Raw genomic sequence first — 141,131 nt, 5'->3', positions numbered from 1 at the left:
AAGTAAGTCAAGTCCCAGGGCTCTGCCCTAGCACGGGGCAAAGAGAGGACTAGAATCTGGCTCCTACAGCAGTAGGCTCCATCCTGGGTCCAGAGGAGCCCCAGACTTCACGGAGACGCTGCGGGGTCACCTCAGGGAAGAAGCGTGGTGCCCACAGGCTGCTCTCACCGTCAGGACGGCTCTGCTTTGGCCTGGTCACATATGTTGGCTCTGTGTCAGGTATCGTTTGAAGAGACTGTTCGCTGCTTAAGGAAACAGCTGAAAGCTGAGGCACAGCTGTCCAGGGAGAGGCCCGGGTGGCCTCTGAGGGATGAGCGGGTCACGAGGACAGTGGTTAAGCCTCAGGACGTCAACTACCCACAAAGGCTGCGCCTTATTTCATCTGCAGAGCACCTTCTCCTCCCTAAGACCTTTTTGTATTTTCTCTCCTCCGTCTTTGACTCAACCCACCATGCCCACTGCCTCTCAGCTGGTGGCCTTGCCTCTCACATCTCAAAGAATCCAGAGGCCATCAGACTCGAATTCTCTTGTGTCTCACAGCATTTCTCCCCCCGGCACTTGCCCTCTCCCCTAATCCCTCCTGTCCGAGGAGGAAGCTTCCCCCCGACACACGAACCCCCGTCTCTGTGCTTGGACCCTGGGTCCCCACAGGAGCTGCTCTGCGCCCTGTCTCCCTTGCATCTCCAGCCTCTCCCTTTCCTGGACCCGTCCCATTTGCTGCTGTTCAGTCGCTCAGGGGTGTCCAACTCTTTGCGACTCCATGGACTGCAGCACGCCAGGCCTCCCTGTCCATCACCAGCTCCCGGAGTTTATTCAAACTCAAGTCCATCGAGTCGGTGATGCCATCCAACCATCTCATCCTCTGTCATCCCCTTCTGCTCCTGCCTGAAATTCTCCACTTTCTCTCACGCAACAAACACCTTCCTGGACCTCCATGTCCCATCTCTCTGCCTCTCCTCACCTCTTCCGTCTTCCACATTTCCGACAAGCAGCCCTTGCCGAAGTCTGAATGGTTCCCACGTTGCCAGATCTAAGAGGAACCCTTCTGTGCCTGTGGGTCTCCAGCGTGGGTGGCGTTCTCTCCCCTGCAGACGGTCTCTGCTGGGGTTCTGGGACTAAATCTTCTGCTTGCCCCTGCTTCCTCGTTCCATCTCCCCCTACCACCTCCATCCAGCCCCTAAGGAGGGGTCCTCAGGACTGGGTCTGGAATGTCTTCTCTGACCCACTTTCCCCTTTGATGATTTCATCCACCACGTGGCTTTTGCTACCACTTGCTGACTGAGGATGCCTTTCATCTCTGCCCCATCACTTCTGAGCCACAGGCGCAGGCGTTCCGCCTGCTTCCTGGTCCCACCCAGACGCCTCCAAGCACCTCGAACTGGCTGGCCAACCCCGGAGCTCTCCACCTTCTCCCGACCCCTGGAGGCACCTCCTTTCAAGGACGGCTTCTCCTGCCACCCAGAACTCTGTCCGGAAGCCCAGGAGCCCTGCGCGATGCTCCCACGCCCTCGGCATGCCCCACTCACCCCTTTAGCTGGCTCTGCCATCTCAGCCTCCAGAAGCGTGCTGGAGTCACCTGCTCCATCACAACAGTCCCCACCTCAGCCGAGCCACCATCCTCGGCCTCTCCGACACTGCAAAGACCCCCTCTCGCCCTCCCTGCAGCCCCTTCTCCACTGAGCAGTCAGAGGGCTGTTATGGAAACCAAGGGCCAGCCAGCTTCTTCCCACGTCAGTGCCTCCCTGAGCCACAATGTGGCTTCTGAAGCCCTGCTGGGGTCTGTCTGCACCCACACCCCTGGGCTTACCATCCTAAGACACCTCCCACTTGCTGGCCACACACAGAGTCCCCTTCAGCCAGGCCATCTCCTGCCTCAGGGCCTTTGCACATGATAATCCCCCTTTGCCTGCCTCCTCACCTCCAGTTTCGGGGGCTCACTGCCACTTATCTTTGGTAGAGACGGAGGTCTCACCTCCAGACTCAGTTAAACGACCCTGTCTTGCAACTTCTCCAAGGCCTTCTTTCCCATGAATTAATTCAAAAAATGCCTGCCTCGCCCCCTGGACTGAGGGGTCCGGGAGGTCAAGAGCTCCATCTGTCTTATTCCTCGTTGTGGTACCCAATGCTTAGCCCACAGTGGGCAGCCAGCAGACCCTTGTTAGATGAAGAATGAGTTAGGACCACTCTCAGAGCTCTCTGGGGGTCACCTGGGGGTAGGGGACTTCCCTGGTGGCTTGGGTTAAGAAGCCGGCTGCCCATGCAGCAGACGTGAGTTCAATCCTTTGTCCGGGAAGACTCCACATGCTGCGGGATAACTAAGCCCACGCTCCACAACAAGATAAGCGGCCACAGTGAGGAACCCACGCACCGCAGCTAGAGAGTTGCCTGCCTTTGCTCTCCAAAACTAGAGAAAGCCTGTGTGCAGCAATGACGATACCAAACAGCAGGAGGAAAAAAAAGTGATCATATTAAAAAGTATAAAATAAATGTTTAAAAAAGAAGCTGGGCAGGAATTATCCAGGGAAACCGAGGCTCAGGGAGGACCAGGGACTTGTCCTCAGAGACACAGCTAGGATATGGGGGTGTGATGCAGCAGCCCCTGGGTGCTCCCCCAGGCCTCCAGGGCAGAGAATATTCTAGTGACCTCCCCCGACACACACCTGACATTGATGACTGGCTCCAATTAGAGTAGCGTCATACACAGCGATAGATCCACAATCGGTTATGGATTTCATTAAGCAAACCATGTCCCAAGCCATCTATTGTGTAATTGGCCGCAAAAGACACATTTTCCTTTCCCATTCAGCTACAACTTAATTTGCCAGGTCAGCAGTTCCACCTAAAGTCATGGGCAGCAGCTTGGCTGTGAATACCAACTGATTCTCCAGCATCATGCAACGCGGCAGGGTTCCTTAGCCCTTCCCAGGGGTAGGTATTTGACAAGGGAGGAAACTGAGGTCACCCGATGTGAAGAGCTGACTCATCGGAAAAGACCCTGATGATGGGAGAGATTGAGGGCGGGAGGAGAAGGGAGCGGCAGAGGATGAGATGGTTGGATGGCGTCACTGACTCAAGGGACATGGGTTTGGGTGGACTCTGGGAGTTGGTGAAGGACAGGGAGGCCTGGCGTGCTGCAGTCCATGGGGTCACAGAGTCAGACACGACTGAGCGACTGAACTGAACCGAGCTGAACCAGAGGCCCAGAGACAAAGGGACCTCCTCCACGCGCACCAGGAGGAGGGGCTGGGCTCTGGCTGGAATTCAGCCCGCGCCTCTTTGACCTCACACCTCACGCCTCTCTCGTTGCCCACCACACCCTACACGTGGCTGGCTGGTTGTTGTTGTTTTGTTTAAAGCAGACATACAAAGCGTCTCTGAAATGTGCCGCCTGCCCCCATCCCGATTCCGGATGCAAACTTCCCTTTGTGCATGGAGATCGCAGTGTCTCTGGCGTATGCAGAGCTGTTTGCCTCTGTTCCCTGTGCCGCCCACAGCCTCCCAGAGAGAGCTCCTGGAGGTCAAGGGCTGTGTCTTCCCTGGTACTGAAGGAGCCCTCCACAAGCCTGGACCAGAGGGGCCGATCAGCCGTGAGTGCTTCCTGAACGGAGCTGTTCCTCTCAGAGCAGTCACCTTGTAGATTATTAATAGAGCGAGCGGTGAAATATTTATGGGTGGATGATGTGATGATTGAGGTTTGCTTTAAATGAATAAGGGATGAAGGGGAGCGGATGGGGATGTAGGTGAGGCAGGACTGGTCAGGGCCTGGTGGTTAGAAGGGCTGGGTTTGGGTAGATGAGGCTTCCTTAGAACCCATTTCCATGAAAATTCAAAATTCTCCATAATAAAAAAAATTTTTTTAAGTAAATCCATCCATTCAGTTGTGTCTGGCTCTTTGCAACCCCATGGACTGTAGCCCACCAGGCTCCTCTGTCCATGAGATTCTCCAGGCAAGAATACTGGAGTGGGCTGCTATTTCCTTCTCCAGGGGATCTTCCCGACCCAGGGACCGAACCCACACCTCTTAAGTCTCTTGCATTGCAAGTGGATTCTTTACCGCTTAAGCCATCAGAGAAGCCCCCCAAAAGTAAATATCCTCCCCCAAATAATACTAATCATGGCCATGATAATAGCTGAAAGGCGAGATTAAAGTGATCGTTTATTAATCACTTACTAAGTGCGAGGCAAAGTGCCAAGAGCTTTCCACATCATCTCATTTGATCCCCATGCTAGCACTATGAATAAATGGGTCCAGTTTACACCCAGGAAGCAGGGGTTCAGAGTCAGAGATAGAGAACCTGGACTCAGGCCAGCACCAGGGTCTCTAACTTCAGCTCACATCGCGTGTCATAGCGATGCTGGCAGTGCCTGGGGTATCTTGGCCTGTATTTTGGGAGGGTCCCTAGGAACCTACATCTCACGCCTTTGGCCAACCTTAACATCCACCTCTAAAGGAAGTGAGGCTGATCTTCAGAGTCGTCCAGGAGTCACTGAAGCTAGAATCTTCCGGGCCATGAGGGCCGGCAAGTTGGAAGTCTCTGCCTCGGGTCAAAAATGAGCTGCAGCTGGAAGTTTGTGTTGTAAGTGGATTCATCTGCATTAATTTCTAGATTCCATGTATACGTAGGACGTCATATAATATTTGTCTTTCCGTGTCTGGCTTACCTCACTTAGTACGATGAGCTCTAGCTCCATCTATGTTGTGCAAATGGCATTCTTTCTTCCTTTTTCACGGCTAACTAATATTCCTCTGTGTGTATGTACCGCTCCTCCTTATTCACGGCTAACTAATATTCCTCTGTGTGTATGTACCGCACCTTCCTTATTCACGGCTAACTAATATTCCCTTATACCCCCCCTTCCCTACTAATATTCCTCTGTGTGTATGTACCGCTCCTCACTTATTCCCTACTAATATTCCTCTGTGTGTTGGCCCCCCCTTATTCGACGGCTACTATTCCTCTGTGGTGTATGTACCGCTCCTTCCTTATTCACGGCTAACTAATATTCCTCTGTGTGTATGTACCGCCTCCTTCCTTATTCACGGCTAACTAATATTCCTCTGTGTGTATGTACCCGCTCCTTCCATTATTCACGAGCTAACTAATATTCCCTCTGTGTGTATGTACCCCTCCTCCTTATTCACGCCTAATAAATATTCCTCTGTGTGTATGTACGCTCCTTCCTTATTCCGGCTAACTAATATCCTCTGTGTGTTGTACCGCCTTCCTTCCTTATTCACGCAACTAATTTTCCTCTGTGTGTATGTACCGCAACCTTCCTTATTCACGCTAACTAATATCCTCTGTTGTATGTACCCAACCTCCTATTCACGGTTTCCTCTGTGTGTATGTACCCACCTTCCTTATTCACGGGCTAACTAATATCCTCTGTGTGTATGTACCGCACCTCCTTATTCACGGCTAACTAATATTCCTCTGTGTGTATGTACCGCTCCTTCCTTATTCACGGCTAACTAATATTCCTCTGTGTGTATGTACCGCACCTTCCTTATTCACGGCTAACTAATATTCCTCTGTGTGTATGTACCGCACCTTCCTTATCCATTCATCTCTTGAGAGATTCACAGACATAGAAACAAATTTATGTTGACCAAAGGGGAAAGAGAGAAGGGGAAGGATAAATTAGGAGTATGGGATTAAAAGATACACACCGGTGTATACAAAACAGATAAGCAACAAAGATTTACGATATAACACAGGGAACAATATTCAACATCTGTGATAACCTATAGTGAAAAATAATCTGAAAAAAACTATATATGTATAACTGAATATATGGGGCTAACCAGGTGGTGCTGGTGGTAAAGAAGCTGCCTGCCAGAGCAGGAGACGTGAGACACTGGTTCTATCCCTGGGTGGGGACGATCCCCAGAGAAGACAGTGGCAGCCCACTCCAGTGTTCTTGCCTGGAGAATCCCCTGGACAGGGGAGCCTGGTGGGCTACAGTCCACGGGGTCACAGAGGGCCAGACACACTTAGCAACTGAACAGCAACGCCAGCAGCCTGGGTGCCTTGCCCGCCTTGGTTCAGGCCTCGGCCTCACTCCCCCGAATCCCCTCCTTCTTGGCCCATCTGCCTGCCTCCCACCATCCGCAGTCTGGCCTGGCCTCTCCACAGTCTCCAGGTAGCTCAGTCTAGACTCCAAACCTTACCACTGGCTTCCCACGCCCCAGGGGTGACGCCCAGATTCCTCACTATGGCCCCCGGGGCCAGGGTGATCTACCTGCTCCCACTCTCTCACTCCTGACCTTTCAACATTATGTATCTCACCACCCCCAGCTCCCTACTTCCCAGGCACTCTCCTCTCCACCCCAGTCAGAATGAACAATTTCCAAATAAGCAAAAGTGCCCCATTCTTTAGGAAAGGAATTGCATGTCCTGGTACTTTATGTAGCTTGGACAACACCTTCCTCCTCAGCCACTGCCTCCCGCAACTTGACAAACTTCTACTCGTCCCCTGAGACCCAGCTCAGTATCACCTCCTCCAGGAAGCCTTCCCTGATGCTCCAGATTATGTTGTATGTTCCCACAAGACACCATGCCTGACTCCAGCCCTGCACACAACCCACTGGGTCATGTACATCTGCTGATGTGTCTCCCACAGCATTCAGGAAACTTCTCAAAGGCAAGGCGCCATCTCTGTGCCCTAGACCTAGCACACAGTAAGTGCTAAAAGACCCTGGATACATAATGATGGGCTGGTCATTTAACCTCCTAATCTGTAAAACAGATTATTTAATGTTCACTCAGCAACTGTTTATTGAGACTGTACTACGTGCTAGGCTTGGATCTAGCCCTGCATTCACAGCTGAGGACAAAGCCAACAAAGCTCTCCTGCAACCGACATTCCCGCAGAGGGTGACAGGCAAGACATAAGAATAAATGAGCACAAAGCATAGAGCGTCGTATGGCGATGATGAAAATAGGAGGCAGGCAAAGTAGATACTTTAAATAGTTTGGTGATAAGAGTCTTCCCTGGTAAAATGACAGTTCGGTAAAGTCCTGGTGGAGGTGGGGGGCGAGCAAGGCAGCATCTTGAAAGACAGAAAGCGAAGTCGCTCAGTCATGTCTGACTCTGCGCCCCATGGACTGTAGCCCACCAGGCTCCTCTGTCCATGGGATTTTCCAGGCAAGGGTACTGGAGTGGGTTGCCATTTCCTTCTCCAGGGGATCTTCCCGACCCAGGGATGGAACCTGGGTCTCCCGCATTGCAGGCAGACGCTTCACCATCTGAGCCACCAGGGAAACCGTATTTTGAAGTCATATCTTAGAGTCATATCTTGGAGAAGTGCAATCTCTGCAGCCGGAAAAACACCTGCCAAGGCCCTGAGGCGGGAACGTGCCTGCTGAGAGCCGGGGCAGACAAGCAGGGGGAGGAGGGTCCTGCTGAGAGCCAGGGCAGACAAGCAGGGGGAGGAGGGTCCTGCTGAGAGCCAGGGCAGACAAGCAGGGGGAGGAGGGTCCTGCTGAGAGCCAGGGCAGACAAGCAGGGGGAGGAGGGTCCTGCAGAGAGCCAGGGCAGACAAGTAGGGGAAGGAGGGTAGGGAGACAATCCAGGACCAAGGCGACGAACCTTTTATTCAGAGTTTGATGGGAAATCGGTCCCAGCGGCCAAGTAGCGTGACCCGATTGCCAGACAAGTGGAGGGCGACATGGAAGCACCAGCCTGGCACAAAGAAATCACTCGACAGGCGTTGGCTGTGGGTCGTCAGCCCGGTTATTAAGGCGTGAATGTTACCCGGTTCTGATGTCACTTTCCAGAAATGTCCCGCCAGCTTCTCTTGAAGGAGCCCTCGGCCCTCACAGGGGGCTTCTCTGAAGGACAAGCAACCATGTTTCGAGCGGAGAACGCAGTCTTTCCTCCTCCTGCAACGACTCTGCTGGGAAGGGGCTGGCTGGGGTAGACTCAGCATCGCCAAGTGCCCCGCAGACGGAACGCAAGGCAAGGGCCAGGAGCCCCCCGGGAGGTATCTCCCGGGGCCGCCTAGTCAAGGGCAAGCGAGGCTCCTCCTGTGTTTGGAAGGGCTGGGTGAGGGGGAGCGAGGGGGCCGGGGGTGAGGACAGCCAGGGGTCACCACCCTGCCCTTCTGTGCATGGAGGCTGTGGATGCTTCTGCCAAGGAAACAGATGGACCCCTGCGTGCCAGGGCTGGGCTTCACCCAGCACAGAGGGGAAAGGCTCCCAAAAGGATCTGAGGAAAAGGAAGAGAAGGAAAAAAAGATGAGAAGAGGGAGGAAAAGAAAGAAGGGGCTGCTTCCAGAGCAGGAAGCATGTGGGAGTCTGATGGAGGAAACACAACCCCTTCCTGGGAAGCTCCAATCTGGTGGCGGATGTCCTCCTCCAGCACCAGCATCCCCAGCATCACCACTGTTACCTGCCCTCCTTCCTGAATGTGTCCCAGGAGGCTTCCAGAAGAGGAAAATGCCCCCGAATGAACAGTCAAAATAAAATATCTTGAATGAACTCAAGGCCAAGAAGCAAACAAAGCAGAAATGGAAGGTAGCGGCTGGTTGCTGACTCCTACAGAAGTTTCTCCTAAGGGGGCAATTGCAGTTTGTCTTTAAATTCCAAGGAGAACCACAGGAGCAGGAGTTAAATGAGCCTCAGCCAAACCCAGAGTGATCTTGAACAGACTTGCAGCCAAGCTCTGTCTTCATAAGGCTTAGCTCTTCTTTTTTTTCCCTGATTACGAAATTAAGACACGCTCTTCCCAGAGTCCAAGAAACAGATAACAAAGAAGTCGAGTTGGGTGACCTTTTCTCCCGTCTTGACTTCATGCGTTTTTACACTGTTGAATCACACCTCTCACATCCTTCCACTTGTTCACGCCAGGTATGTTCTGGGCACAGGGTATCCTACAGCAAATGAGACAACAGACTCCTGTCCTTGCAGAGCTGACGGGGAAACTGGCAAAGCAACTAGTAACTACATGCATCAGACCGGTCCCGCCGGCGATAAACGGGGTGAAGAAAGTGAAACAGAATGGCAGGTAGAGTGACCGAGGGGTGTGGGGCAAGGTGACCGGGGAAAACCTCTTTGGAGGGAGAGTATTTGGGCTTCCCTGGTGGCTCAGACGGTAAAGAATCTGCCTGCGATGCAGGAGGCTCAGGTTCAATCCCGGGGTGGGGAAGATCCCCTGGAGACAGGAATGGCAGCCCACTGCAGTATTCTGGCCTGGGGAATCCCGTGGACAGAGGAGCCTGGCGGGCTATGGTCCACAGGGCCACAAAGAGCAGGACACGACTGGGTCACTAACACCTTCACGTTTTTCATCTTTGCTGAGCCAACCATGGAGGGCTTCCCACATAGCGCAGTGGTGAAAGAATCCACCTGCAACGCAGGAGACACAGGAGACTCAAGTTCAACCCCTGGGTGGGGGAGATCCCCTGGAGGAGGAAATGGCAGTCCACTCCAGTGTTCTTGCCTAGGAAGTCCCACGGGCAGAGGAGCCTGGTGGGCTACAGTGCCCGGGGTCACAGGGAGCCAGACACAGCTGGGCGCTGAGCAGGGGTGTGTATAGCCATGGAAGGGCCAACCGCCAGGCCAGGCCCGAGAAGGTGTTCCAGGAAGAGGACTCAGGAGGGACAAACCCCCAGGAGCTGACTCTCGCTTGGCATCTTCAAGGAGCAGAAAGAACGTCAGAGTAGCTGGAAGTGTGTCTTTGTGCTACGGAAAGCTCAGGATGAGTTTCTCACACATCCGAAGGCTGCAGGCCTGGATTGGTGACCAGGGGACTTTGTCCTTGAGCAGACATGGGCATCCCACAGCCTGAATATATCCTAGAATCATAGCATGAAGGAGACATTTAGAAACTGCTTTCCAGATTCTCAAACCAAGGTGAGAGTGCACGCCGGCGTGCTGGCATGCTGCTGGCTAACAGCCGCGCAACCTGCCTCTGGACCGGGCACCGTTTTAGCTCGATGAAACTCTCTTCTCATCCACACGACAGCCCCGTAAGAGAGGTCAGTCTCCCATTTTACCAACGAGTAAAGGGAGGCTCAGAACTTCCCTGGTGGCTCAGACAGTAAAACATCTGCCTTCAATGCGGGAGACCCAGGTTCGATCCCTGGGTCGGGAAGATCCTCTGGAGAAAGAAATGGCAACCCACTCCAGTACTCTTGGCTGGAAAATCCTATGGATGGAGGAGGGTGGTAGGCTACAGTCCATGCTGTCGCAAAGAATCAGACACGACTGAGCGATTTCACTTCACTTCGAACGGAGGCTCAGAGCTGAGAAATGTCTTGTCCTGGGAGGCCCAGAGGTTAAGTGGTGGGCCAGGATTCAAATCCAGGCCGTCTGCTTCCTGAATCCATGGGGAACTATTAACCACTGCCTCCTCGGTGGGGCTGAGGGGGGTTAAAAAATGACACTTCTTCCTGGAGCTCCCATTTTGCTTGATGATTTGGGAGAAAGATGCTAAGTAATTTAACTGATAAGTTCCCCAACACAGTATTTTTGTACCAAAACAGACACGAGTTGATGACAGGAGTACAAGGCAAAACGAACGTGCATTTTCCAGGGAAAATCAAGACTTTAACAGAAGTTGTTAGCTTCTTCTAACTGCCTGAGAGCAATGTACCATTACACAGATGAGCAAACTGAGGCCCAGCCCAGAGAGCAGAGGTGACCCATCTCTAGGGCTGTCTCCCAAGGCAGCAGGTTGGCCCCTGAGACCCTGAGAGCCCATGACCAGTGACCAGGCGACCTGAGAGGTTGCGGGGAGCTGGAAGGAAGACAGTAGGCACCAGCCCGCCTGCGCTAACTGCTTGGGTGGCCCCAACAGCACAGCCAGGACAGACCAGAGACGCTGACATCAGCTTCTGCTGGCCAGCACCGCGTGGTGGCTGATCAGGAAGACCACACCCCGAGTCGGGGGCTCCGCGCCTACGGTCATACGGTTAACACAGCCTGCCCACCCAGAGAGCAGCCGTGCCAGTGACCCAGAGGAGAGCAAGCCGGCGTTGCGCCCAGCCAGCCCGCCAGCCCAGTGACCCCTCCTCCGCCACACACAGAGAGGAAAGGGCGCAACGCGGTGGTGAAAAGCACTGTGCAGGCCCGGCCTGGATCTGAGTCAGCACACAGATGGAGCAGACGGAGGGGCGAGTGGACACGTGGGTGGAATTCAAATAGGGAGCCAGAGATTAGGACAGGTAACTATCAGAGACGGGGAGGAGAGTGCATATCCGTGTGCCAAGTCACTCAGTCGTGTCCGAGTCTCTGCGACCCCATGGACCTCTGTCCATGGGATGCTCCAGGCGAGACTATTGGAGTGGGCTGCCATTTCCTTCTCCACTGTGTATCCTTAGACATGTATTTATTGTTATATCATATAGCTCAGTATACTTTCAAGATGCACAGATCATATGATTTAGGTAGGTGGATAAATGCTGTGGTAGGCTAGAATCAGTTCGTACCAGCTAGAAGGAGTCAATTAGACACATTTTTCCCTAATTCGGTTCTATGATAACATGTTGGTTACTTGAAATCAGTCTTCGTGGGAATGTTTACACCATAGAAATACACAAGTCAGGTCTTACTTTTTTTTCAGAGTTGATTTACCAGCACCACTCATTATACATGGTATATGATGAGTCTGCTAATTGTACACATCTCAGATAGACTATATCTACGTGTATGTGTGTATGTAGAGAAGGCAATGGCAACCCACTGCAGTACTCCTGCCTGGAAAATCCCATGGATGGAGGAGCCTGGTAGGCTACAGTCCATGGGGTCACGAAGAGTCAGATACGACAGCGACTCACTTTCACTTTTCACTTTAATGCACTGGAGAAGGAAATGGCAACCCACTCCAGTGTTCTTGCCTGGAGAATCCCAGGGACGGGGGGGCCTGGTGGGCTGCCGTCTCTGGGGTCACACAGAGTCGGACACGACTGAAGCGACTTAGCAGCAGCAGCAGCATGGGCGTATGTATGTTATATACATATAAATATGTATACATGCATATACACACATGTATATAAGGGAGATTTCATGTGCAAGTTAGATGGATTACTTAATAGATAAAAGATACATATCTATATTTTATCAAATCTGTGATTTATACTTGGCGGAACCTCATGAAACTGCTGTTATCCAGCTCTTTTAGGTATCCCCCCAAAGGCAAATGCATATGGTTGTGAGAGAGTGCACGCATGTGTGTGTGTGTGAGCACGAGAAAGCACCCCAGACTGTGAGTCGGAGAGGAGACCCAGGGCCCAGGAACCCCACCACTTTCAAGCTGTGTGACTCCAGGCAAACAACCTGCCCTCTCTGAGCCTCTGTTCCTTGCTGGAAATGTGAAGGCCCTGAGACCCCATCCCAGAGCAGTTGGAAGGGCTGTGGAAGGGGACAGTCCAGAGCTCAGTCCAGGAAAGGCCTCCAAGGGGCCCCTCAGCCCTGAACCAGACCCGCCAGCACACCCCCGCATCCTGTCAGCTCTGAGCATCCTGGACCCCACTCCGGAGGACCCCTCTGCCTGCAGAAACAGACTCTCCCATGAGAAAAGAAGCACGAAGCACCTTTCCTGACCCCCATCCCTCCCACATGCCTCCCAGCTCAAGAGTGACGTGGCGCCAGCTGACAGATGTCTCAGGCCGGCGCCTCTCCGGAGCCTGGCTGTGCTGTGACCTCCCTCGACCATCAGTCAACAGAGCGATGACCAGCACTTATCCCCGAGAGAATTCATCACCAGTCCTCTGCTCACCCGTCTCCTTCCAGCAAACTCCCTCGGGAGAAGGGCCAGGGGGAGCCTTTCCACGGGGAGAGTCAGCATGGACACGGGACCCTCTCCACGGGGAGAGACAGCGTGGACATGAGAGCTTGTCCACGGGAGAGTCAGCGTGGACACAGGAGCCTTTCCACGGGGAGAGTCAGCGTGGACATGGGAAGCTTTCCACAGGGAGAGACAGCGTGGACACGGGAACCTTTCCACCGGGAGAGTAGCGTGGACACAGGAGCCTTTCCCTGGGGAGAGTCAGCATGGACATGAGAGCCTGTCCACGGGGAGAGTCAGCGTGGACACAGGAGCCTTTCCACGGGGAGAGTCAGCGTGGACATGGGAGCCTTTCTGAAGAGAGAGTCAGCATGGACACGGGAGCCTGTCCACGGGGAGAGTCAGTGTGGACACAGGAGCCTTTCCACGGGGAGAGTCAGCGTGGACACAGGAGCCTTTCCACGGGGAGAGACAGCGTGGACACGGGAACCTTTCCACGGGGAGAGTCAGCGTGGACACAGGAGCCTTTCCACGGGGAGAGACAGCGTGGACACGGGAACCTTTCCATGGGGAGAGACAGTGTGGACACGGGAGCCTGTCCACGGGGAGAGTTAGCGTGGGCACAGGAGCCTTTCTAAGGGGAGAGTTAGCATGGACACAGGAGCCTGTCCAGGGGGAGAGTCAATGTGGACACGGGAGCCTTTCCACAGGGAGAGTCAGCATGGACATGGGAGCCTTTCCGAGGGGAGAGTCAGCATGGACATTGGACTCTTTCCACTGGGAGAGTCCACTTGGACACGGGAAGGGCCCTGGGGTTTCAGCATGGCCAGTGTCATGGGCAGGCCCAGTGCCTTTCTGGCCTTGGTTTCTTTTCTGTACTTTCAGTCTACAGGTGTTAAAAAATCAACTAAAACAGAAAGAAAATAAAACAAAATCCTGTGCCAGCCAGAGAAAGTGGCCTCCGGGTGACCCAGCCCCTGACTGAGAGATCACATCTCTGCCCTTGACAGAATCAGCTCTCAGGATTCTTGCCTCAGCAACTGGTGTTAAGGAGCACACCGAGATTTCAACTCCAGCTCTGTGACTTGCTGTGCAACTTTGGGCAAGTGACCAAACCTCTCTTAACCTGTTTCCTCATCAGTAAAATGAGGACAATAGCCCTGCCCACGGGGCACCCGTGCTGCCGAGTCGCTCAGTCGTGTCCGACTCTTGTGACCCCGTGGACTGCAGCCCACCAGGCTCCTCTGTCCCTGGGATTCTCCAGGCAAGAATACTGGAGTGTGTTGCCATGCCCTCCTGCAGGGGATCTTCCCAACCCAGAGATTGAACCCCAGTCTCCTGCATTGCAGGCAGACACTTTACCACTGCACTCCAGGGAGGCCCCTCTTTACCACTAGATTTTTTATAAATAACATGAAGATAACATCTGCCATTTTAGGGCACTGGCTACCTGCCAAGCTCTGTGCCATAAACTTTATATGTTTTCTAATTTCTTTCTACAATAACCCAGTGAAGTGGATACTATTATTCTGCCCACTTTATGGAGGAGAAAACTGAGGCCCTAGGAGGCTAAGTGATATGCCCAAGGCACACAGCTGGTAAGTAGCAAAATCAGGCTTAGGAACTCAGGCCGTCTAGCTCCAGAGGCTATGGGCTGGGCCTATGCGTCACACCAGTAACAGATGTAAGATCCCTGACGTAAAGCAGATGCTGTCCACACGAGTCGTTAATTTTTAATCCTTCCTTTCTTCGACTAAAAGGACCTTCTGAGCTAGGACATTTCCTCCAGGGCTATGCCTTGGGGCTTTCGGATCAAGTCTGTGAAGGGAAAGGAGCTCTCCCGTCTCTTTTGAAGTAGATCAAAGCCTGGAGCAGATGAAGACCGTCCCTTCATCGGACACAATCTTGCTGTCCTCTGACATGAGCCAGGTGTAGTCGGGGGCCCTCTCTGTGTCAGGGTACGGGGGGCTGTGCCAAGACCCAGGGAAGGAAGCAGTGAGGGGTGGGGTGAGCCGGGGGTGCAGAGCCTCAGGCTGGCCCCCGGAGCACCCCCTGGAGGGGAGGGCAGGGGTGGGAGGCACCATAGAGACCCAGGACCGAATCTGGGCGCTCCAGTGGCGAGCTGTGTCACCATGAGCAGGTGAGCTGACCTCTCTGGGCCTCCGCTTCCCAAGGCGCTGGTGCAGAGACCTGCCTGGCACATGACAGACGCTTAAGGAACAGCAGCTGTCATCATTTATTATTAGGTTTGGGTAAGAACACTGTTTCTGAGCCAGTTGCAGTCAGCCAGCTTCAAACTCAGAGGCTGTTGGCCAAAATCTTGCTGGCTGGTTTTACTTTATCCAGAAGTTTGAAGGCCAAAGCTCTTGGAAGAGTCAGTTGCATTTCACTGCTGGTTATTTGCAAGGCCTCTGGAGGCTCAAATCCAGCCCGGACGGCTCTTCGGGGACCACCTCTGGACCGAAGGGTGCATGCAAGGCTGTGTGCAGGAAGCCCAGCTGTTTCCTGCTCATCTGCAGAGCAGCCAGGTGGATGATGGAATTTCAGCTCTTCCTTTTCAGAATAAGGGTCTGTGGCCGCAGGCAAAAATCAAGCCTGGCTGAGCCCCTGAGGCAGCTAGCGTGGCCCTCAGCCTACATCTGCAGAAAAGGCAGGCTGGTGCTGACAGCTCAGGGGCCCTGCTCCCAAGCTGTCCCTTTAACAGAGCCATCAGCCAGCCGAGCTGCGGCCTTGCTGTGGAATGCTCCAGTTGGGGCGATCAGGTGCGAGATGCTGCTAAGGTCCGTAAGTGATCCTGCACTCATCCTTGATATGTTGGCGGGGCAGCACGGGAACAGCCAGAGAAGGGCCAATTCCCTGCTCTGGGCAGACCCCCGATCCCACCGGGGTGTGTCCCAACTCTGGCCATCAGTCAAAATCAAGGATAGAGTGACAGAACTTGAGGGGGAGATGGAGGGGGAAGCGGCCAGTATGCTTCGGGCTCCATGGAGTGGGGGTGGGGGGGTGGGGGGTTGCTGGGAGGGACCCATGCAGCTGGAGAAGGACCAAGCAGGAGACTCGAGGAGCCGTGCAGCTTTTCCTCCACCTCCGCTGTGTGATGCTGAGGACCCTGTCTGCCGTCTCTGGGCCTCTGCTACCTCATCTGAGAAACAGTGCTGACATGACTCTAAGTGGTACAAGATAACTGGGCTTCTTTTCACGGCTGTACGCGTAGCCCCCGGCTCAAGGCCCGGCACACAGTCAGCCCCCTATAAATAATTACTGAAGGAAGGCGCCTCTCCTTCCATCCCCTTCAAGTAATTCTCCCAAAGGCAAGCTTTTGATTAGAGAAGAGTTCTATGTGGACACAGATTGTTCCTGATGCAAGATATGCAGCAGATTTTTAAAAAACATCGATCCAGACTGTTCAAGGCTTAATGAGGCAGAGACGAGAGAAGCCTTGGTCCCTGCGCCCCGCTCTGGACTTGACTCCCCGCAGCCATGGCGGGGCTGACGGCTACCGCAGCCAGAAAGCTCCTCAGGCCCCAAAGCCGGGATGGCAAGCCGAGAAACCTCCAAGGCTGGGCAGGCGCTGGAAGTGAGCGCGGCCAGGTGAGGACTGGGTCAGACCCTCCCCGCCGCAGAGCAGCTCCTGTCTGTCAATCATCGCCGGAGGAAAGGCACACTGGTGCAGCCAGTCCTCGTATTTTTCAGAAATGAAAATCTAAACTTTCATGTGAACTGCCTGATCTCTAAGTGTTGGTAACTAATTCATCGTTTTTTCAAAAAAATATTGGATGAAGCAAACAGAACATTCTGCAAGCTGGAGTCAGTCAGGCCTCTGAGGTCCAACGGGTTGTGAAGAAGAACATTTTCAAAGAAGACTCAATCCCTTGCCCTAGGGGACCTGTCAGTCTGGTGGTGGAGACATAGCTCTGCCCTTGGGAACCCCCTGGTGCTGATGGGAGAAGCGGGAAAGGACAAAGTTCCAGATCCTTTCAGTTTTTGTTGCTGTTCAGTCAATAAGTCGGATCTGACTCTTTGTGACCCCGTGGACTGCAGCACGCCAGCCTCCCTGTCCTTCACCATCTCCTGGGGTTTGCTCAAACTCATGTCCATTGAGTCAGTGATGCCATCCAGCCATCTCGTCCTCTGTCGCCCCCTTCTCCTCCTGCCCTCAACCCTTCCTTGCAAAGCAATGCACAAAAACGTGCAGGGGAATCCCACGAACACTAAGACGACGGGCACCAGAGAGCCCCAGGATGGAGGCCGTGTGGGCTGGCAGAGGGAAGAGTCCCAGGTGGGGCACACGGGGGATGCAGAACCCCAGAGGCAGAGCAGAGCAAAGTGCTGAGGTGGGAGGCAGGCGAACCTGGAGGCTGAGTGGAGAGATGCAGCCCTGGGACCTCTAAGTCAGAAGGACTCCTAAGGATCACTGGGTCCCACAGTCCAGATACACAGATGGGAAAATAGAGGCTCAAAGACAGGAGGAACCTGCCCATGGCCATGAAGTGAGCTCTGACACAGACAGGGCAGGGAGGGAGATGCAGGAGACCAGGCCAGGGACAGGAGGGGTCAGACAGCCACCGGAGGAGTGGCTACTTGGCTACGTGGATGAAGAGGCTCTGGCTGCCTGCTCACCCACTTCAGTCTGCGAGCTGGAGCCAAGCGGAGGTCACCGTCCTGGCTGCCCTTTGAATTAACCTTTAGACTGCGCCAATTATGAGCGCCATCCGTCTTCCACACAGGTGGCTCCAGAGGTCTGATGGGGGGCGGGGGTGAGCATGGTCCAGAAGGGGCCCGGGGCCCAGGGAGAGCTCAGAGCATGACTCAGACACAGGAGGACTTACCTGCCAGGGCTCAGATCCCTGCAGGGCTGGGAGGGAGGCTGAGCAGCCCCAACGGAGAGAGGGCCAGATGCCCAGGGCTGGGGGTCTCACCGGCTGCACGTCCCCAACTCCTCTTGGCAATCCTGAGAGGCCAGGCCTTGGGGAGCCCATTTCACAGATGAGAAAACAGAGGCTTGCCCAAGGCCACCCAGCCAGATGGGCAGCTCTGGGATTCTGAGGGAAGCCTGGCAGTATCACATCCCTACTCGGAGCCTTTCTCTGGGCTCCACCCGTTTCTCCTGCCTCATCTCCCCTTTCTCCCATCCTCAGGCCGGCCCATCAGCCTATCTGCACACAGGCTCTTTCTTTTATTTTTATTTTGGCTGAGCTTTATTGGGTCTTCACTGCGGCGTACAGGCATCTCTCACGGAGTACGGGCTCTAGAGCACATGGGCTCTCTAGTTGCATTGCACGGGTTTAACTGCCCCACGGCACGTGGGGGCCTTAGTTCCCCAAACAGGGATCGAACCCACGACCCCTGCAGTGGAAGGCAGATTGTTAACCACTGGACCACCGGGGAAGTTCCTGCGCTCAGGGTCTCTACGCTTGCCGCTCGCTCCTCCTGGAACACTCTTGCACCATCTTCCCTCCAGCTGGAGACTTTCATGAGTCTGCAGTGCAGTGGTCAGTGCAAGGAGGTCAAGAACTTGAACCAGAGAAGACTAGAGGGCTGGGTCCGGATGGGCCTCATGTGCCCGCCCAGCTGCTCGGACGATCAGGACCCAGTCAAGGATGTTTGTGCCCTGTGTAACTGAAGTTGAATTTTCTTTGTCCTGTTCTTTAAAAATATTTTAATTGAGATATAAAATGCATAAGGGCGGGTGTGGAACTCAAGTGAACAGCTCAGTGACCTTCTCACACATCTGCGTCTGTGTAATTTCCACCTTCTATCAAGGCATAGCTCATTTCCAGCACCCCAAAAGCACCCTGTATGCCCCTTTCAAGCCAAGACAACACTATTCTGCCTTCTGTCGCCATCAATCAGTCCTGCCTTCTCTTGACTTTCATATAAAGGGGGTCATGGAGGACGTGACCCACAGCAGATGGCATGTTCCAGATATGGCCGCGATGACGTTCCCCATTCCACTTCTCACCGTGTGACACTGACCCTCCGCCGTAGAGCAGTGGGGGCTGTGCCCCTCCGCTGGATTCGGGATGGACTCTGCCACAACCTTGACTCAAAGCATATAGTGGGAAAGATTTTGTGTGACCCCCGAGTAGATCATGAAAATCCCAAGCATGTGCTCTCCTGGGTCACTCGCTCTTAGAACCCAGCCACCACGCCGGGAGGAAGCTCAAGCAGCCTGTGGAGAAGCTCATATGAGAGGAATCACAGCTCTGGCTGAACTCCCAGACAACAACCAGAAACAACCCGCCAGCCACGTGAGTGGTCCATCTTGAAACTAGGGTCTTCTGACCCAGTCGAGTTTCCCACGGATGCCTTATTGAGCAGACACAAGCCATCCCCACCACGTCCCGCCTAACTGCATCTTGCGAGCGACTCTAACGAGTGCTCTTGTTTCATGCTGCTAAGTCCAGAGTGGTTTGTTATACAGCACCAGATACCTGAAATGTGGTCCCTAAAAAGGATTTTAGCAGAACAGTGATGTTCAAGTAAGTCTTTAACACTTACATACAATGAAAGTCAGTCCCGAAGGAAATTAACCCTCAATATTCATTGGAAGGACTGATGTTGAAGCTGAAGCTCCAATACTTTGGCCACCTGATTCGAAGAACTGACTCACTGGAAAAGACCCTGATGCTGGGAAAGATTGAAGGCGTGAGGAGAAGGGGGTGACTGAGGATGAGATGGTTGGATGGCAGCACCGACTCAGTGGACGTGAATTTGAGCAAATTCCAGGAGGTGGTGAAGGACGGGGAAGCCTGGCGGGCTGCAGTTCATGGGGTCACAGAGAGAAGACACGACTTAGAGACTGAACAATGACAACAATGAAAGACTCAACACAGATTGGCTTAAGGGAAAAAAAGACGGATTTCCCTGGTGTCCAGCGGCTAAAACTTTGCGTTTCACTGCAAGAGGCGTGGGTTTGATCCCTGGTTGGGGACCTAGGATCCTGCGTGCTGTGTGGCACGGCCAAAAAAGAAAAAAACAATAATAAAATAAGTATTTTTAAAAGATTCCTCAGTTTAAAAAAAAGAAGAAGAAGAAAGATACAATGGTCTTCAGACTGAAAAGTTCAAAGGGGCGGTTGTATTACTTTGCTCAGGTTGCCATAACAAAGCACCACAGACCAGGAGCTCAGACAACTGAAATCTACTGCCTCAGTCTGGAGGCTCGAAGTCCAAGATCAAGGTGTTGGCAGGGCCGGTTCCGTCTCCAGGCTGCGAGGGAGGGTCTGTTCTAGATCTTTCTCCTTGGCTTATAGGTGGCTGACATCTCCGTGTCATCATGTCATCTTCCCTCTATGTGCGTCTCCATGTCCAAATGCCCCCTTTTATAGGGACACTCGTCCTGCTGGGTTGACTAAGGGTCCTCACTCCTCCAATATGACCTCAGCTAGTTACATTTGAGTTAGGAAGATCCCTTGGAGGAGGGCATGACAACTCACTCCAGTAGTCTTGCCTAGAAAATTCCATGGACAGGGGAGCTGGGCGAGCTACACTCCGTGGGATTGCAAAAGAGTTGGACATGACTTAGCAACTGAGCAAATTTACCTCTGCAACAACCCTCTTTCCAGATAAGTTCAAATTCTGAGGTTCTGGAGGTTAGGACTTCAATGCATGAACTTGGGGGTGGGGGGCAATCTAACCCATACCAGGGTTAATCCAGCCGTGGCCATGGGCATCATCAGCTTGCTTTTCTGTGTTTGAGTCGCTCTCAGACCCTGCATGATGAGAAGATGCTCCAGGCCTGTAGCTCAAGGTCTGAAGTACCTGCAGAAAAGAGAGCTCCCGATAGCCCCAGCGTGTGACTCCTCCCATCTCAATTCCTCGAATCTGGCCATGGAGACACACTGAGGCTGGTTACAGTGGCCGAGGGAGGCCGATCTTTAATCAGTCAAGCCCAACTCCCACGCGGACCCCTGGGGAGGGAGGGGATGGGCATCAGAGTGCAATTCCCAGAGAGGTGGTGCAGCCAGAGAGCCCACCACAGACACAGGGGATGTACTGCCCTGGGCCAGAGCCCTCCAGTGAGCAGAAAGGGCAGGAGAGAGTGGGCGGCCCCGTGCTGACCTCCTCACCGGCCAGCAACACTCTTGCAGGACCAGGCCCTGCCATCCCCCAATCTCCTGTGCCACGTTTCCATTCAAAGAACGACAGGCTCAAAGCCCAGCCCTGAGATTATGCGAAAAAATAATATTTCAAGGCCCTTATTAAAGATATTCAGAAGGCCTTTCGAATGTCAAACAGCTGTGAGCAAACCCTAATTTGATGATCTACGTGTTAATGAATCCCAGACATACAGATTAAATTCTCTTTAAATTGCACGTGGTTTTAAAATGCATTTCTCTCCAGTGTGTCTGGTTCAAAATAAGGTTAACAAAACACCTGTTAGGCAGGTCCACTGATCCGGGGACCAATGAGCAGGAGCTGAAGACGGGCCTGGCCCGGCCCCCAGGGAGCTTGCAAGCTGGATATAGAAAAAGACACACAGAGAGATGGGTTAGCGGCGGTGTGGGCCAGCGCAAGCTGGGGCATGCTGAGACAGCGGCTTGCTGAGCATGGTTCTCCACTTAGCAAGTATTTACTGAGCCCCTCGGCTGGTCCAGGCCCTGCCCAGGGCGTTGGGGAGCACTGACAAGGCCAGAAGCCACAGACCTTGCCCTCCTAGAGCATTCGGCCAAAATGGGATGCTGAACAGGGAGGCAGATTGCGCATCAAGGGAATTTCAGAGCTTAATAGATTAAGAAAAGAAGCAGCGATGTGATACCAGAATAGGTTGGGAGGCAAGGGAGAGGAGGTTATCTGAGGAAAGGAGTGAGCCATGTGAAGGTGGGGGGAATAGCAGGTGCAAAGGCCCTGGTGTCAGCACAGCCCTGGCCCACCAGGGAATCGAAGCAGGAGAAGAGGGAATGGCGAGGTGGCACTCAGCAGACACGCACAGCAGAAGACTCTGGAGCTGGGGGCGTTGTCAGAACAGCAGCACAGACACACACGGTGCCGGGTAAGAGGCAGAAGGGAGCTGTAACTCAGCCACCGCTGGGAAGTCAAAACTACACGCACGTTCAGGAAAGGGGCGTGGTGGGGCTGCTCCGCACGGTCAGCTTCCTGATCTAAGGCCGGTTACGTGGGTGAGTCCACTTCCAGAAAAGTCCTTATGTGCGTTCTTCCACGGGTATGTTATTCCTCGGAATATTTACTGAAATTAGTTCCCTGGTGGTCCAGTGGTTAAGACTCCATGCTTTCACTCCAAGGGCCTGGGTTCAATCCCTGATCAGGGATGTAAGATCCCACAAGCTGCACAGTGTGGCCAAAACGAAACTAAATTTAAATTAAGATAAACAAAGTGAAAAATAAAAACTTACCTGCACAGGAAACAGCAATGCACTTTTTGCAAGAATGTATATCAAATAAAGATGGACCTAAGTGAATTACAGTGGTCATCTGGGAGGGATAAGATGCTTTGTAAAAAAAAAAAAAAATTTTCCTGGAGTACCCAGACATGGTTGTAAGGGACATAGGTGTATCAACTCACTCGCAAAGTTTACTTTCTCAACAACTCTATGATCTTGGTAAAGTTTACAGTGAAGTGGAGAGGGCAGACCGGTTATCTCTATTTAACAGATGCGGTGATAATGAGTGAGTGAATGAATCAGTGAGTCAATGAATGAATAAATAGTGAGTGATTGAATGAATGAATGGGTGAGTGAGTGAGTGGATGAGTGAATGAGTGAGTGGATAAGTGAGTAAGCGAATGATTAAATGATTGAATGAATGATTGAATGAATGAGTGAATGAATGAGTGGGTGAGTGAGTGGATGAGTGAGTGAATGAATGAGTAAGTGGGCCAAGGACTAAATAAATGAATGAGTGAATGAGTGAGTGAGTGAGACTAGGCAAGCTCCTGTGCCTCTGAGGGTCTCTTGACATGCAGGTGGGAAGTTGCCAACAGATGCTTCAGAGGCCAGTGCTGAGCGTTTTCTCCACCTCTGCAAATGGAAGCTGCTGATGGACCCCCCCAAGACCACTTCCAGTCGAGGCGGGAGCCAGCCCTTCCATCACTTCCGCAACCTGCACACAGCCCTGGACAGGTGCCCCTGCAGCCAGCAGCCCTTTGGAGCCGGGTGGCAGCATGATGGATTGGGAGCTTGACAACAGGAAGGAGATGGTAGCTTTCCCTGTCCCCCATCTATTTTTATTTCTCTCTGAACCTTGAGAGACAAGGGTTCCAGCAAGCCGCTCCCACCTACATGTCAATAGAGACTTAAAGTGTCTCAAGTGGCTTTATCGGCATCTGCACCCAGAGTTCCAGACCTGGAACCCGACCGGGGTTGGAGAGCAAACAGCCAGGTCTGGGCTCCAGCCCCTTGGAGTGGGAGAAGCCCCTGCCAAGGGTGCAGGGGCGGCTGAGCGGAAGGGAGGGTCCTAGGCCACACGTGGAGGGCTCTTCTGTCATGGCCTGGCCATGTGGCCCCAGCACCCCACACAAAGTCCGCATTTCCACATCCACAGAACAGGCGGGGTCACCCCAGGCCCTCCCGGTCACTGAGATGTAAGGAGGATGCAGGAACCAGCAGATAATGTTTGTTCCACTGTCTAAGCTGATGCTCTGAGATGAAATTGCTCCTGAGGGTCCTTGAAGGGTCTCAGCGCTTTCACTCCCTGACCCTGCAGCCCACCAGGGTCCCCACTGTGTCAGGGGCAGACTGCCCACATTTGAAATGAGGCCAGGCCGGAGCCAAACCCCAGGGTCCATTCTCTAGCCATGTGACCTGGACAGATCCTTCCTCCCCTTGGGCCTCAGTCTCCTCATCTGTCCAATGGGGCTATTCCTGGGCATCACTGGTGAGAGGCGGGCACTCTTGCCACCAGGCATCTGGCACATACTAGGTATCAGCAGGTGGGGGTTACCGTGATCTTGCAAAAAAAAAAAAAATTACCCTGGGACTAGGCTGAACAAGTGAGTCCCCTGGGGTGTAAATTTTAAGGAGGCCCTTACTAACCAACCGTGAGAGCGAGTGTCTCCTTAAATTTTTGTCGGCTTCACCCTGCCTCAGTCCCACCCCATGGCCCAGAAGGGTGGGCTGAGGAATGACGGCAGGAGCACTCCATTATTTATTAGGCGCCTACTGGATGCCAGGCACGATGTGTCCTGAGGGTCTTAAGGTTCACTGTTTCCGTGGGCGTCCCCAGGGGAGGAGATGGGTGTCAGTGTTCCTCCACTGCCAAGGTCCCCACCCGGAAAGGGCGCAGTCCAGATCTGAGCCGAGCGTCCTGTGCTGCTAAAGCCGAGCCCTCAAGGGTGCGCTGGCCTGTCCCCCGCCCCTCGCTAGCTGGACTCGGCTCCCCGGGGAACGTGCAGGGCAGCCCCGGGCAGCAGGGCCCTCCACACTCATTCTCATCCCCACATTCGCCCACCTCCGGACCGGCCAGGGCCCTCCCCTGCTGCTCTGACCGTCCATTCCCTACCTCCGGCCCAGAGCTCAAGGGGCGGAGGCCACTGCTACCATCTCGATGCAGCCCCAGCCCAGACCTCAAGGCCTTGGTGATGAGGCGGAGGCCACTGCCACCATCTCGATGCAGCCCTGGGGGTGGATGGGTCTATGGGCTCACCCACCTGCTGCCAACCTGGCCCAAGAGCGAGGACGACAAATGCGCATTGCTGAGGCCAGGCTCGCCCACGCCGTCCGCTTCTTCCCTTCCCAGCACATCCTGTGGTCCTTAGTTATCTTATTTATAGACTGGCTGACTTGCTAACCCTGGAGAGGCAATGGCAACCCGCTCCAGGATCCTCGCGTGGAGAGTCCCACGGACAGAGGAGCCTGGTGGCTACAGTCCACGGGGTCACAATAACTGTCTACTTGCACACAGCAGTGGTTTCCACGAGAGTCGGCCCGGGGCCTGCCTCGTCACACAGGGTCCCCAGGGCGTAGATCTGCAGCTGCCCGGTGGTAGAAGCACAGCAAACACTCACTGAAGGAGAGACTGCCTCAGGGAGGAGGTAAGGGGTCTTCCCACTGCAGACGGGGACTGGGTTCCAGGGAGGAGCATCTGAACCTGGGACTCGGGAGTTTCAAGCGCTGCCTGTTCCCCTCTTGGATGCCAGGACTGAGGCCTCTCTCAGGGTCCTCGCTTGAGAAGGAGGGTAAGGTATAAACTGGTGCTTGCAAATAAAATGCAAATGACAACGCAAACATCACAGGGCTGCGTCCGTGACACCCATCTCTGGGATACCTCTCTGAGTACTGGCTGTCTGTGGGAAGCTCTACTGTAACCTGGGTCCCTCCCAGTGGCAGCTGAGTGGGGGTGGGAGAACGCCCAGAGAAACCAGGGTGGGCCAGGGGCAGGGTTAGGACACTGGCCCTGACCCCGGTCAGCCCCTGTGGTCTGAGGTCCTTGGGGTGGCATGGACAGTCCTGTGCTCAGGTCCCAGCCTTCCCCATCTGCAGAGAAACCCAAGCGCTGGAGCGAGGACCCTACTGTGATGATGACGTTTGGAGTCCTCACCCCTGCACCAGGCTTTACACCCATGATCCCACTCGGTCCCCACAACAACCTTAAGCAAGAAGGACCTGTGTGCCCATTTTACAGATGAGAAAACTGAGGCCTAGCAAGCTTAAATAACTTTCCTGAGGCTACAGAGCTAGCAAGCCACTGGGCCAGATGTGCCTGCCATTGAAGCAGCCCATCTGAACCCTGCACAATGCCATGCTGCCCGTTCACCCCTTCATCCCCCGCCCTCCTCAGCCACACACACCCATGTGGTTCCTGGCAGTGCTCTCTCTTAGCCCTCCTTCAGAGGCCTCGCCATCCCCCAGCCTGGTGGAAGCCCTCCTCCTCCAGGGACCCTCCTTCCATCTCCCTCCTTGGGGAGTCCTGCAGAGGAGAGAGGCTGTGCCCACAAAGCTGTGACTCCACTTCCTCCCCATCTTGCCCCAGTCATGCCCCTGTTTCTTCAGCACTTGCCCTGGTGCAAACCATCAGCACCTCCCACTGGGACAGCTCCTACCACCTCAGCCACACAGGCCTCCTTTCTGTGTTTCCAGTCCATCCCACCGTTTCTGCCCCAGGGCCTATGCACCTTCTGGTCCATCTGCCTGAAGTCCAGTGCCTCTCTCAGTGGTTATTCCCTATTCTGTGTCTGTGCTGACATTTATGTCCCCCAGCCCCCAGAGATCTGTTTCCTTGCTTCTTATTTGTTTCATTTCCTTTCTTATTTTGAGCTGATTCCTTTTTTCCCTTAAACTTTATTTATCTATCTCTTTGGTTGCGCTGGGTCTTCGTTGCTGCTCACAAGCTTTCCACAGTTGCAGCGAGTCGGGGCTGCTCTCTAGCTGCAGTCTGCGGGCTTCTCACTGCGGTGGCTTCTCTTGTGGAGCACCGACTTCAGGGGCAAAGGCTTCAGTACTTGCAGCTCGCAGGCTCAGCAGTTGTGGCTTGCGGGCTCTGGGGTGGTGCCGTCTCTGTAGTTGTGGCAACGGGCTTAGCTGCCCCTCAGCACGTGGGCTCTTCCCGGACCAGAAACCGAACCCGTGGCCCCTGCACTGGCAGGTGGATTCTCAACCACTGGACCACCAGGGATACCCCCGTCTCGTTTCCTTAAGGCACGAGCCACACCGCGTTCTTCCGGCACAGAGCAGGCACTCAATAAATACTCATTGAATAAATCAATCAGTCGATTGAACAATTAATCACTAAGGAAGGGCCTGTGTTTTTTGAAGAGGCACCATTCCAGAGCCACGTGAAGACTCAAAGCCAGTATCCCAGAGCGCTAATGGGTATCACCCAGCCGGTCAAATAGTCAGTCAAAAGACACTTGCCCTGTCCCCCTGAGTTTGCCTCCAAGAGAAGAGAGAAGCTAAACTGCAGGGGACAAAGTTCACAGTGACTCGGACTCCAGAGAGCCAGACATCTTGACCATCTCTACCCTGCGTATCCAGCCTTTGCCAGACACTAAGGCACCAGGCCAGGGAACCCATGCGTTCATTCAACATCCGCTCAGAGGAAGGTGGTGAAGTGATTAGCCCTGTGGACCTGGGCTCAAATCCTGCCTCTGCTACCCACTGAGAGCATGGTTCTCAAGAGTTTGCTTTGTTCTCTGGGCCTCAGTTCACCCATCAGCAAATGGGAACACAATGGTACCTCCTGCAGAGTGGAGGGGCTGCCCTGCGGGGGAGTTAACCCAGCGAGCAGCCCCACAGTCCCTGGCCCATGGAGTGCACACTGCTCTCACCAGCACCCCATGAGGTGCCAGCTGAGCCCTGGGCATACAGAGAGGACCTGGACACTCCCCGCGGGACAGTCCTGGATCCACAGCAGAACACGGGAGAGCTGCGATGAGTGTGGTGAGGGTCACGGCAGACAGAGGTGAGGACCTCAAACCCGCCCTGGGACAGCACACGTGCTCAAACCTGTCACCCCCACCTGCACCCCGAGCTCCTCTTGTCTCTCCCGAGAGCTGACGCTGTGGCTCAGCCCCTCCCCGCCCGGGGTGCCCAGGGGCCCGGAGGCCGCCCTCCCCTCTCTGCAGAAGCCCAGGGTCCCCTCGGAGAGTGGCGGGGGTCTCCTGGACAAAGGGAAGAGAGATGGGTGAAGCCTTCATCCTGCCCCTGGCTCGTGGGACCTCCCGGGCCTGGGTGGGGAGGGCTTCCCTCCATCAGGCTGCACAGGGCCTGAGGGGCTTGTTCCGAGAGTTCCTCGTTTTAACGTCCCATGTGGTAAAGACTCTCCCTGCCAAGAGACCCTGGGTTCGATCCCTGGGTTGGGAAGATCCCTTGGAGAAGAAAATGGCAACCCGCTCTAGTATTCTTGCCTGAGAAATCCCATGGACAGAGGAGCCTGGCAGGCTACAGTCCATGGGGTCACAAAGGGTGGACACGACTTATCAACTAAAACAGCAACAACAGTAATAATAGAGGGTGTGGGGGCCCAGCCCTAGATGGAGGGGGAGCCCTACAGCCTTGCCTCCCCTCAGCGATGAGCGCAGTTCAAAAACTCACCAATCCACCGCTTCCTGCCCAGAGGGGACACCGAGCCCCAGGAGGCCTGGGGAGGTGGCGTCCAAGGCCACGCAGAGAGACAGGACTGGCACTCAAGGCTCCTGACCCCCTCAGGACACCCCAAAATAGAGGGTGCAGCACTCCGCTCCAAATTAACGGCTGGGCGTGCGCAGCCTGGCAAGCACAGGGTCGCCGCCTGGTCCTGCCTCGGCCCTCCCGGCTGCCCCTCTCCGCTCCCGGCCGTGACCATGGCCTTGGGACGGGGCTGTGCCCAAGCCTTTGGCTCTGCTGCCCCCTGGTGGTCGCTGGCTTCAGTCTCCAGCTCCAGGACTCTGATTCAGCTGTCGGCTGGTCCAGGGACAGGCTGCAGGAGCAAGGATATGGGGAAAGAGGGACCAGGAGTGGAGATGAGGGGATCACGGGCAGAGATGGAGGTTTGCCTCCTCCTTCTACGGTTACACACACGCACACACGGAAAGCGCTCCCGTGGGAAGAGCAGAAGCTGGCCAGTGGGGGCGGGGGGCAGGACAACGCTTGGGCGAGGGTGTGCATGGTAAATCAAAGGGCAGCAAATCCTCGCTGCGTCTGCCACCCCGGGGTGGAGTCCATGTCCCTCCCCTGGACTCTGTCCGTCTCTGGACCGGTTCTGGCCGGTAGAGTGAGGCAGAAGTGATACCCTGCAAGCCCCAAGGCTGGGCGTAGCTCTCCCCTTCGTCTCTAGGACGCTCCTAGGAACCCGGTGGCCATGTTACCCGGTGAGGAGGCCACACGAAGGAAGACAAAGGCGCTCCGCAGCCAGCCCCAGCTGAGCCCTCAGCCAGCCAGCGTCCAGCCACGGGCACAGCCGTCGCGGACGCAGCAGCGCTGCCTCCACGCGGGGGCAGGGCTGGCTGACGCCAGGGGCGGCACCTGAGCCCAGGCAGCCCACGTCACGACAGATAGCAGTGGCAGAACTTTTTAAGCCACTAGGCGTGGGGGTGGCTTGTTATGTAGAGACGGATACACAAAGCAAAGCCGCCCCCTCCCCTTGGCAGCTGTGTGTCCTTGGGCTTCTCACTTAGCCTCTCTGAGCCTGTCTCTGTGTGGGGTAACCCCGCAGAGCCTGAGTAGTTGTGGGGGTTAAATGAGAGGCTGTGTGGGTGCACTGAGTACCTGGGACCCACTAATAAGCAAAGTGCTGAGCGCACGCCCAGGGCTGGGCAGCCTGCTCGGGGTCCCGTGAGCAGCATCTTGCTAACATCATCACGGCAGCCCTCGGAAGTCCTCAGATTTACAGCTGAGGAGGCAGATTTCCCAGGCAAGCACTCCCAATTCACAGTGAGGAAGCCAAGGTATAGAGGGGATAAGTAACTTGCCCCAAGCTTAGCTGGTTAAAAAAAAAAGAAAAAAAGAGCCAGGATTCAAATCCACACGGTAAGCACAAAACAGAAACCCGCTGTCATCAGCGTCCCCAGCACCACGGGCATTTTCGTCACCTTCTCCGCCAGCATCACCACCACCATCCTCTTCATCATCATCCCCGTCACCATCACCGCCTCGTCTCATCATCTCCACCATCCTCTCATCAGCGTCAGCGTCACCGTCAACATGAAGCCGTGTGTCCACGGGACACTGGCAGGAAGACACAGACAAGTTCCAGAACACAAAAAGGCCGGAGCGGCCGGAGCTGGAGGAACTTAGTAGGTGGCAGAAGTTTGGAGGGGCTTTGGCTGGATATTGGGGCCACTGCTGCGTGTTGAGCAGAGCTGTGCCGAGATCTGGCTCATTCTTAAATAGTTCCCCTGACTGCTCCGTCGAGGGCATGCTTGGAAGGTAGAAGTAGGGAGCACAGTGAGGATGCTGCCCAGCAGCACGGGTGAGACACTGCTGGCCAGGATAGAGCGGTCCCGGCGGGGCGGAAAAAGCAGTGGTGGCCGGGTGTGCTCTGACGATGGAGCGCTGACCAGGGTCCCACGACAGATCGAATATGATTTGATTTTAGCTTTCCATTCCCCCTGCGAATGAATGTGATTGCTCCCATTTTAGAGTTGAGTTGACTGAGGCCGAGGTTCACTCGGGGAGAGGGCAGCCCAGTATGGCTCTGCAGTAAGTGGTGTTTCTTGTGTTCAGAAGCCCCAGAGATGAGCTTGGGGCCTCGGGCAGAGGGCGGTGAAGGGGGCTGACACCTGCCTGCCCAGCACCCCATAAAGCCAGCTGGAGCATGAATTGATGGGCCATTAATGGCCCAGCGCTCAGAGCAGCCGTGTCCTCAGCAGTTTATAAACTCATAAAAACGCCGAGTTCATGGCCACACATCCCTGCCTCCTTTAGCTGAGAATGAATGGGCTTTCCCGGGGAAAGAGGCAGCGAGCTTCTGGGGTGTCTCTGAGCGGGGGCAGGACCGCATCCCTTCTTCCTTCCCCTCCAGCCCTGGCCAAGGGGTCCGCCCGTGGCCATGCTCCATTCCCTATTCCTGCCTCCTGGCTCTATTTCTCCTCCCTCACTCTCCAAGAAACCCCCCTGGTGAGGGCAAGGGAGAGGATAAAGGAAGGAAATTCACATCTGGCAATTTACACCTTCGAGGCGCCAGGCACTACCTGTGGTCATCCCAGCTTCCAGGTGAGGGCAACGTCACGGCCCTTGTGGGAGTAAGAGCGATGGACAGACTGAAGGTCAGGCCACTGAAGCGACTCGCCCACGGCTCCGGAGTCGGTGCCCCTGACTCTGCCCTCTGATCCACGCGTGTTCCCCAGCCCTCGGTGCCCGGGTGGGTAAACAGCGTGATGTGGCCCCGACACGCATGTGTGCACCAGGGCACACCACCCAGATGGCATCCTGCCCCCGGCGTGACTCTGACACCCTGGTTGCAGGGACCCACAGCAGTCGGCACCAGAATCCAGCTGGGACTGAATTTTCAGCTTTTCCTGGGGTATCTGCTACCCACCCACTCACTCAGCCAGCCTTGGTGGTGTGCTCTGCCAACACCCAGCACTTTCTCCACTGCCAGGCTCAATTCCAAGCTCCTGTTCACTCATTTAACTCGCCCAGCAATTTCATGAGAGGTGTAGGAAACTGAGGCACCGAAGGTTCAGGAGCTTGCTGCCCCCGCGGCACCCGGCTGGTGGGAGAGGCTTTGAACTCCTGCCTTTCCATCCTGAACCCACGGGGCCGCACGGCCGGCCCCTCTCCCGGGTCTAGGCCGCTCATCCCCAGAGACTCCCCACTGGCTCCTGGGCGAGGCCCCGGGAGAGCGCTGGCTGGGCGGCCCCCACCCCCAGCCCCAGGGACGGGTTTGGCTCTGCTCCCACCCCCGGCTGACCCCCAGCGGAGGCGCCGCCGCTCAGCAGCGCCCCCCAGGGCAGCAGGAGGGACGTCCCGAGGGGCGCGGGCATCGGGGCCCCAGGAGGCGCGGTTCGCCGGGCACCTGCGACAGGCGTGGTCCGAGCGCCCCCTCGTGCTCTTCCGCGGCCCCGCACCCGGCCGCCCGCCCGGCCGGCTCCGGTTTCTGCTCGCCCGCGTGCCCTCCGAACTGTGCTGTATTCCGTACGTCGTCCTTTAAAGCAACCCACGTGTTTCATTTAACCTCATCCATCAGACTCCAAGTCTCGTGCGCTGCCTTTTTTCCAAGTACGCTATAAAGTAAATATTAAATCCACAATTTCAAAAACCGTCTCCGTGTGCCTCATAAAATCGCCTCCCGCCTCGCACGTTGGACAACAGCCCCCATCCAGAGCTGACCTCAGCTGGCGCTGGTTCCATCGCAGAGGGTGGAGCGCCTCCCCGACCCCCAGGGACGGTCCCAGGCCTCCCCCAACCTGCAGTCCAGGAGCAGAGCCAGACGTTAACCAAAGACTCGCAAAGGTAAAGTTATGACTTAACGTTATTGCATTATAAAATCCGTTTGCTATGAGGAAATGGGAAACACTGGGTAAGTCCACATTTAAGGGATTTGATCTGATTGGGGAAGTTAAGGAGGGCTTCCCAGAGGAGGTGGGACTTGAGACCTGAAGGAAGAAGAGAAAAAACTGAGTCAAGAGGGAAAGAAAGAGTGTTCTGGGCAGAAGGACCAGCGTTTGCAAGATCCCTGAGGCAGGAAGGGAACCTTTCCCATGAGTTCTTAGTCTTCGCCTTGAAGCTTGGCTCCCTGCCCACAGAGTGGGACTTCTGCAGATGTAGCCTTCTTCCTTCGCGTCCCTGGCCCTCAGCTCCAGCCTCACTCACTCACCCACATCCTCAGCACTGCCACGGGCTTTTGGTCTACGCCCCTTTCATCCTGGTAACCATGCAGTTTTGCTCCCAGGATGCCCGTTTCCAAGCCGAGGACACTGAGTTTCAGAGATGCTGAGTTACCTTCCCACAGTCGCGCAGCTGTTCAGAGCCAGGATGGGCACATAAACTCGGTGTCTGTGGCCTTGCTCTCCACCAGGCTGCCTCTCACTAGCGCCCCAACGCTTACTCTTGTGGACTTAAATCAGGACACCTGGAAGTAATGCTTGACTTAGCACGGACTTGCTGAGCAAATTTAAGCATGTCATTGCCCCTCTGTGAACCTCAGTCTCCTCATCTGTAAAATAGTAAGAATGCACAATAGTAACAGCTAACCTCCATTATTCTCACATAAACCCTTTACAGCAAGCACTGCTGTTATTCCCGTATTACGAATGAGGAAATAAACTGAGAGGTTTAGTGACTTGTCCAAAGTCACACAGCCGGTCAGTAACAGAGCAGCATGGAGTCATCTCCAAGGTCTTTTCTGGTAATAACGTTCTCAGCCCGACTTCGCCAAGGAAACTCAGCTTGTCCCTGGAGTGTCAACCAGCCTCTGGCCCCTAGCACAGCGCTTCATGCCCATTTAGTCCCCTCCCGCTGTCTGTGAGTCTGAGACTTCGGTCTCCAAAGAGGCAGGGGCCGAGGGAAGCCGCCTGCCTCACCTCGCCAGGCCCGTGGGGTTCTGGCAAAGCCCATCACTGCCTCCCAGGCCACCCACACAGCCCCCATCGCAGAGATGGATTGGCCCATTTAGAGACCCTGGCGCAAGCCTTTGCTCTTTCTCGGGGATCTCATTCTTCTGACCTCCAGTCAATACATGGGTTTGTTCCTGGATTGGAAAACATTTAATTGCCAGCTCCATAGTGCTCTGTCACTGCTGAAGCCCCCTCCTTTGGGAGCCCTGGGGCACCCAGGCTGGCTTTCTTTAGCCCAGGGCCAGGCTGCCTGGCAGAGAGGGGCAGAGCCAGGTGTGAGTGCAGTTCCGCCCAGGCCTCCCGTGGGGCCCCTGGGGACTGACCCAGTACCAGCTCTAACGAAGCCTTCAGGAATGGGGCATGCGAACCCTTTAGCCAGCAGAGGAGTTGGCCAGGCCCTTATGAAATGGGATGGCCTGGCTCCTTCCCCAGCAGAGCCCCCAGGAAGGTGGGACAGACCTAGCTTCCACCTTTGGCAGCTTCAGCCTCAAGGAGGCAGGACCACAAGATGAAAACAGCATTTTAAAAAGCTACAGATAGACAAAGGCAAATAGATGCCCAGAAAATGGAGGCTGGGCCCTGTGAGTTGAGAGTTTGACGAGGGTTTGGAATCAGTCACAGCCGGCTCTGTGGGGGCGGCAATCACAGCAGGAGGCTGTGAGCAAAGGAAAGTAACGACTGGCTGAAAGCATGAGGGCAAGCATCTGGAGGGAGGAACAGCCCGTGTGAAAACTCAAACCCTGGGATTAGTACAGACTGTGCAAAAGCGGGCAGTTGAGATGCTGAGGGGCCCATCTCAGACCATCAGAGAAGAGCCAAGCTTTACGGAGCACTTAACTGTGTGCTGGCTGTTTCTAGGGGCTCCACAGGTATCATCTGGTCCTCACAGCAGCCGTGTGAGCCAGGTGCTTACATGTTGTCATCCTCAGGCTAAGATGAGGCAGCTGAAGCACAGAGAGGCTAAGTAACTTGCCTGAAGTCACGCAGGCAGTACTGGTGAAACTAGGAAGGTTCTAAGGAATGACCCCATTTAACCTCTCTATTACAGATGACCCCTAAGGCCCAGAGACGGGCAGGAACTTGCTCACTGGGGCCAGGGCTAGAATGGGAGCTGAGGTTCTGGCTTCCTGACCACAAGACAGAGAAGAGACATTATCACAGGAAGGTCAGTCTTCTCTAGACCCAGCTGATCCGGGGAGGGTGTGGAGGTGGGGTAGGCTGGCACGAGAGATGAGGAGGGATTGCAGGGAGGGAAAGGCAGCCTTGCTGAGGAAGTCTTAGACCCGCAGCAGCTATCTGCCAGAAGTTTAACATCATTTCATGTTAAGTTATTTTTTTGAATTTTTTGGGGGGGCTGCTGTTCTGAGTCTTTGTTATGGTGCTCAGGCTTCTCTAGTCGCAGCTGCTGCTGCTAAGTCACTTCAGTTGTGTCCGACTCTGTGCGACCCCAGAGATGGCAGCCCACCAGGCTCCCCCATCCCTGGGATTCTCCAGGCAAGAACACTGGAGTGGGTTGCCATTTCCTTCTCCAATGCATGTAAGTGAAAAGTGAAAGTGAAGTCGCTCAGTCCTGTCCAACCCTCAGCGACCCCCTTGTACTGCAGCCTTCCAGGCTCCTCCGTCCATGGGATTCTCCAGGCAAGAGGACTGGAGTGGGGTGCCATTGCCTTCTCTGCTAGTTGCAGCATGCAGGCTTAATTGTGCTGTGGCAGGTGGGGTTGAACCCACGTCCCCTCAGCTGGAAGGTGGATACTTTACCACCGGAACACCAGGGAAGCCTCTCTCACGCTAACTTCTTAAAACAGCAAAAGATTTAGATGACGCTTCACCAAAGAAGGCATACAGACAAGAGATAAGCAAATGAAAAGACGCTCAACCTCATTAGACATTAAGGAAACAGCAATTAAAACTACAATGAGATACCACTGTACACCTATTAGAACAACTATGAATCAGAAGCCCAGCCATCCTGAGTGCTGGAGGGGAGGTCGGACCCTCAGACATTGCTGGGAGCAGGGCAAGACGGCACAGTCACTTTGGAAACATCTGGCAGTTGCTTAAAAGTTAAATTAGCACCTACTATGTGATCCGGCCATTTCATCCTTGCTGTTTACCTACAAGAAACGAAAGCAAATGTTCACTGAAGCTTTATACAACTGGCCCCAAACTGGAGACAACCCGGAGATCCACCAGTAGGTGATGGATGAACTGTGATGCATCCAGAGAGTGGAAGACTCGGCAGCATAAAGGTACAAACTGTTAATGTACACGATGACATGGGTGAATTGCAAAGTAATTATGCTACAGAAATAAGCTAGAGAAAATCCTGTATGATTCCATCTATATAAAATTCTAAGGCATGGGAACTAATCAATACGACAGAGCAGACTAGTGGTTGCCTGTGGGGGCAGGGGAGGATGGCCGGGGCACAGGAAAACTTTCAGAGGTGACGTGTGTGTTCATCGGGCTTCCCTGGTGGCTCAGCTGGTAAAGAAACCCCCTGCAATGCAGGAGACCCTGGTTCGATTCCTGGGTTGGGGAGAGCCCCTGGAGGAGGGAAAGGCTACCCATCCTGGCCTGGAGAATTCCATGGACTGTGTAGTGCATGGGGTCGCAAAGAGTCAGACACTCCTGAGTGACTCTCACCTCACTGTGTGTTCACCATCATGAGGCTGGCGATGGTTTCAACAGTGTATGAAGTGAAATGAAGTGAAGTCGCTCAGTCGTGTCCGACTCTTTGCGACCCTGTGGACTGTAGCCTACCAGGCTCCATCCATGAGATTCTCCAGGAAAGAATACTGGAGTGGGTTGCCATTTCCTTCTCCAGAGGATCTTCCCGACCCGGGTCTCCCGCATTGCAGGCAGACGCTTTTACCGTCGGAGCCACCAGGGAAGCCCAACAATGTATACAAATAGCAAAACCTGCCAAGTGGCACGCTTTAAATTGGGGAGATGGGAACTGACACATACACCCTACTGATACTCTGCATAAAACAGATAACTAGTGAGAAACTGCTATACAGCTCAGGGAATTCGACTCTGCGCCGTGGTGACCTCAACAGGAAGGAAATCCAGAAAAGGGGATGTGTGTGTGGAGTTGCTTCACGTTGCTGCACAGCAGAAGCTAACACGTCGTAAAGCGCCAAGTCGCTCAGTCGCGTCCGACGCTTTGGGGACCCCACGGGCTGTAGCCCACCAGGCTCCCCTGTCCGCAGGATTCTCTACTTAAGAATGCTGGAGTGGGCAGTCTTTTCCTCCTTCAGGGGGTCTTCCTGACCCAGGGAGCGAGCTCACATCTCTTATGTCTCCTGCCTCGGTAAGTGGGTTCTTCACCACTAGCGCCACCTGGGGGGCCCCAAAGCAACTACGCTCCAATAAGAATTAATGTTAAAGATGTGCATTCATGGTAAGTCCATTGTATCTCAGTAAAGCTCTTTAAGTAAATAGTGTGGTATTAAGCAGCCCAGAAGAACAGAAAGATGCCCCCTGCACCAAGGTGATCTGAGGAAGGTTCCTACAGACCCTCGTGACCCACACAACCCCAACCCACAAAGCCTGGGGTTTCAGGAGGAGCCTGAAGTTAAGTAGCCCCACCCCTTACATTACAGAAGGGGCACCGAGGCCTGTCCAATACGCCACAGCTGTCTCCAGGTTCAGCACGACAGTGCATCCTGGGCACCCCCACCTTTAGCGCTGGCAGTAGAACAGCCCATGCCGGCCCTGGGCACGGGGCTCGCACAGGGCCCCTCAGTGGTCACTGTGCACCGGTCGCCCTGAGCTTCAGTTCTTCACGTGCAAATGGGGGTGAGAATGTGGGACGGCTTTCTGAGGAGGCTTTCGGGAAACCCACCTCTCACTGCCTTCGACCATAAAGGGAACCCATTGGCTCACATAACCGCCGCCCAGGTTGTCTGATCAGATGAGCTCTGATCCGACAGCGGCTTAGAGATACGACCACCACGCTGGTTTCTCTCCATCTTGTTCTCTGCCTCTTGCGGTGAGATTTCCCCACAAGCTGGCCACCACGTGGTCCCAAGAGTGGCCAGCGATAGGCCCGCAGCTGTAGGCATCCTTGTTCATGCCCTGCACAGCAAGAAGGCGTCTTTGCTCCAGCCCAAGAGGGAAGGCGTTACGTTCCCTAACGGGGCAACACCACTGTCTGGGCAGGTGCCAGTCTCAAGTACCCCTGTCTGCTGGGACTAAAGGGCAGGGTCCTAGGAATGGAGGGCAGGGGAGGGAGACAGTGGGCTGGGGGCCCTGAGGAACAGGAAAGCAAAGGATGGAGGGCAAGCAGAAGCAGCAGCCATGACCGGCCACAGCCAGGTGTCTGGTTAATCCAGGAGGGTTCCCTGGAATAAATGGGCATTTCCAATTCGTGAGAGGAGGATGGCTGAGCCAGACAGAAACCACTCTCAAGGTTTTTCTTCTTCAGTCTGAGAGAGTGCATCTGAGAACTGAGACTAGTGTATAAAACATAATGTGCGTCCTTGGGCAGTTTTATTTTAAATTTCATTTCACTTTAATTTTCGAACAGCAATCTCATTAACTTGCTTCAAAAACCAAAAGCCATAACAATGTACACAGTACACTGTCTTCCACCTCTGCCCGCATCTGTCGCCCCGCAGCCCCTTCCCCCACAGGTAACCACTGATCACAGCTTCTTAGGTATCTTCCCAACATTCCTTCTGCGTGCCCAGGCAAATGAGAATGTCCATTCTCAGTCTTGACTCTTTCGATACAAGATGTAAACTGTCAAACGTGCTGTCTCTCTAGTTTATTTTCCCCCTTGACCATGGTTTTCCCTTGTATGGATGGACCGTAATTTCATTAACCAGCCTCTGATTGGTGGATGTGGACTGTTTCCAATTATTTGCTACTGTAAACGATGCAGCAGTGAGCATCTCTGTAAACAGTTGCCATCTCACGTGCCTGCAAGTATTTCTGTAAGAGGACTTCCCCAAAGGGGGAGGAATTTCTGGGTCACAGAGACCATGCATTTGAAATTTTGATGGATATTGCTAAGCTGTCCCAGAGCCCAGACACTCAGACACTGGCCCACCAGCAAAGGTGGAGAGGGTCCGTTTCTCCCACAGACGCGCGGATAGAAGGGATCTTACCTTCAGAGTCTTGCAAGTTGATGAGGGAAAGCAACCTGTGGGTGTCATCTCCACGGATGCAGATCCTGCTACAAGCAGGCTAAACTCTGTGTACCTTTAGGCAAATCAGGACTTCCTTTTCTGCCCTTCCTTTCCTTTCTGAACTGTCTGTTCATACGATTATCTGACTTATGCTGCGTTGTTTGACTTGAATCAATTTCTGTAAGTTCTTCTGGAGAGAGATTAGCCCTTTGCCTCTGATATGAATTACAAACATTTTCCCCCGACTGTCATTTGACTTTGCTCATGATAAGATTTTTTCAGCATGCAGAATATTTTTTATTTTTATATAAGTAGATTGTGTGTGTGCTCATTCGCTTCACATTGTCTGACTCTTTGTGACTCCACAGACTATAGCTCGCCAGGTTCCTCTGTCCATGGGATTCTCCAGCAGGAATACTGGGGTGGGTGGCCATGCCCTTCTCCAGAGGATCTTCCCGACCCAGGGATCGAACCGACATCTCCTGCGTCTCTTGTATTGCAGGCGGATTCTTTAACCACTGAGCCACCTGGGAAGCCCATGGACTAGTACGCAGCCATAAAAAAGAAGGAAATCTTGCTATTTGAAGCCACATGGATGGACCTTAAGGGTCCATCGTATTATGCTAAGTGAAGTGAATCAGACAGAGAAAGACAAATACCATACAATCTCACTTACATGTAGAATCTTAAACAATAACAACCCTGAGCTCACAGAGAGAACAGATTGATAGGGAGTAGGCAAAATGGATGAAGATGTCAAAGGTACAAGTTTCCAGTTATAAATAAATCACGAGGATGTAATATACAGCAAGATGACTGTAGTTAATTATCAGTTCAGTTCAGTTCAGTCGCTCAGTCGTGTCCAACTCTTTGTGACCCCATGGGCAGTAGCCAACCAGGCTCCTCCGCCCATGGGGTTTCCCAGGCAAGAACACTGGAGTGGGTTGCCATTGCCTTCTCCAGGGGATCTTCCTGACCCAGGGATCAAATCCGGGTCTCCCGCATTGTAGGCAGACGCTTTGCCATCTGAGCCCTATACCGTATTACATATCGAAGGTTGCTAAGGGAGTAGGTCTTCGACGTTCTCAGCACAAGAAGAAAAATTTAAGTGTAAAAAAGGAAAAGAAAATAATGCAGAAGAAAGTCCTTGCACTTTAAAATTATAGAGGGATTCGTCCATGTTTCCTTCTAAAATGTTTATGTTTCATTTTCACGTTTAAATCTTTGATTCCTTGGGGTTTGTTTGCTCTGTTTAATTTTTTTAATTGAAGTTGATTTACAATACTATGTTAGTTCCTGGTGTACAGAAAAGTGGTTTAGTTTAATATTTATATGCAATCTTTTCTCCGTTCTTTCCCATTATAGGTTACTATGAGATGCCGCACAGTGCCCTATGCTACTCCCTAGCAAATCCTGGTTGTTTAGCTATTTAACGTGTGTGCTGGTTAATCCCTTACACCTAACTCACCCCTCCCTCCCTTCCCCTTTGGTAACCATAAGTTTGTTTTCTGTGTCTGTGAGTCTGTTTCTCTTTTGCAAATAAGTTAATTTGTACTGGCTTTTAGATTCCTCATATAAGTGACAGCATAGGACATTTGTCTTTGACTTACTTCACTCAGTATGATCATCTCTAGGACCATCCATGTTGCTGTAAATGGCATCATTTGTAATTTAGTTCAGGGAAAGAGTAAGGATCCAAAAATTGTTTTTGAGATGGCCATCCAGTCGTCCCAGTACTATTTATTGAATAATTCAGTCTTTCCCCATTGGTGATGTGGTAACATGATCAAATGTTAAATAACACCTGTCTGAGTTGAGGCCAATTTCTGGGTTTCTGTTCTGTTTCGTTGGTCCATGTGAAAACTCCTGGGCCAAAATCACACTGTCGTAGTGGCTGAAGCATCATACATAATATGGGTCTTTTCTTCAGGGCCCTCCTTTTTTCCAGGGTTTCCTTGGCTATACTCACTGGTTAATTTTTCATGCACACTTTGGGATAAACACCCAGTTCACTGAGAACTGTTGATCAAAGTATATTTATCAAGTCACTTAGAAAGAATTAGAACTTCATGGTGCTGAGTCTCCTTCCCCATACACGATGCATCTGTCCACTCTTTCACATCCTGTCTTTTAAGAGCTGTGTTAATTAAACTACATATTGAAACAGAACATGGATACAGAAAAGTCACAAATCGTTAGGGGTACAGCTGGGTGCATTTTCACAAAGAGAACACCCCACGCAGCTTCCCCCGGGACTGAGAAACGGAAACGGCAGCAGGGTCTCTGCATCTGTTTCCCGCAGAGGGGCCGCTTGCCCCAGCTGTACCCTCAGGAGTGCTTTTCCTGGTTTTGAACGTCGCCATGTAGATCGCACGGCCTGTGGTCTTTGGCGTCTGACTTCTTTCTCTCAATAGTTTGTTGGCAAGATTCGTTCCCGCCGTTCTGCACGGCAGAACTCTGTTCAGTCTCGTTCCTGTGTCGTTTCTCGCTGCGCTCACGCATTCCACACCTGGTGGGTGTTTGGGTCGTTTCCAGTTCCGGGCTATGCAGACGAGTGTTGCTCTGAAGACTCTAGCCCGTGTGCTTTGGCACACGTACCAGCTCGTTCCTGTTGGCCCTCCAGGGAGAGGCGTGGCTGGGCCACAGCGCGTGTGTTCGAGAGCTTTGCCAGACACCAGCCAACGGTTTTCTGAAATACTGGGACTCGGGACTCCCCCGGGTCCAGGGTTAAGAATCTGCCTTCCCGTGCAGGGGAGGTGGGTCCAATCCCTGGTCAGGGAACTAAGATCCCACACACTGCAGGGCAGCTAAGCCCACGCGTCCCAGCTAGAGAGTGTGTGTGCTGCAGAGAAAGAACTTGCATGCCACAGCTTACAGACCTGAGGCAGCCAAATAAATAAACACATATATTTTTAATAAATAAACAAAGTACTGGTACTCATTTCTACTCCATGAGTTGTCTACTTAAATCCCTTCCCTTTTCCTGGACACACTGAAACTACATCTCCCAACCTCCCTTGTGGTTAAATAAGTCATGTGATGCTAAGCGCTTATCAAGGGCCCTGTGTGTCCCTTCCAAGCTCCAAGAAGAGTGAGCCAACCTCCTCCATGCTCCCCTCCCCCTTCCCTCTCTCTGGAATCCACAGGGACCCACGTCAGCCACGCAAATGATGGCAACACAGCTTGGGAGGGCAGAGGAGATGCTGGGTGGGATCTGGCTTCCCGACCCCGGGGCCCATGGCCCTCTTTATTACAGACTGGGGGAAGAGTCGTGTTCTCCTGGTCTGACTGCAGGCAACACCTGCCCCTGCGATATTTGAGAGAGAGGTGCTCTCCCTGCAGGGCGAGTCCCTGGCTGGCAGGAAGTGTGTTTTTGCTCATGTTTTCTGAGCCCTCTAGTAGCCAACAATCTCGCATCTAGAACATCCCGTGTGGTTTCTATGACCCTTCACCCCCACAACCTTACCAATCGGAGCTGCAGTGGGCAGCCATCGTGCATTCTGAGTCTGCACGGTCCGATTTCTAGCTCTGTTGCAGATGGTGTCTGTGGGGACCTCTGTTCGCCTTTTGCATGGTTTCCAGGAAGACAAATGAACGTTGCCCTCTCAGAAGGGACTCCTCCTACACTGCTATGCTATGCTATGCTATGCTATGCTAAGTCGCTTCAGTTGTGTCCGACTCTGTGCGACCCCATAGACAGCAGCCCACCAGGCTCCGCCATCCCTGGGACTCTCCAGGCAAGAACACTGGAGTGGGCTGCCATTTCCTTCTCCAATGCATGAAAGAGAAAAGTGAAAGTGAAGTCGCTCAGTCGTGTCCGACTCTTAGCGACCCCATGGACTGCAGCCTACCAGGCTCCTCTGCCCATGGGATTTTCCAGGCAAGAGCACTGGAGTGGGTGCCACTGCCATCTCCGTCCTACGCTGCTGGTGGACTGTAAATTGGAACAGCCACTATGGAGAACAGCATGGCGGGTCCTTAAAACCTAACAATAGCACTACCCTATGACCCTGCAGTCCCACTCCTGGCCACGTATCCAGAGAAAAACGTGGTCCGAAAAGATGCATGAACTCCAGTGTTCGCTGCAGCACTGTTTACAGTAGCCAAGACATGGAGGCAACCTAAATGCCCGTCAGCAGAAGAATGGGTAAAGACGATGTGGTATGCATGATACAACGGGATGTCACCCAGCCATTAAAAAGAATGAAATAATGCCATTTGCAGCAGCATCGCCGGGCCTAGAGATTGTCCTGTTGAGTGAAGTCAGACAGAGAAGGAGAAATATTGTATGACGTCTCATATATGGAATCTGAAAAGAAATGATACAAATGAATCCATTTACATAACAGATACAAACTCACAGATTTAGAGAACAAACTCATGGTTTGGGGGAGGTGGGAGAAGGATGCGGGAAGGGATGGATAGGGAGTTTGGGGTAGACATGTACACTCCGCCGTGTTTAAAATGGACCTACTGTAGAGCTCAGGGGACTCTGCTCAATATTATGTGGCAGCCTGGACGGGAGGGGAGTTTCAGGGAGAATGGATACGTATGGCTGAGTCCCTTTGCCATCCAGCTAAAACTATCACAACACTGCTAGTCAGCTATACTCCAATATCAAGTAAAAAGTTAAAGCATAAACCCGCTGGAAGAAAACTGCCGTCTCGTGCCAACGGCACACCTCAGCATCCTGTCAAGTCATCCCAGCGGCTCCCCTCCCTCCACTGTTGCTCTGCAGGGCTCCAGCTCCCACCTCAACAAGGCGCTGCCTGTCTCCCCCGCCCCCGAGCCGGAGACCCCCAGCGGCAGACGCTGCTTCTCCCACCTCATACTGGGAGTTCTTAAAGGACCCAAGCGACAGCTCCCTCTTCAGATCAGAAAACTTCCAAAGGGAGAGGCGTCGCCTCCTGTTGTCACACATAAAATTACAGTGTACACTCTGTTGGGCTTTCCAGGGGACGCTTGTGGTAAAGAATCTGCCTGTCGATGCAGGAGACATAAGACGTGCGGGTTCAATCCCCGGGTCGGGAAGATTCCCCTGGAGGAGGGCATGGCAACCTGAAGGATTTTGAGCAGAGAAAGTGAAAGTGATCGAACCCAGGTCTCTGGCATTGCAGGCAGATTCTTTACCAGCTGAGCCACAAGAGGAGCTCAAGAATACTGGAGTGGGTAGGCTATCCCTTCTCCAGTGGATCTTCCCGACCCAGGAATCAAACCAGGGCCTCCTGCATTGCGGGCAGCTTCTTTACCAAGCGAGCTATCAGGAAATCCTCTGACCTAACCTGAATTACCTTTCAAAGGATCAGCCTGGAACCCATGGAGAGAACAGACTGTAGAAAGGCGGGAAGTAGAAGCAGAGTCAAGCTCTCTGGAATGAGTTTCTTGCCTTTGACACTGACAAGCATCCAGCAGCTGACGTCCAGCTGAGGTCTGGGAACCTCAGACCTCTACTCTCCCCTCACCCCATGGAGTCCCAGCTAATGAGCAATTATTCTAAGGACAGAGGTCATGTATGGATGTGAGAGTTGGACCATAAAGAAAGCCGAGCACCAAAGAATTGATGCTTTTGAACTGTGGAGTTGGAGAAGACTCTTGAGAGTCCCTTGGACTGCAAGGAGATGCAACCAGTCCATCCTAAAGGACATCAGTCCTGAATATTCATTGGAAGGACTGATGCTGAAGCTGAAACTCCAATACTTTGGCCACCTGATGTGAAGAGCTGACTCACTGGAAAAGACCCTGATGCTGGGAGGGATTGGGGGCAGGAGGAGAAGGGGACAAAGAGGACGAGATGGTTGGATGGCATCACCGACTCGATGGACTTGAGTTTGAGTGAACTCCGGGAGTTGGTGATGGACAGGGAGGCCTGGCGTGCTGCAGTCCATGGGGTCGCAAAGGGTCAGACATGACTGAGCGACTGAACACCAACCAACAACAAGGGCGAGGGCCCTACACCTTCACTGCTCGCTCCTATTTGCCCTCCAATGATTGGATAGACGCCCTGACCCCTGGGAGCTTAGGGCGGGGGCATTGTTTGTAGAGGGGCCACTGAAGTCTGGCTGAGCCTCGGTTTCCAGACGAGAAAGGCACAGGGTGACCACTAGGGGTCAGCATTGCTCCGCTGAGAAGCTAGGTCTCCGCTTCCAAGAGCTGGCGCTTCTGTCCCGGGGAGAAGGGAGCAAAACCTCGCCCTGGCCCTCCGCGCGCCTTCAAGGATGGCGACGACGGCAGTGAGGGTGGGGATTACTCCAGGGGTTTCCACAACGGTAGAAACCTTTCACCACAATCGCTTCTACTGACTCATGGAAAATTCTGTGAGATCACCCTATGGGGCCCTAGCTGTCCATTTTACAGGGGAGAAAAGTGAAAGTCGCTCAGTCCTGTCCGACTCGTTGTGACCCCATGGAGTGCAGCCAGCCAGGCTCCTCTGTCCAGGGGATTCTCCAGGCAAGAATACTGGAGTGGGTTGCCATGCCCTCCTCCAGGGGATCTTCCCAACCCAGGGACTGAATCTGCATCTCTTGCATCGCAGGCAGATGCTTTACCGTCTGAGACAGCAGTGAGAATGGAGGTAGAAAGATCTCAAGACCCTCCACCGGCAGAGCCTTGCTCTCCTCTGATCCTCTCACGCCTCCCGGAATCTAAAGCAGTGGCGGTGTGAGCCGTGGGCTCAGAGGAAGTAGGGAAAGCTGCCTTTACTTGCCACGGTTTGTGGGTCCAAGGGGCTTAAGCACTTCTGAGGATGAGGGGACAATCAGAACCTCAGCACATCAGCTTGGAGGGGTAGCTAACGTCAACCCATGTAAAATCAAAATGGGATCAAACGTGATGGCAAAGCAGCAGAAATTATGTTTGTGATCGCCTAGCTGTCTTTTGGAGAAGGACATGTCTTTAGGAGAAACCCACTCCAATATTCTTACCTGGAGAATCCCATGGCCAGAGAAGCCATGGGATCGCGGAGAGTCAGGCACGACTGAGCCACACACGCCAGTATTCTTGCTTGGAAAATTCCACAGACAGAGGAGCCTGGTGGGCTGCCATCCATGGGCGTCGCAAGGAGTCAGACATGACTGAGCACCCACCGTTGTCTTTATAAACAATTAATGGTATTTGTTTAATCACTCAAAAAAGAGGGTGTGGCTCCCTATAAATGCCTTCCCCTGTCAACCCAGTCCAACCCTGTACCACCAGGCACGGTGTACCTCTCCATTATCACCATCTCAAGGACCCCACTGACATCCTCTTAAGTAACTATTGGATTAATATCTCTCTCTCTCACTCTCTCTCTCTCTCTCTCTCTCTCTACGTGTTAGCTCCCGGAAGAAAGGAGTTGGTCTCTTTGAGCTGCAAATTGTAGCCTCATCTCCCAGGCCCAGGTGTGGCCCTAGAGAGGTGCTTAGGAAGCACGAATGAGCATCCGTGAATGAGTGACCGCAGCGCGCTGCCCTGGCCTGATCCTGCATCCTCCTCGAGGTGTCCCTTCTTCCCCCGAGCGCTGCTGCGCCCACAGGAGGGGAGCAATCTATTGCTGCTTCAAGGGTGACTGTGTCCCGCAAACCCAGAACCGAAGTTGGTTCCACGTCAAGAGCTTCGCCAGCCCGGCTTTGGACCAGTTCCCCCTGGATGGGCAGATAGAGCACCGTGTGCCGTGACCCGGTGATGCCAGCCCCCAGCCCTACTCCCGTGCCCCCCGCCCCCCTGACGGCTGGGAGTCCGGAGAGGCTTGCTCATAAATTCCATTTCAGGCGGTCTGCTGGGAAGATTAGGATCGCACTGGTTTGGAGCCAGGGCTTTCCAGCGTCTCCCTGCAGGAGAAGTGGTTCAGGGATAAACAGACCCAGCAGTGAGAGAAGAGAAGGAGGGGAAGGGAGAGAGGGGAGGGCTGGAAAGGAAGGAAGGCAGAGAGGCAAGGTGGGAGAGGGGGACGGGGAGAGAGAGAGAGGGGGGCAGAGACACAGGACAGAGCGAGTCAGGGCAGCCAGAGAGACGAGGACCGGAGGCCACAGAGCGGGCCTGGGCCGCGGGGCAGGGGGTGGCAGGCTGGCTGAGGCAGCGGTCCAGGCAGGCCAGTGAGCACAGCCCTCACCTCTCACCGCTTCTGCCTCACTTTCCGGTGGGCAGGTGGGCTCTGATGGACCCGCCCGTGTGCGTCACCTGGCCCCCAGCCCCTAGTGGAGGGTCAGTGCATCAAAACCCCCACTAACACCGGTTAAACACACTCCGGGCCCCAAACCCCACACGAAGAGTTCTGTGAGGATTATCCAGCCTAATCCCCACAACCACCTCACACCCCCCGAGTGTGGCCGTCACCTGATGGTGAGAGATTTACCTGCTCAGGGCCCGTCTGCCTCCTCCACGGGGTCACTCGGGGCCTGTGGCCAACCCTCCGCTCTGCTGTTCACTGCGGTCTTTCAGGCCTGGGGGAGGATCCAGTGAACCCCGGCATCCTGACTCCAACGCATCCTATCAGCCTCCACCCTGTACGGTGGGAGTGCAAAGCCAACTGATGAGCACACGCAATGGGAATGAATGAATGCGTGAATGCCCTGCCCTTCCTTCTCACCTCGTCCCCTTAGGTGGCCTGTGCTTTTTCAGCGTCGTGGGGCAAAGTAACCCCTTGAAATCTGGAGGCAAGAACTAGACCTAAGACCCTGACCTTGGAGCATCAGCTCATGGGTCCTGCTCAGAGACAGGCATCAAGGGTCCTGAGCCACACAGCCTGGTGGTTGGCGGACAGACATCTCCTCCCTCAGGCCTGCCCCTCTCTGAACCGACCCTGTGCTTGGCGACCCAGCACAGGCTGGGGGTTAAACTCCAGCCCTGCTCTTTGCTCGCTGTGTGACCTTAAGTGCATCCTTGCCCTCTCTGAATCTCTCCAACTGCAAAAATGGGAATATTGTTCCCAAACCCCCCAAGGCTGTTCTAAACATTAGGACGTGAAATCCTGGACCCCCAGTTCAGTCGGAGAACAGAGCTCTGCTCAGCAAACCCCAGCAGCCTCTCGCAGCCTCTCGGCCTCTGCCCCACGACCACCGACAGGGGCCCGCCAAACCCCAGAACCAACCTGACAACTCGGGGAAGTCTGCATCTGAGGAAATAATTGAGGTTAATTCCTCAGCATCTCACACATACCACCCACCTCTCCTCCCAGCAGGCCGGGGAGGATTTATGAGTTAATGGCGGCATTGTCATGTAAAGGGCTTTGAGATCCTTGGAGAGAGGGCCCTGGGGATGTGGAAAGTATGAAATAGGAGGCATAATGCTATTAGCACCCAATTACTCCAGGATGATCACTCCAGCTCTCCTGGAGCTAAAACCGGAAGAGCCATCCGCTCCAGGACCCCCTCCATCACCCTGGCCAGGACCAGGCAGGGGCAGAAAGGTGCCCATCTGCAGGCTCTGTGGCCCTAGGAAGTGCCCACACCCTCTCTGGGTGTCTAGCCTCATTACCTGCCCTGAGGGTCCCTGCAAATGAACAGGCCAGTAATGCACTGAGCCTGCTCCTCTGCCCCCCGGGTGGCCCCATAGCGCTAGACCAGGCCACGTAGGTAGTACCTGGGTGTCCACCCAGGATGGAAGCTGGGGAGCTGGCTCCCAGCCCAGGTTCCTTCCCCACCCCTCCACCTTAGACATCCCCTGAGGATACATGGCCAAATGGGTCCCTGAATCTATGACAGAATACCTTTCACTTAGCACACTGCCACTGAGTACTTTCATCCGTTCAGGTCAGTCCAGTCGCTCAGTCGTGTCTGACTCTTCACGACCCCATGGACCGCAGCACGCCAGGCCTCCCTGTCCATCACCAACTCCCGGAATTCACGCAAACTCATGTCCATGGCGTTGGTGATGCCATCCAACCACCTCATCCTCTCATCCCCTTCTCCTCCCGCCTTCAGTCTTGCCCAGCATCAGGGTCTTTCATAGACCTTTCAAGAGTCTCTCATAGCAACACATTTAATCCTCACCGCAGCTCTATAAAGTACCTACCAACGGCGTCCCCAGTCTATGGACGGGGAAGCTGAGGCCGCGTCCTCGCCCAGGTTCCCACGCTGGGAAGCAGGCCCGCACGGTTCACCCCACGTTCCGTGCTCAGGACTTCCCGCTGGAGCCGCTGCCAGCTTTGCACTCACCCTTGCTGATGAAACATGAACAAAGCTGTACTGAGCCTCTACTGCGGACCAGGTTCTGTGCTGAGCGCTCGCCCTTTTATACCAAACTCACCTCCTGGAAAATGGGGCGCTTCATCGCCAGCTGACAGGTGCAGGATCTGAGGCGCAGGGAGCAGTCCCCGCGCCCCTGGTCTCACAGCTGCAGTGCGACCACTCCATCGTCTACGGCCCCACGCACCCTCACGCCCTTCACAGGGCTTCCTCTCACTTCACCTGTTCGCGTGTTCATTTGCTGGAAGGCGTTTATTTTGGCTGGCCCTGACTTTGCATCCTCATCTGCCCGCGCCCGTCCTATTCCCTGCTGTGCCCCCAGTGCCAGGAACTGTGCCAGGTGCCTAGTAAAGTGACGTGGAAGTGAAAGTCACTCAAGCGTGCCCGACTCTTTGCGACCCCATGGACTATGCAGTCCATGGCATTTTCCAGGCCAGAATACCAGAGTGGGTAGCCTTTCCCTTCTCCAGGGGACCTTCCCAACCCAGGGATTGAACCCGGGTCTCCCACATTGCAGGCAGATTCTTTAGCAGCTGAGCCACCAGGGAAGCCCAAGGTACATAGTAGGCGCTCAACAAACACTGGGGTGGCCAAAGAGTTCACTCGGGTTTTCCATGCCGGCTTATGGCAAACCCGAACGAATTTGTTGGCCAACCCCTTACTATGACTAAAGGCTGAGAGGAAGCATTGTATGTTCCTGGGCGCCCTCTGCACAGGGGTGGGAACCTTAGACTTGGCCTTGAGCGAGGGAAGGAGGCTGGGACGGGGATGAGCCTGCTCAGAGGGGGACCGTCAACAGAATCATCAGAGCAGAGATGCCTCCCACCCGAAGTGGTGAGATTTCTGGGACAAACGTGCAGCGAGATTTGCAGCCAGAGGGGACCTCAAAGCCCCTCCCCGCGGGCAGCTCGGGGGCTGGGGGCCCAGAGCCCCTCACCGCCCACTGCTCCTTGCCCAGGACTGACCGCCCCACCAGGCTTTCCCACTGGAGCCTCGCATCCCTTGCAGATGAACCTAAGCTCTTCCCTCTTGCTTCCTCGGATGCGGCCAGCGCTGCCAGCGTGCTCCCTGCCTTTGCCCACCCACCCCCACCGCACCTCCTCCACCCATCAGAAGTTAATTCCTCGGAAAACTTTCCTTGGGAGCAATTTCCACTTCTTATTATGCCCGCTGCGCCGGCCCAGCTCTTGCTATCTGGCTCCCTACAGCAGGGAAGACGTCTGACACTTGCCTGAAATAGCAGAGGTGACGAGGGGGGGGGCGACTCCTGGGATTACGATAAGGGCTGGCAGGCCGTTTGGTATGCCAGCCCAGGCCACACGCTCTCCCTTCCATATTGGGGTGATAAAGATGATTTTCCATGCTGGTCCTATCTGCTATCAAGACCAAACATTCAAATGCAGCCCTCCGTTTTAAACTAACCCCCCCCCAACCTCCTACAAGATACCACCTCCTCCAAAGAAAATTGAATCTTCTGATTTGAAAGAGGAAAAAAAAAATTAATTGAAGTAGCCAGGTCATTCCCTCCCTAGGACTCTCGGATTTAATGAAAAAATGGAGACGATTTTGAAGCCAGGGGTGCTTGTGGGATGCGGAGGAGAGAGAGAGAAGAGGACTGGGAGGCATTTCTTGGGTTGGTTCTGAGGAGGCCCTGCTCCATCCGGAGGGTTTGGGGTAAGGGCACCGCGTCCCGACCCACGGGCCGGATGCTCTGACCTCAAAATTGTAACATCAGACATCACTCCTCGACTCAGGAGGAAGATCTTGACCCAAAAGAGAGGTGCCAGGTGGAGGGGTGGGCAGGGAGGAGGCATGACTTCACATCCCATCTTAACAAAAAGAGAAAGAGGCTTCAGGAGGGTTTGGGTTCTCTGTCTTGATTATTATTATTTTTTAGAGTTTCAGAATTGTTTCCTGGGTTTGGAGGCTGTCAGCAGAATACTTACTGTACTTTATGGTGCATTAGCAACGAGATTGTCTTCCCTTCCCAGAGCCGACTTCAAACCCCCGTCTGTCTGGAAGGAGAGTGTATTAAGTAGGAGGATTTCTTTTTTGCCAAAGTCAGCAGCTAGAGCAGAGACGCCCCAACTCCCAGAGCTCCAGCGGTAGCGGTGGCCTGGCCCACGGAGGCGTGGGGAACAGGGAGCCCGCTGGACCCGGCCCCCACGGCCGTCCACCCCGCCCCACCCCGGCATGGGCACCCCAAATTCTTCAGACGGCCGCAGGGGGCTGCCACCCCTCGGGGTCTCCCCACCCATCCCCAGCAGGGTACCACACCCCAGGATGGTCTCAGTACTAGCCGCAAATTACAGCCCAGACGAGCACAGATTCCTGGCCAGCAGGGAAGTGCTGGTGGGGCGCGCAGGAAGGGGAGGTGGCCCGTCTGCCCCCTTCTGAAGAGCGGGGGCTGGGGAGGGCGGGGTGCGGACAAAGGACCGGAACACGGAGGCTGGCCGCCGCCACCCTGCCCACAGCGCCTTCCCATACAGGTTTTACAGGTCTGCCCTGGAGGCGGGGAGAAGCGTGGCCACAAGCCATTCATTACAAATTGGTTCAGGGAGGGCAAGACTGGAGAAGTTATTTACACACACACCCACCACCACCACCACCACTACCCCCCAGCCGCCCGCCCCAACCTCAGGTGGGAATTCTCTACTCCAGTCAGGACGGGCCCAGAGCAAGCACTGGGCTGGGAACAGCATCTCCTTTTGTTTGCTGGGTGATGTCCAGTGGGTCCCTGGCCCTCTGAGCCTCACTTTTCCCCATCTGGCAACCAAGCTGTTGGATTAGATTGGCTCTAGCAGTATTCCTGACTCTGGTCATGTCTGTGTTTAGTTCAGTTCAGTTCAGTCCAGTCGCTCAGTCGTGTCCGACTCTTTGCGACCCCATGAAACGCAGCACGCCAGGCCTCCCTGTGCATCAGTCCACCCAAACCCATGTCCATTGAGTCAGTGATGCCATCCAGTCATCTCTTCCTCTGTCATCCCCTTCTCCTCCAGCCCTCAATCTTTCCCAGCATCAGGGTCTTTTCAAATGAATCAGCTCTTCGCATCAGGTGGCCAAAGTATTGGAATTGCAGCTTCAAAATCAGTCCTACTAATGAACACCCAGGACTGATCGCCTTTAGGATGGACTGGTTGGATCTCCTAGCAGTCCAAAGAACTCTCAAGAGTCTTCTCCAACACCACAGTTCAAAAGCATCAATTCTTCGGTGCAGCTTTCTTTATGGTCCAACTCACAACCACACATGACCACTGGAAAAACCATAGCCTTGACTAGACGGACCTTTGTTGGCAAAGTAATGTCTCTGATTTTCTATATGCTGTCTAGGTTGGTCATAACTTTTCTTCCAAGGAGTAAGCATCTTTTAATTTCATGGCTGCAGTCACCATCTGCAGTGATTTTGGAGCCCAGAAAAATAAAGTCTGACACTGTTTCCCATCTATTTTCCATGAAGTGATGGGACCAGATGCCACGATCTTAGTTTTCTGAATGTTGAGCTTTAAGCCAACTTTTTCACTCTCCACTTTCACCTTCATCAAGAGGCTCTTTAGTTCTTCTTCATAAGGGTGCCATAAGGGTGGTGTCATCTGCATGTCTGAGGTTATTGATATTTCTCTCGGCAATCTTGATTCCAGCTTGTCCTTCATCCAGCTCAGCGTTTCTCATGATGTACTCTGCATAGAAGTTAAATAAGCAGGGTGACAATATACAGCCTTGATGTACTCCTTTTGCTATTTGAACCAATCTGTTGTTCCATGTCCAGTTCTGACTGTTGCTTCCTGACCTGCATATAGGTTTCTCAAGAGGCAGGTCAGGTGGTCTGGTATTCCCATCTCTTTCAGAATTGTCCACAGTTTATTGTGATCCACATAGTCAAAGGCTTTGGCATAGTCAATAAAGCAGAAATAGATGTTTTTCTGGAACTCTCTTGCTTTTTCCATGATCCAGCGGATGTTGGCAATTTGATCTCTGGTTCCTCTGCCTTTTTGGCTCAGACGATAAAGCTTCTGTCTACAATGTGGGAGACCTGGGTTCGATCCCTGGGTTGGGAAGTTCCCTGGAGAAGGAAATGGCAACCCACTCCAGTACTCTTGCCTAGAAAATCCCATGGACAGAGGAGCCTGGTGTCCATGGGGTCACAAAGAGTCGGATACGACTGAGCGACTTCACTTTCACTTTCCTCTGCCTTTTCTAAAACCAGCTTGAACATCTGGAAGTTCACAGTTCATGTATTGCTGAAGCCTGGCTTAGAGAATTTTAAGCATCACTTTACTAGCGTGTGAGATGAGTGCAATTGTGCAGTAGTTTGAGCATTCTTTGGCATTGCCTTTCTTTGGGATTAGAATGAAAACTGACTTTTTCCAGTCCTATGGCCACTGCTGAGTTTTCCAAATTTGCTGGCATATTGAGTGCAGCACTTTCACAGCATCATCTTCCAGAATTTGACTCACACATCTGTGATAGTCGCTCAGTTGTATCTGACTCTTTGTGACCCCATGGACTGTAGCCCACCAAGCTCCTCTGTCCAAGGGATTCTCCAGGCAAGAAAACTGGCGTGGGTTGCCCTTTCCTTCTCCAGGGGATCTTCCTGGCCCAGGGACCTAACCCACGTCTCTTATGTCTCCTGCATTGGCAGGCAGGTTCTTTACCACAAGTGCTACCTGGGAAGCCCGATTCTGATCATAATAATCATTAAATAGTAACAGTAACAACAGTGGTAACAAGCGCCGCGCGGTGAGAGCTGACCGGGAGCCAGTGCCGTGCCGTCACTTTGTAGTATCTCATGGGATTCTCCAGCAACACGGTGGGCTGGGCATTATTATCCTCATCCCTGAGACGAGGGCGCAGAGCTGAAGCAGCAAGTTCAGTGGCCCAGGAGGTAGAGGGCACTTTGCCATCAGGCAGGCAATATCCAGGCGCCCACCCTGCCTGACTCCAAATCCCCGTCTCACGACTCTCTCAGTATAACTACCTTGGGTAGTTCTGCAGGTCTAGGATGATCCATTTATCTTCCGACTTTTCCTCCTCAATTAAAAACAAAGACAGAGATGTGTCTAGAATCTTAGGCCTTCCAGAGGCTTTCCTGGGCGGATGGCACTGAGCCCTGCCTATGCAAACATCAGCTGAAAGATGGGGACTCCAGGTCTGGGTCTTCATTCTCGGAGGTGGGAGGGTTCAGAGAAGGCCCCCAAACCCTGTGAGCGGAAGCGCCACCTGCCCACGGGTCGTGGTATCGCCCTCCCCATCTCCTCTCCTCCTCCAGGATGCCCCCATCCCACCGGGCTCTCCTGTCCTCCCACTGGACCAGCATCTAGAGCGGGCTTCTCAGCTCAGAACCACAGACCCACTGGGCTGGCGACGCTGCGTTAGAGGAGGCTGTCTGGTACGTTGCAGGACATTGAACAGCATCTCTGGCCTCTGCCCACGAGACACGAGTGGCTTCCCCTCACTTATCCCTGCCCCCATCATTGTGACAGCTGCAAATGTTTTCAGGTATTGCTGAATGCCCTTTGGAGGACAAAAGCATGCCCCAGTTGAGATCTATTGCTCCGGTTGCTAAAAGTACAGGGGCCACGGCTGTCCCTCTGCCACTGAGAGGACCCCATTTGGTTGTCCTCTCTAAAGCCCAGTCTCTGTAAAAGGTGGGTGGTAAAGACACACAGGGACACTGACTGAGGAGCCCATGAGATAAAACCTGTGAAGGGTACGTGAGGAGCTTAGCCCGGCAGCTGGCAAATGTGCTTCACCAAGGAAATGGTCCCAGGATGGGAGGAGCAGAGTGCGTCACCCAGAGATTAACATCAATGATGGAAGTCACCAGAGCCAGCTGGGAACAAGCACAGGCTGAAAAATGTGTGGACTTTGAGACTTGATCCTGAAGCCTCTGCTGGTCACATTGTCCAGTCCTTTCTCCAAAGACCCCACCCACATCAGGGATGGTTTCCTTTCACTAGATCATCAGTACCTAACCAGGGCAGTTTTAACCCCCAAAAGACATTTGTCATTGTCTGGAGATATTGCTAATTATCCCAACTGAGGGGGGTGGAGGGTGGGGGTTGTTTCTGGCTGGGGGTGCTGCTAAAGACACCACACAGCACAGAACAGCCCTTCACAACAAAGAGCGATCAGCCCAGCGCGCCACTGCCGCCCAGGCTGAGAGACCCTGCATCAGACTGATTAAACCCACTTGCTTCCCCTTTTTGCACTGGCCACCAAGAAGCTCAGAGCAAAGTTCTGATGAGCCAGCCCCGTCATCACAGTCCTCCACCAGCATCACCCTCCCTTCCGTGCCACCAGGCTGCCTGATGGGAACACCAGACTCAAAACCGCCAAAGTAAGTGTATCCGTACAATGGAATATTATTCAGCCATAAAAAGGACTGAAGTCCTGATTCCTGCTACAACACAGAGGAACTGGGAAAGTGTCATGCTAAGCGAGGGATGCCAGACACTAATGGAGACATACTGTATGATTCCACTGAGAGGAAGCATTTGCAGTAGGCAAACCTATAGATATGGAAAGTCAATTAGTGGTTGCTAAGGGCTGGGGTCAGGCTCCCCAGGGAGCACCAGTGGTAAAGAACCCGTCTGTCTCTTAGGAGACGTAAGAGACGCGGGTTCGATCCCTGCGGAGGGAAGATCCCCTGGAGGACGGCAAGGCAACCACTCCAGTATTCTGGCCTGGAGAATCCCATGGACGGAGGAGCCTGGAGGGCTGCAGTCCATGGGGTCACACACAGTCGGACACGGCTGAGCGACTTAGTATGCACAGACACAAGGGCTGCGGTCAGGGGAGGAATGAGAGATGGCTGCTACTGGGTATGCGGTTTCCTTCAGAGGAGGGAGAATATTCCAGAACTATACAGTGGTGATGGTCACGCAGTGCTGTGAATGTCCTGAACGCCGCCGTACTGTCCAGTTTAAAATGGTTAAACGTGGCGTACTTTGTATGTTGTTGCTGCTCAGTCACTAGGTCATGTCCAACTCTTTCGCAGCTCATGGACTGTAGCCCGCCAGGCTCCTCTGCCATGGGATTTCCTAGACAAGAATACTGAAGTGGTTTGCCATTTCCTTCTCCAGGGGCTCTTCCTGGCCCAGGGATCGAACCCACACCTCCTGCATTTGGCAGGCAGGTTCTTCACCGCTGAGCCACCAGGGAAGCCCTTACGTGGTTCATATACATGCGTGTTCCCACAATTGTTTTAAATGTAAAGAAAGAATGGAAGAAAGAGGAAGAGGAGAAAGAGACTTAGAAAGGAAGGAAAGAAGGGAGGAAGAGAGGGAGGGCAGGACTAGTCTGGCTCCTCTGGGCCAGGAGTATGTGTGGGCGGCTGTTCCTTCCTCCTCCGTCTTTCTGTTTGGGAATGTCCTTTGTACAACAAACGAATCAACGGAGGAGGAGGGGGGAGAGAAGGAGAAGGGAGAAACCAAACGGCCCAAGCACCGGAGCAGCTGAAGTCTCGCTGACGGGATGGGGAATCAGCAGGTCAAAGAGGTGATGCGATCAGTCTGTCAGAGGGATATTTTGTCTGCACAGCACGGCACAGCTGGTTCCAAGTTTGGGGCTCTGTTTGCTTTTCCCTCGCTTTGACTGGCTGCCTTAACTTGGTGAATAAGCAATTTGAGAATGACTGGGGAAAAATAATATTTTCACTCAAGCCCAGGTTTCCAAATTGCCCAATTAATAGAGGAGGGAGAGACCTCTCTTTGAAGGACCTGGCCTCAGGCATTTGGAGTCGGAGTGACAGTTGGTCCCTCTCCAAGCGGTGGGAAAACGATGCAAGGGGCTGGGCTCTTCCCTGGGGCCGAGAGCGGAGGGTTTATATAACAGGTGTGCCGGGGGGCTCATCACAGCCCTATTTCTCCTGGGGGAAGGGAGAAGCAACCGCAGAAGTGTCAGCTGGGAATAGCTAATGGGACTGCACTATATCCATACAATGGAAGGTGATGCCGTCTGGATGAAAAAGCAACTGTGAGCATGAAGATATACTTTCCTATAGATTTGAGTAAAACAGCACAGAGTAGGATGGCAAATGTAGGTACAGGGAAAATACTGGAAACAAACACGTGGAAAGAAGGAAACGCAGTGAATGATTTCGTGATGGGCAGTCATTATTTCGTCCTACATCGCAAAGAGCTGGTGTTGCTTTTATAATCCAAAACCATTTTTTTCCAAACATTTTCAGGGAATATCAAGGACCAGCCTTCCCTTTGAAATGGTTTCCAGCTTGCAAATGGCCTAAACTCCTCTCTGCTCCCCGCCTGTCACGGCAGCGGCGGGGGGGATTCAGATCACAGGCGGAGAAGCCACCTCCCAGAGACGCTGCCTTGGCAGAGAGCGGCAGAGAGAACAGGTGCTAGGGAGGCCGCGGTGTTTGAGGGCTGGGGCGCGGGGGGTGGGCAGGTGAGGGGCACACAGCCCCTCCAGGAGAACGCGGCCCTCTCCCTTCCCTGGCTCCGCCCCTGGTGCACTTCCTTCTCAGAACCAGCACCATCCTCTTCCACCTGAGCAACGGTGGTCCTCCCCTTCCGCCTCCCATCCTGCCTTCTCTCTTGCGTGCTCTCCACCCCTCCTTCACGTAACTGGTCCTGTGTCCTTGAGCAAGTCATTTGAATCACCACTATTGACGGGAAATACAGGGACTTCCCCGGTGGTCCAGTGATCCTTGCAATGCGGGGGACTCGGGTTCAATTCCTGGTTGGGGAACTAAGATCCCATGGGCTGCAGGGCAGCTAAGTGAGCCCACACACTCTGAATGCGGGCCACAGCTAGAGAGCCCGTGCGCCAACCAAAGATCCCCAGCAGAGCAACTAAGACCCCACGCGGCCAAATAAATAAGCAAAGGAGAAACCCACTCTGTCGCCGTGGGTGCTGAACCCACGGGTACGGAGGGTGAGCTGTACTCTGCTGCGCTGTGCCATTTCACATAAGGGACTCGAGCATCCGCAGTTTCGGTGCCCACGAGGGCTGCTGGAACCAATCCCCCAAGTATGCTGAAGAGAGATAAACGAGGTTATCTCAGTGAGATTCAGATGAGCACGTCCTCAGCGCTCCAGTCCTGCCTGGGACTTTAACCCTGCATTCAGGCCACTCTGGTCTACCTAGTCACCTATCTGGACAGCTCCCTGGGGCAGACAGGCCTCTACCAGCAAGGAAAGCCACACAGCTGGAAAACGGCAGAGTCGGGGTTTGAACACAGACCTTAGGCTCAGGGCCAAAGCCACTTTGAACTGTTTCTCGTTTTTGTGCCCACGCTGTCCCTCTGGCTACAGTGTGGCTTGGCAATAAATGTCATATCTGGCTCAGTAAACATGTGTGACGAATCTTTAATAACAATAAACATTTATTATGCAACTACGAGTGCAGCGGCCTTGCTAAGTCCTCTCGCGCACCACCTCGTCTCACGTTTCATCAGGTGGGTTATCAGCCCCGTTTCACAGACAAAGAGATGAAGAAACAGCGGCACCCAGGGTCACACTCTTGGGGAGCCAGGGTGTCTGAACCCGAGGGCTGGATGTGCGGAAGTTTACTAGCTGTACGGCTTGGGATTTACAGCTGGGATCTGTATAGGTGGCTCAGCGGTTACGAACCTGCGTGCCAATACAAGAGACGCAAGAGACTCAGGTTCAATCCCTAGATAGGGAAGATCCCCTGAAGGAGGAAATGGTTATCTCCTCCAGTATTCTTACCTGGGACATCCCATGGACAGAGGAGCCTGGCAGGCTACAGTCCGTGGTGTCACACAGAGTCGGGCACGACTGAGCACACACATGCGCGCACACACACACACACACACACATACACCCTATTAATAAACAGGACCATGGGTAATGGGCTGTCTATACTGACCGCCCTGGGTAGGTTCAGACAGTAAGGCCACTGGAAACCTTGAGCCCGGGTTCTGGCTTCGAGCTGGGCAGCAGTGCCCCGGTCTAACACTGCTGGTACCTTGGGTCTCCCATCGCTCAGCAGAGACCGGCGGCAGCGAGCACCTGCTGTGGACTGGTGGATGCTGGGACCCGGCTATAGGTCAGCGGACATCAGCGGGTTGGCAAAGACAAGCTACGACGCTCTTCACTTTGCAGCCTAAGCACGTGCCCCGCTGACAAAGTGTAGGTGTTCACTTCCCAACCTTTCACACATCATGGCATGCACAGAGACTGGTAATACCTGGGATGAATCCGGCTTGCAGCTGGAGGCAACTGGCTCAGCCACCCCCATTCGCCCCCCAGGTTTGGGGATCCAGATCTTGGTACACAGAATGGGAGGCTTGGTTCAGGGAGCTCCCTCCGCTGCCCTCTCCCATTCCGGCCATCTAGGGTTTACTTTGCACTTGAAGGGAAAATAAAGAATTTGCCTCTGGAGGGCTCTTAAAGGACTCCCAGTTCTTTCCAAGGAAGCTCTGCTTTCATGCCAACTCCCAGTTTTCCTACAAAAGCTTCGGTGTCCATGAGCACTTGAAGAAATGTTTGACTTTCCAGTGAGCACATTTGAATGGCTCACGTCTTGCAACTCACAGCAACCAACCCAGGATCAGTCAACACTTTTTGGTTAATGTATCTTTCAGGGAATAAAGACAACTGAAGTCTTTTCCTTTTATCTGTATCTGTCTACATCTCCTATGAGTTCCAGCCCACAGCCGTCTTCAGGGCACAGACATGCACTGCAGCCATGAAATTAAAAGACACTTGCTCCTCAGAAGAAAAGCTATGACAAACCTAGGCAGCACTTAAAAAAGCAGAGACATCACTTTGCCAACAAAGGTTTTTCAAGCAGTCATGTATGGATGTGAGAGTTGGGCCATAAAGACTGAGCACCAAAGAATTGATGCTTTTGAACTGTAGTATTGGAGAAGATTGTTGAGAGTCCTTTGAACAGCAAGGAGATCAAACCAGTCAATCCTAAAGGAAATCAGCCCTGAATATTCATTGGAAGGGCTGATGCTCAAGTTGAAGCACCAATACTTTGGCCACCTGATGCAAAGAGTCAACTCATTGGAAAAGACCCTGATGCTGGGAAAGACTGAGGGCAGGAGAAGGAGATGACAGAGGATGAGATGGTTGGATGGCAGCACTGACTCAGTGGACATGAGTTTGGACGAACACCAAGAGACCGGGAAAGACGGAAGCCTAGCGTGCTGTAGTCCATGAGGCCATAAAGAGTCAGACACCACTTAGCTGCTGAACAACAGCAAACACACAAGCCCACACACACACATTCTCACCTTACAATTACATGTTTCTTCCCTAGAATTAGTCAATACAGGAACACAGCTCTGTGAATCTTCTCAACCAGACCGAGCTCTGGACATTCAGAGCAGAAAATAACTTTCAGGTTCCAAATCCTGGATACAAGCTTCTAGGGACCCTCAGACCCTGTAATTAAACTGAGGAGCCCACTGAGGCCCAGAGGGGAAGTGACTTGGCCAAGGTCATCACGTGAATCTGTGCTGGAGCCCAAGTGGGCCCCAGGCCCCGTGGCTCCCAGCCCAGCACTGCCCAGAGAGGTTCAAGAACCAAGGTCATTGTCTAAATCGCAAGGAGACGAATACACTTCCCCATCCCCGAGGAGAGCCAATGGAGGGAGTCTTCGCAGGCACAATTGCCACAAAAAGTTTTCAAAGCCTTTCTGAACCTAATATATGTAAAGAAATCTTTGGAGAGTCATTCCCCATTAATCAGCTGTCAGCAGCGTTCTGAGGGACGGAGAAGGAGGGGAGGGGAGACTAACTCATTTCCCAGAGCCTGGCTTCAGGATTTCAAAAACGAGTTTAGCAGAGCCAGTCACTTTGGGGGCATCTAAAAAAGATGAGAAATCCCTCTCACACACCCAAATACATGTCCCCCAATACTGGCACCATGGCCCCCCTCACTCCCCCAAATACTCTAGCCCGGCACCACGGTCCTGACTTAGCGACCTTCACCTTTTACATGAATCATCTGGAAGGCTATTAAAGCACAGATCCTTGCCACCCCCCTCCCCAGACACCCACCCACCCAGAGCTTCTGATGGAGCAGGTCTGGTGTGGAGCCCGAGAAGTTGCATTGCTAACAAGTGATCTAATGCCGCTGGTCCAGGGAACCATGCTTGGAGAGCCAGTGTTCTCTGCTCCTGAAGCTGCTGGGACAGTCCAGACAAGAGTGGGGGCGGGGAAATATGTTATTATCTGGGAGCCGAATAACACAGCGGTCGGGCCAAAGACTCCAAGTCAAACAGAGGTTCTGGCACCTGACATCCCTAACTGCAGGAGAACCATCTGTCCACGCTGCTCCCTGCTGTCTGGGGCCAGCATATCGTGGGTGTCAGGGAAAGAGGTGCTGGGATGCTGTCTTGGTTGCTGGGTGGAGGTGAATCAAGCAAGTGTTTCCCCACTCCCTACGTGGAAAGGAAGGGAGTCACAGCACAAGGGTCTAGGGGAACATCATCTAGGAGAACATTAAGAGTGACCTGAGGGGCTTCCCTGGAGGCTCAGCAGAGTCCACCTGCCAATGCAGGAGACACGGGTTCAATCCCTGATCTGGGAAGACCCTACAGGCCGCAGAGCAACTAAGCCCGGGAGCCGAAGCTCCTGACTTACCCTTTAGTAGTACATATTCATTATTTGGGTCAACATTCCTCTGGGGTTACTTTTCTATGCATAAGTTTTGCTTTTTTTTTTTTTAAATGTAGTATCACGCCTTTTTGGAAGTGACTTTTTTCACTCAATATGTCATAAACGTTTTGCCAAGTTATTAAAAATTCTGAGACGCAGCATAGTTCAGTTAAGACAGACCTTGCTTCCGGGTGACCTGAGTTCACACGGAGGTCTGCCGCTGACCAGGTAAGAGACCAAGAAAAGTTAATGTCACTGTGCATCACGTTCTTCCTCAGCTGGGGTGATAATGCTAGCAGCTGTCTCAAACAGTTGTAGGTATTAAATGAGCTAAGCATTTAGAGGGGTTGCTAGCGTGGAGTGAAAGAAATATGCAAATGTTACTCCCTTGACCGTGTGTGCCTGTGATGGTTCCAGAGTGTGCCACTATACAGATGTTTCGTAACATACTGGCAATATCCTCTTGTTAGAAGTTTCTTTTCCTGTTTTTCCTATTGTAAAAAAAAAAAAAAAAAAAACGAACACACTTACATCTTTGCCCATATGCATGATAAATTCCTAAAAGTATAAAGCGATAGCCAGAGGATGGTTCCAAACATTCCTAAAGCTTTAGAAACATGCTTTCCAAGTTGTCCTTCAGAAAACTGATACCAGTACAGTCTGCCACAAAGGTACATGTGAGTCCCAGCTTCCAGAACCCTCAGTAACCCTGGACAGCATCATTTTCCCTGTCACAGCTGCCACTGTGATGGGTGAGCATGGTAACTTCTTAATTTCGTTTCTTGGGTATCTGGTAGTCCATGGGATCTCAAAGAGTTGGACACAACTGAGCAACTGAACTGAACTGACTGGGTATCTGGTAAGACCAGCAACTGATGGCTCAGACAGGAAAGAATCTGCCTGCGAAGTGGGAGACCCAGGTTTGATCCCTGGATCAGAAGATCCCCTAGAGAAGGAAATGGCTACCCACTCCATTGTTTCTTGTCTGGAGAATTCCATGGACAGTACAGTCCGTGGGGTCGCAAAGAGTCAGACACGACTGAGCAGCTGACACTTAACAGCTCACATGCATGTCTCTAATAAATTGCCTGCCCGTGTCCGTCGACCGGGGCTGTTCGTCATCCTTAGTGATTTGCAGGAGCTCTTTGTATAGCAAAGATGAGAACAGCAGAGACGTTGACAGTGTTTCCTTCAGCTTGTCATTTACTTGGCTTGATTTTTGGTGGGTTTTCCCACCTGTGTGTTACTTTGTTCTCCTCGGATCCGTTTGGTAACAAGCCAGGTGGCTATAGCTTCCTCCCCATCCGCGTCTTCCCTGCCCAGTGCCGTCAGCCTAGGGCCCTTTTAAGTTTGTAGCCTGGGGCAGTCCCTTTGATTTACTGCCCCCTACATAATGAAAAAACCCAGATTGGAAAGTGGTCTCTCAGATCTTTCCAGAAGTCCTAGATGACCCCAAATCTCCTGGGCTCCCACCCCTGCTGGCTGCATAGGTCACAGGTCATCACGCCCCAGTGATCCCCAAAAAAGGGATAACTCAGGCCCCTTGGTGATAGCAGTTGATGCCAGCCAACTGGTTTGGCGGCTTGTGTCTCTAAATTTCCCTGATAATTTTTGGTGGAATGTAGGTTATAACCCAGGACTGAAAGAGGGAAAACCATTCAGTTGAAAAAAGCAAGGAGAGCCGCCCTTACCAAGCCCTGCTGACCGGCTTCTCTCCCCAGAATCCCCACAAGCTAAGTGTTTCTGTGCTCATTTTTAAAATGAAGAAACCAAAGTTCAGAAAGGTTATGTCACTCCCCCAGGAATCACAGCTCCTGAGGACCAAAACCTAGATGAAAGTGGAGCTCATCAAGATATAAAGCTTATGTCCTCTTGCAGAATCCACTCACTGGACCTACCTGGATTCTGCAAACTGGCTTCCCTCATAGCTCAGTTGATAAAGAATCTGCCTTCAATGCCAGAGGCCCTAGTTCGATTCCTGAGTCAGGAAGATCTGCTGGAGAAGGGATTAATCCACCCACTCCTGTATTCTTGGGCTTCCCTTGTGGCTCAGCTGGCAAAGAATCCACCTGCAATGCGGGAGTCCTGGGTTCGATCCGTGGGTTGGGAAGAGCCCCTGGAGAAGGAAAAGGCTACCCACTCCAGTATTCTGGCCTGGAGAATCCCATGGACTGTGTAGTCCGTGGGGTTGCAAAAAGTCGGACATGACTGAGCGGCTTTCACTTTCACTTCACTTTCACTTTGCCACCTGCTTGCTCTGTGACCCCAGGAAAGTCGCTTCATGCCTTCATCCTCAGCTTTCCTCATCTCGGGAGAATAAAAGCCTGCCTCTGTATCACGCCACATTAGGAGAGAATCAAGTGGTGGCTTCCAGTGTCTTCCCGTCGATGGCTGTTCAACAGCCAGTTGTGATTTTGGTTCTCTGGCCAGAGAAGATGAGCACACGTCCTTCTACTCTGCCGTCTTGAGCCAGTCTCCTGGTTTTCTTATTCGAGGGTATGTAGCTTGGATCCCAAGCTCCCGAGAAGCCTGGGACGGGCAGGAAGCTGCTCCATCCTCTTCAGCCCACCCGCTGGTGGTGGTTCTGAGCAGAGAATCAAGTTTTTAAAACACGGTCATGAAAACTCCATAAATTGTAAAAGTGTTCAAATGAGGTGCAAATCCTAGATGAATTTCACGGAAGCGCTTACTCACAACCTTACAATTTATACCAACATGTATCAACTTGAATTCACCATACATACTATAAACATACAGGACAGATATCCAGCCAGTTCCTACCCTCACAATCACACTCATTCATTTGCTCAACAAATAATCACTGTTTCCTAGGTCCTGGTCGGGGTGGTGGGGGAGGCAGACTGTATCTGTGACCTCAAGGAGCTCACACTCACACACGCACGTGCACACACATTCTTGTCTCCACTTGAGTGTTCCTGTTGAGTGTCTTGCTCTTCATGTCTGGGAACATAGCCTCTTCTGAGGTCTCAGAGGCACGGAATCCTTAAGTTCACTTGAAATCAGGTTCCCATAGCTTCTGCCTGCTGCAATGGTCCCAGCCTTGCCAACACATGGCAAACCTGTGTTCATCTGGGTCCCCTTACCTGAGGGTACAGGGAGGGCAAGTGTGGGCCTGGCCGTACAGAACACGGGAGCCAGAGACATCTCAGCTTCTACCCAGCAGAACATTTCACAGAGGCGAAAATCAGGCCACTCCAGATCCAAGTGTATTTGCCCAGCATATTAGATGCTTCTCTGTCTTTGAACTAACACTATTTGGAACTTCTTTGGTGGTGCAGGGGATAAGAATTCACCTGGCAATGCAGGAGACACGGGTTCGATCCAAGGTCTGGGAAGATTCCACGTGCCTCGGAGCAGCTGAGCCCACGCATCCCAGAGCCCTCGGGTCCTAGAACCTCATCAACAGGAGAAACCACCGCATGAGACGCCCACGCACTGCAGCGGAGAGCAGCCCCGCTCACCACAGCCAGAGAAAAGCCCGCACGACAAAAGCAATGAGGAGTCAGCACAGCCACCCCAAACCAAAAATTACTGACAACTACTTATGTCAATAAGGATGAATTTCAAAAACATTATGTTGGGAAATAAAAGCAAGTTTCAGGATGAAACCTACTTATAGCATACCATTATATAAACTGTAAAGACTACATATTTCAATGTAAAAGGTTGTAAGATTATAAAAGGATGTATTTTGCTTCCCTGTGATTGTGGTAACAGATTTCTACAGACTTAGTGGCTTAGGACAACAGGAATTTATTCTTTCATGGTTCTGGGGATCACACGGCCACCAGGCCGAAACCAAGGTGTCATAAACTCCGTTCTCCCTGGAAGCTTTGTGGGAGAATCCATCCCTTACTTCCTTCGGCTTCCGGTGGCTGTCAGCGTTCCTTGGTTTACGGCCGTATCGCTCCAGTCTCTGTCTCCACGGTCACAGCAACCCTTCCTCCTCTGTCTGTGTCAAATCTCTTTCTTGCCCTCTCTTTGAAGAACACATGGTATGGCATTTAGGACCCTCCTAGAAAATCCAGGATAATCTCTCTGTCTCAAGATCCTTAGCTTAGTCTCATCTGCAAAGATCCTTTTTGATTTTAAGGTAACATTTACAGGTTCCAGGAATTAGGACCTGATATCCCCTGGACTGCAAGGAGATCAAACCAGTCCATCCTAAAGAAAATCAACCCTGAATATTTATTGGAAGGACTGATGCTGAAGCTGGAGCTCCATTACTTTGGCCACCTGATGTGAAGAGCCGACTCATTGGAAAAGACCCTGATGCTGGGAAAGATTGAAGGCAGGAGGAGAAGGGGACAACAGAGGATGAGATGGTTGGATGGCATCACTGACTCAGTGGACGTGAGTTTGAGCAAACTCCAGGAGATAGTGAAAGACAGGGAAGCCTGGCATGCTGCAGTCCATGGGCTCACAAAGAGTCAGACATGACTGAGAGAATGAACAACAACAATCTTTGGGGGCTGTTATTCAGCCTCCTTCAGCGTGTACAGAAATAACAGCAGTCATGACTGCGTTTCTTCTAAAGGAAAAGATGGGGAATAATTCGGTAGAGGAGAGCATAAGGAAGTTGTCTATAGGCACCCACTCTATTATATCTGTGTGAAATACTTAATAATTTAAAAAAAAAAAATTTAAAACCCTGCCACCTCCGAGCAGTGTGACCCTGGGCAATTTATTTCGCATTTCTGGGCTTTCATCTCCTCTTCTGTAATATGAAGATATCGATCCCTCCTTCGCGAGAGTGTAGGCGCTTTCAAAAGTATCATGTTTATGAAGTGCCTAGCAGGTGTCTGGTGCATCATAAGCCATCATTATTATTATTGCTGTTGTTGCCTTTCTGGAACTGAGCAGCATTTTCTACAGCACACTCATGGGCGCATGCACACACACACACACACACACACTCTTACTGAGTGAGAGAAATAAGTTTTTCTGCTCCAAGCTCTGGTTTCTGAAACCCAGCGTTGGTGGGGGTGGGGTGAGCAGGAGAGCTGAAACCACGGTGGTAGAGGCAGGGGTGGGAGGGGGGCCCTGTGCAAAGGCCCTTTTTGATCTCCTCTAACTGCCACTATAGAGAATTAGATGGAATTCATTTCTATGATGAAGGAATTAATGGTTATGGAGAGAATTGGGTTCAGGTGGAAGACTTGAATCCAAAGAAGGGAATAAAGCCTTGAAATTCAAATGAAAAATTATTATATAAGCATAAAGGAAACCTATTTTACACCTGTAAGACTAAATGTATAAATATGAACCAACCGCTCCCTCTGGGAAATGGGGATTGTGCTTTTAATTCACCTAGACAAATATGCAGTGCTCTCTCCCTTCCCTCTATGCATTCCGGTGAAGACCGGCACTTGCCAGGGCTGCAGAGTAACGCCCCCTCAAGACTGGCCACCTCCTCCCTTGGTCTAAGCATCTTCCGGGTTCCCAGGGCCCCCAGGAGGGGCTGGTCTCCTGAACCTGTGAATTGCATGGACAAGGTCATCTCAAAGACTCCTCCCAGCTCTGGCATGCTCTGGTCTGGTCCTGCCATCCCCTCCCCACCCCCCCTCACCCCCACGGACTCTCGTACGGGACATAATGCCCTATGGTCATTAGGATGTTTCAATTTCATGCATTTATTCATTCAGTAGCGTCTCTGAACACCCGCCAAGTACCAGTCTCTGTGCTTAGAGCTGGCGATCATCCAGTTTACCAAAGGGGAAACTGAGGCAGCAGGAAAAGAAATGGGAGCGAGAAAGAGAGCAGCCTTTAGAGTCAAGGAGGACTAAGTTAAAATCCTTTCCCTTTCACCTGATGGCTCCTTGACCTGGAACCAGTCTCAGTTTGACCTCTGTTGTTCAATCGCTGAGTCATGTCCGACTGTTTGAGACCCCATGGACTCAGCACATCAGGCTTCCCTGTCCTTCACTGTCTCCTGGAGTTTGCCCAAACTCACGTCCAGTGAGTCGGTGATGCCATCCAGCCATCTCACCCTCTGCCACCCCCTTCTCCTCCTGCCCTCAATCTTTCCCAGCATCAGGGTCTTTTCCAAGGAGTCAGCTCTTCACAGCCAGTGACCAAAGTATTGGAGCTTTAACTTCAGCATCAGTCCTTCCAGTAAATATTCAGTGTTGGTTTCCTTTAGGATCGACTCGTTTGAAAAGGCAAAAAAGATGACACCAGATGAGCCCCTCCAGGTCAGCAGGCGTCCAATACGCCATTGGGGAAGAGAGGAAAAATAGCTCTGGAAAGAATCTGACCTTGGACCTCCTGAAACTCAGCCTCCCCCTCTGTACAGCACAGACGCTGCCATCTACCACCAGGAGTGGCTTTCAGATGAAACAGGCTTTCCTGAGTGCCTGGCACGGGGCTACTGTTCAACACTGTAGTTACTCACACTGGGGCTCATGGTCAACGAGTAACATGGTCACTCAGTTTGGCCCTTTCTTGAGCACCCTGTGCTCTAGCTCAGCCCCAGAGATAAACGCAAAAGGAACCCAGCGGCCAACTGTACGGAGGAAGCGGGAAGGAATGGAGCCAGCACCCGCTGAGTGCCGACTGCAGATCAAACGTCAGCCTGGGTGTTTGGACCCAACTCACCACTGCTGCTCAAGATGGTACGGATCAGCCAGGCTTCAAGCTCCATTTGGGCTTCTTTCTCTCTGCATGTGTGGCTAGTCACCCTTCTCACGCTCCAAGAGACTGAAAGCCTTGGCGCACAGAAGCCACTCCAAAGGTTCAATATCCCTACACATCACTGGCCTCACGAGATTCAAGCCCAGGCCTCCCAGCCTTTTCTCGAGGCCAGACACCCTGCTTGTGCCAGAGTCATTCACTCACCCACCCATTTATCCAATGAGCATTTGCTGAACATCCACTAAGGAACTTAGCTGACACCAGGAAATACAAGTAAGTGCTCCTGCATGCAGGAGAAGGAAGACCCCTCCCCACGTGGCAGAGGAGGGGCCTTCTCCAGGAGAGGACAGAGAAACCCTGGGCACCCGAGGAACTCAATTCCACCAGCTTCCCCTTAGCAACAAGCCCATCTGAGGTGGGACCCCAGCAGCGTCTGATGTTTGCATCCTCAGTCCGGTCCCACCCCAGCCCTCCAAGGCCTGGGGGCCTGGAAGGAAAGTTCCCTGGGCTTGTGGGCTTCCCTGGAATGTGTGCAGAGCCACAAGCTCCAGGCTGGCTGGAGCAGACTGCTGCCAACCCTTTTGAATATGTTTAATGAAAACGCTTTGCCGGTTTCACAGATGCTCAGCTGTGATAAGGTAACTGTCTGAGCATGGTAGACAACCCGTTAACGCTGGACTCAGGGCAAGTTGAACTTGGAGAAATGAACTGAAGCGGTCAGTGATGGCAGCCCATCTTCAGCCGACACGTGGTCTTTTGTTCAGGCAGCCAGGGGCTTGGGAGGAGACGTCCCTCCCCAGGCTCCTCCGTGGATCCAGCGCACAGGGCTTTCTGTTGCACACTCATTTCCACCTCCTCGGATCTGTGTGTGTGCATGCACACAGAGGCACATGTGCCCACATACAGACGTCCCGACGCGCTCTCATACACGCACTCAGCTCACTTGTGCTCACGCACACACTCTGACACGCAGTCACCAACACCCACTCCATGCTCCTTAGGCCACTGGGACCCGATCGGAGGGACACTTTCCTCTTCCTGGGGAGGTCCTTTGCCCACCCCAGAAACGGCAAGGAAAGAGAGACTCACGGGCGGAGGACAGCACTTCTGAAAGTCAGTGGGAAGGCAGTGACAAGACAGGGACATCCAGAGGCGGAAGAACAGGACGAGGGGCGGCCCCAGCGGCCAAGCCACCAGCCAGTGAGCGGCCCGGGCGTCTCGGCCTCACTGCCTTTCCTTCCAAATTTTCAGGAGGCCCTCAGGACCAGCCTGAGAATAAGGAGAAAGAAGAGGGGGAGGAGGAGGAGGAGGAGGACTGAGCCCCAGGAAGAAGGAAGGAAGGAGGAGGCCGCCTGAAGCTGAAGGAACAGCGGGCCTGGGAGAAGCCTCCTTAGGAGCGTGTTGCCGTCTTTACCTTGGGAACTGGAATCCAAGGCACCCCATTCGTTTTTTCTGGGGGAAATTAAAATGTCAAGCCCAGAAACACCCCCGTTTTCCTTTTCTTCTTCCTCGGGTTTGGACAAATATTTCAAGGTCACTCTGAGAAGAGTGTTCCTTCTTAAGAGGAATAAAAAATAATAAAAGATTCTGGGGAGTTGGGGGGAAAGGTGCCTCTTCCAACGGCCCTGAGTAATTCTGGCCTCAGGAACCTGGAGAGAGCCCGGGGCTGCCACCGGAGGGGCCTTTGTTCGCGGATATTCCATTTCTCTCCCCGCCCCCACCTCCCTCATTATCAAACATTTGAAGACTGAATAATTCCATTTGTCGATGTCTTCGGCTGGAGCCTCAGAAAATGCAAAAGGCCCTGCCAAAATCAAAACCCTTGGTTTTCAAGGTGGATTTATCATCCTTTAAAGGAAGATTTATTGGGTAATCGCCTTCAAAAAGTGCTCATTGCACAGGGATCTGAAAGAGTGTCCTCTCCCTTGGGCTGGGGAGAGACCCCTGGCCCCCTAGGGAAAGGAGCCCCAGTGGTGGCCACAACTGATCTCACCGTCTCATCAATTCACAGCCAAAGACCAACTTCCCCAGCTGAAGTCAACCTGAGGTCTTGCCCCTAACCCTTGGGCCTTTGTTGTTCCCCTTTTAATTGGGGTTGGAGGGTTCCATTTGGGAACGTGGGGAGTGGGGATTCCTTATTTTAGCATTGTTGTGGCCCTTAATAAAGAGGTGGAGGAGCTCTCAGACCAGACAAGGGGGCAGTAGAGAACCACTGTTGAAGCCTTTAGAACGTCTGGGAGACACTGGTTCCTGCAGGGAATGGGGTGCTCAACCACACTGGGCCGGGCCTGGACAACCTCCTTTCGAGAGTTTAAGGTGGATGCCAAACAGAGGAAGGTGTCTTCCCAAAGGTCGTTGTGGATCCCCATCTAACCAAAGGGCCCCCTGCCCTGGGACTCAGGCTCAGAGAGCCAAGGAGGACCATACATACTTCGGGAAACCATGGCGATGGGGGACGCGGCGGACAAACTGGGCAGAGGCGGGGAGGAGATAGCCCGGGAGAAGTCAGAAAGGCCGAGGGGAAAGGAGAGGGGACTGGGGGAAGACAGAGGAACCCGTGACATAGACTGCGGGGCAGGGAGGGGCAGAGAAGTGTGTGAGAGGGACAGCGGAAGAGGAGCGGAAGAAACAGGGAAAGAGAGACTGGGGTGAGGGGGGCCAAGAGGAGGGGATGTTCCCTCCCTGCTCAGCGGTGCCGCCCCGAGCCCAGGTGAACCACCCCCGTTTCCCCCTGCTGGATGTGAAATCGCCATTTCACCCCGACACACTTCTTAATTGTTGCAAAAATCATTTGTGAAATTGGTCTCCAACAGGCGAGAACGGCCACGCTTATTCCGACAGACACCCCCCTCTTTCTCCCCCTCCACCTGCCCCGCGGGAGCCCACGGGATCCCCCAGCCACGGAAACCCAGAGTTGGAGCCGCCAGGGTTTAGGGGCGCCAGCTGAGGGGTCTCCTTCGCGACTGACTGAACCCACCCCGCTGAGTCTTCTGCAGCAGCGGAGGGCTGGGACCAGGCCAAGAGTTAGATGGCCCTGAGTGGGCCGCCTGGGGTTCCAACGTCCTTGGCAGCCACCAGTCGGGGCCCTGAAGTGCGCGGGAGACAGAGCTCAGCGCGCTCCAGAGGGCTTCTCTCACCCCAGGGGATCAACCAAATCCCACTCACACCTTCCTGATGGGTGCTTAGAGCTATGCTAGGACACGGAAGAGACGGCAGAGCCTAAACCCTGGCTCTGACCCTCACTTAGAAGCACACACAGAGTGGGCACACACCCACACACCCACCGCAGACCTACACACAGATGTGGACACAAACCTGTCCACACACAGACACACGGACCACACCATGGGTGGCCACACACGCAGAGGCGGGGAGGCTTAAATGCTTCCTCACCACGATGGAAAGTACTGATGGGCGCATGAATGGATGAACAATGCGTGTGTGTGTGTGTTACACAGGTATGTCTGTATGTATACCTGTGTGTGTATATGCAGCCACCTCAGGAGGTCAAGGCAGGCCAGACCCTCCAGCGAGATGAGATGGAAAAGGGACTGACTCAAGGCTGACTCATCGTCCCCAGACTCACACACTGCGGCATAAAATGCCACCTTCTCATCTCTCTTGGGGGCAAGCATCTACTCTCAGTGGGGCAGCATCTCCAGAAAGAAAAGGGTCACAGAAAACCTTGCAGGGCCCCTGTAACTCAGGCAGCCGGGCACCCTGGTTTCCTAAAGGGACTGGGGGGGGGGGGGAGGTGGGGCCGGCTTTCCAATTTTAAAGCTACGTGGCCTTACCCCCTCAATTCTGGGGCCCCGAGGGGGGCATGAGTGTAACAGCTTTTCAGCAGGCCCCCATTTCTAGAGGGTCTCCCCCACCCACCCACCCCCACCTCTGGCCGGAGGAGCCCCCAGTCCTGGAATAGAGGGGAGAGGAAGGAGACTGTCACAGGCTTAGAGGGGCAAAGGTCACAGGTGAGGCAAGGGGGAGGGGAGGGGGCGCACGGGGCCAGCCGGAGGAGGCTCCCAGGCCAGGCCCGGAGGGGGCTGACCCCAGCAAGGGGAGAGGGCGGGCAGGGGGCAGGCTAGGGGTGGGGGCGAGTTTGGGGGCTGGGTTTATTTTATTGTATCTGGCCTCCAGCGCTGGGCCGGAGATACTCTTTCTCGGGGGAGACAAAAGACCCGCAGTCGTGGCGTCCTGCCCCGCTGGGAGGGCGTTTCGCCCCCAGGACTCGGCATCCCCCTGGCAGAAGGGTCCGGTCATTCCGGCCCTGGGGAAGATGGGGAGAGCGCAGAACAGCAGGACCTCTCTCCCACACTCAGTGATTAAATGGGGCTCCCTCCTCCCCACCAGCAGAGGACCTCGGGACTGGGGTTCTCAGGGGGTACCCTCCTCCCCACGTCCCAGCCCTTTGGACCCCCAGATCCTGGGCACCTCCTTGCGGGTCGCCACAAGGCAGCGAAGTACCTGCTGGAGAGGGCTTCTGGGTGTGGCCTGAACAGGGGCAGGAGTTTAATCCTGGCTGGAGATGGGTGAGGGCTGGGGGGCCGGGAGGGGAAGGGAGGAGGGGGTGGGTCCCTAACACTGAGCATAGGGCTTTCCGAGCCCCAGACCCCGCCATCCTTCTGGGCTTCCCAGAGCTGCAGGAGGCCGGGCAAGAACAGGACACCGGGGCTCAGAGGCAGTTTCACAAAGTCATACCCCCACCCCCAGGTCACCTAGGCCTATTCCAGGTGGACCCCAATGGCAGAAATGTCAGAATGTGTGAGTGAGACCAGGGAGAAGACGTGAGATCCAGCTGGGCTCCGACTCTGGGAGGCTAGAGCTGAGGCGAGAATTCGAGGCAACCACCGACGGGAGGCAGGCATTCCCATGCAGCCGGACTGCAGAGCCGGGCTGTGGGCGACCGCGGGGCTGTGGGCTCGGCCGACCCGGCCCATCCGTCAGGGGAAGACACCGGGACTGGAGGGCCCCCTCCCCTTCTCCCTCGCACCCCCCAGCCCCCACCACGCCCCCGCCCTTTGCTCCCTCTGTTTTAACGCGCGGTTCAGACGCTCCCCCCAAAGCGAGGTGAGTCGAGGATTAAAAAACAGAGGGGAAAAAAAAATAAATTCGTAGATTTCTTCTCGTTATTGGTCCTCGGCTGCCTTCCGCCCTGGCCCCCTGCCCTCCTCATGAATAAAAGAAAAGTCCGAATCCATCACGTCCCATTCGCCGCCGCCGCCGCCTCCCGCGCGCGCTACAACCAGCACTTCTGCGCAACTTACCCGGCGGATCGCTCTCCCCTCGCCTCCCTCGTCTCCCCCGACCCCGCCACCCCCTTGTCGCCCCTGCTTCGGCCCCCGCAACCCAAGAGGTTCCTTCTTCCCTCCCCAGATCTTCCGGGAGGGGGGCGGGAGTGTGAAAGCTGGCGTGTCCGCGAGGAGCGAGTGTGGTCGGAGAAAGAAGGCGTGGAGAAGAGCAGGAGAGGAGAGGGCGGGGGAGCGAGAGGATAAATATATAAATAAATACGGAAACAGGAATCCAGTCCGCAGCCGCTCGGCTCAGAAACTTTGGCCCGCAGCGCGGGAGCGCGGCCCTCGCCAGTCCGAGGCTGGGGGCCCGGACTCCGGCCCCGATCCCCCCCGCCACCCCCGCCAGCCTCGTTCGGCGTCCAGGCCGCGGGCCCCGCTGCTGCCCCGCGCATCCGCCCGCACAACTTCTGGCCGAGCGGGGCGGGCAGAGGAGGCCTCGGGGTGGCTGTGTTTGTTTGTTTGAACTTCCTCGTCGCCACCTCCCCTCTTTCCCCAGCCTCCCGACCTCCGCCCCCCAACCTCACCCCCACCCCGCCCTCCCCAGCTTCTGGACGCGAGCGGCTGCTGCCGGGGGTGGGGGGTGGGGAGTGTTTGCCGAGGGGAGGGGGAGGAGGTTTAAAAAAAAAAAAAAAGACGAAGAAGAAGAAGAGGAAAGAAAGAGATCGCGGCAGGGGGAAGGGGAGCGGACGGAAAGCGGTTTTCGCCGACTCGGGACCCGCCGCCGGCGTGCGCGAAGAATGGCGGCGCTCCCCGGCACGGTACCCAGGATGGTGCGGCCGGCTCCCGGGCAGAACTACCCTCGCACGGGGTTTCCCCTGGAAGGTAAGAGCGCCCGGGGTGGCCTCCCTCCTCCGCCGGGGCCTCCGAGTCCTCGGGGAGGTGGCAATCTTCGCGGGGTGGCGGCGGCGCCAGCAAGGGAGCAGCCGGGGGGTTCCCTTCGCTTTTGAGTCCGAGTCCCGGCGCCCGACCCAGGAAGTTTCTGGGGACCCACACTCGTCCGTCTCCGCGTGGGTTTCACCGACCAGCGGCCCCAGCGTCACGGGTCCTGGGTTGCGGCCTTTCCCCGCCGGGCTGAACTCCGAGTCGATCTCGACTCCTAGTCAATTTCAAGTCCTAGTGGATCTCAACTCATTCCACTATTTTCAGATACTTTCCACCTAATACTTTCTCGGCTCCCCTGTGTCCTGCCAGCTACGGGGCTTTCTACTCTTGTTTTGAATTGTTCTTTTCACCCTGGGATGGTTTAACAATCCCTTTTATTTCGAAATACCAAGAGTGTGTGATGTTTTATATCTCTTAACTAGGACCTCGCCTTCGAGCCTGGAAACAAACTAATGTGAAATAATAAACAGTAACGGTTTCCGCCCCCCGGAAACTTTCCACTCGGGCTTCCGAACTCTAGAAATCCCTCGGGAGAGACCTCAAGACGGCGAGAGGGCATGGAAATGCCCAGACAAGGGGAGAGGGTTAGTTTTCTAAGGTCTCCTCCCTAAACATCCAGCACCGGGGATGAGCCGAAGGGACTGGCGGGGGTGAACCGGCTCTTGGCTCCAGCAAGGGCTGGAGCGCACCAAGACCCTTTCCTGCGTTCTTGTTTTGTTTTCTTTTTAAACTAATATTAGGCCTTCGACCTGTCAACTGAGGGATCCCTTGGCTTCTGGGGGTAGGTAGCCCAGGATGTCAGACGTGGTTAGAGATAGGTGCGACTTTTATTTTTTAATTACTCTTCTTATGATTGTATGAGCCACTTGTGTGCGAGGAGGGGAAACAAGGCAAGGAGGGGAAGGACGGGCAGGCAGCCTGCGATCCGGGGAGGGGGGTGTCCCTCCGGCAGCTAGACGGCGCGGGCCCGGAATTAGACCGCGGCGATGAGAGCGGCTCCGTGATCAAGTGCGCGCGAGCAGCCACGCAGGCGGGAGAGCGCGCCGGCCCGGGGATTTGTCGCAGCGCTCTCTTGTAGCGAACGCAAGTAAAACAGGCGGCCGCGGCCGCGCAGCGGATTAGGACAATATTTGCCCAACATGACGGAGAATACTGAGGAGAGCCGAGTGCCGGTCGCTAAAGAGGCTCTTGAATATAAAGTTGGGCGCTCGAGAGCTCTTCAGCGCTAATGGCATATCCCGCCACGGAGACCGAGTGACTCTGACTTGGCGACGCACGATTTCTGATTAAATCCTAGGGTGGCTTCAGGCACCCACTTTTCCGTGGGGCGGGGGTGGGGGGGGGGGCGGCAGAGCGAGGGGAGGAGGCGGTAGGAACAGCTCAGCTACCGAGCCTCTGCTCGCCTCCTTTCTTGCAATTACACTGTCAGCTCCCTCCACTCCCAGGGCTGTGAAATCGTTCTAATCTACCAGATCTCCGCAGCCGCCGAGTCCCCAAATTGGGGGGATCGAGGCTGGATTAGTGCACCGGGTGTCCCCCCCACCCCCAACCTTCTGGGAAGAAATTGTGTGGACTCTGCATTAAAGCTTCCTCCGCGTGCTCCCCTCCCCGGCTCACACGGCGAAGGGCTTCTGTCTTCCTGGTTCCCAGAAGGGACTCTGGCCCATCTGTGCACCGGCCTCTTCGAAGCTGCAGGGACAGTTCACGGGTGTCTGAGGCCGAATGAGTATTTGATTTAGGAGCTTGCTGACAGTGGAGCAGATCACCCCCAAATCATCCCCAAACGAAATCTGAACTTCGAGAGAGGTTGGAAGGAAGGGGAGTCCCTCGAGGGGCAGCCAGGAGCCCCCGGGGGCAGCAGCCAACAGCTTTCTGTGGCCGGTCCCTCTGCTGTGCCTCGACCATCCAGTTATGGGTAGGACAGTTCTGCTGCACAAGCCAGAGCTGTAAATACTAGTAATCAACCAGCCTTTCCAGGGCCAATATCAAATGGATCAGACTTGACCACTTAGAGCATGGAACCGACCAGATGGGCCCCATCTCACCGGTTATCAGCGTCTCTAGAAGGCAAGCAGACCCTCCGCCCAAGCTGCCAGTCCACAGAGCCATCAGTTCGAGTACCCAGGCTCCACCGGTCTCTAGGCTGTCCCCTCTGCGTCTCTCCCTCCCCTTCTCAGACACAGATCCCCCAGGTGTATCCTCATCTTCCGTAGTGTGGCAGGACTGGGGACTCGCGGCATCTGGGAGGACTCTGGCAGCCAGCCCTGACCACTCTCCCCATCCCTGCTGGGCCTTCCCTTGGCTTCATGGCAGCTTTCCCCCGGACATCTGAACTGCCGCAGCTCCAAATGTGGGGGACGGAGATCTGTTTGCAGGGGTCTTGGAGCTCAAACAAAACTGAAGTCCAAAGGGCGGTACTCAGTATCCCCATCCTCACCCCATGTCTCTCTTTTTCCTCATCTCCCCCTTCCCTCTCCAGTGTCCACCCCGCTTGGCCAAGGCCGGGTTAATCAGCTGGGTGGGGTCTTCATCAATGGGCGACCCCTGCCTAACCACATCCGCCACAAGATCGTGGAGATGGCCCACCATGGCATCCGGCCCTGCGTCATCTCTCGCCAGCTGCGGGTCTCCCACGGCTGCGTCTCCAAGATCCTCTGCCGCTACCAGGAGACCGGGTCCATCCGGCCTGGGGCTATCGGCGGCAGCAAGCCCAGAGTGAGTGTCTTTGCCGCAGAGCTGACAGCCAGCCTTCCCGTGGCTGGGGGTCCTGGCTGGAGCCCGGCTCTCCCCTGTGCCATCCCGTAGCAGTAGGGAGTCAGTCTACATGCTACCTATGGGCAGTACAGTGGAAGAAGGTCCCCACGCCCAGACCTCCTCCATTATTTGAATTTCTCAAAGATGGGGATAACTGGGGGTCCAGATTTCCCAAAAGGCCAGTGAGTCATTCCTGTGTTGTCCCTACATCTGCCCAGAACCCCGTTGCCATCCCAAATGAGGGAAATCTTCCTTCAGTCTTGCCTGGAATAGTGGTGGCGGAGAAGGGGGTCCTAATTAGGTTTCTAGTTTATTACCTATCCTATTCTACATTCCCCAACCCCAGCAGCCTTCCTGGGAGCCAGGAACAGGTTTCTGGAAAGGATGAAGCCAATCTCAGAATGGAGGCATGGTGACCAGAGCCATCAGCCTGGCCCTGGGGCTCCTGGGAGGTTGATATTAAAAGTGTCTCCCTCCCCCCACCCCATCTTTCCACTCCGACTCTCCCACCTCCACCTCTGAAGCAGGTGGCGACTCCGGACGTGGAGAAAAAGATCGAGGAGTACAAGAGGGAAAACCCGGGCATGTTTAGCTGGGAGATCCGAGACCGACTGCTGAAGGACGGGCACTGCGACCGCAGCACCGTGCCCTCAGGTGAGAAGGCAGCTGAGCCCGCAGAGCGCACCCAGTCCCCACCCTGTGTGTTCTTTCTCCAAGTCACCAGGGCCAGTGCTCGGCCGTGTGAGGCTGGCACTGAGGGGCAGAGGAGGTGATGGAAGCCAGGGAACTTGGAGAACAGCTGGGAGAAAAAGAGCCAGAGCGCAAAGGAGGCAGGGCACAGGAGGGAGTTAAAACCGAAAGGAAGATGGGAGCAGGGAAGAAGGGAGGAAAAGAAGTTAGGAAAGGAGAGAGGAGCAGAAGGAAGGAAGGGAGGAAGGACGGGAGGGGGGAGGAAGGAGTTGAGCAGAAAGTTATGAAGTTGGATAACAAGGGACATTCCCTTGGCGCCTTCGCAGAGAGTGGCCTACAGGGCTGAGTCCATCCTAGAAGGGTCGGTCACAAGCTCCCTGGACTTCTTTCTCCGAGTCACCATTTCTGTGCTATTGCTGACCCCAGCCACCAGTGGGTCCCAAGTGTGGAGGCCCTGGATTTTGCTGCCTGTGGGTGGGAAGGTGCCCCCAGGGGTATATGTGTGTGTACCTGAGCATTCAGGGGTGTTGTGTGTGTGTACCTGAGCATTCAGGGGTGTGTGTGTGTACCTGAGCATTCAGGGGTGTGTGTGTGTGTGTGTACCTGAGCATTCAGGGGGGGTGTGTGTGTGTGTACCTGAGCATTCAGGGGTGTGTGTGTGTGTCTGTGTACCTGAGCATTCAGGGGTGTGTGTGTGTGTGTACCTGAGCATTCAGGGGTGTGTGTGTGTGTGTGTACCTGAGCATTCAGGGTGCTGTGTGTGTGTACCTGAGCATTCAGGGGGGTGTGTGTGTGTACCTGAGCATTCAGGGGGGTGTGTGTGTGTGTGTACCTGAGCATTCAGGGGTGTGTGTGTGTACCTGAGCATTCAGGGGTGTGTGTGTGTGTACCTGAGCATTCAGGGTGCTGTGTGTGTGTACCTGAGCATTCAGGGGTGTGTGTGTGTGTACCTGAGCATTCAGAGGTGTGTGTGTGTGTGTGTACCTGAGCATTCAGGGGTGTGTGTGTGTGTGTACCTGAGCATTCAGGGGTGTGTGTGTGTGTACCTGAGCATTCAGGCATACCACTGGGATGCACATCATGCACATCTGAGTGTGGGGAGCAGCGAGCGAGCTGGAAGGGCTCCAGGGAGGTCCTGGAGGGTGGGTATGAGTGTGTCTAGGGGAAGGTAGGCTACCCACTCCAGTGTTCTCAGGCTTTCCTGGTGGCTCAGCTGGTAAAGAATCCACCTGCCATGCGGGAGAGCGTGGTTCTCCCTGGGTTGGGAAGATCCCCTGGAGAAGGGCAAGGCTCCCCACTCCAGTATCCTGTACTGGAGACTTCCGTGGAGTCCACGGGATCGCACAGGGTCAGACATGCCTGAGCGACTCTCACTGACCGACTGACTGAGGGTATGTGATAGTGCAAAGTCCAGGCGTGCACAGGCAGGGCAGGGTGGCACTTAGGGGGGGCCTCTGTCGCAGCCTTGGGGGGCCCGGCCCGGTGAGTCTCCACGTGGGTGACCGTACCTGTGCCTCCCAATAAGTGTAGGTGTTTACCTGCGACAGGGCTGGGGTGGGTGTGAGTCCCCTGAGTGTGTTTAGGGGGGAAACGCGCTTCCTGACTTCTCCCAGCGCCCCAGGCGGCCGGCCTCCGCGGCCCCAACGACTTATACCCGCTCTTTTGCCTTTGAATTTCTGAGGTTTAGTGAGTTCGATTAGCCGAGTGCTCAGAATCAAGTTCGGGAAGAAGGAGGAGGAGGACGAAGCGGACAAGAAGGAGGAGGACGGCGAGAAGAAAGCCAAGCACAGCATCGACGGCATCCTGGGCGACAAAGGTAGGGGGCCGCCCGGGGCCGGGAACGCCCGAGCCCGCGGGGCTCCTCGTGCGCCAGCGTGCGGGCCAGTGGCGGCGCCGTCCCACCGGACCGGCGGGCGGAACGAGAGCCTGTCGGGGTGTGCGGGGAGCGCCCCCTCGGTGCGCCCGGCAGCGGCTCCCGCGACGCCGTTGCGCGGCAGAGCGGGGTCCAGCCGTCCCCGGGGACCCCGGCAGCACGTGGGGGCTCCGGGGGCCGCGAACCTCGCACCCTGACGCGCCCCCTCCAGCCGAGGGCTCCGGGCCGTGCGTCCTCCGGGGCTGGCGTTTTGGCTGGTAGTCCCGGTGTCGATCTATTATTTATAGGAAACTTGGGCAAAGGGGCGGGGGGCGAAGAAGGAGGAGCCGGCCCGCGGCTCCCTAAATGAATTTGTTAACCAGACCCGCACACGCTCTTTAAATGGTCCCTTGAAACCCCGCCTGACAGTTGACTGACCGCTGCAATCAATAAAAATTAGCGCGGGCCGCGTGGGCCGCCGCCTCACTCTCCGACCCGCGACGCCAGGGCCGCACAGACAGCGCGGAGGCAGAAGCGTACATTTTTAAGGCGCTTTCCTCTCGGGCACGCGCCGGTGGGCCCAGGGGTGGAGGCCAGGTTCCCAGATGCCCGGGGTCGGGGCGGGGGGTCCCCGTGGGAGGGAGAGTTTCGGGCTCCACCACGCCCTCTCCCCGCTTTTAGCGGGGCTGTATTTTGGAGGTGAGCTAGGGACGGCATTTCTCTTTCAAGCGCCTGCACGCCCAGGAAAGGGGGTGTGCTTTTGTTTACTGACGGGTTATTTTCAGGGGAAAGGAAAGTCGTTCCCCATCACCACTGCCTCCCTAGGTCTCTTTGAGACTTGGTCAGTGTGCTTCGGGGGTGGCGGTGGGGGTAGGGAGGGCGTGGAAAAAGAAAGAAAAACGTAAGACCCAAAGTCACAAAGATGGACCGGGGAAAGAAGCTAAACCCCCAGACACACAACGCAGGGAGGCAGCAGGCAAACCTCTAAATAACCTCTAAAAAAAAAAAAGTGGCTTTGGAAAAAGTGGGGGAGGAGTGTCTGGAACCCCGAAACTTGTTCAAGCACACAGTTCTGTTTGAGTTTCCTTCCAAGGGGTTACTGAGGTTGTCCTCTCCTCGCCTCCCTGGAACTTCTACCGGGGTCTCCCTCTGGTTTTCAGTAGTCTCTCCCAACCTTGAAGATGAACTTCACAGACAAAGCCCCGCTTCCAAAGACAAGTCCCAGCGAGGCCCAGCCCCCACAGGCCTGGTCTAAGAGGGGAGGGGGGAGCAGGGGCAGCCCAGTGTGAGAGCAGGCTGGGGCTGGGGAAGGGGCGGGCTATTGACATTCAGGGCCCCTAGTAGAGCCCAGTCCCACCGGGACAAAAGGGCAGGAAAGAAAGGGAGCGGGCTGTGCCCGGCACCCCGCTGTGCCGGGCCTGCGGAGGGCCTGGGGTCTGCGGAGGGGCGGGGGCGGGCGCTGCCTGCCAAGCAGCCCCTGGCTGGGAGGAGGCAGCCCGGGACCCCTGCGTGGGGACCCACTCCATGTTTCAGTTTGGAATAAAAAGGGACTTAGTTGGACTTCCTTTGTGGGGGGCTGGGAGGGGACAGAGAACTCGAATAATCTTTCCTGGCCAAATACAGCACTGCAGATGGATCTTCTGAGAGGTACCCTGGGAGGAAAGAGGAGGCACGGTTTTGTTCGGAGAGACTTTTAGGTGTATATGTGTGTGTGCAGCAGGGGAATGTCCAGTTCAGTCTGTGAGGAAGCACAACAGATACATTTCTCCTGAAACCGAAGAGAAAGGAAGGAAGAGGGTAGCAAGTCCGCTCTGACGATGCCTTTGGCTCAAAGGAATCCAGGGGTTCTAGTGCTGACCTGGCTTACAGAACCACCGGACAAGCAGTTTCGCTGGACAGAGGTTTTCCCTGAATGGAACCGGAAAGCTCCAGGTCCCCGAGGGTTTCAGGAGGAGGCTGGCAGTTGCAGAGTCCTAGAGCTCTGGGAGTCTAGGAGTGGAGTTGCAGAAATGAAACGAAAGTGGTGGGCCTGGCATCCAGCAGGCTGTGTGGTTTTGGAGCGACAGTGGGCGTGCGGCGCGCGGTGGCTGGGAGCTGGATGGCTGTGAAAGTGCCTGTGTCTCAGGGTGGCTGTCTGCCCACCGGACTTTGGAATGGAATCGTGGGATTCTGCGTGGATGTGTGGTGCGATCGCAGACGGGCGGAATGGATGATGTGAGAGTGGGGAAGATGGAGCTGTCTTTCCATCTGTGGACAAAGGGTGTCTATCAGCTCTGGATTCGAGTACCTTGGCCAGGGACTGGCATCCTGCTGAACCACCCAGTTGGAAACTCTCATCTCTCTCCCAGGCCCCGGGTGTCAGTTTCATGGCCAAGTTAAAGGTGAAAAGACCTCCCAACCTCCACCCAAGTGGGCCAGGTGGGGAGAGGCAGAGATCCCCTTGGGCAGAGCAGGGGGAGGGGTGCACACCCACAAACTTTGTTTTGGCTTCTTGCTCTTGACAAATGCTTTCTCCGGGGGTTGCCCCTCTCATGGCGGGGAGTCGCCCAAGAAGGGGTTTAAGAGCTCTCCTCTTTAAGCACTAAAGAGAGATCCCTCCCTGAGTCCGTTTTTTCCTATCGTCCGCTTGGCATTTAATAATGTTAAGACTTATTAGAGCTGGTAATGAAAACTGGGACTGCTGAATAGGAAACTGTGTTGGAGAGGGGTGTAATAGCTTCCAGGCATGGTAAGAAACTATTTATCCGCAATCAGTCCTCACTCTCAGAGTTTGAAGCACAAACGTTAAGTTGAAGGGTTTTAAAGCAGATTAAATTGAGCTTTTATTTCTGTGCACTTTCATCTCTGAACAGCTCACTCCTGCTCCCCTTGGGCTGATATTCATGAGGCTGTTCATATTTTTTTTTTTTTTTTTTTGCTCTTATCCTTGTTAAGACTGAGTTATTAGGATTGTTGGTTGTGAGAATTCTCAGACCACTGTGGATAGGGGCTCCGGCCACACTCAGCACACCTGGAAAGGTTCCTTGCCCTCAGCCACTTGGCCTCTCTCCTCCTCACCCCTTCGAGGAGAATCAGGGCAGACCCAGGCAGGGACCGCCTGGAAAAGGATTTGAGGAGGGACAGGGAAAGAAAAAGATTTTCCCAACCTGAGTCCAGGGAGATGCTGGTGGGAAATTTGATAGGGGTTTGCAGAGTCAAACCGTCCTCCTGTGAGAGCCGAGGGGGTGGGTGTGAAGACATTATTTACAACAAGAATGACCACAGTACTAATCAGTAGGAGGCCTCTTGCATCTGACAAGTTTAGGCTGAAACTGACCAGATCAGACCACGCGGTTGGTCTCTAGGGTGGAAAGCCCAGCTGGGTCACAATTAATGTGAAATAAGGGGGAAAAGTCACAAGATTAAAAAGAAGAGTGTGCATTCTCCTGCGGAGAGGGGGCGAAGTCCATCTGAGAATCTGTTGACATCTGAAGTGGGGGGCCAAGGGTGTGTGTGAGAGGCAGATTTGTATTTCTTTGCGTTCTTCCTTAATTCATTTTTAAAGCAGCAGACTTACAGGTGTGGAGTGAGAAATGACGGAGAAGGACGGGGAAGGAGGGGAGAGCCCGAAGTCTCGGTTTTAGACACTTGTAAAAGGAGGTGGGAAACAATTTAATTTGGCAGCAGCGATAGCTGCTAATGCGGTTTTCGGTCGTTTGCTACACCGGAGGAAGCTGTTTTGATTGTGTGTACAAGGACCTGCCAAATTTAATTAGGCTCCGGGGGAGCGAATGAATAGCGGGAGGGGGGCAGGGCTCCCCTCAGCCCACACCGTTTTTTCGGCTTCACACCTGGAAGGGGCATTGTTTACTGGATAAGCGAGAAGGGGAAAGGGGAGGGAGGGGCCCCCAGGGAGAGGGGCCCTTGGAAGAGCGAGCGAGGGAGGGGTCGAAGAGAGTCCATTTATCAAGAAACAATCTGCATTGATTTAAACCAACAAGTTCCCTCCTCTGTAAATGTGTGTTTAGAGAAAGGTAATTGACACTCCACCAAATCAAAGGATTACCCCGGGTTGGCAATCTAATCAAACAGAGTCCAGGCGGGATTTGAGGCTGTTCAGAGTGGGATCAGCTTCGCATAATGGGGGCTCGGAGGAAGATGGGAGGGTGTCAGGCAATTCCCCGGCTTTAGGCAGCGCTCGGCGGTGGATATTCAGTGAGACCGGAGGGGGAGAGGGAGGGGGCGAGGGCTGTGCCGCGCCGGGGCGCTGGGGGGATGGCGGGGGAGCGGAGAGGGGGCGCGCGGGGCGAGGGGGGATCTACCCCGGCGGAGGGGGCCCCGGGCGAGGGGCGAACCCACACTGGGATGACAAGACTCCCCCTGTCTTTGCTCTACTCCCCCCAACCGAAGACGAGAGAGGGGCGGAGGGAGCTGGGACTAACGAAGAACAACAGCGAGATAGCTATTACAAAGGCGAACCCTGGCGCGCGCGCTCGCAGCCCCGGAACCCACGGTAAACAAACAGAGTCGGCCAACTGTTTGCCAGATAAACTCGTGCCTAAATCGAGTGTGACGGGCAAAGAGAGAAGAGACAGAAGGAGATAAGGTTGGAGGGGGAATGAACGAACATAATCTAATAGAAGACATTTAGAAAACAAACTTGAAACAAGCGAGAACAGGCGAGCGGAGGGTAATTACCCGCCCCAGAGAGCGAGGGACGCCTTCGGAGGGCTGCGGGTGGGGTCTCGGAGACGCTAGCCGCCGAGAGCCGCGCGCTGCGGAGGAGGGAGGCCTTCGGGACTCCGCAGGGAACCAGGAGAAGGTCCCCCGGGCGCGCCAAGGAAGGGGCTCGGCTCCCAGACTGAGGCTCCCGCGCCGCTCCCCCGTCTCTGAACGCGTTTCGGAGCAGGTTGGGATCCCCCGCTGCGAGGGCACGCGGGTTTTCTGTTCACCCCCGGGCGCGCACCGCCACGCACCGGCTGTTTCCAGGCGTTTGTACCTAAAAGACTTGGTGTGCACGGCACAGCCGTTAAAGGAATTAGATATTTACCAGTTTGAAATAAGCCTGGCTAAGAAGAAGAGAGAAGAGAGAGACATTGAAAAGATGAGGCTGGGGGAAGACTTCAAACGAATTCATCATTTGGAATGGTGGAGAGGAGATTTACCAGACAGTATTGGGAAGTTATTTAGATATTAATAACACATTTTCCTGAGGCGCGACCACGGCGGCCATCTGCGCTGTTCTCCGAGCTATTTGGCTGGGTGAAATATGGGCGTCTCAAATGTTGGGAAGAGATAACGCAATCAGGCTAACCCTGGTCCTAAGACGGCATCGCAGCGTTAAACCCGGATTAACCTCCCCCCTCCCACCCCCGCGGCCCCCTCCCCTTTCACAGCTTTCCAAATTTTTCAGTGGAATTTACATGGAAGGATTTAAAAGCACATATAACAGTAGCCTTAAAGCAGTAAGGTGATTATTTGGGCTTTTTTTTTTTTTTTTTTAAAGGACTTCTTTCTGAAAATGATAGTTGTCACACACTACATTTTATATAAATAATATTATTTACAAACATACATACTTTTATATAGGGAGAGAGCACTGAGCAAATGAGATTGCCTATTTGGCGTTTCTATTTACCATCATCAGCAAAGTTGATGAAGCTTCATTCCTTATGGGGACTAAGGACATAAACATGAAATGCACAGGGTCCCGGGCTCTGGCCCTGGGACAAGCAGAGTCCAAAGCCAGAGAGAGCTCACACCACATAGACGGTCCCTGGTGAGGGGAAGCCTTCCTGCTATAAAGAGGGACATAGAAGAGACACCCCAAAGGGGACGTTCTCCAGGGACTTTGGGGCCTCGAAGGCCATGACTAAGAGGGGCACATTCCAGAAATTCCATAAAAATAGTTCCTCTCCCACTCCAGACTAAGGAGGTAATTAGGAAACCCAGTTGGGGTTGGGGGTAAGAGGGATTGGAAGGTTGGGACAATCCCCCCTCCCTTCTCAGTTTTTGCTGTCGCGGGCCTTTCTGCTTCTTTCCACCACCCCCACCCCCCCCCCCTTCCCCCAGCTCTGGCTGAAAGAGGAAAGGTGGAAATGGGGTCAGCGCTTTCTGACCCGCTCCGGAGCGATTGGCCCCGGCTGGGGTCGGGTAGGGGGAGGGAGGGAACGCGCCTTCCCAAATCGAATCAAGGCAGAACGGTGACCTAAGGGGGAAACTTCCCCATTAGTAGATGGATCTCTCCAGAACTTCAAACAAAGTGGGGGGAAGGGAGAGGCGAGGCAGGGGGGCAGTCCGGAGAGCGCGCAGGGGGGACTAGGAGCTAGCCAAGGGGAGGGGCCTGCAAGAGGAAGAGAAGGGGTCGAGGGCAAAGGGGAGGTGGGGGCCAAAGGAAGGGGTGTAGGGAAGGGGGCGCCAGGGGTGGGGGCTGCACTTGAATCTTCAGCCCCCGGGGAGCGGTGAGGCGTCTCTGACCACAGCAGCGAGGGAGCTATGAGGGGAAGTTGCGTACACCCCAAGTCTTGCTCCCCAGAGGCCCCGAGGGCATTCCAGGGCGCCTTGGGCTGCTCTCTTGGGCAACTGAGTGAGCGCGGGTTGCCAGGGGCTGGGGATGAATTGGTTCAACTTCCTTGGGGCTGCGGGTCAGCCCGTGGACATTTCCAAGATGCGGTCGCCCAGGGCTTCGGGGTGTGCTGGGCCCGAGCCCGGGTCGAGAGGAAAGGAGGAATGAGTAGAGACCCGGGAGACCCAGAGCCACGGAAGGGCGGGGGGACGAAAGACAGTCTGGAAAAGGGTGGAAAGCGTCGGAACAGAGAGCGCGCGAGAGAAAAATTCAGAGAAAGACCAGCGCGGGAGGAGAGAACCTTGCTTAGAGCGTTCGTGCAGGGCGAGGGAGGCGCGCAGCAGCAGGACGAAAGACAAAGAGGCGCCTAGGCACCAAAAGGCGGGCCTGGGCCGGGCGGATCAGGAGGGACCGCGGGGCCCGGAGACAGCCCGCGGGCGAGCGCGGGCTGCGAGGGCGAGCGCGCAGGGCCGGGCGGCGGCGGGAGGCGGGCGAGCCGCTGCCGTCCTTTTGATCCTCCGCGGCCTGCCCTTATCAGAAGAGCTTTCGGTGACACTGGCACAAAGGCAGTTCATCATATTACAGCGCAGCCCGGCGGCTCGCTGAGATCCCGCCGCTTAATTAGAGGCGAGCAAGTCGGGCCGGCGGGGCGGGCGGGAGGCCGACCCGGGTGCTGGAAAGAGGCCGGCCCGCAAGCCTGGCCCCTCCGGGACTCGCCGCGAGCGAGAGGGGGCGAAGAACCCTTCCTTGGAGCGTTGCTAGAGAAACGTCCCAGTCCGGGCTGCGCAGCCCGGAGACGGAGGCGCACCGCCTTCCGGTTTTCAGCAGCCGCCCCTTCGAAATTCCCAGCTTGGAGAGGAGATGGCGTCCAGGCCATCATCTCCACTCGCAGCTTCGGACGCGCAGACTGGAGGGTGAGCAGAGTGAGTTACAGAACTGCACGAGCTGCCGGCTTCGCGCTGCTCTGGATTCAGTTCTCACCCACCGGCTCCCGGCGGCTAATAGCTGGATTCCCGCCTCCAAGGGCCTGCTCTCCCCATCTCCGCCTGAACCCAGCAGGGCGAATCCGGGAGGGGCCAGGAGCGCTACGGTGTACCAAGGGAGTAAGGGTTCTGCCACCCCCACCCCCCAACTCACTAGCAGTGAAATCCTAAGCAACTCTCTTAGCCCCCTCTGGGTCTTTTTTTGTTTTCATGAGAAAACCAGAGAATTGCACCAAGTCAAAGATTCTCATCCTCTGGGGGACCCTGGACCCCTTTGAGAATCGGATAGCACCCTGAGAAATTGGCCATTCACAGAGGTTCACACAGGAGGTATTTTACAGACAGAACATAAAGGATCTCTCTCTGGGCTGCTAGAGGCCACACCCCAGTAAGAACTTCACATACACGTGTTTTCTGGTGACTCCGGTATTCTTGAGGGAGCATCGGATTCCAGGAGGAGGCGTCCAGGAGGAGGAAATGGATGGTGGATGGGGTGGGGTGGGTCGAGAGGTGAGGCTGAGTGCCTGCTCGCCTCTGGCCGTCGCTGCTTCCTCCTCTTTCCAAAACAGAGGCAGTGACTCCCACCATCCCACCCCTGTTTGGTTGTTGGAGGGGTCCTTAGGAGGCTGTTATGTGCAGAACTGAACCCAAACGCTGTGCTCCTCTTTTGTCCCTGGGAAAGAGAGAAAAAGAAAGGGAGAGGAAAAAGAGGGCGGGGGGAAGACATCTTCTCAGGGGGCCCAAGTCTTCATTCTATTAAAAATTATTGAGCATCTACTATGTGCCAGACTTTGTGTTAAGTGCCAAGGATACCTGACACATCAGGAAGGCCCCCTGCCTTGGTGGAGTTCTGAGCCAGGTGGCAGAGACACAAAATTAAAGGTTGGTGAGAAACAGACACGCTTCAGTGCGTGTGTTCGTGTGAGTGTTTACCTACCTGCCTGGTTACCTGTGTATGTCTGGGTGTTCGTGGATGCTGGCAGAGGCGGGGATGAAGTGTGTGTGTGTGTCGGGGGGGGGGGGTAGGTGGACGGGTGGGCACAACAGCAGGATGTGTTTGGGGGCCGTGGCTGAATTTGGCACGCAGCCTCCAAGCTCATCTGGGCAGCCGCAGGCATCCGCCGGTGCCTCCAAGCGCGCCGCGGGTTCGAGCGGGAGGAGGACCTGCCGGCCTTCCCAGTGCTCTTTGTCTGACCGGAGATCAAAGAGGCCCCGGGCCGGACTGAAAAGGGGGTGGGGCGCCGGCACTGAGAAGTAGCTTGGAAACTCCCCCTGAACCCCTCTGGGGTCCTTTCCGGGGGACCCGTATCAACCAGAGCTCCAGCCGAGTGGGCGGCCATTCTTCCGCGGGGCCATCTCCACTCGGGTCGCCCGGGGTGACAGGTGGAGAGGATGTGATGGCTTGGGGCTGGAATTCAGACCGCCAGACTCTGGACAGCAGGGGAAGGTGGAGAGACGGCAAGAGTGGGCGTCCGTGGATTTGGGTTCAGTGTTGTCTCTACTTGCGCGTGGAGGTGGGGCCAGACCTTCCTGTTGCCTGGAAGTTGATCCTGGAAGCCCGCGCCGAATTTTTTGAGCTGTCTAGACAAGAACATGGGATTCACGCTAGAGTTTTCTTTCTAGAGCGACAGTTTCGGCGTTGGGAGGGGTCGGGGGCGTCTTAACGAACGTTCTCGGGGTCTTAAGGAAGCTTCTGGAACTCTCTGGTTCCCAGTGAAAACCTATAAAAAGCCTGTATCTCAGGATCTCTCTTGTATCCACGGGTACAACTGACCCACGGCTGGTCCAGCTGCAGGACTAGAACCTGACCCCAGAATCTGCACTAAGCTCCCCCTCCCTTCCCCTTCTGGCGACCCTCATCCTTACAGTTTTCCTCCTAGTCTGGACTTTTTGAGCGCGGACTCACCCTTCGTAGGGTCTAAAAGTCCGGCCGAAATAAAGAAATCCCAGCGTCTGCACTTGGGGAAAGGGGCGCAGCTAGTCTCCTTTCTTCTGCTGCCCCCGACCCCCATCTCTGTTTCCACCCCCATCTCTGCCCCGACCCCCGTCTCTGCCCCGACCCCCGTCTCTGCCCCTTCTCTGTTCCTCCTCCAGCTGCCGGGAAAGTCCACGTGCAGAATCTCTGCCACCCCTCCCATCTTCAGCGACGGGGGAAGATTCTGAATTACTGCGCCCCCATTTCTGGGGTTTATCCGAAGTGTGGAGAGTGAATCCTAAGACAGGAGGTCCTGGGACTTTCTTGAATAGGTGGGGCAGAGTTTCCCTCCTTCAGGGGGTCGCCTCGTGTTTGGATCTGGACTTTCCTTTTGGTGGCCTGTACAGGCAGGCGACAGCAAGAGATTTAGCTGGTGCGCTCGGAGCTGAGAGCCCTAGGCGTCTCTCCCCGACCAAAAAAAACCAAAACGAAATCACACAAATCCCCCTTTCCGCCCCTGGCTGCGCGGTGGGTTTGAATGCCAGGAGCGCATCTTCTAGCGCGGAGCCTCGGTTTCCCGATCTGATTAGTGGGCTAAGACCCCTCCCCACCTCGCGAGGCGGGCGGGAAGCAGGGCCGGGAAAGGCTCTTTAGAAACCGGTCCGCGGGTCCGAGGAGCGGGGGAGGAAGGAGGGGGAGAGCGAGGAGCGGGAGTTCCTCCCCCGCCCCGGCCGCCCCCTCCTCCCAGCACCCTGTCGGCCCCGTCCCGGTCGCGCCTCAATGGCCACTTTAGAAATACAAACAACTTTAGAAATAAAGTAACCAAACCCCCGAAAGGGGCTTTGAAGGGGCGAATGCCTGGTGGCGCTTTACTATGGTGTGGGCCGAGGCCCCGGCCTAATCCCGCTTTCATTTTCACCGACGGCCGCGGGGGAAGCGCTCCCGGCCTCCCGGCCCCTCAGGAGGCTGATTAGGCCACAAAGAGCCCCCATTATCCCGAGAAGAAAACCGGGGGGCGGCGCGGGGGGAGCGGCCCGCCCGCGCCCGGGCTATTGACTTAGTGGATGAAGTCAAGAACCGGCGCGCTGGGAGCCCGGGACGGGCGGGGGGGCCCCGGGCCGAACAAAACAGGACGCGCAAAACCCCAGCGCGAGCCCGAGCCCCGGGCCGGGGCGCGCCAGGCCCCGGTGGGCTGGGGGGCTTCTGCTGGGTCAGCCGCCCCGGCGGCCCCCGGGGCTGGGGATGTCCCACTGGAGCCTGGTGTCGCTGGCTGTCTTGCGAGGGGGCTCGGAAGAAGGGAGAGGTGTCTAGGGTGAAGCAGTGCTGGCTAGCAATGCGGCCCTGACTCTCAGGCCTTGCCTTCCTCCTCCTGAACGGAAGGGCTTGGGTCCACCTGCGGCCTGTGATGAGTGACGTCTGGTGGGCGGAGGCCACTCCTGGGAGAGGCCCTGGAGGAGGGGCCTGAGTGAGAGGCCGGGGAGGGAGGAGAAGAAAGGGTAAGTCCTGGACTTCCGCACGGTCTGCGTAACTTTGAGTGAGTTCCCCTGAGAGCCTCAGTGGCCCCATCTGTAAAATGGCCCCGTGGATGACACCTGTGAAGTGCTCTGGAAAGAGTCAATATAATGTCATAAATCACAAAGCGGACTGAGGGACTGAATTGATATTTTTCTCCAATCCTTTACACCTCTTCTTCTCCAAGGCTTCTTTCCACCCACAGCCCACTGTCCTTTGGCTTCAGAAACAATGGGGGCTAGAAATCTACAAGCGATTACTGTATTTGGACTGGGGTGTGTGGGGGTGAGGGCAGGTACTCAGCTGGGCGCCAACAAATAGAGCTCTTCCTTAACTGAAAGAAATCAGCGGTCAGAGGGCCACTCCTCATTCAACAGAGGCCAGAGAAGGTAAAAATAGAACTCCACAGCCTTGTCAGATGTGCAGACAGACTTCCCTTCCTGAGGAGCGCTGCCCTGCTCCCACTCCCAGAGAAGGGCAGCTTTGGCAGGTAAGGGAGGAAGGTGGGCAGCACGCAGTGACTGGGGAGATGGCGGAAGCACCTTCCAGGAGTAAAGGAAGCAGGCCCCCAAACACCTCCCCTCCCCAATCCCAGCTCCTCGCTTCTGAAATGGAGTAGGTCCACACTCTGACCCAAATGACACGGGAGAGCTTGAGGGCTGTCCATCCCTTCATTCCACAAGTGTTAATGAAGTCCTCCTTCCTGCCAGCTGTGCTGAGGGTGATCGCACCAGAGCCCCGAGCGTAGACTCCTCAAGGCAGAGTGAAGGAGTTAGGCCTCACTCCCAGGGCAGCAGGGAGCCAGGGTGGGCAGAGATGGACTGAGCAGAGTGTGTACGGGAAGGTGTGCAGAGACCAGCCGGGAGGCTAATGTGAGACAGAGGCACAGAGGATGAGCAGAGGGGTTTTAGGAGAGGGGAGCCCCAGCCTCGATGGAGAGGCAGGGAGAGAAGCAGTTGTTTCCAGATTCTTCCCTCCTGATGCCCATGTGTGCTGAGCCCATGGCTGGCTGGGTGAATTCAAGGGAGCTTGGAATTCCTCTCTAGGCTGAGATCCCAAAGGGTAAGACGGTTGAGCCTGTACATCTAAAATGGCCATCAGGTCATTTCACAGATGGGAAAGCTGAGGTCCAGAGGTCATAGCCAGAGAGAGCCCAAAGGAGGAAGAAATAACCTGGTCTGCTGGGGGTTGCTTTGGTAAAATGAGCTGGTGGAAATCTCATCTCCAGGAATTGAAGGCTTTGGGGAAGGGCGTGGAAATACCGCCCTTTCCCATCTGTTTCATTCTTTGTCTCTAACGTGATGCATGCTTTCAAGTTCTATTTCAGAGGGGGAAACTGAGGCACGGAGAAATGTGCCCAAGGAAGAAGGCCGTGGGGGCTTCTTCCCTAGTAGGGTCTGCAGGACTTTGATGCCTTTTCCCCCAAGAATCCTGAAGGGCACAAACCCCGCTGTGCTTCCTGCCACTTCTGAACAATGCAGCCCCCAGCAGCCTCCCCATCCTTCAGGAACCCTTCATCCTCAGGCGCGGGGAGACTGTGGCTTAAGCTGGTACCCCCCCACTGCTTCCCATGAGCACCTACTGGGATCTTGAGTCTTGAGGGATGCCCCCGATTTGGCCTTCTGAGGGTCTGGGAAGAGTCCTTTTAGCAGCAAGAGAAAATAAAGCCCCAAGGGAAAGTAACCACTGTATCCTGGCTAGGGCCGGAATTCAGATCCTCCCATGGAGAGGCCCTGGCTTCAGCACTAACTGCCATGTAACTGGACACAGTTCCTCTGGTCCCTGGTCCTGTCTGAGCCATGGCAAGGCGCAGCCAGCCTAGCGGTTCTCTAACGCTGCTCCGTGGAGCCTCGGGGTTCCATGCAGGAGCTTCAGGGGTGACACAGTCTGTGAGGATCCTCCAAGCGCTGATGCTCTGAGCATGTCTGCACTGGGAGGTGGTGGGGGAGGAAGTCAGAATTATTGATAGAGGAAACTCTGGTGAGATGGGGCTTTGTCCTGGAGACTAGCCTGGACCACTGTCCTGGCTATTCTGGAGGGGAGGAGGGAGGAGCTCTGTTTATGCCTGGGATCAAGCCCCAGGCTGTGGTCATTGGTCTTCAGAGATAAGCTGATATTGCTTATCCGGTGACAAATGGTTCCCCCTCCTCTTCTATTGCCCTGATGAGGGAACTTTCTCTCCTGGCTGGGAGGTCTCTCTGGGAGCGCAGGCAGAGCTGGGCTGGATTCCAGACCGTGGGGTCTACCTCTGGAGTCCCTGCCCAGCCTGCTGTGTGGCCACGGGGAGGCGGTTGCCCTCTCTGTGCTTCCTTGGGACACTGGTGGTGTGGCTGGGTTGCAGCGCCGTCTCGGCTTGGTCCTGGAAGGAGGATTCAATATAGGGTAGGGGAGATGGAAGGCCAGGAGGGCAGAAGGCTGTGCCCGTGTCACCCAGGCATTTTTGCCAAGCCTACACGCCTGGTGCTTTCTCGATTTGCGACTTCTGAGGGGAGTGGGGTTTGGGTCATTCTGATGGCCACCCCAGTTGAGAGCCGTTGGTGTAGTGCAGCGCCCTGTTTATAGATGGAAAAACTCAGGCCCAGAGAGGGAAAGAGACCTGTTTCCTGTCACACAGCAAATTGAGAACACAGTCGGAACAGAGACCCGACCTCCAGACTGGGAGCCCAGACGCCGTGCAGGGAACACTCTTCTAAGTCTCTGGGTGCCTCACCTTTGATTACTGTCTCCTGCCCCCACTGAGGGGCATCCTGCCAAGGCACCGTGCCGAGAGCCACGGGGCTGAGGGCACCCCCTGCCTGCCCTGTGCCCAGCTCTGCCCACGCTGCAGGGATGGCCTCCGGACACTGACCTTCATCTCAGCTCCAGGCCCCCAGCCCTTGCATCCTGAGGCAGACACTGCTGGGCCGTGAAAGGAGCCGGTGAGACCCAGACCCAGCCCCCTGCCCTGTGTCCCCTGAGAGAGTCGCTTCACCTCCCTGAGGCTTCGTTTTCCCGCCCAGCCAGTGGACAGCGAGAATTACAACAGGAGTGAATGAGTGAAAAGAGAGAAAAGATGGTTGGCACCCAGGGAGTGTGTGATTAACACGAGATAACAGGCCTGAAAGTAATTTGTGTGGCATAGGGGATCCCTAAACGTGGCTGAGAAGAGAGTTTCCTGAGCCAATCACACGTTGTTTTATCAGGGGCTGGAAAATAGGTATGCATGTTTTTTCATGTGAATTTTAAAATACATTACAAAAGCCACAAAATACTCATAATATTTCAAAGCAGAAAAAAGTATATAAAATAAAAAATATATTTTTTAATATATAAAAAATCCTCTACTTCTCTAGAGAGAATCTACTTCCCTAGAGATAACTTTGTTGAGACTGGGGGTATAGCTATCTCAGGGTATATACACATATCTAGATTATATCAGTATTCATCGATCCATCCATCTAGATACAGACGTATATTTAAAGGAAAGTGACATCACGTCAACTTAACCCAAGGACTACAGAGGCTTCAGAAGGGGCCATGGAGCCCCCGAACTGAGTCTTCACTCATGGGTACTGTCTGTGTCTATGCATTTCCCTGAGGGAGAAACTCTTAGGATTCCTGGGTCTGCTAGCGCTCAAGAGCCTCGAAAGGTTGAGCGTTCCAAGGTGGGGGCTTTTCAGGCGTCTGTCCTCTCTGATGAGGGGCAGACAGAGGTGCCCCCTCCCCCCGGGGCCCTCAGTGCTCCCCCCTCCCCTTCATGCACCTGCCTGGGCTTCCGGCCTCCTCGGCTTCAAAGCAGCAGGCTGGGCTTTACCTGCCTCGCCTCGGAGAAAAGCAGCCTGGTTTGAAAGGGGAAGTGGCATTTCAGGCACTTAATTAGACCCAGGACAAGAATGGAGGCTGGCTCTAGGGTCAGGCCAGGGGGGATTGTTGGGGGATTAACACCCAGGTAAACCCATCAAGGCTCACTGGGCCCCTTGGCAGCAGGCAGCGGAAAGGCTGGGCCGGCAGGTCAGGTTGGGAAGGGGGGCGGCGGGGTGCAAGGGGGGGCGGAGGATGGGAGGAGAAGGAAGGGCCTGCAACCTCCACCATCCTCCTTCCTCTCCCTCACCACCGGTGCCCCAGGGGGCGGAGCTAGCACTACCACTTTATTCCCACAGCGATGTGCTGAGCACCTGCTGTGCGCTGGGCACTGTGCCAGGGGCTGGGACAACAACCTAGAACCACACAAAGCCCTGGTTTCCTGGATCTTGCACCCTGGGGGAAGGGAGGCAACACGTACATCCTCAAGTAAGGAAATACTTTCAGAAGGTGGACAAAGGTTTGAGGAGGATAAAGCAGAGTCCTAAGAGAAAGTGACTGATGGGGTGGGGTGGGGTGGGAGAGTGATTATCAGGGCGGCCTGCCTGGAGGAGGTGATATTTGACCTGAGGCCTGGATGGCAGAAGAGAGGCAGCCATTTATTGAACATCTACTTGGGAGAATAGCCCACTGGAAGCCGACTATGGGTCAGGCACTGGGTTAAGCCCTTTACAGGAATGAATGCATGAAATCCTCCCAAGAGCACCTTGAAGGAGGGATTATTGCGATGCCCGCTTATAGATTCAAAATGTGAGGCACAGGATGTATTCAGCCTTTGGGGCACAGACAGGTAGGGATGTCTCATTGGAAAACTACGTTGTCGGCCCGCCCCCCTCATGATGCTTCGTCAGGCGCCTCATCTCACTTAACCCCCAACCCTGCCCTGTGGGTATTTATTATCCCGATTTTGAAGACAAAAGTAGAGCTCAGAGAGGCTCACTGGATTCCCCAGAGACACACAGCCAGCAGGCGGCAGAGCCAGAAACAGAATCTGGGCGCCGCGAACTCTTCCTGCTGTGGTGCACCAGCGTTTGGCAGGCATCTGACTCTGGAATGCCCTGCACTGATTCGCAGGGTCCTGTGTCCCTGGGGAGTGGCTCCCCCGTCTCTAGAGCCAGTGGCTTGTCATTAACAGAAGACTGAGCAAGAAGACGGCTTGATGATCTGTTTTTTAATGGGGTACCCTGTCCACATTTCTGGTCTGCATTTGGGATCCTGAACTGAAAAATCGGAGGTGGCCTCAGGAGTGTGTTAGAAGGTAGACGCCGCGATCCGTTCGGGGAGTGTTTTTCCACGTGTGCGTTTTGTTGTTGCGGCTCTTCTGTGCACACACGGCTGCTGATGGATCATGTTTAGGAGTCAGGGTGAGGTAGAGTTGGCTCTGGTTAGATTGGGTGGGTTTTTTTTTTTCTTTTTAAATCAGTGTATTTTTTGGCCACACTGCTCGGTATGTGGATTCTTAGTTCCCCAACCAGGGGTTGAACCCAGGTGCCTGCATTGGAAGTGCAGAGTCTTAGCCACTAGGCCTCCAGGAAAGTCAGGGCAGGGGCTTTGTCTTGGGATGTTGGTATGTGTGAGTATGTCCTTGTGATGTGAGGTGTGAGGACGGCGTGTGAGTGTGTTCAGGGGTGTGTGGGTGTGTAGATATGGGTGTGCATCTGTTGGCGATATCAGGGGGCCGGCCCTGGGTGTGCGTGAGTATGTCATTTCTGCTGTGCATGGGAGAGGTCAGTGAGTTTCTCTGGGGTCTAAGCGCACCTGCCCCCATCTTACAGACAGCAACTGAGGCTCAGAGACTTGAGGGGCCAGAAGCCGCCTAGCTAGTTGGTGGCTGAGCCGAGAAGGAAAACCAGGGTTGCCCTGAGTTCCAGCCTCTCTCCTCCGGTCCCCAGGATGGGTTTAAGGGACAACAAAAGGTTCACAAGCCAGCATGCATGGCGGCAGCCTCTGTCCTGGGGCCTGGCGGGTGGACGTGTGTGCAGTCACATGCCTGTCCCCCTCCTCACCCTGGCGTCTCAGCCTCTGCCCACTCCCTGGGCCCCGGGCCCAGCCCTGTTGCACGCGGGGCCTTTCTTTCTTGGGATTGCAAATACGCCGAAGATTAACGCCCGCAGCTGGCTACAGCCCTGAACAATGGCAAGACCTAGGAAGTGAAGAAATCACCAGAGAGGCACCACAGTTCTGTCCAGAGAGGCGGTCCGCAGGGTCTGCCCACTTGACTTGGAGTGACCCATCCCCCCAGCCCTCCCCCCGCGCCCTGCCCTCTCCTCCTCCCAGCTGGAAAGGGAAAACAGCCTGTAAAGAAATTCTCACTCCAGAGAACACTGCTCACAAGTTCACCGCCTCAGACCAGAGATTAGGGGGAAGTTAAAGAAGGGGAGGGGCACCCCTTCCAGGGGGAATATCCAGTAAATAATCATGTGTGGGAGAGAGGAGAAAGCTGGGCAGGGGCCGGGGGGCTGGGATCCCAGCCTGAGATGCATCAGCTCCAGCTCTGATCTCCTTAGTGGGCGACAGAGCACAGCAGAATAAAGCGAAACCAGCTCTCTGGGATGCAGGGCCTTTCTCCTTCCCAAATCTCTGCTCACCCACTTCTTCCTGGCAAGCCGGGAGGTGACCAGGTGCCCCTGGGGAACTTCACAGGCGACAGGGCTGGTGGAGAGAAAACAGCAAGGTTGGGTGGGCTGGGAGGTAGCAGGACTAGATTGCAAGGCTGCGACAGTTCCAGGTGGACAGGTCGGGCCCTTCTCCAGCTAAGACGAAGTGTCACTCGCTCAGTCATGTTTGACTTTTTGCGACCCCGTGGACTGTAGCCTGCCGGGCTCTTCTGTCCTTGAGATTCTGCAGGCCAGAATACCGGGGTGGGTTGCCATTCCCTCCTCCAGGGGATCTTCCCAACCCAGGGATCAAACCCCGATACAGCTCTGGAAGACAACCTCAGCAGGGTGGAGGACTCAGTGTGTGCCGGGCAGCGGCCCTCCTTAAAGTGCCCACAACCCTGTTGAGTATCACAGGTTTTATTAAACCCACTTTACAGATGAAGGAACTGAGGCCCAGAAAGGTTAAAGTCACTTGCATAAGATCAGGTCTAGAAAAAGAAGTGGAAGGAATTTGATCCCAGCCTCTCTGGCTTTCAGGTCAGCCCCCCGACCACCTCCCCAACCATGGCTCAAGAGGGGCCAATCAAAGGGAGAACTGAACTCGCTTTGCACAGGCTTACCGTGACACAGTCACATCAGAAGCGCATATGTATTCCTTTCTTTTTGGCATAATTATTATGATTTAATTTTAACTCTGCTCTTTCATCTGGAGCTGGTCAGGTTTGTGCAAGCTCCTTCCCAATTCAACAGCACAAAAAAGAAAGAAAGAAAAAAAGCTGTTTTAAAGGAGGATGACAGAAGTCCCTTCTAGCAGCCAGAAGCTGGTCTCCCTGGATTCCAGTTTGCATGGTCAGAAACAAGGGCTACCGCCCTGTCCCAGCCCTTGACTGGGAAGCTTAGAAATGCAGGTGGCGCGTCCCCTCCTCAGATGAAGCCACTTAATTACCACGCAATCAATATGCAAACAACTGCCAAACTGGGCTTGAATCAAATTTCTCACTGGGGCCTCAGTGGGCGAGGAGAGTCCTGCAGAAGGGAGGCCCTCTGGGGTGGGCTGGCTGGGAGCGGGGCTGTGGAAAGGGACCCGGGCACCCGAGGGCTGCTCCGAGGCCCCCGAAGCCCCCGGTGTCTGGCTGGTGTGGGCCCTGCTCCCATTGAGGGAGCCAGGGTCTGTGGCTCAAGGCTGCGGGCTGCGGGAGGGTTTCCAGGCCTGTCAGCTGAAGTCTGGCGGCCTCCACTAATTCATTTGACTCGGAAATCTCAGTTTGACCAGGTCCCCCCTCCCCTCTTTAAAACAAACTCATTAAACTTGTCAACACTCATTAGGCCTGTAAAACATTGAACTAGAGCCACTGGGGAGACTTTGAGGAGGGGTGTGTGTGTGTGTGTGTGTGTGTGTGTGTGTGTGTGTGTCTGGGAGCCTGCACTGCAAAACTGAACCAGGACCTTGGAGACGACAACTTGCCGGGGTAGAAGTCAGGTCCGTCTGGTCATCTGCTTCTGTCTTCCTGCTTCTGCCTTCATTGCACTCACAGCAGTGTGGGGACCCAGGTGGAGCCCCAGAGTCAGGACAGGCTTGGGTTCTGATCTGACTCTGCCCACTGGGCTGTCTGCCAGTTCTTTCTCCTCTGTGCCTCAGTCACCACTTCTGTATTATGGGTGTTATAATAAAAGCACCCGTCTCACTGGGCTCTTGGGAAAATAATGTCCATAAAGTCTTATGATAATGCCCAGCACCTTTAAAAGTGTGACTTCTCTAGCTATTATGACTTTAAATAACACCTTAAAATGTAAGAGGCAGCTTTGTTTAACACTTGAAAATGTGGATTAGAGAAGACTTGAGTTTGGACCTTGGGTCAGAGATCATTTCTCTGAGCCTTGGTTTCCCCAAGTAAAATGAGAAAAAAAAAAATGTGTGTTAGAAAGTAGCACAGTGGTGAGAAGTGAGTTAACACATACAGAGTCAAAATTCGTATAGCGTCCAGCATGGTAGACACGTTGGAATATCCTGTCTTTCCTGTTCCCCCCAATTCAGCCCACTCCCCTTACCTCACCATGCATCATGGAAATTGGGGGGGGGCGGGATTTCTGGGTCTTACTCCTTTGGGGAGGAGCAGGGGGAGCACTTTCTGGGCTGCCCAGGTGGAGCCAGTGGTAAAGAACCTGCCTGCCAGTGCAGGAGACGTAAGAGACGCAGGTTCAATCCCTGGGTCGGGAAGATCCCCTGGAGGAGGGCAACCCACTCCAGTATTCTTGCTTGGAGAATTTCATGGACAGAGGAGCCTGGTGGGCAACAGTCCATGGGGTCACAAAGAGTCGGCCACCACCAAAGCGACTGAGCCACACGCACGCATGGGGGCACTTCCTACAGCCTCAGCAGAGCTTTAGAGGGAAATGGGGCTGGGGATTGAAACTGCAGAAGGAAACACTGCTCAAAGAGAAAAAACTGCCCACCCACCTCATCCCATCACTGTCTTGATTAATTAAAAAAAATAAACACACACCTCCTCCTGCTTTTAAAAACCACCTAATGGAAAGGAGACCACGTGACCCCAGATCTCACACAGAAACTGGACAGAAGGCGCCTGCCTATCATCCGTTCTGAGCCACACGTTCCTTCTAAGAAATGTCTCCTCTCACCCCGACTCCCTGCAGCGGCGACCTCAGCCTTTCCAGCCGAGGGCACCCAGCGCCAGTGGCCCAGAGAGGCTCAGATGCAGGCGGCCTGGGGCCCCTGTGAATAGCGGTTTTGTCTGGGCGCCCATCTAGGATTTGTGGCTGTGGTTGTGATGTGTTCTTTTTCCCTTTAAAGTGGGGTGTCTGCCGGCTTTCTCCTTTTCTCTCTCTTTTCCATTCCCCTTCTCATTGAGAATGCCTCCTAAAAAAAAAAAAAAAAAAAAAAGCCACGCCAGCCTTCTGCTATTTTTCTTCCCTCTCTGAAAATGAGAACATCAGCTATTGAGGCGGATTGATGAACTCTTCCCAAAAGTTTATTAAGGGAAGGTTAGACAAAGGCCCCGAGGCCCGCGGGCAACTGAGCAGTCAGTACGTGTCCCGGCCCCTTTTGTCCCCCAGGGCCGACGCATGAATACCCCTCAATGGCCCTCTTCAGAGTGACAAGATCAAGCCAGACAACGGCTTGTTAAAAGGCGCTGTCTCTCTTCCCTCAGCCCGGAGCTCCGTCCCGCTCCTCCTGCATTAATGTGCATCTGCAGCAGTAGAAATAATCGGCTGGAATTCACCGGTTTTGTGTGGGTTTTTCTTTTCTCCTAACTGCAGCCTTCCTCCTCCTCCTCCCTGCCCCCACCTGCCTGCCCGCCCCTCCCCCCGCCATATGTTGCCCAGCACAGCCTGCTGGAGTCTTCCAGGGACCCCAGGGTGGGCAGTTCCAGAGAAAAGCGAGAGACTGGGGTCTCCTCCCAGCTCGCTGCCTCCTCCTAACCGCGTTTATTGAGCACTTACTGCGTCCTGGGGGCTGGAGGGGGTGTGGGTGTGTGTCATCCCTCAGGGGAGCCTTCATGTCGAGGATGGGGTTACTCACCCCCAGTCGTGGGTGGGAAGTGAGACGAGAGAAGGAGGATGCCGCTGGGATGTACTCTGAGCCTGGCTGACGCTTGAGGCCTCTCCCTGTTTTCCAGGGTCTGCGTTCAGGATGCAGTTTGAAGCCGAAAGCGAATCTTAGTCCCAGTGATAAGCAGGCTTCTGAGCGGGCTGGCTGTGACTCAGATCAGAGAGAATCCGTGTTGTTTTGGGAGAGCAGTCGTCTGGAAGAGGCCTGAATCTTGGGGCGCCGGGCTGTGGGAGAAGAGCTGGCGGGGGCGCTGGACTGGAAGTGGGGCCAGAACCCCTTCCTGACTGTCACCCAGATCAGCCACCGGAAGGGGGAGAGCTCCAGGTTCCCTCGGACTAGGGTGGGGAGTGTGTATGTGTTTGTGTATGGGTCTGGATGTGTGTGCATAGTACACGTGGGCTATAGTGTGTGTGCACTTGTATTTGTGTGTGTTGTGTATGTGTGCATGTGTGTGCATATGCGAGCACACATGGGCAATAGTGCATCCACTTGGGTGTGCTGTGCATGTGTACATGTGTGTGCGTGTGTGTGCAAGTACATGTGGGCAATAGTGTGTGCACGTGTGTGTTGTGTATGTGTACACATGTGTGCATATGCGAGTACATGGGCAATAGTGTGTCTGCACTTGTGTGTTGTGTGTGTCCACGTGTGTGGATATGCGAGTATGTGTGAGCAGTAGTGTGTGCACATGTGTGTTGTGTGTGTACACATGTGTGCATGTGTGCGTATGCAAGCACACATGGGCAATAGTATGTGCACGTGTGTGTTTATATGTGTACACGTGTGTCCATATGTGTGCATGTGTGAGTACACGGGCAATAGTGTGTGCACTTGTGTTTATGTGTGTGCATGTGTGTGCATATGCAAGTACACGTGGGCAATAGTGTGTGTGTGTACTTGTGTGTGTGTGTGTGTGTCCTGAAGATTTCACTGTCCTAGTGGGTATAGTTCTGTGCTTCCATTTCCTGTGCCAGATTAGAACATTTTGGAGGGCCAGGACTAGTTAACTGCATTCTATTTTGTTTTGACCCCCTCTGCTCGGTTCAATACCGTAGGCAGAGTAGGTGCTCAAGACCTGCCCCCTAAACCTGGAACTTTCCTGAGACAGGTGGACAGTGGAGGTGAGAGGGGCACCGGGCGTCTGCTGGGAGTGAGGCCGGTCTCTCCCACCCTGCCTCCCCTTCCCCTCTCCCCCTCGCTCCCTCCCACACCTGTCTCAGCCTGAGTACTGAGGGACCCAAAAAGGGACCCTCATGATCGCAGCTGGAGAGTCAGAGCCGGGTGGCTTGCCTTCACCTTCTGAGTAACTCCCTCGTGGCAGCGCCGGGAGGGGCCTTGGCAGTCCTCCTCCCTGCTGGTTGTTCCCTGGAGAAAGGGATGGACAGGGGAAGAGCGGGAAGCTGAGTGAGACAGGTGGCAGGAAAATGCCGCTGCCTCGGAGCCTCTGCATCTCCCCTCTGGGGGTGGGGGGGTGGGATGGGGCCTAGGCTGCCCTGATTTGCATGGAGCTGTCCTGGGTCAGCACTGGGGCTCTCACATTCCCAGGGAAACTTGAGTCCTGGGCAGACTGGGGTGGCTGGTCACCCTCCTCCCTGGGGTGCGGGGACAAGTCTCTTTGAGGCTCAGCTATGTCACCGTCGAGTGGGGTCATCTCAGCCTCATCCTGGCTTTGTGAAAGGGCGGGGTGGGAAGGGAAGAGGGACTTTTCCTCTCTGGAAAAGCATGGAGGGCTCTGTATTTTGAGGCAGTGTCTGGGGAGGCCTCTTGGCGTGCGTACTTGTGCTGCGTGGCTGAGGAGGGTTCTGGCTGCTCCTGGAAGTGGAGCTTGGGGCTAGGGCCTCGGGGCGGGGGAGTTGCCACCAGCGGAGGGGTCGCCAGGGTGGGCCCGATTCTGACGTGGTGGTTCGGTCCTGACTTTATTTGGTCACACTGGGTGGCTCGTGGGGCCTTAGTTCCCCGACCAGCATTGGAAGCCGTGCCCCCTGCAGTGGAAGTGCGCAGTGTCGACCAAGCGGCCCGCCCTGGGGGTCCTGACACTTAGTTTCAGACCGAGCTCCAGTCCTGGCTCTGCCCCTCGCCAACCAGTGATTTCTGCCGAGTCACCCAGCCTGTGAAAGGGAGTTGAGACCCCCTCCAACCCCCGTCTGCCCAGAGCAAAGCAGGCCTCCAGCGAATATCCCCTCCTCCCTTCACTTCTGCTCTGCGGGTCCCCCAGACCCCGTATGCCTTTCTGGCTGAAGGGCGGAATTCGAGGGAAGCAAACGGGAAATCCAGATGCTGAATCTACCCAGAGAGACCAAAGCGGGGTGGGGGTGAGTGAGGCCTGCCTGGGGAGGGGGGGCAAGACGGGGAGGTGGTCGAAGCATCATCATAATTTAAGAAACCTGCCTCTCCTCCCCACAGCCCGCCCCCCGAGATAACAGTCGCTATTTCATGGATGGTTCAAGTCAAACGTCCCCCAAGGAAGGGCTGTGACCTTCTGACCCCTGTAACCTGTATTTAGCACGTTCAAAAGTCCCTCCTAGCCCCAGAGAGCTGACCTGAGCTGGGACCCAGGCAACAGGGCAGGCAGGGCTATAAACAAGCCCGGCTCCTTGGACTTAGGAATCCTGAGCGAAAAAACAGAAGGGCGCTCAGAGGTGGGGCGGACCCAGGCTGGAAGCACGCCGGCCGAGGAGGGGCTGGGTGAGGGTGGAGGGCCGGGAGGGTAATCGGGAGGTAGAAAGAATTAGGGGAGAAGCAGTGGTCAGCCAGCTCCCCCCAGAGAAGAAGGTGTTTCTTCTCTCCGACCCTCAGTTTTCTCACCTGTAAAATGGAGCTAAGAATTCTGTCCTCTCGGGGGTTTTACAAGGATTCCGTGAGATAGTGTGGGTGAAGGCAGCCTGCATGAGCTTGGAGCGGATTAGGGGCTCAGGAACGCTGCAGGGGAAGGAGCGAAAGAAAAATGTGATAGAGCAGGGGTCACAGAATGAGGGGGTTGTGATTGAGAGTGGAAATCGTCGGTGCCCTGTTGTCAGTCCCATCAGTTGGTCTTTGTTGAGCTCTGACTAGATGCCAGGCGCTGGGCTGGAGCAGAGAACGACCTGGGCACATCCCTGCCCTCGGGGGCCCCTTGTTTGGTGTGGGGGACAGACAGACAGACAGGATATGCCTCTCCCATGGTGTGAGCGGTGCCTGAGGTGGGGCACGCAGGCTGAGAGGGGAGGGAGATGAGTTTGTCTATCTTTTCTTCAAGCTCACGCTTCCTATGCATCTTTCCAGAATCTTTCTAACCCTCAGTCTTCTCATCTGTAAAATAGGACGAATGGCCCAGTGGACAGTTTAGAAAAAGCCAACGGCCTGGTGCGGAGCCGGCACACAGTGGGTCCTCAGGGTGCAGGTGCAGTGGCCCGCCGGGTCCACGCTGCCTTCCGGCCACACGCAGGAGCCAGGGCTGGGCTCCCGGCCGGCTGGCCTTTGAAGCGGAGGGCAGCTCCTTATTACCGCAATTAATTACCCGGGACAATGGCACGCAGCCCTGCCCTCTGCCCGCGCCTTCAAGTGGCAGGGGGTGAGCGGAGGGCGCTGGGAGGAGGGGGCCAAGCGGCTGCCTATTTGTTTATGGGCACAGGACGCGTTGTTGGTTTTACACTCCAGCCTGTTTTGAAGTCAAGGAACGTTTCCAGGGAGCGGGTGGAAGCCAGCCTCCCGGAGCCCGGAGAGTGGCTTCTTTATTTTTGGGTCCCTGGTCGAGCACAGCCTGGTCTCGGCGAGCACCGATGTCCTCAGAGGCTGCCCTGGGACTGGATGACGGGGATGGGTGCTTTGCCAGGGACAGGGTGGGCACTCAAGGGCCAGAGACGCGGCCTTTCTTCCATGCGCTCCCTGAGTTGGGGACTGGGGGCGGGGTTGACCTTCCCAGAGCCTGAAGTGAGCCCTCTGAAGCATGGGGCCCTGGCCAAGCCTCTCATTCTCTCTTTGGCGACCCTGTCCTCAAAACAGACCCAAAGATGATGGCCGCGTCCCAGCAGCCTTGTAGGACGCCCTAAGTGATGCTCCGTGACGATGTGAAAACATCAGGCGACCATCGTCAAGTTGTAGGGTTGTAGCCACGTCTCTGTTCTTGCTTTGGTTCGCGTGTTCTCTTGCCCTGGAAGAGAGGTGATGGTTGCAGGTCAGACTTCTGCTTGGAATGAGAAAAAAGAAAGCTGGTTTCTAACCTCTTATTAGTTCTTTCTCTTTTTTTTTTTTTTTAACATAGATTTATTTATTTTACTTTTTCACTGCTCTGGGTCTTCACTGCTGCTCTCCGACTTTCTTTGGCCGCATCGAGCAGGGGCTGCTCCTCGTGGTGGGTGCGGGCTTCTCACTGCAGTGGCTCCTCGTTGCAGAGCCGAGGCTCTGGGGCCTGCAGGCTTCAGGAATGTTCCTGGAGCAGGAGTCAAACCTGTGTCCTCTGCATTGGCAGGTGAATTCTCAACCTCTGGACCACCAGCGAAGCACCTGTTAGTTCTTCATTATAAAAAATTAGCTGCTTCATGTGAAAACAGAAGTCAAACATAGGAAGGAAGTAGAAAGTTATCTCCTTCTTTCTGTCCCCCAGAGTTAAATATGGTGAATAATTTGGGAGTCTGATCTTCTAGGTATTTCTCTACAGGGAAATGTGCACACCCACACGTGTATTTATTTTGACTAAATGAGCAGCAAGCCCTGTTCTAGGCTCAAACAGTTCGTGTGTCAAGGACATCATTTTCTGGAGGCTGGTACAGAAGCTGCTTCCTTCACAATGCCTCACGAGCCGAGGGCTTTGTCAGTTGCTTTGTCCCTGTTGATCTGACAGGTGAGAGCTGATGTGCCTAGCGCTGGGCCTGTGGCTCTCACCTGCTAACTCCAGGAGCCACTGCTGCCCCTATTTTACAGACAGCAAGACTGAGGACCAGAGAAATAGAATGTTCCATCAAGCCTCTTGATAGAAAGTAGCTGAGCTGGAATTTGAATTTTCTAAGTCCTCTGGAATATTCTGGGGTGTGCGGAGGAATAGGCCCCATCCTAAAATACAACTGCTAAGTTCAGAGGACAGACTCCAGATAAGAATTGCCTGGCCCCACGGGAAAGATAAGCAGTGCCGACGTTCTCCCGACAGGCCAGGAACTGCTGCAAGACTTTAACGTGGCCTTGACGTTAGGGCCGGCTGCTACCAGCCCATCCTCAGTGGCTTGTACATAGTACCACGGCCTTTCCTTCTCCCTCCCGCTAAAGAGAGAGGGCAGAGAAAGAGAGATGTCCACCCGCCCCTCACCCGTCATGAGGAATGTGGAGTCCTGGGGCTTTGATTCCCTTTCCCATCCAGGATCGGGAGACTCCCAGCTCCCCCCGGTCATTGCACTAGGATTGTGATTTGGAGCAGAAAGGAGCTTCCCCAGCACCGGCTCCATCTCATGTGTCAGCTCGGGAGGCATCTAGTCTGACCCTCTCACTTTCACAGATGGAGGGGCAAAGGCCCCAGGAAGGTTAAGTGACTTGCCCAAGGTCACACAGCTAATTAGTGGCAGGGCCGGGACCGATTCCATCTTGCTGGAAAGATGATCTCGTTCCTCTGAGGCGGTGGTGACCCCTCTCCTGGCCCCCCTGATGGCCTACAGCCACATCTGGGTTTCCCCTTCCCAACTGTTGAGAGTCCTCCAAACCTGGAGGAGAGCAGGAGGCATGACAAATGGGGAGCCAGTGACCTGGAAAAGGGAAGACAAAGCTTGAGGGGGAGGGGGAGAGGAGGTGCTCCTGGGGCTGAGGGTGAGCTAGCCATGCCCGGAGTCCACTTAGGAAGTAACCACCGGCTTCTCCGTTGGCCAGCACTTCCCCTGTGGCTCAGCTGGTAAAGAATCCGCCTGCAATGCAGGAGACTCTGGTTCAATTCCTGGGTCGGGAAGTTCCCCTGGAGAAGGGATAGGCTACCCACTCCAGTATTCTGGCCTGGAGAATTCCATGGACTGTAGAGTCCATGGGGTCGCAGAGTTGGACACGACTGAGCGACTTTCACTTTCCCTTTACAGTTTACAAAGCTCGTCCAAGGCTGTGATCCTCGCTACCCTCTGTGGGGTGTCACTCTGTTTTACATAAGGGGAGATTGAGGCCTGAAGGGCGACATCAGTAGCTCAGAGCCTCACAGGAAGTGACAGAGTGTCAGACCGGGGCTGGGGCAGGGAGCCTTGGGGTCAGCTAGCTCTCTGCCCCCATTATACAGATGAAAAGTGTAAGGCCCAGAGGAGGGCAGGCCAGGAGCTCCTATTCTGCGATCTGCTCCCCTGGACACATATTGTTCCCCTGAACATGTGACAGGTGAACCCCAAATCCTGGGGGAAACAGGACAGTGTATTGCCTTCCCCAGGGGCCACGCCAGGCTCTTGACCGTGCTCAGCCTGAGATACCACCTCTTGCTTCCAGGGATTCTAACATGGCAGTGCAGGGTGGTAGCTGAGCTCCCAGACTCCAGAGTCAGCTGGACCTGAACTCCAATCCTGACTCTGCTGTGTGTCCTTGGGACGGTGACCTCATCTCTCTGGGCCTGAGTTCCCTCATGTCCACTCACTCCTTCACGTGACGCGGTTCCACCACAGACAGTGGCTGAGCAAGTTGGATGGCAGACGCACGCATGCAGCAGGGAGCCTGGACGCAGCTCTGGATAAATGTGGCAGCTGATTATTTTTATTTCTGGGGCAGACTGAGAGGGGTTGAAACTGGAGCTCCCGGCCCCAGTAGCCTTGACAGCACACCTATGGCATGTGTCCTTCCCAGGACTCCAGCCAACACGGAAGGCTGAGGGACCAGGTGTCTTGTGTCTGGAGCTAGACAGACGAGGGCATGGGCAGGTTCGGGGAGCGGGGCATTTCAGCTGCAGAAATGATGGGGTTTCCTGCAGGAGAAAGCAAGGAGTGGTTATTTGCGCCCGAAGTGAAAGTCGCTCAGTCGTGTCTGACTCTTTGTGACCCCATGAACTATGCAGTCCATGGAATTCTCCAGGCCAGAATACTGGAGTGGGTAGCCATTCCCTTCTCCAGGGGATCTTCCCGACCCAGGAATCGAACCAGGGTCTCCTGCATTGCAGGTGGATTCTTCACCAACTAAGCTATCAGGGAAGCCCCAATAGGTGCAGAAAATTTGCACCTATTTTCTGCCAATTCAGAATAATGATTCTGTTTTGAAATGATGATTTAATCTGGAGGAGAAGAGCCCCCAGCTTTGCAACTCCAGACCTCAGGCCTGTCCCCCGCCCCATCCCATTGCACACAGCGGTCTGGTTTCAGTCCAGGGGGACCTGAGCACTCTGGCCTGTGGGGACCACAGGCCCTGCAGAGAAGAGGTTGTTGGGTGCGGGGAAGTGTACTCTCTGCCTCCAGCCCCAGCAGGGCAAGCGGCACAGGTGAACACACGTTCCCTCTAAGAGCTGCCTGGTAGGACCCTCCAGGGTGCAAGGGCCCTTCAGCGTGCTCTGCCCATCTCAGGCCCCCAGTCGGAGTCAACTCCGTGGCAGCCAATGACTGTGGCAAGGCTTTGGGTGGGGGAAGGGCACAACGGGGCCCCGAGCTGACTCTGGGAGGCACCCACCCAATCTCGGAGCTAGGATACCTCCCCATTCAATCCCTGGCAAAGTCCTTGGGGTTCAACCTTTCGCCCAGGTGGTGTGTGGCAGCGTTCCACCTGAAGACAGGCTGTGAAAGTCAATTATTTGAAACCGGGGAAGCCAAGGCCTCAAGGGCCTCTCAGAGCAAACAAGCTCCTGGCAAGTTCAGAGAGAAGGAAACAGGATTGAATTTCCTCTCGGGCTCACCTGGGGGAGAGTCAGGCTGCTTGGTCGGGGGGGCATCTGGGAGCCTGGCTCCAGTGGTAGGCTTCGGGGGCAGGCATGCTTTGGGGTTCATTCAGAAGAGACATCCTACCGCTCTCCCGTAGCAGCTGGTTCTAGGACTTGGGGCGTCTAAGGTTGGGCAGTCCTTCTTTTGGTCTGACTCTCTTCCTTCCTGCTGCAGATCCAAAGATGACAGGTCCTTGACTGCTTGCCCTTGATTCAGTGGCTGAGTTGAGGAGCTGGGTCCAGGTCCTGACCCTGCCACAGCTAGCCAAGTGTGCAGTGGGGCAAACCGCTGGACTTCCCTGTGCCTGCTCCCCATTGGTAAATGGGGCAGCAAAAACACCCACTCTCAGATGGTCAGCTGTTAGGTCTTACGGAAAGGGAAGGGCTGCGGAGAAGCTTGTTCTGCGACCGGCCTTCACCTCCGCCCTCTGTTAGAGACTTGCAAGGGAAGGAAAGAGTCTCTGGACTAGATACACCCTCAGCTTGCAGCGGCCCCATAAAGGGAAACCCTTTTCTCAAGAAGCATAGCTGGATTCCCCCACGACAGTGGCGCCCAGGGAGGACAGGTTCCAGGAGACAGGTTCTGGAGGGTGCAGCTAGAAGGATTGAGGTCAGACTTAAGGAGATGCCCACCCACTAGTCTCTACAAGTCATGAGGTCCTGGGTGGGGGGTGGCAGGGAGGAAGATTAGCTAGGGGCCAGGGTGGGATTTACTCCAAGAATGTGGTGGAGGCAGGAGGATGGTGTGAATGACCTCCCCAGTCTAGTCCCAGGAGCTCCTGCCCACCTGTTACCTTCGGCTGGGCTCCCTGAGCCAACCCAGCCAGCACCAGGGGTTAGTTAGGGAGAGTCCAAACTTTGCTCCTTTCTTCCTCCAGCCCAGGTCACTGGCATACATGCTCCCACTTCATGCCAGTCCTCTGAACTCTCTTAACCATCCATCTCTTCAACTCCAGAGCTAACTAGGAGATGGGAAATTCTGGAGCAAGGACCAGGAGCCCTAGAGCAACGGTTCTCAGCCCTGGCTGCATGGAAGAGTCACATGGGGGAGCTTTAAAAAACCTGCCCAAGTTGCATCTTCAGACCATTACATCAGAAGGGAACAGTATTTTTTTAAAAAGCTCCCGAGAGGATTCTAGTGAGTGGCCCAGGCTGAGAGCCCAGAATCAGAGCTGTGGGTATTCCATCACACGGATGCCTGAGCCACAGGCTCCCAGCTTCAAACCGGGAACTGTGAGGAGTCTCTTAGCCCGGATGGCAGCTTAGGAGGGAGAGCATGCGAGAAGGTTCCTGGGGCTGAGTAGGTGCTCATTAAGTGCTCGTGAAAATAATCGCGGCTCCCATCATGGAGCACGTGCTTGGTGCTGGGTTGGCACGTCTTTTTCCACGAGGAGGGTTGCCTTTGTCTTGGTTTTGAAATGGGCAGGTGTGTCTGGCGGCCCTGGAGGAGGACCCTGCCTGGTTCTTGTTTGGGCACATCTTAGGTAACCGTCAGCAAATAATGACTCAGCCGTCGTGGAGTCCCTTCCCCAGCCAGGCCCGTCTTCCTCGAGTCTCTTCCTGCAGCATGTCGGGGCCCACGAGGAGGCAGCCAGTGCCTGTGTCCATCTTCCTCGGGGGCCCTCGGGATGGATGGGGTGAGGGACGGCAAGCGTCTCCCTCCCCTTCCTGTCCTCACACACTTGCGTCACTTGGGCGCCCGCCTGCCTCCCAGCTGTTGGAGCTCAGAGAGGTCGCGGGGCCAGCGTGAGCTCGCCCAGGATTCAGACTCCCGGCTTGCTGGTCTCCGAAGCTGCGTCTTGCTGGCCACCTCTAGTTCCACGTGGGGAGCACAAGAAGGGCGCTCTGGCCCCAGCCTGGCTGACACCAGTCAGTTCCTGGCCCTTGGCCTCCTTCTCTCTTTTTTTCTCCTTCCCAACTCCCAGGTCTGCAGGTCTGCAGCCAGGGGGGTGGTGGGGATGGTGGGGGGCGGGGGGGAGGGCGGAGCAGGGCCGGGGGGCGGGGGTGGGGTGGGGCGGGGGGTGGTGGCAGCCAATAGAATTGCTTCCAGGTTTGCAGGGGAGGGCTGGGAGGGATCAGGGCGTGGTCAGAACTCAGAGCATGCGTCCTGGGTCAGTGATCCCAGGGCTTAACTACACAGTGGCCGTACTGGCAGCACCCTTTGCAGAGCCCTGTCTGGGAGGCCTGCTGTTGGGAACACTTCTCCCCATTGCTCACGTACCCGAGAGTGCCCAGGGGTCTCTAGAGGAGGGCCAGTCCAGCTCTCCCACAGACTTGCTGTGTGGCCTCAGGCGAGTCACACCCCCTCTCTGGTCTTCCTTTTTTCCAACTATAAGTTGAATCCTAATGAGTTGGGACTCTCGGGTCTCCTAGCTTGAACCAACAGACTCTCTTGACAAAAAGATTTCAAACATTAGAGTCCGAGTTCGTCTGGGAAAGCCTCCCCTCCCCACACAGGTCGGCGCCTGCCCTGGACCTGGGATCCTCACGCTCTGCCTTTCTGAGCCTTGGGGTCTTCTGTAAATGGAATGATAGTCGTTGCAACACATTTGAACAGTGCCAGGAAGTGCGTAGGAAGTGCTTCCTGGGGGCGGTAATAACTGCTGGGAATGGTGTTTCCGCCTTCCAGAGCCCTCCTCTGTACAGTGAGGGTAATGGTGCCTACCTGGTGGGAATACTGCCAGGCTTAAATGAGACCACCGTAAGTGCCTGGACCTGGGTGCCTGGCAAATGGTCCCGGTTGTTGTCAGATGAATTATGTGCACGGGTGTAGCTGAGTCGCTTTCCCATCTCCACCCCCCACTGTGGGAGCGGGGCGGTAGGAGCTGGGAGGTGGGGGTGTAGGGGGTGTCACCATGCTTATGATGCCAGAGACATTCTGTCCCACAAGCCCTGAGTGCCCGGCCCCAAGGCCCCGGCGTGCCCATCTCCACCCTCTCAGCCCCCAGCGGTGGTCGTACCAGCCACACCCTCACCCCAGCCCAGCCCAGCCCTGGCCGTGTTCTGCACCTCAGCCTCCCTTCCACCCTCCTGCCTCCCCTTGGGCAAGAGCTCTCAAACGCTAATTTATGAAACCTGTCCACTCGGAGCCCAGATCCGCCATCCCCCAGGGGCACCCTTCTGTCTGCCCATCTGTCCGTCCGCCACACGTGGCCGCCGGTCCGGCTGAAGACTGGGTGCCCGCCGGCCGCTGAGGTGACACCATCCACCTGGCTCCCCATGCCATCAGGCACCACTTAAAGGGATGTACCCTTCGATGCGGAGGGCCAAGGCAGGGCTGATGCTTTCAGAAATGGAAATGGGACCCATTTGTTTATGATTTATTCCCTGACACTTAACGGGAACCCGATGGGACCAATAAAAGCCCTGCCTCACCCGCTCCCACCTCAGAAGTGGCTGGAGCCCGTCCAGCTCTCCAGGGGCAAAAAGCACCTCAAAGTGGAGCTGTGCCCCGCCCGCTCCCGGCCCGCTCGCTCAGCTTTGAAAGGCTGCTCGCTGTTCCCGGGATGAGCGGGGCTGCCAGGCTTTCCAGGCTGTGGGGCAGGAAGGCAGGGGGGCCCTTGCTTTTGAGGTCAAGAAGGTTCCAAGGAGGGTTTGAGGAACGGACTCGCATATTCTGGGCTCATGATCGGCCAGGAGCAGGAGCCGGCGGTGGAGGAGAAATCCAGTTTTCAATTTTCCTCAAGAGAAAAGCGAGTGCATGAGAGAATAATTTTCCAGTGTGCAGGCCCTAAGTAAAACCTCCTTGAGACGTTGCGAGTTATTAAAGAGGAGGAAAGAAAAGAAATTGTAAAATCCGTTTGCCTTCAGCAGAACGGCACAATACACTCTTATTTCCAGGGGAATCTAATTAGAGGGCAGGCGGCCCAGCCTGTAGGGGGCCGGGGCGGGGGGGGGCCGTGGCCGTGTGCGAGGAGGGCTGTGAGGGTAACAGTCGGACTCTGGGGGAGGCCTCCCCTTCCCAGCGTGACCGGGGCTCGGCTGGCTTGGGTTCGAATCTTGCATCCAGGCTCTGCCTTGTCTCTGAGTTAGAGCCTTCGTGGGATCATCTGTCTCCTCATTTCAGAATGGGAACGATACAGTTCCTTTCTGCTCAAGTTGTCAGGATGGAAGGAGGCAATGTATTTAATACCATCCAAGCTGGACACGGGGCCGCCCTGGTGGTTCAGAGGGTAAAGAATCTGCCTGCCGTGCCGGAGACTCAGGTTCGATCCCTGGGTGGGAAAGATCCCCCAAGGGCTTCCCAGGCGGCGCTAGTGGTAAAGAACGAGCCGGAAATGCAGGAGGTGTAAGAAACGTGGGTTCTATCCCTGGGTCGGGAACGTCCCATGGGGGAGGGCCTGGCAACACACTCCACTGTTCTTGCCTGGGAAATCCCATGGACAGAGGACCCTGGTAGGCTACAGTCCAGTTCAGTTCAGTTCAGGCTCTCAGTCGTGTCTGACTCTGCAACCCCATGGACCGCAGCACACCAGGCCTCCCTGTCCATCGCCAACTCCCGGAGTTTACTCAAACTCATGTCCATTGAGTCGGTGATGCCATCCAACCATCTCATCCTCTGTCGTCCCCTTCTCCTCCTGCCCTCAATCTTTCCCAGCGTCAGGGTCTTTTCAAATGAGTCAGTTCTTCACATCAGGTGGCCAAAGTATTGGAGTTTCAGTGTCAGCATCAGTCCTTCCAATGAAGCTTCAGGCTACAGTCCGTAAGGCTCCAAAGAGTTGGAAGTGACTGAAGCAACTTAGCACACAGCACACAAGCTGGACACACACTGGGCCCGCTGGGTTGTATATTTCTGTCCTTCTTCATCTGCCACCAGTGTCCATCTCCACACCACGGTCACTGACGCCTTCCAACTCTCCAGGCACCTTGATCGAGCCCCTCACTTTCAGAATCCCTGGACCATCTCCCTCTCTTTCACCACTGACCCTCTGAAGGTTGCCACCGGGTGCCCTGCTGCTGCTGCTGCTCAGTCACTTCAGTCATGCCTGACTCTTAGCGACCCCATGGACTGCAACCCACCAGGCTCCTCCATCCATGGGATTTTCCAGGCAAGAGTATTGGAGTGGGTTGCCATTGCCTTCTCCGCTGGGTGCCCTAGGCGCCTGGTATTACTTGTCTAGTTCAGCCTTTGAGGTTGCCAAGCCATCCCCGCTCCTTTAATGCACCCGCCCTGACCTCTTGTAGGATACGTCAGGTTCTTTCAGTAAAATATCAATTCTTTTGTTGAGAAATATCTAACAGGAAGTAAAGGTCACAGGAATTGTAAGCACATGTGCTCATACCCAGCAGGACCGTGGCTAACAGTGGATGTGGGTCCTTCCATGGGACCCACGTTGCACGGGATCCAGACCTTCCCACCGTGCTCCCCTCTATGGCAAGAGTTGCAGCCCCTCCCCCAACGCCACCCCAGGCCAGACGGAGAGCGCTGGTCTGATCAGCAGCCCTGTATCAGGGCGATTTGGAGCGAGCCCAGGATGGCACTTCGGGGAGAGGGGGAGAAGGCAACATGTAGAGAAAGAGGCATCCGCCTGCACTTGTTCCGCCGTTTCCCGGGCCTTGTCGCTGCCCTCACCCAGTGAGAGGGACATGGGGGCAGAGGGGTCTGACCGTGTGCTCGGGGTCCTGGTGGTCCAGGTTCAAGCCATGGCCAGCTGAGTGATCTTGGGTGAGTCACTGCCTCTTTCTAAGTCTTGTCCTTAGAATCAGTTCCGTCTCAGTTCTGCTTTGAGTCTCGTGGGAGGATGTCAGTTACGTGTGCCGAGCACAGCACTTGGCCAGGTAAGACCATCGCGAGGGCCTGTTATCGCTGCTTCCCCCTCACGGAGATTTATCCCCAGTCGCTCCCCAGAGCTGGGAAGCTGGGAAGCCCAACCCTTTACCACCTCCTCGCAGCATGGTTTCAGGTGGGCAAAGCCCTCTGAGAACCAGTGTGTTTTCAGATTCCACTCCCTCTCTGCTGGTTTAATGGACCTAACCTGTGGCTGGCCACGTTTGGGGAAAATAACATTATTTATTCTATCAAGACTCAGCAAACTGAGCCCAGAGCAATAATTGTCCCAGGGTGCAAGTAACAGATTTTATTTTTATTGATCAAAAAAAATTTTTTTATCAAAAACACATCAAACTAGAAAAGGCGTAAGCAGCAGGATCAAATTGGATTTTAACTCCTTTAAAAACAGGCTCCTCCAGCCACACATTTCCAAAGGTGTCTGATGCTTCGCAGGAAGACTCTCGCAGTCCAGGGTGGCCAAGGGGTTCGGTGGCAGCCTCGGAGGCTGTTTTGCGAGCATCGTTCAGATGGTGCGTTAGCATCTGGGCTGCCCCTGAGTGGACCAGACATCTGGATGTGGATGAAGGGGTTCAGTGGAGTACCTGTGTGTTGGTTTACAGAGCAGCGATCCTCCAGACCTCTTGGAACTGTTCAGCTGGCTAGCTGGGGCTTTCAGCGTGGTGCCAGGTGTCTGACGATGCATAAATACATCTCTAATGAGATAATTGTCATAGTCACCAATGTCATCATAGTCACCAATGAGCACGTTGGCCTGAAGAGCAAGCCTTCGTTGGCATCTGTCGGAGCGTTCCAACTCATAGCAGAGATCTGAGCATATTGGAGAGGGCTGTGCATTCGTTCCATAAATTCATTCATTCAACAAATCTGTGTTGAGCTTTTTGAATGGGCCAGGCTCTCTTCTGGGCATTGGGAATTAAAGCAGTGAACAAAACAGAGAAAGATCCTTGTTATTCTGGAGCGGAAATAAATAATGACTCTCCAGATAATTCAAGCTGGGAGGCTGGAAGGTGGGCCAGGGAGGAGGCAGGTGTGGGGAGGGTCCCTGACTTTGAAAACCTTTTAAAGTCGCTGTTTGGGTGGGCGGCAGGTCTTTCCCCTACTAGGAACAGTGCCCACCCGATTGCTGATGGTGAAAGGAGAGATGGTGGGAGAAGGAAGGGAGCTTAGGAAGGGGGACAAGGTAGATAGAAGGAGTGGGAAGAGGCTGGGGTGGAGCCGGGACAGGCAGGGCCCTGTGTAGGGTTCCAGGCATGCCGGTGGTCTGTCCGGGGTCTGATGGGTGACCCAGCCACCCTGGCAGGTTGCCAGACCACAGAGAAGAAAGTTCATCTGCTGAGCCGACCCCCTGGCTGGTCCTCTTCGGGCTGACCGTCTTCTCCCTCATCATTCTGGAAAAGATCTAGGGTTTTGGTGCCATGAGAGGCTGCGGTCTCTTTCAGCCTGGCTACTTCCATTGTGATAACAGTAAGAAGACTTGTATGCTTTTCCATTCCCCTGGAGCGCTGTGGTTTTTGTTTGTTAGCTGTTGCTACTTTTCTCTAAATTTCTGTGGAGCAATGGTTCTCAAAGCATGGCCCCCAGCAGCAGAGGTGGCTTCCCCAGGGAACCTGTTGGAAATGCAGCTTCTTAGGCTCCACCTACTGAATCAGAAACTCCCCTGGGCGACCCAGCAATCTCTGTTTCATATCTGAGTCCCCGATAGCCCAGTTGGTAAAGAATCTGCCTGCCATGCAGGAGACCCTGGTTTGATTCCTGGTTCGGGAAGATCCGCTGGAGAAGGGATAGGCTGCCCACTGCAATATTCTTGGGCTTCCCTGGTGGCTCAGCTGGTAAAGAATCCACCTGCAATGGGGGAGACCTAGGTTTGATGCTTGGGTTGGGAAGATCCCCTGGAGAAGGGAAAGGCTACCCACTCCAGTATTCTGGCCTGGAGAATTCCATGGACTGCATAGTCTGTGGGGTCTCAAAGAGTCGGATGTGACTGAGCAAGTTTCACTTCCCAAGGATTCTGATGCCCTAAAGCTTGAGAACCACCCTTGTAGGAGCTGCTGGCGAGGCAGTTTGGTTTACTTAAAATGCATTCGTTAGCTTTGGTGTGGGACCCACCTGGGCTGAAGGGCGGCTTTGCCACTTAGTATCCGAGCAGGTCTTCGCCTTTTCTGAGCGTTCAGCAAGGAGCACCAGCTCCAAGAGATGACTGAGCACTTCACGCGAGGACGCAATGCGTGTTGACTTCTTGGCACGGAGCAGACCCTGAATACACCGTAACTCCCCTGCTCCTTCTGTTACTGCGTCACGTGACTGACGCGAACCGCCAGAAAGAGACTAGAGTGCTTCACAGGACAGATGCTGTTCACTTTTGAAAAAAACCAACCCCACCAACTCTAAAAATAATGGAATCACAGCATCCCAGGATCTCAGAACCATGAGGGAGACCAAAAGGAGGGAAATTCGTCCTGCCCCCTCTTTTCTCAGGGAAAGACACAGGCTCACAGAGGTACCTAGCCCAGGTGGTACAACCAAAGCCATCGCTCTTCCCCCTCCACCGCCTTCCAGCCCCGCCGCCTGCCTCCTCCCCTCTGCTGTCCTGCCTGTTGACTCATTTTTGCAGGAGGAGCCCCAAATGAGCCCCAGCCGCTTTTTGCTGATATCTTCTGTAACTGGACATCTCGTCCATTTCATCCTCTGCTGTGTCACCCCGAGCTGGTTCAGAACCTACATGTGTTTGACCCCTATGTGTCGAGTGGATGATTTACTGTCTGGGTGCAGGAGCCTGGACAGAGAGAGGGCATCGGGTCCTGGGAAGCCCCTTGCCCTCAAGGGGGCGAGTGATATCCTCCCACGGACCCAGCAGCTCCCAACCCCGGGACCCGGCTCCGAGCGGGTGTCTGCTTCAAGGCCAAGTTTTCCCGGGCTGGGGCGTCCGCCTGACATGATACGTAACAGTAATTAAGAAATAAGCCCCTTGCCCAGCTTCACAGCGATCATTTGGCTAAGTAACTGCCATGGTCTGGTGCCTCAGAAATCACCATCAGAGTGCGCTCCTTATGGCCATAAAATTTCTCGTTTTCTGCCTTTCATCAGCCTCCCCCTGCAATCTTCGCCTTGCTTTATTTATACATTCGTCCTCAAACAATGGCAATAAACTCTTTCCCAGAGTGTTGCAAATCAGAAATTTGTCCACATTTTTCCACCACCTTCCACTGTGGACCTGCTCTGCCTGGGAACGGCCCAGCCAGGCCAGCTGGAGGGGCCAGGCTGCCATAGATTGATGGGGGCACAACAGGATGAGGTTGCCGGGGAGCGAGGCTGGGGAGGGGCAGCGGGAGAATGCACCGTGAAAGGCCCGCTGCCCAGCGACCAGCCGGAGACACGGGATGGGGAGAGGGGAGGGGGCAAGGCGGGGAGGGGAGGGCAGGGACGGGAAGGGGGACGGAGGGCCGAGCCTGCCCACCCCCTCCCCTAAGAGAGGAAGAAAGGTCCGGGACCACTGGCCAGGCAGCATGTGATGTGCACCCCAGGGCCACGAGGTCCATCCTTCCCCACCCCCACAGGAATCAGATGATCTTGGGGGGTCCCGTAGCCTACCCTGCACCCCCTCCTTAGCAGCCCAGTCCCCCCGGAGCTCCTTGCTACCCTCGACCACCAGCATTCTCTCATCTAGCCACAGATGCACGTCCTAAGTCCTACTGTATGCCAGGAGTTGTACTGGGTTCTGGAGTGGGAAGTGATGCATAAATCAGATGCCGTCCAGCCCCCCTTCTCGGGCTCACTCTCAGAGACCCAGGAGGACCTCTGCTTTTCAGGGATGGGCAAAAGGAGGCCCAGAAAGGGGTTGGGACTTGCCAGAGTCACACAGCAAGTTGGAGGCGAAGCCAGCCACACACAGGTCAGGGTTCCAATCTGGAAGCCCCCTGTCTTTCCAAACAGCTCACAGGCTCCCTGGGGACCCTGCTCTGGGTAAAGTAATAAGACCTCCTCCGGCCGTGGTCTCAGCTGCCTGTGGCAGGGGTGGGTGGCACCCTCTTTTAATAGGGAACCCTCTTTATTTTAGTCTGGAGCCCCCAGGGGCAGTGAGACAGGGAGACAGGACTCGGTGGGGCCTCTGCTGCTGGCCCGCGGAGGGGGAGTCTGTCCTGTTAGGCTGGCTCCCCAGGTAAAGCTTTCTGTCTCCAGGGAGGGAGGCCGGCCTCCATGAAGCAACGTTAAAGGTGCAGCTTGTTTTCCCAGCAATCCTGGTTCACCTTCAAACCCGCGTCCGAGAATCAGCTCACAGCCCTGTCTGCCTCTAAGAGAGTGGTTCTCTTCCAAAGGGGTGAGATGCTCAGAAATCTGCTCGTTTTCATGGCAGTGCACTCGGATTGCCCTGGCTTTTGTTGGGGGGGTCTGTGGGGTACCCTGTGGGTGCCCCTTAATGTTCCATATGATGTTAGAGGTTTCTGGGAGGCCCATTCAAAGAAAGATGAGGGAGGGGTCAGATGGACGTTGGACAGCAAGAAATGAGTCCCAAGGGGAAAGGGATCAGTCCAGGGTCCTGAGAGAGAACCTGTGACTCGGGGGAAACTTGAGTAGTTTCTCCTTGTTTTGCCCGCAATGGAAAGGCCCATTGTGGCTTTGTTCAACTGACAGCTGCAGTTTGTATTGGATACTGTTATTAAGAACATTCTAGAGAGATGGGAACACAGAGGTGTGCCCAGTCACCCCGCCCTGGGGTCATGCCCAGTTATAGTAGAAGAAATATGTCAATAGATTAGAGCTTTAAGAAACCCCCAGTCTTATTCTGGAGGCATAACCTCTACTCTGGGGTGTCCCCAGCTTGACGGAGGAGACCTAGGTCCCATTCTCAAGCAGTTCAAATAAACTCCTTACAAATTGGATGATAAGGCATACTCATAAACAAAACACAGGCCTTGAAACTTAATTGTCTGTCCCCAGCAGGAGTCAAGGCCACTGGGGGCGAATGGCACAGGGATTTCAGGAGGGTGCTCAGGGTGTGGTAGTCATGGAGGGCTTCCTGGACTAGGTGGGCTTCAAGTCGGACCTGAAGGATAGGGGAAGTAAGACAGTAAGAAGTAGTGTGAGAGCAGCATCCCAAGTCACCGCAGGACACGAAGGCCTTGCCACAGCCTGCAGGAGGGGCACGTTTGGGCCAGGACAGGGAGGACCCTGAAAGCCAGGCTCACAAGGGTCACCTCGATGGTGAAGACAGGGCTTGGGTGCAAGCTGCCCGGGTGCAGTCATCAGTCCGCTCTAACTCCGCCTGAGCCTCCCCATCTGTAACACAGGACTCAGAGAAATGCTCATCTCTTAGGGCTATTCTGGGACCATGCGACTTGCTACAGGAACAGCGCAGAGCCCAAAACACACACGCGCAGCTCTTTTTGTGTTTATTCTCCTGTGGCCTTCATGCAGTGACAATACTGAGCACTTACTGTATACTCCTGCTGTAGGAGGCTCTGTGTGGTCACAGCGCCCAGTCTTTGGGGTTCCACGAGCCCTGGCTTTACGCCCTTTCTCGGGGCTGAGCCCGGAGGCAGGAGGGTTGGTGGAGGGAACCAGGCTCTGAAACCCCAGGTTCTCCACCCCACTTCCTGTGATGGCTTTCTAGCGGCTGCAGCTTTGAGGAGGGGGAGAGGGGAGCTGGGAGGTGGGGGAAGGGGGGTCCGGCAGGCTTGGCTCCCTGGGCATATGGTCTTTTCACAGTGGCTTTGTGGGGCGCGGATGGGTGGCCAAGCTGCCTTTCCCTCCCTGCCACGCAGGGCGGCTGCATCTGGCTCGCCGGGGCCCCAGCTGCGGCCATTTCCCCTTGGCTGGTTTTGAGGCCTCACCCCGGGCCTCCCCGGATCAGCTTCCTGGGGGCCCGCCGCCCTGCTTGGCCCCTTCAGCCCTGTCAGCGTTGGTGCCCCAGCTGGATGGCTCACCTGAGGCCTTTGTGCCCTCTCCTGTCCGTGGGCACCACGAGTGTCTGCGATGGCCCGCCCCCACGGGTGTGATGTGGGCTCTGTGCGTGTGACCGTGTTTGTGCAAAGCCCCCACCGTAGGAGAATAAGGGAGAAATGACAGAGAGGTGTTCATTCATTCATTCATGTGTTCATTCATTCATTCACTGGTTCATTCATTCATGCATTCCTTGCCTTTTGCTGGGCAAATGAGCTTACCTCCAAGGGCTACTGAGATAGATGAAGTTCTTGTACTCAGGCACCGATAGTAATAGCAATAACAATAATAGCTAACATATACTGAGCACTTACTGTATACATAGCAGTGTTGTAAGCCTTGTCTTGCAGTAATTCAACTAATTTTCGTGTGTGACGACTCTGTGAGGTCTGTGCTATGATTTCCCTCATTTTGCAGAGGAGGAAATTGTGGCCCAGAGGAGGGAAGCAACTTTCCTGAGTTAGTGGAGGGGCAGGCTGTGATCACTGCGTCAAGGGTGCCCTGTGGTACTTCTCAAAGTTTCCATCTATGCAGCTGCATCCGTACCCTAAGGGGCAGGTGGATGGCTTTTCTCCCAGTGGGCGGATGGGGAAATAGAGATTCCAGGGGTGTGAGTGACATATTCAAGGTCACACAGCAGGTTGAGGGCTGAGCCCAGAGGGCCAGCTCCCCACCTGCCAGGCTTCTGTCTGAGTGAAAGGAGAGATGGCTCAGCTCAGCTCAGTCACCTACACTCCCGGAGCTCAGCCTCCAGACGGCTTTCTGTCTTCCCTTCTTCCCTGACTCGCATCACTGCCCCTATTTTAGAAAGGATGAAAATGAGGCTAGAAGGTCAATTACACATTCAGCATCGATAGTGGTGGGAGACAGATCCAGAATTCAAACCCAGGTCCATCTGATCCCACAGCTTCCATTCTGCCCACCTTCTCTCAGTGTCTGCAGCCTCGGCCACACTCTGTGAGAAGAGGCCCCGTTGGCAATCCCCCTTGTTAGAGCAAACTCTGTTGTCTGCCCAGCACCTACCTTCAGCTCACCCTCTTGCCTTAAGGAGGTGAACGTGGTTTTAAACTCTGTCCCCAGGAAGTCTTCCCTGACTGAGTGCCCTTGGCTCAGACGGCTCCAGCCCTTTACCAACTCTACCTTCTCCTCTAAACGTGATTTATGCTTCACAATTCAGGGCAGCGGGATCTCTGGATCCATCATGAGAAAAAACATGGCTCTGAATTCTGGAACTACAACACACTGCTATTTCTAGCAGTACTACTTCCTTCTTCCTGGAGATGCCCCTTCCTGGCAGGAATGTACGAAGAGCGCCCTCTAGTGCCCGAGGACAGGACTCTACTGTGACCACGGAAACCGCAATCAGAGAATACCCCAACGGACACAATTGTTTACAATGCAAATCATCTACTTACGGTTCAGAGTTTTCTTTTGTTTTCTAAGGTAGTTTGCTGGGACTAGATGGACACTTCCCAAAGAAGAAAAAGTTTTGTCACATTTTCCTCCCCTCCCTCTCCTCTTTGAGTTGGCAGGGTGACACGGGGCATCAGTCAGTCGCCGAGAAATAGCGTGAGATTTGGAGTCAGATGCTTCCCTGGTGGCTCAGAGGATAAAGCGTCTGCCTGCAATGCAGGAGACCCGGGTTCAATCCCTGGGTTGGGAAGATCCCCTGGAGAAGGAAATGACAACCCACTCCAGCATTCTTGCCTGAAGAATCCCATGGACAGAGGAGCCTGGTGGGCTACAGTTCACGGGGTCGCAAAGAGTCAGACACGACTGGGTGACTTCACTTCACTTGGAGTCAGATAGAACCTATTTGGATCCCCACATCACCAGTGCCTCAGTCCCCTCGGGAGGCCTCTGGGAGAGCAGGACTGAAGTGAATCCATGTGGACGGCGTGGCTGAGCCCCAGCCACAAGGGCACAGAAGCAGGCACTCCAGACTCAGACGGAGAGGTTGTGTCTGGAGGGCTTCCTGGAGGAGTGGCCCAAAGCTGACGGCAGCTCCCGCACGCAGAGCACTCACTTGTCCCTGGCACTGTGGCCTTAACAGACTCACTCGTTTACTCGTTCAGGCATTCAGCAAATATGCGGGTGTCCACTTTAGGCCAAGCCCTGGAGATTCAGCAGAGAAAACGCCCACCTGCTTGGAACGTGGACTCGAGTGATGACCAGGATGATGGAGGGGGTGGGGACAGGCATGAAAAGGGACGTTTAGCACATCTGTCTGTGGTGCGCGCTGTGGGAAACCGCAGAGCAAGGCAAGTGGCTCTTGGGCCAGGGGGAGGGAATCCCCATTGTTATCCATATTTACACACGTGAAGTCTACAGAATCCAGGCAAACTGTGTCGGGGCCTGTGCTTTTCAATGCCCCTCTTTGGTGGCCTGCTGCAAAGGGCAGGCCAGAAGGAGGATGAGGGGGTGCTCCAGGCAGAGGGCACAGCCTATGCAAAGGCTGGCAGTCGTCGCTGGGGCACGAGACGACCGTGGGAGTCCAGGGAGAGATGGACAGACTGTGGGGCTGGACCGCGGTGGGGTGGGGGTGGGCTTGCAGATAAGAAGGATGCTGCATCTCCCAGTTTGGGTGCTGGGCTGGCTGCCTGGGAGGCGTGATGGGAGAGCGAGGGGGTCATTAAGGACCCCGACAGTCTGAGACGGGTAGCCCAGAGCAGTGTGGGCAGAGGAGGTGGATGGGGGGGTCGCTTCCAGGGAGGCGTAACTTGGGGTCCGATCCCTGCCTCTCCATCCACCCCCGGTCCCCCGGCCCCTTGTGAGCTGCCTGGCCTGGACCCCGCAGAGGGACCCTAGGAGCTGTGCACACCATGTGCTGGTCACAGCTGAGCAGTTTGCGCGGAGGGACCGGGAGGACGCCCGCCGCGGCTCCTGCTCGCCGGCCCCCAGCTGAGCTGTAAATGACTTTTCCATTTTCCGAGGCCTGCGCCCAGGCCTGCTTGGTATTCAGGGACACCCAGCCCGCACTCGCCGGCTCTCGGCTCTGCCCGAATTACTCGATTAAAACGCATATCAGCTATTATGTGATTCATTTCTCTGCCGCGGCTCCGGGCCGGCCTATGTTAAACTGTAATAAAGGTTGGGCTGGGAGGCTGCGCGGGTGGGGGTGGGGGCTCCGGAGTGGGATGGGAAGGCGTCTCTGAGTTGGGGGCAGCTGAGATGAGGACCCCAAGTCTCAGGGTCTCCCTGCTGCCTTCCTCAGATCTGGGATGAAAAGGATTTGGTTTGGAGGTGGCCAGGTCCCTCCCGCCTTCTGAGAGATGGGTAGGTCCTGAAACTGTGACCATCGTGTTTCCAGACTTTCGGGAGAACAGAGAAAGTTTGAAGGTCGGGGTAGGATGGAGCAGAAGCTGCTTTAGCTTTCATGATCCAAAATGGAATTCTCCATCACCTGGGAATTATAGCAAAGTTGGCTTCCACTCGGCTGGGAGTCCTGAGTCCTGGGTGGTCTTCCCGGCTTCAGTGACCTTGATTCCACCCACCATCTGTAAAATGGGGCTAATCCCGCCTACTTGACCCTCTGTCGGGAGAGATTGTGTTGGAACATTGAAAGGGCGTGTAAACTGTGGAGTGCGTGTGGAAGGGGAGAGTGGTGACTACTCCAGTGTCAGTTTGAAAGGAACTCTGTGATCGTTCTGCTAACCCTTATCCATTTAAGAAGGCTTTGCGGAGCCCCTGCTGGGTGCCAGGCCCGGTCTCTGCTACACTCCTCCATCTCCTGGTCCAGTGGGACCAAGAGACGCAGCGACAGCCCAGCTTGATGTCTCCTGAGGAGCTCTGAGAGCTCCAGGATGAGACGCAAGTGAAACCAGCCTGGTCTGCATGGACCCAGAAAGACTTGAGGGGGAGGGCACCCGCCAGCTGTGTTCTGCCGGATGAGCAGGAGTGCGCCAACGGAGGGCGAGGTGTTGCGAGCAGCGGGGGCTGGAATTCAAAGGCAGGGAGGTGTGGGGCAGCCTGGCTGGGTCGTTTAGGAAGCTGGGAGCTGGACAGGGAGCGGGGGGTGAATCTGGACGTGTGGGCCCAAGGGTGGTGAGGCCTCACTGGCATAATGGAGGCCTTCCCGGTCAGTGGCTGTGAAAGCCAGGGAGCTTCGGAGGAGGGGCAGAGGCTGGGGCGAGAACCAGAGGGCTGCCCCCAGTGGTTTTCTGGCCACTTGCATCAGCCCGGCCTGGGCTGGACTCTGGCCAGAGCAGACCTGTTGAAGCCTCTCCTCTCTTTTTCTGTCCTCAGGCTGCTCTCAAATCCCACGGAGCTGTCTCCCTGTTTTACGACAGTGTTGGCCCCAGCTCATCTGGAAGTAGTGTTCCTCCATCAGACGGGGAAGTTGCTAGTGCAGGGGTGATGCCTCCTCCATCCGATCGGGAGTTTCCTGAGACAGAGGCTGTTTCACCCTCCTAAGACTGGGAGGGCTCCAAGGGAGGAACTGTATTGGACTCCCCACCTCCCTACGTGAGACAGGATCTGGGAACCCAGAGAGAGGGTCCCTCATGATATTCCTTACCTGGAGTCATCTCCAGGCCCGTTCCAGGCTCTGTCCCGCCCACTGTGGGGCCTTTCCACCCACAGCTGCTTCAGAACCAGAGAGGAAGAGCCGCAGCTGCCTGGGAGACCGCTCCCCTGCAGCCCGCCCCCCAAATCCAGCCTCTTTAATGGATGCAAGCCCATGCCCGTGCTTCCCACGTGTCCCCGGCCCCGTGCTGGCAGCCCAGTCTGCACCCAGAGGCTTTCAGTGTGTGCGTGGAGGACTCAGCTCCAGCCAGCAGGAACTCTCTGTGGCCAAGTCCACCTAATCCTTTTGATTAATTTAACTCAGAGGCTCAAGGGTTCCCAGGGGTGGGGATGGGGAGGGGCAGCATACGGGGAACCCAGGCGAAGTGGTGGCATCTGAGTTCTTTGTGTCCCTCTTCTCGGTCCAGTGGGACCCAGAGCACCAGACACAGGCCAGCCTGCTGTCTCCGAGGAGCTCTGAGGGCTCCAAGGATGAGCGGAGAAGCCAGCCTGGCCTGGGTGGGCCCAGGAAGGCTCGCCAGGGGAGGACTTGACCCTGGGGGCCCTGCTGGGTGAGCAGCAGTGCCCTGAGGCTCCTTTTTCTCTATCATCATCGTCATGACATCATCATCAGTAATTAACAGTAATAATAGCAATCTTTCACGTGCCCTTTACAGGCTCCAGATTCCTCTGAAAGTCGTTATTCCATTCTGTTCTCAAAGCACCCAGTGAGGAATGCAAGGATGTGTCACTGTCCTCGTTTTCACCTTGAGACAGTGGAGGTCCAGAGAGGGGAGGCAACGGGCCCAACGCCACGCAGCGAGGGCGGAGACAGACCTCAGAATCCAGGTGTCAGGCCTCCCAGGAAGGACTCTGGGCCAGACCAGAGCTGCCCCGGGGGCCCTGCAGACCCCCTCCCAGTGTGTCTTCCTCCCCACCCCTCTCCAGGAATGAGTGTGGCACAGTGGTGCAGCCTCTTTCGAGTTACTGAACCTCTGAGCTCCATTTCCCTGTTTGTAGAAGAGCCAACAGTGCCCGCTTCCTAGGTCTGCATGAGGCTGGCACACAGAATGAGACAGACCTAACATGGGGTGGGAGATTCTTCCCCTGAGAAGGGCCAAGAGGAGGTGGGAGATCCCTTCCAGGGCCTAAGTCACAGGCCCCAGCCCCGCTCTCTGGAGCTCTCTCTGCATCTCCCGGCCTTGCTCTCCCCACTCAGCATCCAGAAGGTTGTTATGACAACCACAGCATCCTAGTGTGACCCTCCATTCTTTTCTCTTTTTTAAAGTGAGTATTTTTGTTTCTTTCCTTTTTATTTACTTATTTTGCCCGTGTGGGATCTTAGTTCCCTGACCAGGGATCGAACCCGCACCCCCTGCAGTGGAAGCATGGAGCCCTAACTCCTGGAGCTCCAGGGAAGCCCCTAGGTCTTCTCAGTCAACAGAGACCTGCAGGGACCTGCTCTGCCTTTCCCGGTCTAGGTTCCCACCCAGGTGTCTCTCTGGGCCTGTGGAGTTCCCAGATCCATGCTGAATAAGGGGCAGGAAGGACAGGAAGACAAGGGGAGAAATAAATGCAGAATTCCATGAGACACCTAGAAAGCCCGAAGTCATTGGGTGGCAAGGCTCTGAGGCTGGGCAAGCTCTGGTATCAGAAGCACCTTGAACCTATCCCCCATCGGTCATTTGCTGATTGCGTGCATGACTTTGATTCCAGCCTGCCCTATTATTAAGGAATATTCTTCTCGGTACAAAGTTATCTTTAAAAACCGAATTCAAGGAAACTGATCTTCTTGTAAAGGGAATACACGTATCACATCCTATAAACAGGTGTGTGCGCGCTAAGTCTCTTCAGTCGTGTCTGACTCTTTGCGACCCCATGGACCATAGCCCGCCAGGCTCCTCTGTCCATGGGATTCTCCAGGCAAGAACACTGGGGCGGGTTGCCATGCCCTCCTCCAGGGGATCTTCCCCACCCAGGGATGGAACCTGCCTCTCTTGTGTCTCCTGCAGTGGCGGGCAGGTTCTTTACCACTGGCGCCACCTGGGAAGCCCACAGACAGCTGGGACCCATACAAACCAATATCCTAAAAACAAACGAGGTCATTAAATTCTACCGGAGACTAGTGTGGGCAGAAAGAACTTGAAGCCTGTCCTCTCCTTGTTAAAAAGAGAGACCAATGGTGCTAAAGACATTCTGTCGTTTTGGGTGGCCACCAGCCCTGTGTGGCGATGCAAGTTTGCAGAAAAATGGAAATAACATGAAAAACTCAGATCTTGTGCTAGACACATTTCAAGCGCTCAGAACCACAGGCGGCTGATCCTGCCTGTGGAACAGCGCAGACCTGGAACATCTCCATCATCACAGAAAAGTTGTGTTAGATGGCACTGCTTTAAACTGAACTGAGACTTAATCAGGCTGGAGATTCTCCCAGGACAGGGCTGTGCCTCCGCCATCAGACTGGGGCTCGCCTCTCCTCCCCGGTCTGACCTCACAGCTCTGAGTTCAATCTCTGCCCGTAGGCGTTGCCCGGGCAACCCTGCTCCTCGCCTCAGCTGCTGTCCGAGCCCAAAGTCCCCAGGAGAGGACAGAGTCGGTTGTCCCATTCCCCGTCTGTGGGCGGGCCTCCCTTCCTGCCAACCTCTGCTTCCTCCTTCTGAGGCCCCAAGGGCCCTTTCTCCTTGTCAACGTCAGAAAACTGAAGCTATGCAGTGAGTTTCAGGAAATGAATCCTTGGGATTAGTTGTATTTGGCTGTGAGCCCCAGCCATGCTGGGGAAAGCACCCCAGATGCCAGCTGTGCCCGTCAAGGCCTCCTCTCGGTGATGGGGAGCTGGGCAGCTGGGAGAGGGCAGAGGGAGGGGCTGAACCCACCCCAGGTCCCTGCCTTTAGGGGTGAGACAGGCAGCGATGAAGGCACGTCTCCTTGCCGTTGGTTCCTTGCTGCGTGGCATCATCATCGGTGGCCAGTGAAAAGCAGGGATGACTTCCCACTGGCCATGTTAGCTAAGTCCCTTCAGTCCTGTCCGACTCTTCGTGACTCCCTGGACTCTAGCCCACCAGGCTCCTCAGTCCATGGGATTCTCCAGGCAAGAATGCTGGAGGGGGTGCCATTTCCTCGTCCAGGGCATCTTCCTGACCCAGGGATCGAACCCAAGTCTCTTATGTCTCCTGCATCGGCAGGCGGGTTCTTCACCACCAGCGCCCCCTGGGAAGATGGCCACGTCAGCAGGACGGGGGAGAGGAGATCTGGGGGAAAGGGGGCCTTGCCCGAGACCTGCCAGCCGTGGGCGCCGCCCCACGAGAGGATCACCCACGGTGCCCTTTGGCGCGCCAGACCTTTGCACACACTCTCCCCCCGGCCCGGCAGGCCTGTTCCTTCACCTTCACTCGGCACCTAAGAGGCAGCATTAGGCGTTGTGCTGTTTTCAGGGTTGGGAGAAGGTTGTCCCTTGTGGGAGGAGCCTCGACCTGTCCCTGTCGCCAGCCTTTGAAGCCACTGGGTAGGAACAGGACGGGAACCAGGGAAGCAGGGCCTGGGTGGGATCTGGACGCTCGCTGAGACTGTGGGCGCTTCAGTTACTTCTCTGTGACTCAGTTCTTCCCATCTGTAGTGCAGGCACATGCACTCTGAGGCTCGACTCAGGCTATCTCCCGGAACACGGCTTGCGTTCATAGTCCGTGCGTGGCACGCGGCTGGTGCTGCATCGGTGCTCCGCAGAGGGAAGGAGAAAACGTAGAATACTTCCAGGAACACTGAAGGTGGAGATGGAAAAGGAGGGCGAGGAAAGCGAAGCAAGGAAAGGGAGACGCAGGCGTGGGGAGGGGGGACTCGTCCCTGCTTGCTTTCTCTCCTCCCGTCCTTGGTTTCCTCTTCTCACCAGCCCCCTTCTCCCCGCTCCCTCTAGGTCCCCCGGCACTCCTGAGGGTGCAGTTTCAGAGCCCCAGCGAGCCCCTTGCTAGCATTCCTTCTGCCAGATCAGGGATGGGAAGAGGCCCAAGCTTTGTGGGCAGAGAGTCAGTTCAGTCCCCAAGGTATGTTCAGCTCTGACTGTTGAGGAGCTTGATCAAGCCCTTCTTGCAGCCTTCCTCACCCAGACGTGGAACAGGAGTAGATACCTGGCCTGACAGCCCATCCAGAGTCAGGAAGTGGGCTGGCCCCAGACCCCTGAGCTCTCTCTGCAAAGGAAGCAAAGGCCTTCACCCACTCCTAGGCTCCAGGGTGGAAACACTGGGGATGATGGGGTGGGAGTCATAGTCATGACTAAGATCACCAGGTGGGGTCTCCCCCTCCAGCCTGGAAGATCACTCAGTGATCCTGGAATGTCCCAGCAAGGGCCTGGGTGTGGAAGTCACACAGTCTTAACCTTTCATAGAGAAGAATGGGGGAACCGAGACCCAAGGTCAGAGTTCAGGGCATCTGGGAGAGAACCAAGCCTGGAATCCACGCTCCCTGGCTGCCAGCTCCGGGCACAAGCGTCTGCCCGCTTCCTTGGTCCTCTCCTTTCTTCCTGCTCTCCTTAGTCTCTGCAGTGTTTTCCCAAAATGCGATCGCATCATTGTCTAAGTGATTGTCATTTAAAAAATATTAAACTGTAAACAAATTTCAAAAAGAAAACAAAAGTCCTGTCATCCTGAAGGTTCGCGTTTGTTCACCTGTTGAGTGTAGAGTTCCATAATGTGCTACGCATGCTTTCTTCAAAAGTGGGTTTCAGTTCTGCACGCTGGTTTGTGCCTTGTCTTCTTTTAAAAGTCACGTTGATTGAGGTACAGTGAATAAATGGGAAAAATTCTCCCCTTTTTGGAGAATTCAGTGCTAGGAATTTTGACAAATGTGCTTCATCATGAAACCATCCCCCGAGTCCTATGTCATGAACATCCTTTCGTGTCAGTGGTAAGAACCTAGATGCCCAACTACAGGGTTTTGTGTTTTTAATGGCTGGACCATAAGGTATTTAACCCGTCCCCTAGGGTGGGCAGGGAGGTTGCGTCCCAGTCTTCGCTCTGATAAACAGCGCCGTGAGGGGCGTCCTTCCTGTACTCAGAGGGATCTGACCCTCAGTGCCGTGGAGGCCTGGAGGTGGGCACACAGCTCCCGTCCGTCTCACTGGGCCCCCGCCCTCTCCTGCCCTCTCGCTTGGCCGTAGGGAACCGTCTGGACGAGGGCTCAGATGTGGAGTCAGAACCCGACCTCCCTCTGAAGCGTAAGCAGCGCCGCAGTCGGACCACATTCACGGCCGAGCAGCTGGAGGAGCTGGAGAAGGCCTTCGAGAGGACCCACTACCCAGACATCTACACCCGAGAGGAGCTGGCGCAGAGGACCAAGCTGACCGAGGCGCGCGTGCAGGTGAGGGGCACCGGGCTTTGCGCTGCGGGCGTCATCTGGAGGGGCTTCCCCGGCGGCTCTGTGGGAAAGAACCCGCCTGCAGTGCAGGAGCTGCAGGAGACGTGGGTTTGATCCCTGGGTGGGGAAGATCCCTGGAGGAGGCAATGGCAACCCACTCCTGTATTCTTACCTGGAGAATCCCATGGACAGAGGAGCCTGGTGGGCTACAGTCCATGGGGTCACAAAGAGTCAGACACGACTGAAGTGACTAAGCACGCACCATAGCACACAAGTCATCTGGAGACCGGGATTGAGAGAGGGGGTGGCCAGGGTCAGGGTGTTTAGTGGGCCCGCTGGAGTAAGAGTGGGGATTTTGTGGCAAGTGGTCCAGGGGCTGTGTAGACGAGTAATGCCCCAGCACTTGATACAGAGTAAACGGGCAGCAAGTGTTAATCGATTGACTAACCAATCCTCGGACAGCCCCAGGGAAGCCAGGAGGGGCTGTGAGGACTTGGAATGCCTCCCTCCTCTTGCCGACAAGAACTTCAGGAAGATGAAGGAAGGAGGGATAGAGAGAGAGGAGGAAAGGGCAAGGGACAGAGGAAAGAAGGACATGAGTTCAGCCACAAGAGAGGGAGCTCAGGAAATAAACACTTCCAAATCTCTGAGGAGGAGAGGAAAGATTCAGGACAAAACTTTCCAGAACAGACCTAGCTTCCTAGGGTGGGTAATGAGTTTCCTGTTATGGGAAGCATGCAAGCTGCCTGGGCACGTATTCCTGGCCAGTTAGAAGCATCTGGGGAAGGGTGAGCAGACTTTGAACACCCTGTGGACATCCACGCCCGCAAAGTGCCGGTGCCCGATCGGTGGGCCTGCTGAAGGTGGGGCACAGGAAGAGCCGCGTCTGTCTAGGGTTCAAGGCCTACAGTGGGGATGGGGGAAGGACCCGCCTCCTCTCCCCGAGCTGAGTTCTCAGATTGCACGATGTCTGTAGTTCTCTAAGGCAGAGTCTCTGGGGGCCTGGCTGGGTCGGGGGGTGGGGAGGGGTGGAGGAGGAATGGGGGGCTGATGAACAGCTCCTATGGGAGCCCGTCTTGGCCTGGCCCCTCTGTGAATGGGGAGCTGAGTCTGCCGAGGGGCTGCCCCCAACTGCTTGCTGGGGGCTCTTCTGTCTTATCCAAGAGGGATCCGAGAGCTTCTGTTGGGCATCTGCCTTGGGGCAGCGGCTGGGGGCTCCTCCCACGGGACCCCAGGGAACCTCAGACCCCCTTGTCAGGCCAGGGTGGTCACTCATCACAGGCAGAGACTGAGCAGTGATATGGCATTGGGGATGTGTGCGCAGAGCTCAGGCCTGTGGGTGCCAAGCCCAGGCTCTTTCCATCTGGGAAGGAGAAACAGACTCCGAGCCTGGCATTTGAAAGCAGCAAAGTGCTAGAAGCAAAGGGGCATTTGAGCGCTTCGGGGACCAGCATACCTCCCTCTGCCCACCTGCCCCCCTCCCGGAGTGGGAGGCCCTGGGCCGCCACGCAGGGAGACCCCAGGGGGCGCGGATGGGCGGCGCAGCCAGCTCGGCTCGTCCCAGCCCCCTCCCCTCGGGGTGACACCCGAGCTGCCGGCCGGGCCTCCCTCCTCCGCCTCTGATCCCCCTGCAGCTGTTCTCCTGGGCACATTCCTGGGTGCTTTCTCATTCCCGCGTCTGGCGGCCACGGCTGCTTCCCACCACCTTGAAGCCTGACCGCTCCTTGTAAAACGTCCTGGCTGTCAGGGCAGTGCTTTTATTGGCCCAGGGGACTCAGAAACAGGTGTCACTCAAGGTCCAAGGGTGAGGGGGGGGGGCTGAGAACAGGGGGAGCAGCAGAACCCAGGCACATCCCCGGCGCGGGGGCCAAGGTAGCCATGCTCCACGTGCTGCTCCCCTTGCAGACCCTCAGTGCTCCAGGGCGGGGCTGGCTCTCCCCCCACTCGTGGCCTGAGAACTGGGCCTGATCCCAGAAAAAAAGGGATCGATACATGTTGAGTTTTAAAGAATGAACAAAGACTGACCCCCCCCCCCGCCGCCCCAAATCAAGACAGGAAGAATAGAGCATTTGGCCTGGAGAAGAGAAGGCTTGGAGGACGCAGTTGCTCTGCGAGGCCCTGGAGCGGGGCTGGGGAGGGGGAGACCAGGAGCCGCAGGCTGGGTTCCCACTGGTTTCTGCCTCTGATGAGCTGTATCACCCTCGACAGATCAGTTTCCTCTCCTGATACTTAATCTCTCATCCATAAATAAAGGGGCCAAACTAAATGAGCATGAAGGCTCCTTTAAAGTTCTAGGATCCCGACTTACTGACAGTCAGAGCTGCCTTGGGGGGTGATAAGATCCCTGTCACCAGAAGTGTTCAAGCCAAAGTGCGGTGTCCGGGGGATGGGAGGCCCAGGTGAGAGGGTTCCCGCTGTGGACGGGGCGGCAGGGGCCTTGAAGCCCTCTGAGCACTGCTTCGATTTTAGGGCTGGATACTTCTGCGGTCTTGGCCTCTGATTCTAAGAGCCTGTAGTTCAAGGATTTGACAATCCTGTGTCATCTCATTTCAGTGGCACTGGGAGGTGCCAGAGTGGTTCAGATGCCTTGGTGCAAATTCCAGCTCCATCACTTCCTCCCTCGCCCTTGGTTTCCTTCTCTGCAAAACGGAGATGATGGTAACAGGGTCCGCTTCGTTCTGAGGACTACATGATAACGTGGAAACAGACTCACACAGTCAGGGAGTGCCCGGCGCAGGGGCTGTGATTAGTAAAGGTCACCTATTCTTAGTGGGCCCAGTGTTCCACCCTCGAAACTCCAGGCTTATTCATCTAGCAGTCATACTGGGCACCTCCTGTGTGCCAGGCGCTGTTCTAGGCACCAGGGACCCGGCAGACAGAAATCCCTGCTGTCCCAGGGCTGGCGTCCAAATCAGCAAGAAAGCTGGTAGGCACAGGTCGGGCAGGGCCCTGGCACTCCTGTGTCGCCCCTTCTGCCTCCCCTCCAGCCCTGCCCCCCAGCAGAGGGTCAGGCACCTCCTTCGGAAGCCCGCGGGGCACTGTGTGGGGTTATATGGTACCCCCAATGTTGGGCGGAGATGCCCATCTCAGTCTGCAGAAAGCCCCGCCACCGGGAAGGGTGGGTAAGGTGCATGAGGCAGGACACATGCCTGGTGACCGGTGACTCCTTTCCCGGAGGAGTCTTCATTTCTAAACATCTGAGGGCCCGACCCCCACCTCGCAGACATCTTCCTTGCAGGTAAACAAGTCTGATTCGTCCTGAGCTCCGAGATTCCGAAGTCTGCGTGTCTCTTCTAGAAACAGAGGCTGAGAGCTGAGAGGCCCCAAGGCCAGCCCAGGTGTCTCACACAAGGCCTGGGAGAACATCCCGTCCTCCAGATGAGCAGCATCCAGGGGCCAGGGCTGCGTGCAGCTCATCTGGTCCCAGTTTGGAGCCCTGCTGTTTGCTTGGGGGCGGGCGGGCGGGAGCTCTGAACTGAATCCCATTTGGGAGGCACTGGAGGGACTCTCTAATTAATAACTTAAACTGAATCTTTTCGTTACGCCGGATGACATTCATGATGCCTTTCTCGTGTGCCAGGCACACCGCTCAACGCCTATATGCGTTATCTTCATCATCCTTACCGTGATCCTAAGAGGCAGGGACACTCAGTCTCTCCATTTTACAAATGAGAGACCTGACCTTTCACTAGCAGAAGTGAATTCCTAAAGACACAGGTAATAAGCGGCTGTCCTGGGACCCAAGCCCGAGTCTGTCTGTGTGCTCCTTTCCTCGGGGCTGCATTGGAAGAAGGGCCAGATGAGACGTTCAACTCAGTCATCAGCCTCTTCTTATAGCGCCCTGCTCCCAGGGCAGGATGTGGGGAGAAGGACCAAAAAGGAGTAGTAAAACTCAGCCTCTGCTTTCAAACGGCTCAGTCCTGATCAAAGATTCTGGGTGGGGCTCTGCGTCCACCACCGTCCCTCTGGGAGCCTCCATTTCTCCACCTGTAAACAGGAAGCCTGCAGTCCGTACTGGCTAAGAGCCCTTCCAGTTCAGACGTCGGAGGCTTTCCAGCAAAATAAGTGTTGGAGATGCTGTTCTAAATAAGCACGTTGCCTGTGTTAGCTGCCTTGAGGTCCAGAACCACCGAGAGGGGAGGGGCTCTCATTTGTGCGTGTGCTTGGCCGCTCAGCTATGTCTGACTCTCTGCAACCCTACGGGCCGTAGCCCGCCAGTCTCCTGTGTCCATGGAGATTCTCCAGGCAAGAACACTGGAGTGGGTTGCTGTGCCTTCCTCCAGGGGATCTTCCCAACCCAGGGGTCAAACCCGGGTCTCCTGTGGCTTCTGCACTGGCAGGTGGATTCTTTAAAACTGAGCCTATTAGCAACAAAGAAAGTGAGGCTCAGAGGAATAACAGAATTTGCCCATCTTAGCTACGAGGCAGAGGCAGGATTCAAATTCAGGCAACTGATCAGACTCCAGAGCCCCTCCTCTTGTGCCACGTTACACTTTGTGAGGATGGAGATGCCTGCTGGGCTGGGGGCAACCACGTGGAAATAGGACTGTGAGGAAGAAGAGGAGAGAGAGGAAAGCAAAAGGCATGTCCTCTCCTCCAGGAAGTCCTCCTGGGTTCTGGGAGGAGTTGGAAGCCCCTCCTCATGGCACGTCGCATGCCAGCCCATCTAAGCTGACTGTACTGAAGAGCAGCTGTCCTTTTACGTGTCTGTCATGTGGCCAGGCCAAGGGCAGTTTGAGGGCCAGGACCGTGTCCTGCTCACCCCGTCCTTCCTGTCCTGCTTGACGCAGAGGGAGTCCCGGGAGCTGCTGGAGATGGGAAGGAGGGAAGTAAGGAAAGCAGGAGCGAGGCGGCCAAGGAGAGAAGGCGGGAGAGCGTTCCCGCCTTAGCTGAGTCCTCTTTATCTGCAGATGACCCTCGCTGAACAAACAAAACCACAGCAGAGCATCCCAAACATAAACCATTCTCCACTGTCTTCAGGATTTGGGCCACTTTTGCATATCCATGTCTTCCTTTACCTAAAAAAAATAAAATCAGTGTATTTTAAAATAAACATGCATATCACTCTCAGGGGCCTCCCAGTTGGCACAGTGGTAAGGAATCCACCTGCCAATGCAGGAGACATGCGTTCAATCCCTGGGTCTGGAAGGTCCCCTGGAGAAGGGAATGGCCACCCACTCCAGTTTTTGTGCTTGGAGAATCCCACGGACAGAGGAGCCCGTCGGGTTACAGTCCATGGGGTCGCAAAGAGTCAGACAGGACTGAGCAGCTGAGCGAACATGCGTGCGCTCACACATCCCTCTCATGGAAGGAAGGCGACCAGAAACACGCAGGGAACATGAGACAACGTGGCACAGTTTCCAGGAAAGCATCACCTGGCGGGGCATCCTCCCTGGGCTTTAAAAAGGGAGGTTGATGGATGTTGTGTGTGTGAAAGTTGCTCAGTCATGCCTGACTCTTTGCGACTCCATGGAATTCTCCAGGCCAGAATACTGGAGTGGGTAGCCTTTCCCTTTTCCAGGGGACCTTCTCAACCCAGGAATCGAACTGGGGTCTCCTGCATTGCAGGCGGATTCCTTACCAGCTGAGCTCCCAGGGAGGCCCTGATGAGCATTAGGAAGGCATGAAGACGTTGAGCACCCAGTTGAGACCTTCTCTTCCACACACCCCAGGCCCGGAAGAGATGGGAGCGGTTCAAGGTTATCTAATGTCTGTGTCACTCGCCTCTGGGGACGTGTCTCCACCTTGGAGTGTAGGAGCCCCAGCCTTTGGGAAACGCTGATTTAAAACAGAGCTGTTCAGAGGGCCTCAGTCAGCCTGGCCAGCGTTCATCTGCCCCGGACGCCCCTGAGGAAGCCCTCTCTGCCCTGGGGAGGTGGGAGCAGCCAGGACCTGCGTTTTATGCAGAAGCCAGTTTTTTTATCTTTATTTGGCCACCACATCTCCTTTCTTTGTGAACCCTAAACGGGTCAGAGCCAGCAGCTCTGTTCATCCAGCTCAGAAAACCAAATTCCATCTCTTGCCTCAGAGAAAAGACAAATGATCCGAGGGGACACAAACACCCCGACACCCCTGTTCAGACTCCCCCTCCCACAGGTCAGCAGACACAGACTAGAGGTTTCAGGGTCTCAAGTGATCTGTGCCAGGGGAGGCCTAGGTCTTCACCCTTGAAGGGGAGGACTCCCCACTGGGCCTTGCAGAGGGAGGAGGGCAGCACCAGCAAAGACACACCAGAGTCACCTCTGCCTCCCACCATCCATTTATTCAATGAGGATTCCTACAGAGGTGTGAGCAGGGGGCCAGGATTGCTTGGCCTCTGCCTGTGGGGCTTAGGGCCAGAGGGGAGACAAGAAAAACAGATAAAGACAATAATTGTTTGGGTAAGGGAGCTCACAGTTGGAGGCCTCCTGAGAAAAGGAGGTGGGGACTGGCCTAAAGTGCTTTTGAGGCAGGCAGTCCTCGATGGAGCAGGAGGAGGGGTTTCTGCGAGCCCTGCAGGCCAAGGAGCCAGCACAGGGAAGAGTGTTTGAGATGGAGGGAACAGCATGTGCAAAGTCCAAAGGTGGAGAAGCACCTTCTCTCTGGAGCCCCGTTTTGCACACTCATTCTCATATTTCACTGGCCCATCCCAGGGAACTTGTTGCAAATCCAGACCAGAGAGTTCTAGAAAGTCAGACTGACTGAACTTTGAACTTCACATCATTACAGACCAGCCATGTGGCCGTGGGCACGTGATTCCACCTCTGGGAGCCTCAGTTTCCCCCTGGGTCAATGAGACTAGGAGGGCCTCATGGGTCTGCGTATGGACAGATGCAGGAAACGCTAGCACAGGGCTCAGAGGAAAGGGAGACTCAAAGATGTTAGGTTATCAATCAGTCCCTGTGTTTGGGGGTGGGGGTGGGGGTGGTGGGCTTTCCTAACTCAGGGGGCCTGTGCAGCGTAAGCCAAGCAGGGCCTCAGACTCCAGACACAGAACAAGCTTTTGCTTCTGAGTCTGGCAGGTGGGTCTCATTCAGGTGGGTTCTGGATGTGTGGCTTTCCTTGGGGGCTTCCTGGAGGAGATGAGGAGTGTGCAACATGGATGAACAAAGATGGTCACCCACTGACTTCCTTCAGGGCAGGAGCAGCTGCAGGGAAAGAGCACTGGGCTGAGAGTCACTCGGGCCACCCTGTCATGCGGGCAAGCCCCCCACCCCCTCTCTGGGGCTCAGTTTGCCCATATGTAAAATGGGGATCATAACAATGACTTCGTCCCTGGGTAGTGACGTCATGAGGACAGAATGGGATCCTGCCCATGAACGTGCTTTGCAAACTGTCCTGAGCTGCAGGACGGTGGGGCTCTCCTCGGAGGAGGACACTGGCTGGACCCAGGGTGATGGCGCAGGGGCCCGGTTCTAGCTGTGCCTCAGCGCGCTGCCGGAAACCAGGCTGAGGGCTCAACGCTCGGCTCTCTGTCCCCCAGGTCTGGTTCAGTAACCGCCGTGCCCGCTGGCGTAAGCAGGCAGGAGCCAACCAGCTGGCAGCGTTCAACCACCTTCTGCCAGGTGGCTTCCCGCCCACTGGCATGCCCACGCTGCCCCCCTACCAGCTACCGGACTCCACCTACCCCACCACTACTATCTCCCAAGGTGAGTCTCAGCTGCATCCCGGCCACGCCCCTCAACCGCCCAGCCCCTTCACCCGCCCTCCTATTTATCTCCCCCCCACCCCACCCCACCCACTCCTTCCCTCCTCAACAAAGAAGGAATAAAAAGCGTTTTCTTTGGCGGGAGGAGGGGAGAGAGGTGGTTTTCCTTGCTCTTTCATGACCGTGTTTGTCTGCGTTGATGTGGACAGTGAAGATAAAAGAGATGGTGTCCTGCTCTTGAACCTCTTCCCTCTGCATCCAGGTGAAGATGAGCAAGGTCGCCTCCATGTGCACGTTTAACAGAGCTTCTCAAACTATAAAGGTCACATGAATCTCTTGGATCTTACTAAATTTCAGAAGAGACGGTGGTGGGCCCTGTAGGTAGAGAAGGGTAGCACCCCTCCTCCCTGGCCCATGCCCCCTGGTCTGCCCTCTGCCCGCTCCCTCCACTCCACCCCGCCAGCACACAGCAGGAACCCACTGCTTGACTTCTGTCTCATGGAGGAGCCCCATGGCTTCCTCTTAGAGGACTGGCAGGCTGGAGTTCTAGAAGCTGGGGAGAGAGGCCTCTTTGTGATTCCTGATGAGAAACTGAACCATCGCCCACGGTGGAGGTCCCGTCTGCTGGAAGACCACGTAGCGAGGCTGTGACAGAGAAGAGCAGCCCAGCAGCTGGGATCAGAGTGGCAATTCAAACCCTGGCCCCCTGCTCCCTAGCCACATCACCGTGCACAAGGGCGGGCCCTGGGCCCAGTGAGCCTCAGTTTCTTCATCTGTAAAATGGGAATCATTCTTGCTTCATCCCCTTAGATGGGATTTGTGAAAGCACTGGTGATTTTGGTGCTCACCAGATGTTATCCAGCAGCCCCAAGCAGACTGACATGGTCCTCAAGGAGATCTGACTTTTAGCCCAGATAAGGTTTATTGAGCACCTTCTATGTGCCAATCACGGAGAACAGGGCCAGTGCGCAGTAGGTGCTGAGAAGTTGTCTGGAATGTTGCTCGTTATCAATCGAGACCTGCCAGTTCCTGGTGTCCTGCTCAGAAGCCAGCTGTCCCATCCCCAGTAGTGAGAGAAGGCAGCCCCCTCCCCACCGCCTCTGCTGGATGGAGGTCCAGAGAAGGGCGCTGGGGACCTGCCTTCCAGACGGGCGGTGCCTGCCCTGCTTGGCCTTCTGGGGCCAGGCCACTGGCTCAGGCCCTCTGCTGGCTCTCTCTGCAGACGGGGGCAGCACCGTGCACCGACCCCAGCCGCTCCCGCCGTCCACCATGCACCAGGGGGGCCTGGCCGCGGCGGCCGCAGCCGCGGACACCAGCTCTGCCTACGGAGCCCGCCACGGCTTCTCCAGCTACTCCGACAGCTTCATGAACCCGGCGGCCGCCTCCAATCACATGAACCCCGTCAGCAACGGCCTGTCGCCTCAGGTAGGGGGCCCGCCCCGCCTCTCTGTCCAGGGTCCCAGGGGCCAGAGGCTTGCCAGCCCATCCAGCGAGGGTTCAGGGGGACACAGGTGGCTCTCTCTTGGGGAGGAAGTCTTGGTCTCCCCCACATCGCTGGCTGTTGGTCAACTCGAGAGGGTTTGCGTGGGAGGAGGGGTGGGGGGTGGGCTCCTCCGGCCTTCACTTGTCATTGTTCTGTGAGCCTTTCACCCTGGGTTTGTCATCTGCAAGTCTGGTGACCCAGTGGGCAGTTGCAGAGAAAAGGCTTCCATCGCAGGTTTCCATACTTGTCACCACCCAGAGCTTGTTAATCTGGCCCATCACCTGCTTCATGACTGTGCAGACCATAACAGTCAGGCGTTTTCAGTGCATTGATGGAAGCCTTGCACTGTTTCCTAGGGGATGCGAACTGTGGTTGCGGCTTTGTTCTAGAGCAGTCCTTCTTAGATTCCATCCTGGGCTCCATCTCCCACCTTTGGTCACCAGGAGTGACCAACGAGTGAAAGGCAAGACCATGACCTACTGGTGGAGAGAATCAGTCGGGCAGGGATGTAGGGCGGAGGCATGATTCTAGCGCGGGAGCTCTGCTCCCACTGGGTCTTGGAACTCTGTTCCCTCACATGTGATTGGCTGCTAGCTAAGTCACTCCATGGCTGATGGAGCTGTTAAGAAGTGGTGGGACCATCTTTAGATGAAGTGGGAAAGACAGGCTGGAGCTGATGTGGTTATTGGTGAGCCCGGGGAGCAGGACTCAGTGATGCTTGAAATCAGAGTGAACTGGAAGAACTGTTCATTTTTGTTGCTATAACAGGCTCTCAGACATCCACAGGGAAAGAATTAAATCCAAGATTCATTTTACCCTGCCTCCCACCTTCTGAGACACCTTTCTCGTGTCTGTGGTGAGAATATGTGTGATGCAAACTTATCTGAACAGCTGTAAGAACAGGCGAGGCTTGGAGTGGGGGTGGGATCCCAGCCCCACTGTTCAGGGAGTTAGGCTAGTGAGCATCTTCGAGCTTTGGGGTATCCCCCATTAAACAAGAGTGATTAAATAAAGAGTTGCTAACCTCCTAAGAAGGGCCTTCTCTGCCTTTAGCATGCTAACAGGTCAAAGCAGTCAGCATAGAGGTGGGATAAAATAGAAGTCAAATAAACGTTAGTTCTCTCCCTCCCTCCCCCCACAACCATTGCCAGGACAATACAGTAATATGAGAAATCTGTTACATAAAGAAAAAAGGGGACCAAAGAGAAGGTCAGCTGCACCCCTGCAAGTCACTTCCTTCCAACTACCTGATTTTGTAAATAAAGTTTTATTGGAACACAGCCATGCCCATTCATTTACATAGTTATGGCTGTTTTTGTGCTGTGATGATGGCATAGTTGAGTGGTTTCCACAGAGATCACATCATCCGGCCCGAATAGAAAAAGTAAGCCACCGTTGGTCTAAAATGTTTCCCCTGCTTAATACCCTTTAATTTTCTGCGTGTTTGGGGGATTTTTCTATTTGTCTCAGTTAATGTGGGTCACTGAGGGCTTACTGGGGCTTCCCAGATGACTCAGTGGGAAAGATTCCACCAACCAATGTAAGAGCCACTGGAGACATGGGTTCAATCCCTGAGTCAGGAAGATCCCCTGCAGGAGGAAGTGGCAACTCCAGGATTCTTGCTGGGATAACCCCATGGACAGAGGAGCCTGGCGAACTACAGGCCATGAAGTTGCAACGAGTTGGGAGCGACGGAGCGTGCATGAGGGCTAATTGTATTTCAGTTCCATCATTTGCGTATGCTAGGAGCTAGCATCAGCCCCATCTCCTGGACAGGAAAACGGATGTGCAGAGAGCACGCACGCCAGGTCCCTTCCCCTCTCTACAGGCCAGGTTTCTTATCCATGAAATGGGGGTGATGCTAGCTCGTACCTCATAGGGTTGGCAAGGCTGACTGCGATGACCTAGGTAAAGCTCTTAGCCCAGGTCTAGCGCAGAGTTGTGAGTGCCCAGTGGACGGAAGCAGCTGAAGCCAGAGGTCCCCGGGGTGAAGCTCCAAGGCTCTCGGGCCCCACTTAGGAGGGGTAAGGCAGTCTGCCACCGGAATGTCTTCCCAGTGGAGCCTAACCGTCCTCTTTGGGGTTCAAGGCCACCACCTCCATCTCATTGGTGCCGAGGACTAACTGGCCAAGCTAACCTTCCAGAGCCAGGTTTAGACACGACAGGACCTGGAGCTGGCCGGGTAGGGATAACTGCAGAGACCCAGGATGTCCGTACCCGAGAATGGGGCCCAGGCCCAGCCTCGTGATACAAAACAAATCAGAGGAATCTGAAGAGGGGTGCTGAGTCTGAGCGGGCCCTCCAGCGCCCTTCACAGAGGGGGCACAGGACACGCTGACTGGGCTGGACCCGCACGTGAGGGCACCTGGCTCCCCTCCGCTGCTCTCCCCAGGCCCCCGTCTCATTGTGGGCTGAGCTTTAGCCCCTAAAGCAGCACTTTCATCACAGGGCAGAGGAGAGACTAGCAAATTAAGGGGCCCCTAGCTTGGGGAGCGTGGTTCAGCACTGAGATTAAAGGGTAAGGAGGTTCCAGGTGTTGTCTGGGCCCAGAAACGTTGGGCAGGAGGCAGGTCGGGGAAGGGGAGAGCCTGACCCGCTGCTGTGGGCAGCCAGACCAAAGCTGGCCGTGTCCCTGCCCTCCTCCAAGAGGCCCCCAGCTTCCGCCCCATCCCTCAGGGTGGACAGTCGTATGGGGCGTGATGGATCGAGAGAACTTCAGAGACCTGTCCGGAGGTTCCCACCAAAGGTGTGAAGACAGATGGGGGGTCTGACAGGGGCAGAGGGGACCGGGAGGTGAGCAGCTGCTGGAGGGCGGGGTAGGGGCTGCAGGCAGGGCAGACACGTCAGGGCAGGCTGGGGGCACCTCCGGGTGTGGACCCCGCGGGGGTCACGCTGCAAATGCTTCCTGAAGGCGCGAGGGGCCGTTTCGGTGTCTCAGGTGGACGTTCTTGGCTTTTCTGAGCTCTGATTCTCT

At 54.9% G+C, this 141,131-nt stretch overlaps 1 protein-coding gene across 1 annotated transcript; it reads left to right on the top strand.

Annotated features, from left to right (window-relative positions):
* Positions 1-72,666: 72,666 nt before the first annotated feature.
* Positions 72,667-140,280, top strand: LOC536229 (paired box protein Pax-7). Its single transcript, XM_015460690.3, has 8 exons — positions 72,667-73,324; positions 75,864-76,099; positions 76,663-76,792; positions 78,516-78,644; positions 128,851-129,050; positions 136,510-136,675; positions 137,897-138,099; positions 140,215-140,280. The coding sequence occupies exons 1-8, from the start codon at positions 73,240-73,242 to the stop codon at positions 140,278-140,280; spliced, it is 1,215 nt and encodes a 404-aa protein (XP_015316176.1). The 5' UTR covers positions 72,667-73,239.
* The last annotated feature ends 851 nt before the right edge of the window (positions 140,281-141,131 follow it).

This window comes from Bos taurus, chromosome 2 (genome assembly GCF_002263795.3).
Source record: "Bos taurus isolate L1 Dominette 01449 registration number 42190680 breed Hereford chromosome 2, ARS-UCD2.0, whole genome shotgun sequence".
NCBI lineage: Eukaryota > Metazoa > Chordata > Mammalia > Artiodactyla > Bovidae > Bos > Bos taurus.
The sequence above is the reverse complement of the archived record's forward strand: the minus strand, read 5'-3'. Positions and strand labels throughout refer to the sequence as shown.

What these genes read in the sequence shown, in the direction of transcription:
- LOC536229 (XM_015460690.3), top strand. Translation starts at nt 73,240, where the DNA reads ATGGCGGCGCTCCCCGGCACGGTACCCAGGATGGTGCGGCCGGCTCCC. An exon ending in TCGGCGGCAGCAAGCCCAGA is followed by an intron (nt 76,100 to 76,662) that starts GTGAGTGTCTTT and finishes CCACCTCTGAAG; the next exon opens with CAGGTGGCGACTCCGGACGT. An exon ending in TGACCGAGGCGCGCGTGCAG is followed by an intron (nt 129,051 to 136,509) that starts GTGAGGGGCACC and finishes TCTGTCCCCCAG; the next exon opens with GTCTGGTTCAGTAACCGCCG.